This window comes from Sphaerodactylus townsendi, linkage group LG08 (genome assembly GCF_021028975.2).
Source record: "Sphaerodactylus townsendi isolate TG3544 linkage group LG08, MPM_Stown_v2.3, whole genome shotgun sequence".
Lineage (NCBI taxonomy): Eukaryota > Metazoa > Chordata > Lepidosauria > Squamata > Sphaerodactylidae > Sphaerodactylus > Sphaerodactylus townsendi.
The window spans coordinates 62,083,747-62,227,925 of NC_059432.1; the positions used below are offsets into that span (position 1 = coordinate 62,083,747).

Below are 144,179 nucleotides of genomic sequence, written 5' to 3' on the forward strand. Positions count from 1 at the left end.
TTTACATGACTCAACTAGGTCTGGCTTCTTGCTGTTCAACAGCAGCCACCCTATGAAAATCAGTGTGGTATAGCCGTTAAAGCTTCAGAACAGGGTCTGCAAGATCCAGTCCAAATTCCCATAATACTGTGAAATCTCACTGGGTGATTTTGGATCCATCACATACTTTCTGCCTAACCTACATCACAGGGTTATTTTGTAGAAAAAGAGAGAAGAGGGAACTAACATAAACTGCATTGTTGAAGGCTTCCACAGCCGGAATCACTGGGATACTGTGTGGTTTCCTGGTAAAATGCCATAGATTGCGCCCTTCATGTCCTCCAGAGGAAGTAGAATTCCCAATTCCAGGTGAGGGCTGGAGGCTACTTGGAATTATGATTGATCCTCAGTTGACAGAGATCAACTTCCCTGGAGAAAATGACTACTTTGGAGGGTGGACTCTTTGACCTTATACCTGCTGAGGTCACCAAACCTTGCTCTCCCAAGAACCCACCTCCAAATCTCTAGGAATTCCCCAGCCTGGAGCTGGCAACCCTAAGAGGAACTTATCTCAATAGATGGGAGATCTGTAGTGGTTCCGGGAGATCTCTAGGCCCCACCCAAAGATGGTAACCCAAGAAGGATAGAAGGAAACAGGGAAAGAGGGAAGGCTGTGGCATAAAGATAAAATAGTGGGGGTGGGGGAAATGGAGATGCCTCCCACTAGCTCTTGCAGGTTCCTACTTGTTCCACCTAATCTCAGCCTACTTAAGTTCCTTCCACATCAAGAGAGATGTAAAATGAATCACCCCTCTAGAAGATTTAATATTAGGAACTGGATGTCTTTTTGGGCTTTTATTTAAATGTCCTTGGATGTCCCTTTTGTGGTAAACACTCCCTCTGAAATCTTGCTCATGGAATGTTGATTGGCCAGACCATCAAGACGATCTTGCTGAATCACTTCCATCAGTATTTATATCCCCAACAGCTGCCTCACAGCTTAAATTCTCATATTTAAGCCTGAGAGCTCTGTCTTATAGCTCTAGCTTGCTGGAGTTCAGATTTAGCAATTTTGCAGTGGGAATGCAGGGACAAATATACTCACTTGAGGACCATTGCTAGGGAGAAACAAGACTATTACAGGTAGTAGCTACTCTCCAAGTTTTCCATACTTTATAGGCACTCAGGAAAATTGTAGATGCTACTGGGAGAAGAAAGTGTTTATTAATCCCAGATATTCTACAAAAATGAAAGTCCGAAATTAATAAAACAAAACTAGGCAGACCCACCCTGTTAGCACAGTGCTGGAACTAACTGCTAGAAGACCATCATGAAGTTTCTGTATGTTCATAGGGCTACTGTAATCATTTCTTTTGAAGAGGCTTCATCTTTATACTGAACTGCAGCACAGTGCAGACTGAATATCTGTTTACTTCGTTTATACCCCATCTCTTTCCTCAACTGAAACCCAAAGCAGTCTACGTTGCTCTCCCCTGTTTTATAGTAGGTAGTGCTGTGCCTTATAGCAGCCTTACACCAGTTTTGCTGCACCTGAATGTGATGGCATGCATGCACACGCACACACATACACATACACAGTGAGTTCTGACTAGGGTTGCCACTACCAGCCATCAGGCAAAGCTTGGAGATCCCTGAGAATTACAACTGGACTACAGAGATCAGTTTCCTTGAAGAAAATGGTACCTCTAGAAGGTATGGAATTACTGAGTTCCTTTCCCCACACCAACCCCTGCCCTCCCCAAAAATCTCCAGAAATTTCCCAGCTTGCAGGTGGCAACTGTAATTCTAACAGAAAGCATAGAATCTACATGGACATTCATAACTAGCATCAAGGAGCTGCTGATATTCACATATTAATGTTGACATTTACTAAATTCTGGTCATCCACTACTATTAATAGATAAAAGAATCCTTGAAGTTCCATGATGCTTTCCCATTTCCATGCCAACTTGTAGTGATGGCTTTTCAATAGATTAGCCTCATCCTTACTAATTCATTTTTTCCTGTAACAACCTCTAACTGGAAGAACCACTAAATAAAGACACACTGGATAATTTTTAAAATCTGTTTTTCTAGAGAATGTGCTGCTAACAACTTTTTTTAAAGCTTGCATCAGTTACAATGTCATGTCAGTTGGACTTTCAGTACATTATTGCTTGGGTCAAAGTTTGTAGGAAATACAGAAAAGCATAAATCATTCCAAATAAAACTTCGCAATTTTACCATGTTGTAGCTCTTAACAACTTACCAAGTACCATATTCAATATGTATCCTGCCTATTCCCCATCTAAGAGCAAAAGAAAATTGCACATAGGAAGTAGCATCTGCCTGTTTTTGCTGTCTTCACAATAACAAACAATTGTTGGACAGCAATTGTTGGAATACAGGCAGAGGTTAGATATATCAAATAGATGACAGATAATCTTCTCCGGAAGGTCTCATCCTTATCCTGAACTAGAGATCACTTCTCCCTGCAACAGATGGCTTTTGAACACAGTACTGTTCAGAGGAGCCATGCCAGCTGTACAATCCTCCCCTGAAACTTTCCAAAGTCTCAGATTGCAACAGCCTACTTCAGCACAGAGCTAGACAACGTGATTATCTTTTCATCTGCTACCCTTTCAGCATTTCTTTGCTGCTTTTTTTATAAGAATGATGTCTCCCTTCCCTTTATATGCTTTGCCTTATTTCAGACTGTCCTTTCTCCATTGTTGACATTGCTTGACTTTGAAAAGCCTTCACTCTTTGCAGTAGGACTGTGTTAATGCATTTTCAGGGCCTCGAGCTAAGAACTGGACAATTAAGACCAGAAATTTCCAGCAGAGAAGTGACTGCTAATAGCTTTTTGTAATGTGGACTCATGGAACAGCTTGCAGCTAGGAATGGCTTACTGAACACAATACACCATAATACGAGAGGAAACAACTTACAACGAAACTGAACCCTGTTTCAGGGTGGCCACATCTTTTTCAACCCTCTTTCTGAAATCATCTCAAGAAACCTAGTAAGTAAATACAGTGATGAAAGACTTCTTGTGAAGTCAGAGATGGAGTTCACTAGCAGAACTCTATAATCTTAGCAGTGAATTCTAAAAGTATCATCTCAGCAGCCAGTAACTAAGGGTGGGGGGGAGTAAAGAACTGGCTTCATATTGCAGGCACAGTTGCTGCCTTCTTGATCATCCAAAACACCTAGGTGGTTTCCGCACAGCCAAGGGAGAGCCTGCATCGGCATTAATCATGCCGATGCAGGCTCTGGGGCCGTTCGCACAAGCGGCCCCATGGGATGCGCAGCTGTTGGAGCAAGCTCCGCACAGCCACGTATTCCCCTCCCCGGCCCCAAACGCCTCGTTACCTTCTGCTGGCAGCCGTCGCTCTGCTGTCGCTCTGAGGAGGGAAGGGGCCATGCCCCCATGGCCAGAGTGACTGCTGAAGCACCGGAGTCCAGGGGGCGTGTCCCCTTCCCTCCTCAGAGCGACAGCAGAGCGACGGCTGCCAGCAAAAGGTAACGAGGCATTTGGGGCCGGGGAGGGGAAAACATGGCAGCGGATGGAAGCCGGTGTTTACAGAAAAACTCGCTCCCCAAGCAAGTTTTGAAAACACCGTTTGGGCGGGAACAGAGCGCTGCTGCATCGATTTGGCAGTGGCGCCTGTGCGAATGGTTCCCGCCAAAACAGTGTTTTACCAGGCTGAAGCCACTGCTTTCAGCCCGTGCGGAAACCGCCCTAGCAAATAGTTTCTCTTGCTGATCAGCAAGCAGGATGTGATCCACATGATAGAGAAGTCAGGTAAAGGATCAGTCCACAACATTTGCTAAGGTAAATGTGAAATGATACCAGATTGCACAAAAACAGGTATCTGTATGGAGGAGCTATGTGGGGAAAAGGAAGAGAAAGAGGAAACCGTGGAGTACTTGATCATTCAGAGCTGAGCCTGCACAATTTATCTTCTTAGCTCCTCTGATTAAAGAGTCATTCTAAATAAAGCCATTATTTATCATTTGAATGTGTTTGTACCACAACAAAACACCCTGCAAAATAGAAACACAAACTCAGAAACACAATCCTGTATCATTACAGTATTACATTTGTTTGTGCCACTATAGTTTTTCTTTAAGTGAATCGACAAAGTTTCCCAGGATATTAGGAAAACAATGGCACTGCAGAGAAAATAAAACTATAGCCAGTAAACAGAATGAACATGTTTCACAGAAGTGCCTATTACAACTCAGCAGCAATAGGTTGGCTGGTTTTAATGAATACGAGCTCCCCAAGCTCTATCAACTGCACCTGTGTATCCTCCAAAGGCAGGAATTCTGAGAACTGGACAGATTAATTAGTCCTCGTGACTTCTTTTCCCATCAATTCCAAAAGCAGAGACACGTCAACTTGCCCATTTAAGGAATAATAGCAAATCTTGGTGTATATGTGTGTGTGTGTGTGTGTGTAGGGGGGGGGGGGTTATATTTATTTGATCAATTGAGTCCTAGGCACTAACAAACAGCCCAATCCACAAATCCCTGGCAGCTGGGGACAGGCAGTGCATGGAAGCAGCAATTTTTTTTAAAAAAACCTGGCCGCCTAAAAGCCTTCTATAGGGCTAAATGGAGTTATGCCACCCTTTTGGCAGACCCTGGCTGCAGCATTCCCAACTTCAAAGTCCAGGTGGAAGCCAACTACAGTCGGCTCCACACCCTGGGAACACCCCAGCCCCCTTGCGCTGGCGTTTGCTTCGGTGTCAGCTTAGCTCCACAGCAGCACCCACTTCTGGATTTCGCCGCTGTGGAACTCTGGGGTGCCTGTGCGCCAGTGTTCTTGTCCTCCCTGCTCCTTACACTGGCAGAGGGGGAAATCTCATGCTGCCTTCAAGAAGCAATTCGAGGACACACACCCCCCTCCCATTTAGCTGAAAGTCTTTTTTTGTTGTTGTTACTGTTGTTGTCAAATTGGAGCTGACTTATGGCAACTCCCATGGGGTTTTCAAGGCAAGAAACGTTCAGGGATTGCTTACCATTGCCTGTCTCTCAATAGAGATCCTGGAAGCCCTTGGTGGTCTCCCATCCAAATACTAACCAGGGCCCATTTTGCTTAGCTTCCAAGATCTGATGAGATTGGGCTAACATTAGGTTAGCAATATTTAGAGGCAGTAACAAAAGACATGTGTTTTGTGAGCAGTCTGACATCCCCTGTGACAATGCAAAAGATTCTCAATTATACTACTTTCATTGTGTGAATCAACCACTTAAGAGCATTATAGGCTAGTCTCTAAAACAATGTAAGGAGCACCCTGTTTCTTTGATAATGCTCAAATTTAGGTACAATTAAAAAAAACCATGGATTTCAGCCTCTGAAATCTGTTTTTCAAAAGAATTTCCAAAGCTGCAGAGCACATAATGGGGGTTAGGACAGTGAAATATACACACTGAAATACGTACATGCAAACACAGCAAGAAGCAGAATGCCAAATCCTTTCTAGGACTACTGCTGGCACTATCAGGGACTAGCAAGTCCCGGAACCGATTTGCTCTCTTTAGGCTGACCTTTGGAACGATGGTTTTCAGAACTTCCCAGAACATATTTTGTTCTTCACTCACTGTGTACTTTGACATCTGGCCTTTCCAAGTTGTCAACATTACCACCCTCAACTGTGGACAGGCTGGAATTCTAAACTATTCTAATCTCTCAGACATTTTGGGGATACTGTACTTATTTTGTGCAGAAGTTGAATTTTCAGCTTAATGTTACCCAAGTCAATGAACGTCAGTTGATAACAGTGGAATTCATGTTTCTTTGACTATTGGCTTGTCAAAAGAAAATAACCTTCTCCTTTTGCTGAGTCTAGTATGCATGTTTCCTGGGTGATTACACCAAGTTACACAACAGCCCCAGGGAACATATTAAGCAATGGTGGAGAGAGGTGCTTATTTTTTTGCAGCAGATACAAAGCACAGACTATACAGGGTGGAGAATAATAACAAATACCTGTGGGTACTGTAAGCTGGGCGTGTGGCCAGATGAACTGGAAAAGCATGTACCCTCAGAACACAGCTGTTCTTCAACAAAAAACAAACCCAGAAAGAAATGCTTTCTCTCATGTTCCTGAAAATATCACTAGCTTTGCCTTTGATGAAGTTGTTTTTACTTCTGGATATGTACATCAGATATATGTTCCACAGGATTAAGCAAACTTACCTTTCAGTTGAGACAGGCTAGTCTCATGTCCCATGACCTTTTCACTGAAACAATCATTTGTATTATCTGTGGCTACCCAAAAAACTTTTAAGATCGGTACAATTTTATTTCAAGTCTCCATTCTCCCTCCACATACTGTCAGGCTGGGTCAGAACCCTCTGCAACTCTAGTAGGTGGCCTGCATAAAAAGATCAACTACTCTGAGCTCATGCAGGTAAAAAGACAATGATAACTGAACAACTCAGCATTGAGTTTTGGCAATTTTTTGCATTATCTTTTACACTCAGGGATTCTTTTCACACCTCTCCCTGCTCTTCCTTGGTTGTTCCCTGTATTTTCCTCTACACCAGAAAAATCTAAATCAAGCAGGCTTCCATGGCCTCTGGGCCTTGAACCAGAAATCCCATACTCAGAAGCTGAGATCTTTGTGCTCATACCTTGGAGCTCCCTTCAGGCTCGGAAATACTGGAAACCTGAGCTACCATACTTGATTAGTCAACACTTCCGATACTCTTCACTTCAGCTTCCAGTTCAAGTCCATTGCCTTCCCTCTTTGAAGCTGAAAACTCCAGATCCAGCAACTGACTCTGGGAACCATGCAATGGACTATGCTGATCCATGGCTGCGGCCTGACCTGGCCCTCACATAGGCAAGCAGAGCAATCATGTGCATGCATGCATGGTCCAACTTTATTGATTTGTATAATGCATTCTAAGTTTCTTAGACACAGAGTAAATGTTTTTTAAAAATATAACCATAGAAAGGTATGACTAAGGAACAATACGAAAGAGGTCATGAATAAAAGTTTGATGTTTCAGAAATGTCACTTTTTCTGACAGATTTGTATGATTGCTCAGTATGCTATCCACAGTGACCTGTGAGGACAGTGTGCTTTGAAACATGGTATTTTTTCTTCACCATGAAATTAGACCAGAATCACTGCAGATATAGGAACACAAACCTATGTAGACTTCCTGGATTCATAAGTGTACTGAACAGTCACTCAACCTTTGGGTCCAGCAGTAAGACGTGCTCAGGATATATCTAAAAATTCCAGGCACCATTGCTTTATTAACAACTATCATTCCCTGAGTTGCCAGGCTTGGAACCACAGGGCTAGTATTCACTGGCAGTCAAATACCAGCCTGACAATTGAAGGAAGTCTATCCGCAGTCAGGATCACACCTCTCAACTTGCTTTCCCAAATGGGTTTACCACTAATTGCATTTTGTTGAGGGGGAGGGGTAGCAGCATGCCAGCATGTGGCTGTCTTTTCCCCCCATAGATAATATGGGTGTAGCAATGGCCAGTCCAAATCCCATAAGGATTCATGTGCACAAACATAACTGCACTTTATTTTAAAGGGTGTGTCTAATCCACCAAGGATCAGAGCCTGTCCCCAGAGGATCCCTATTCCAGTAGAACATAATCAAGTCCTTTTTCTTCAGATGGTCCTGCAGTAATTCTGGAGAACTGGAGATCTACGGTGCCTCTGTAGGTATCCTGCCTTCCTGATTCATATGGTCATGTGACATGGTTCACAGTTTATATTCCTTAACTAAGCAGAGAGAACAGAGATGGGAACAGGCGGCCTCACATCCCCACAATAGCCTGGCTTGAACCCAACAGATGCACACACAAAAGATCTTTTGTGAGTAAAATTTGCCAAAAATAATTAAAGTACCATATACCTCAAACTCTATATTTTGAAAAAAAATGTAGCCACAACCAGAAAACTGTAACCTGGTAGTGCCCAAGCCCAGTGAAAGGCTAAATTAAAACAAGATACATGCATGGATTATTTCAGCACAAAGGAAGAGAACAGCTGAGTGGCTGGCATAAGCCTCCCTTCATGTTCCCCCACTAGCTGCAGCTGAACTCAGCCCCAAGAAATATAAAGCTGATTTTGTGCTACCAGAGGAAGTAGCTGTGGTCTTCTGAGCAGACAATGCTGGTTTCAACACTTACATTTCTCATGGGAAGCATTAAAACAAACAGTGATGTCTCCTTACTAGTATCCAAGTGCACCTGAAGGAGGAGAAGTCGATTTATGGCTACCAATCTTGATCCTCTTTGATCTGAGATTGCAAATGCCTTAACAGTCCAGGTGCTCAGGAGCAAAAGCCGCAGAAGGCCATTGCTCTCACATCCTGCATGTGAGTTCCCAAAGGCACCTGGTGAGCCACTGCGAGTAGGAGAGCTGGACTAGATGGACTCTGGTCTGATCCAGCTGGCTTGTTCTTATGTTCTTAAGTGGATGCTTCTTCCTATTCATCCCATTTCTCTGCAGAAAGGGAAGGATTCTGCTGGACTTACTAGCACCTACCCATTTGTGACAATTAACAATAGAATTGAATGCAAGTCCATTTACTCAAGCAGCTCTGACAAAATGAATATCAGCCCTTGTCCTTTACATGCTGCAGTTTAGTAGAAACTGTAGGACTTAGCTAAGTGAATCCTGGGTTCAAATCTCTACTCAGCCATGATGTTCAGTAGGTAACCTTGGCTTAGGTGCCTAACCTACCTCAAAGGAACAGGAAGAGACCATGGACTGTTAGGAATTTCTTGAAGAGGATAGGATTAACATGTAGCTTCCCACCCCCACTCCCACCCCCCTCCTACAATTTCAATTGATAATTTGCTGCTGTGTTGGATTGGAGAAGATTCTGCTCTCTTTTATCCCCCATTCTGAATAGGCCAATTAGATTTAAACAGGCGTACTGGAATGCTGAAGTGATGTGAGGGGAGTTTGTCAACAGCCAGTAGACAAACAGAAGAATGGGGTGTTGGAGGGAGAAAGGTTAGGAGGTATCCTGGACTAGCCAGTGAGTGTACTAAGGACGATTCTGTATGATTTCAGACAGGCAGGGTTTGGGTACTGCTCCTTGCGAAAAAACAGTTAACTGTAAATGCTGCCTAGTTATACTGACTTTAAGCATACCATGCTTCCCAGTGCTGGTAACTGTGTCAGTTAACAAACTACAGTGGAAAGGCCACACATGCAAACTAAATAAACATTTGTGTTTTGTTATATATGTGCCCCCATGCTATCCTCAACCTACTTACTCCACACTTTGTAGGACCCAGACCAAAAAAAAAGAGTCTTGATTTGCAGCTTATGTGCTGTCTGGTACAGGAGTAAGGAATCCTGTGTGTGTATAAAGTAAGACACTAGTACAATAAATTCACAATTCCTCATATACCTGCATTAACAGTGGATCAGATATATTAACACAACAGGAAAGTGTGGGTGGTGGGGTGGGTCACAACTCTTCAGCCTGAAGGACTTGTTATTGGCAAAGTGGTATAAAATAAGAGAAAGGCTTTGATCAGAAATAACAACAGCTGCCCTTTAATGGAACCTCTAAATATGCTGCCTGAAGCAGGTTGTTAGCGGTAGGGCTGGACCCTGCCTATAGGTGATATGCAAACAAAACCTCAGTGCCATCATTGCCAGGAAGAAGTCAAGGAGAAGAAAGGCTTCTGCACTAGCCCTTCACATACCAACCCTGGCTAGCATCTATTTTAAACAAACATGATGTTCATCTCACTATTCTGTGTCAACCCATGGCCAGAATTATACAACGTTCATTCCTTGCTTAAAATTCACCTTGAAATCCAGAAAGAATTCTCTTCTTTCACCATATGTATCCACTCTCTTCCCCACAAAGAAAATGAGACACAAGCATATGAATTATCAGAAAAAGGCATTATATTTGGGCTTACACCACATTTCAAACTGATTTTGGTTTCAAGCAATTGAAACTGAAAGTCCATTTTATGACATTAAATGACCCAGACAATTGTAATTAAAGAAAGAGGAAAGGGTGGGTTTGGGGGTGGGGAAGGAGGAAATACACTCAGTATAGAAACTAAGACCTGTTCTCTTCCACAGGAACAATCCGGGGAATGTTAGTTTCAGCTGTTTGGTTTTCTTTTCTTCCCCCTTGGGGTTGTTACTAATAAAGCTTCACTGTTTCTTTAAAGCAAAGCCACAGTTCTTTTTTCATTGTTTGTTTTGTTGTTGCAGTCTTACAGCAGCAATTTTCATATCACCAGTAAGAAACACACATGCATGTACTGCAATCAGACACACACTCACTCACAGACGTTATACAGTAGCCAGTTACCACTACTGAGAGAGAAAAACACAGACACTCAATCCTTTTCAGTGGTCACTGTGAGCATCTCACTAGACTTTTGAACTAAAAAAAGTAAGAGAAAATACTGCGCAAGTCTTCCACCTCGATACCTGTAAGGCGTCCTTTAGCAATGGACGGAGTTCTGGTCTCCATTTGTTCAACAAGCATCACTGAAACCTAAAGGCACACTGGCCAAAAAGACAGCCCTGTTCTGTGTGTGTGTGTTTGGGGTTTTATGATTTTTTTAAAATTGTCATTTCAAACTAACATATTGGCCTGAAGCCAAAAAGCCCTATCTGCCCTTTTGCATTGCTGCGCCCCTGATGAATGTCACATGGAGACCACAGCATCAGGACGGCAGATCTTCTCCCAGGAGTCTCACTTCATAGCTGGGCTCTTCGGAGGCAGCAGATGAAAAATACATTTGCCTTTAAATGCAAGGCAATGCCTACAGAGTTCTCCCCTTTCCTCAGCTTTGTACCAGTTTTACGCTTCAGGCAAACAATTTTTCTGGAAGAAGCTGATCCTTTACAGTTGCCAGCTTCAAGAAGGAAAAAGTGTCATATAGGTTGCTGTAACCAACAACACTCAAGAGATCACAGCAAGGGATTGATTTAAGTACAAATGCGGCTGAGGATTCATAGCAACTCTCCAAACTGAACTGACTGCCAGGCCTATCAAATGCCACTAGCTTCTGGGAAGACACCAGGAAAGGGATGGGGTTGGGGAATATACCAGTATTCCTTGTTCTGACAAGTTCCAACTAAGTCTTTCTGATTATAAGGGTAAAAGTCTTGGAAACTTTAAAAAAAAACAAAAAACACCAACCAACCTTAATAAACCATCACCAAAATCAGCAATAGGAAAAGTTTCTTTTTTCCCTTTTTCTTTTTATTAAAAAAGTTCTCACTTTAAGTCCCTAGAGTGAGATGGAAGAGAGGGGAGGCAATGAGAAAAGAAGGCCAAGAAACTTCTGCCCTCCTTCCATCCACTCAGGGTTATTCCCACAGTTAACATCTTAAGAACCGCTTTGTTTTTGGTTGAAGTAATGTTTATCCTTTTCTAGATCCTCCCTTCTGATTCTGTTGGTTTAGCTAGGAGATGTGTTGGCATGAGTGTTCGGGGAGTCCTGCTCATTTATGGTGTTCAGAAGCACACACACGGGCTGCCGTGGGAGGTGATGGTGGCTATGGTCTCGGTGCTGCTCATCAGAGGCACTGAAAAGCCCGTCTTCCTCGTTTCCATGCAGAGGGTGGCCACTGCAGCTATCGCAGAAGTCCATGGATCCATCATCAAGGAACCCATCCAACTCCTTGAGATCACCATCATGGTGGTCCTGGTTACATATGCAGATTTCAATGCCTGAGTCACCCGTGAAGCGTCGGTGCCTGCCAGGTGTCTTGTCCTTTGCATCTGGGAAAGTGCCGTTCTGGTCTAAGCTTTCAGAGTTGTAGTCCTTAAGCAGTTCTTCCTTGCACTCAGGCTCCTTACCAGAACAGGACATGCAGTCGGCCATCTCTCCTAATCCTGCACCGCTTGGCTCTCCGCTTGGCTCTTTGGTGGACGGTCGCTCAACTAGCGGAGTCGAGGATTCCAGACCTCCAATGCTGGAGGGCGCAGTGCTGTCTAAGCTTCCATTATTGCTTCCCGCTGCACCCAGAGAGCCTGTCTGGGCTGGCTGGAGGTTTCTCATGTCTGGTGCCGCACTGCCACTGCCAGGCGGGATGCATTGCTGATGTAAGGCACTATATGGTGGGGGAGGGGTCGGAGGTCGGTTCACCACTTCCTCATAGGGAGGTAGTAAATAATTTGGCAAAAATCCTAAATGGAGAGGCAGGGAGGACAAGTTACTTCCAGGCTACTGTACTGTATTAAAAACTTAAGCACTATTAGGATGTTCAATACAACACTTTGACCTTTTGTGTTCAACTTGCTTTGAAGTTACTCTAGTAAAAGAATACCACCACAAAAACTCATAACCCTGATTAGGTTTAGGAAAGTCATTGCTCACATTTTGTAGGTAAAGAAATTGAGACAAATGCAGTAAAGAACAGCATAAAAACAGCAATTCATAGTCCAGATGCCTCAACGGTCATTTGAAGCAAGTTTGTGACTTCCTTCTACAACCTCTAAAAATAGGAAACCCTTTGATTACACAGACACTAGAACACAGGTGTCAAACTCACGGCCCTCCAGATGTTCATGAACTACAATTCCCATCAGTCCTTGCCAGTATAGCCAATGCTTATGTTGGGAGGGACTGATGGGCATTGTAGTTCATGAACATCTGGAGGGCCACAAGTTTGCCACCCCTGCACTAGAAGGTCCATTGGATGTTCATCCAATCACCTCATCTCAGGACCATGCAAAAGATCATATGGGCAATGTGGCAGGAATTGGACACAGCTTCTCAATGTCCTACTAGCCAATTTAAGCCTGGAAACTTAAGTTGGAACCTCCTGGGCTCCTTTCATAAAGTTTTCAAAGATCTCATTTAACATTCATATATCCCCTTTACCTCTCTCCTGTACCCTACTTCTCCATTCCACCCCCGTACTCTCAGCCTTTTTTTCTCCCTCGCCATTATTTGGCTACATGTTTTGTAGCCTACTATCCAATATGTCTATTTTAGGTGGGCGCATTATGTATGTCATTTGATTTTTTTTTAAAAAATGAGCCTAATAAGTCTCAAAATGCTAAAAGCAAAAATGAAGTCAGAGCAGCAATCACTGTGGATGCTCTTCACAAAAGGATCTCTCAGATGCTCTGCAGTTCGCATCTAGCGCTGACCTGGTTAGTTTTATTGCTGGTTATTTGTTTAAACTTAACAGTTTATATTTGTATTGTTGTGCACAACCTTGGAACACTTCTGGTCATAAATACCCCAACCAAATAAATGCAGTGTGCATGCTCTGCATGCTAAAGATCCCTTATTGAACCCCCAACTGCAGTTAAGAGATCTCAGAGGGCAGCTGTGGAGAAAGATTTTTCTATGGTGTGGTATCATGGAGAGCCCCTGCCAGTCAGATTAGACAATACCAAGCTAGAGGGGATGGTGGTTTTGCTCGACAGAAGGCAGTTTCACATACAGTGCCCTTTTGTCGAAGAAAGTTGTAACTGATCTGCTATCTCATTGTTATTACAACGTCCATCTTCACTGATGTCAGCTGCAGAGGAAAAAAGCACGGGAAGTAAAAACCTCTCAAATTTGTCAGTGCTGTCTAGGATAGCACGTGACCAAACTTTTCATAAACCACACTTCCTCCTTCTAAGTCATTTGCTAAAGCTAGAAAAGGATCAGAACCGAGTACAGCTGTCTGATACCTGATGTAAAATCATTTCACGCATCACTCTGTGCAGCCAGGATATTTCTCCACAAGATTTATATCCGGCCCACACTAGCAAAAGAGCTGGTTTAGTTATGATGGCTCTTCAGCTAGTACAATCAAGCTGACACAAAAGACAGAACTGAGGAACTCAAGGTATCAAAGGTTATCACTTTGTCCTCACCAGCCATCTCCAGACCTGCCTGCATCCATTCCTATTACCTTTGCTGGGGAACACCATTACTGGTTCTACCCAAAGTGGTAATGAGTATTACTCTTTAAAAGCCAGCCTGCTCCTTGCATGCAGTACATACGGAAATAAAATGGTAGAGTAGAGTAGTTATGAGCTTCGCGATAGGCAATCAGGTTAATTTCATGCTGCCTCTGTTGTGCTTGGAGTCTGTGTTTGGCACGTCGGTGATGGCAGACACAACAGCAACTCAGTATAATGATGATCGTCCACACTAACCAGAACCCTGTGGAGAAAGCAAAAGAGAAGGAAGTTCCACTTTAGAGATGCAGTGAAGGGGAGTGGTGGAGATCTAAGCAAAGAAATAAGGAATGAGAAAAAAAAACGTTGTCGGGTATTGTCATCGTACTTAATCCATGACTGACAAAGCAGACCAACAGTTTTTCTGCAAATGAGAGAACAGTTACGAAGAAGAGGAGTTTGGAAGAGTTTGGATTTATATCCCCCCTTTCTCTCCTGTAGGAGACTCAAAGGGGCTTACAATCTCCTTGCCCTTCCCCCCTCTCAACAAACACCCTGTGAGGTGGGTGGGGCTGAGAGAGCTCCGAAGAGCTGTCAGTCGCCCAAGGTCACCCAGCTGGCGTGTGTGGGAGTGCACAGGCTAATCTGAATTCCCCAGATAAGCCTCCACAGCTCAGGCAGCAGAGCGGAGAATCAAACCCGGTTCCTCCAGATTAGATACACGAGCTCTTAACCTCCTATGCCACTGCTGCTCCTTTAAGGGGTTTAAAGGGCTCCTTTAAGGGCTCCTTTAAGGGGTTTAAAAGTGCCTGCTTACTAGTGCCTGCTTCCTGCTATCCCAGCATCTACAGGATTTTTAAATTTAAAATCTTATATCACCAAGAAGGCAGCATCTTTTTCTTCTAGGAGACCTACATACCAGGTAGATAACTAGGCAGTGGTCACTTTCAGCTACACTCAATATTGTATGTACGTCTCCATATCCAGAGCAGGGGCTGAATGCCTCAGCTAGAACTGCAGGGATGTTTACTAACATTACTTCAGGGGACCAGCTCACTCTATCAAGTTTCACAAAATTCCTTGGCAACCTGGCAAGTATGAGGCCAGCTCAGTCAAAATGATGAAAAACCCAACCTGAATTGCTATTTTCCCAACCGAAAGAACAGAATCTGAACCAGTATTTAACATCTCTCCTTCCCATATTTAAATCACCAGTTTAGAATGAGGTTTGGACAAAGAGTGAATTGGAAGAAATTCTTAATACATCGAGACCATCCAGGCTTTTAGTCTCTGCCCTCTTCATAGGTTAAAAAGCTGAAAATGGGACAGCTGCCCCAACAACGTGATCCACAGACAACCAACCTACTTAGATAAAGTGAATGCGCATGTGTGTGTGTCTGCGCATGTTGTCACGTCACAGCTAACTTATATAAGGTTTTCAAGGCAAGAGATGTTTGGAAATGGTTTGCCATTGCCTGCCTCCATGTGAGTGAAAGAGTTCTGAGACTAGTGTGATTGTCCCCCAGCAGGTGTCACGTGGAGAAGTGGGGAACTGAATCTGGTTCTTTAGAGTCTGGTGCTCATAACCACTACACCATGCTCGCTTTATTAAGATAAAGAGTCTATTGGAAATTGTCCTGTTACTACACAGTACTGGGTGTTTTCTTCAGGCTATCATGCTCTGTTAATCTTCACGGCTCTTACAGTTGCTGGGACTGCAAAGCCTGCTACTTCTTACCTTTAGCGTAAACAAGTAGAAAGACAGTACAAAATCTTATGGACAGAGTAACATAACACTGTTTTTATTACATCTGCACAGTTGTATCCTACATGGTTACTAAGTTGCGCCCACTCGTCCAAAAGTGTGAAAAAGGCCTCTCTCCAAAAACTAGTCAAGACAGCTAAATTATTACATGGACAGGAACTGCATTCACTCAGACAAGTTAAACAAGCAAATATAAACAAACTCATTGGCATCTTTCATGGTCAGATCTGTTGTGTTCCTTGTGCGATTTAATGTGCAAAGGTAACATTAACAGGGAATTGATAAGAGACCACTTGCCAAGTGGAAAGAAGACAAAATGTCTGCATGAAAGAAAAGGAAATAAGAATAATTTGAAATAAAATAATTTGCAGATGTCAGTTGGCTTTGGCTCCAATTTGGGGTTGGGCTATAGGTCTGATAATCAAGGACTCCTGTGACTTGTTACAGGCAAACTACAACCTCAGTGTCCTGCGCGTGACAAGCAAAAGCAGAATGATTCACATTGTAGACCTGTGGGAAAGACTTCTCGTTTTCACAATGCTTCCTTCAAAGATGCTTTGTAAGTACTATGACTGCTGTACTTGGAATAGTGACATATAATTTTTAATTTATTTAATTTATTCAATTTGCCGATTCTTCTTTAAGTTTCCCTGGGCCCTTGATTTCTGGGCTGTGATATGACTTCAGAACAGCTTCAGAGCTATGCAAAGGAGCAGCAAGTGCTAGTGAGCAGATAGCAAAACATTCAAGCGAATCAGACACTATGCACATACATATATATTTCCCTCCCACCAAAATGCACACTTTAAATAGCTTCTGGGTACAGGAATGATTTTGCACAGCTTGACATGTCAAAAGAGACCATCCAAAAAAGAAAACTGCGGCCACATCTGTTTTCTAACCAGTGTCCACGGAGCCAGCACCTGTCTTTGCAGGGCAATTAACACAATCCTCAGTAGCGAGGCCACATCTGTAATTGAATACATGTTCATCAGGGAGCAGGGGCCAACTCCAGCTCTTTGGCAAACGTACCTGAATAGCAGACCTTGACAAATTTTCCTTGGCTGTAGGAGCTGCTCAAATTTTTCTCAGTACTTTTTCAACATCAGCTCCTAGGAGAACTGCTTGTTCAGTAATCTAGTCAAATACCTTAGAAATGCTATTATCATTAACTTCAGAGGCCTAAGATTTGCAGCAGTCTGGACATTTTTATTTTAATGCGCGTTAACACAGTATCATTCATCATTCTGAAACAACGAATCCCTCTTTGGAAATCTGGGGGACGGGACTGAAAATTTACATATCTAATTCTCATCTTGGCTCCATCTGTGAAAACTTAATTCTGTGGATCAGGGGTAGGTGGAGAGAAGGAAGGTTTTCCCACAAACATGGAGGACCCCCTAGATCAGGGGTAGGGAACCTGCGGCTCTCCAGATGTTCAGGAACTACAATTCCCATCAGCCTCTGTCAGCATGGCCAATTGGCCATGCTGGTAGGGGCTGATGGGAATTGTAGTTCCTGAACATCTGGAGAGCCGCAGGTTCCCTATCCCTGCCCTAGATACCCAGAAAAAACTAAAAACTTTTCAAAAATTGACGTACGACCTTTAATTCCCCCCAAACTGAACCTTTCTGAACATGCACAGGCACGGTGTCTCTCTCTTATTTCACTTGTTGGAGGAGAGGGTGTCATTCCAGTCCCAGGACGCAAATTCTATTCCTAGTGACTATCATTCCACTCCGGAATCTGTCATTTCGGTCCCAAAACACTTCTGTAACTCCCAGGGGACTATGTGACTCATCATTCCAGTCCCAGAGAACTGCTTCATTCCATAGGGATGATCATTTCATTGGGGAAGGGGGTATCATTCCAGTCCCAGAGTCATCTGTTTGCGCCCAGAAACCTTCACTAAAAATCTGTTCCACATGTTTGTTGCAATATTTTTGTGCTCTAATGTAATTCAATAGAGTCCATGCAAATCAACTGGCATTCTTAGCTCCCATTATCTCCATGGGTCTTCAAGTCTCTCCTATTGCTTCCACAGGGGAATCCTGTCATTCCTTTTAGTACAAGGGGTGAGGGGAGAAAGAAACGACTGCTAGAGAAGGGAGTGGGGAGAAGACTGAGTTATAGAGAGTTGGGGGAAAAGGCAGATAAATTAAGATTGATAGATAAGGGGTAGGAAAGAGAGGGAGGGAACTTTGACAGAAAGGGAGGAAAGAGAAAACATAACATCAGTGGACTCTACCGCCCCCTCCCCCCCTCCGTTAGGGGATTTGATAGTAGGTCGCTTGGTATTTAGAAGCTGCATTTTAATGGGGTTTGGTTTTAATGAATATACAGCTATAATTATTATTAATATTATTAATTATAATAATTATAATAATATAATTAATAATATTAATTTTGATATTTCTTGATTTTATCTGTGCTCTATCTGTGTATTCTGTTCATCTTGTTGTTCACTGCCCTGAGCCCTCCGGGGGGAGGGCAGTATACAAGTATAATTAATTAATTAATTTTTTTTTAAAAAAAAAAGCAAGAGGGATGCCTCCTTTTCACAAGTTTCTTACAATTCCCACCAATATTTCCTATTTTTCCACCACAAGTCTTGGTAAAACCAGCAACTTCCCCTCACCCTCATCACCATTATACCTGTAGACCCCAATTAACTGATACATGGGATATTAAAGTCTCCAGAAGGATTCCTATCCTATAATTAATTCTGAATTATCCTCTTTGAGAATAAAAAAAAAACCCAGAATGGGAACAGGAAAAGACAAAGAGAGCTGGGGAAAGAGACACCCCCCCCCCCGAATTATATAAAGATTCCAGAGGGTTTTTTAAAAATTGACGGAGGTCAAAACCCCTCCAAATGGAGAAACGTTGCCTGTACTTGTGCAGCCAATCTTGCAACAGTCTTGGCCACCACATATGGGATTCCATAGCAATCCAAATAACGTGTTCCAGACAGCAAGTTGGTATGTAGCCACCTGTGGCAGCAAAATGGAGACAGTCAGGGAGAAGGGAAGAGCAGCAAGAGACGGTGGGAAGAAAATGGTGGTTGGGTGTTTGTGAAAGATGCCACTAACATAGGGGAAGTCGGGCAGCAAGCAACAAGGCAGTGGCTACTGCCCTCTTCTTTCACCTCACCCATGCAGCTGAGATTATCTGACCCACTTGAATGTGTGTGTTTGTGGGGGGGGGGATCATAGGCATAAACGCTGCCTTTCTTCTCTCTCCCCAAGTACACATATGTGTCTCTTTCTCTATTGCTAGAACAGGCCAAGGATACAAAGATTTCAAACTTCTCTTTTTCCAAAGCGCCTTTCTGATTCATCCCCTTTCTCCTGCAGAAAGCCAGTGTGGTGTAGTGGTTAAAAGTGTCAGACTAGGATCTGGTTTGAATCCCTACTTGTGCTATGAAAGCTTGCTGGGTGACCTTCGGGCAGTCACTCACTTTCAGCCTAATCTACCTCACAGAGTTGTTCTGAGGATAAAATGGAGGAAACAATGCAAGCGGCTTTGGGTCCCAATTAGGGGAAAAGTCAGGGCATAAATGAATTAAACAATGATTTCACTCTCTCCTGTCCAAATTATTAATGATCTTTCTGATTTACTCTTTTTCCTGCAGAAAAAGTAGACCTGCCAGAGCAAAAAAGAAAGAATGAACCCACAAATCCTGTGCTCTTGTATAGTAAGCAAACAAAGTCACATCTGGGGTGGAGTTAGAAGCTAGAGGAGAACATACAGGGTGGGAAGCATAGGCTCATTCCGCACATGCAGAATAATGCACTTTCAAACTGCTTTCAGTGCTCTTTGAAGCTGTGCGGAATGGCAAAATCCACTTGCAAACAGTTGTGAAAGTGGTTTGAAAATGCATTATTTTGCGTGTGCGGAAGGGGCCATAGAGTCTTTTGCCTGTGAGGTTTTTTCTGGCCACCACTTGCACTGAACTAGCCTATTTCTTCTTTACCTGCTGTTTGCAACAAAATTTAAGTTGCCAATTTTGATTAAAAAACAACAACACCAGTTCATTTCAAAATAATCTTGTATGCTGCTTTGGGAATTAAAAGAAAAGCACAATATACTTTTTCAAAATTAATCAAATTCCTCTAAATCTCTCAGACTGGTTGAGTGGAGGCATGCCAATAAGTTCTGTAGAGACTCCAGCACTCAGCTGGCAGTGAGGCAATCAATAAGTGTTTATTTTACTAGAGGCAAAAAAATATTTACTTTACCAGAGGTGAAAAGCCAAAGGAACTTAGAGTTGCCAAAAAATCTTTACACCAGAGAATATGAAAACCACTAAAGGCAATTGCCAAGACTGTGACATGTGTACCTTGCACATCATTTAGTTTAGGCCTGGCCTTGCTAGATTTTAGTTGGCAATCTTGTACCAAGTCCTTTGGCTTAGAAAACCAGATGAATATCCTATTCTCTTGCTACTCTATAGAGCTCCATCACACACAAATGTTCATTGGATGCTCTTATCCTTTCCTACTTACTAAACTATCCAGGTCACCTTATTCTTACCTACTTCTGTTCTCTTGGTTTCTGATGTGCCTGGTCTCTCCCTGCTTTTTGTATTTTAGCTCCAGCTCTGTTAGTTTTACAGCTCTCACTGAGATTCTTGACACACTTAGAAACAGCATGATTAAGCTTATCACCCTCCTTCCTTTACAGGGCTAACATTTGGGAACACACTGAAGATAATGTGATTTCTGAGGGAATGGAGTGAGAAGGATGGATTTGTCCCAGCTAACCCCTGAATGACAATATTTGTATCCCTGTAGAGAGGCAGGCAATAGCAAACCAACTCTAAACATCTCTTGCCAAGAAAATCCTATGGATTCACCATAAGACAGCTGTGACTTGATAGCAAAAGAAAGAGAGGGAGAGAGATACAGAGAGGGCCTTTCACATGGGATAGGATTGAGGACACTCGCAAGTTGCATGGAGACTGTGCCACTCATTGAGTTAAACCTAGCAAGCCCAAATAGTCGCACAGCAACTAGTAGGTTTAGTACAGGTAGAAAATCCAAAAGAACAGCTGTTGCCCAACTCGCCTCTGCTCAGTGCTAGCTGGTACTTTTTCTCATTATGCTTTTCCTTCTTCTTCTTTTTTGATGTTGTAGCACAAAGTGCAAAACCCATAAACATTAAATTTAGAAGACTTAAATAAATAGAAAAGATGGCTGGAGAGACATCGAGATTGGGAAGGCATGACAGAAAGAGCTTGGCAGGATGTTAAAACTATTTCTAAACACCTTTCTTTTCAGAGATTTTACAAAACGCTGTCAGTGGCCAAACATTCTTAGTCCTCTCTCTGAAGTCTTCATAGAGCTTTAAACTGTGTTATTGTTTTTAAGATCAGGGGGATGTTGACAGCCTTATCATGTGGAATTCTGTGCTTGTGTGCTAGTGCAATGCTCCAGATGCATAGGGAAACACACAGCTAAATATTGTTTCACTGCTACCCACAGAGAGCTCTTGCCACCAACAACAGAAAAATACAGGTACTTTAATAAGAATACTGCTTCCAAGTTCCATTCACATGCCACAGTCTGGCCAGATGGCCTATGTAAAAACATAAACTGCTGAAACAATCCAGAGCAACTCCCCCACCCGCAAAAGGTGAAATACCAGGAGACTGCATTCTCATGGTTCCCTAGCAGTACAGATCCAAGCGAAGATCTCGTGAAGGGAAGCACCTTTTATCCTGTGCAAAATAAGAAAACATGTTTTATCCCTCACTGTTCGAGAGGAGGAACAGAATAGCCTGCTCCAGAGTTCACAGTAAATTTGGGAAGATGCCATCACTTTATTGGCAGGAAAGCTGACTAGAGGCAAGCCAAAACGCACAACAAACAATTTCACTGCCTGCCTGAGAAGCACGCTAGGTGATGGCCTTGGCTTCTGACCGTTTGGCCTAAGAGAAGGTGAAGTGGGTCCAGTTTCAATGATTAGTGTAGGAGTGAATATAACATAGTTAACAGATTGTGGACTGGGAACTTTCTGGCTCAAATCCTCATTAGACTGCTGTTTGGGAAGAGCCCATTTAGGCAAGAACAGGCGTTAAAATGTCAAAATACCTCCACTTACTAGAATGCTGGTTGAAGACAGTTTTGCCAGCCTCAGCCAGCCTGTACTTCTCCTCAGCAAGCATCTTATAAGAATACCACAGAGGGATCCCTTTCAAACAACTGCCTTTTTTTAAAAAAAGAAGAAACCTAAATCCTCCCGGTTGGGTAGCTAGACAACATTAGCTGTGCTGTACAATTCAACCAGAACCACTGAATCAGGGTACCAGCACTGGGTAACCACACCTTCAAGCAGAAAAGATGATTACTCTTTTAAGAGAGAAAGTGCAGAAACCTGTGAGCTAAAACCACATGGCTGGCAGCATCAACTCCACAAGAAAGTCCAATGGTTACTTTCGTGTTGACTTTATTGTATTTTTTTTAAGTTGTAAACTTTCTCAAGCTGTTTTCAGGAGAGGCAGCATATACGTTTCCTTAATAAATAAATGTGATCATGGCTTGAACACACAGCTATGCCATTCATATACAGCCTTTAGTCAGGTGATATTGCCAAATGGAGAAGCAGCACCTGCATGGCTGTGACTACATTGAAAGAGACCTACGAAACAGACATAAACTTCGTCGCTGTCTCCCAATATTGAATTTTAATTTTTTTTAAAAAGCAGCAATCAGAGGCTCAGGATCATCACCACACCTGTCAGATACTTGCCCAGAATGAAACATGCACTTTGAAATCATGGTAGAGTGACCAAATGCAGTCTGCTTACATGGGTGGATTGGGAGCTGACTGGAGTAGTACAGGTTTTTAAATTGCAGCTTTTTCTCTGCCTTCCAGTTCTCCAATTAACTACTAATAGTGGAGGTGGTGTGAACCATGCAGACACGCTGAAACGGGGAAAGAGGCACTGATGGATGATTATTTGGTTCTATGTCTCTTGTATCCTCCTGAGAAGAAAGAAGAAATATACTCCCGATAAGCAGGTGAGCGTTCTCTTCTGCCTGCACTTGGTCCAAAGTCCATGTTTTCTCCAAATGGAAGAGACAACCACATCAAATAATGGTAAATATGAGAAAATATTTTTGTGTAAATGTATATTTTGAAGGGGAATTACAGAAGCCAGCGATACAACAGAAAATGAGAATAGGGCAAGTCTGATGAAGAATTTTTTTTTCATTTGATTGCTGACTTATCAGACTAGACAACATGTAATTAGAGGAAGTCAAATCAGAGCACTTCTTTTCTTAGAAGATTTTTTCCTAAGAAGATAATTTTAGCAGATGTGCATCTTCTGGAACTAGATGCAGACCAAGTTAGAAAGATCACATAGAATCTCAGACTCAAACAGGCAATACGTTCTTCTTCTCTCTCTTTTTGGCATTTTCATTTCAGACTAAACAACTAAAACAACACTGAATGGAACTTCTTTCTCATGCCAAAACTGCAAGGTCAGGAAGTACACCATATACAAAGACTGATCTCAAAGGCTCCCAGCACAAAAGTATGCAAGGGCAAAAAAATGCTTGTCTTCTTCACAGAAATCGACATGGCTTCTGCAGAGGGAAGTCCTGCCTCACCAACCTTTTGGAGCTCTTTGACCAAGTGAACAATGGTGATCTGGTAGACATCATGTACATGGACTTTCGAAAGGCTTTTGCCAAGGTACATCACCAAAAACTCCTGAGTAAACTAAGCAGTCAAGGGTTAAGAGGTTGGTGTCTCTTACAGATTAAAATTGATTAAATGGCAGGAAGCACAGTAGGAATAAATGGACAAAAATAAGCAGTGGGGTTCCACAAGGAGTGGTAGTGGGGCTAGATCTATTTAATCTACTTCTGACTACATGGTTTAATTGGTATACCATCACTGATTTAGTTTCTAGTTTTCTTCTGCCACCACATCGTCTCAAACTAAATTGAAGAAATTACAGAATTACAAACTAAATTGAAGAAATTACAGAATATCCAGCAACTTCTAGAACTCTACTTTCACCTTTTAAATCAAATTGATTCAACTCTCAAGCAAAGAGAAGAGAGATCCTATCAACAGGAACAATTTCCACCAGCCAAAATATGAGACTGTATTTCATGTCATGTTTAGCAACGTTAGATCCTATTTTCATTTTAAACTATGGACCTCTTGTATAAGCCACTACGGTATAAGAATAAATGCAATTAAGTTGAAAAGCATGATCTATGATAAAGCGTTAAATTTCTTTTCTGTTACTTAACATGAATTGCTGTATGGAAAGAGACATGCTAATGTCTGCAAGCAGCTATTTTCCTGTGTTAAAAACATGTTTACCCAGCCTTTACTCCTGAAAAGAATCCCAGATGCTCCACCAAGCATATGCTTTCATAATTATCAAAAACATTGTCTTGGGCTCATTTTTCTGCCCAGATTTTGTTTGAAATAAGCACAGCGTTCTTGTGCAATGGAATCTTGTGTGAGACTGCAGGCCATCTGAAAACCACTAAGTACTAAAACTCTAAAGTTGCAGATGGCAGTGCCATCACCACAACAGTGGTATGTGTTCCATGCCACACTGACACAGCCACCTGTCCTCCTGTACACAAAGGGAGAGTGTTTCCTGGAGTCAGGGATTCTGCAGTACTTGGTTTGTGGTGGGTATGGGGGAGAAAGAAGACAAATAGTATCGCTGAAGAGCAGCAGGGAAAGGAAAGGCAAAAGAAACGACATTTTCTCTCCCCACCTATGTAAAATGGTCTGTGGTCAAAACTGTTTGCCAACTGACTCTATCCAGAACAAAGTTCTGCACTGTGCCACTTCAGACTGGCACCTGGGAAACGCCATTTTTAATGCTTCTTCAGGGGAGAAAATCAGCCTTCCTTTATGTCATAAACTAGAATATCAGGAAAATAGATGTACGAAAACTTTTTCAAGATGCCAATGATGTGAACAGGCTCCATGATTCCTCCCTTTCCTAATGAAAATGTGATGCTCACATCACTTTAATCTTTAACTGAATCTTTAATAGAATCAGAAACTCCCACTTGTGGGAAATGCAGCAACCTGTTTATTATCAGGGTTGACTTTCAGAACCACATTACGTTGTTCCTGGAGTTTCTTCACTGGTCAGATATTGATTTCCAGGTCCAATTTAAGATGCTAGTGCTTACTTCTAAAGCCCCTCATGACAGGGGACCCTCAAACTGGTTGGTCATTATTTTAAGTTTCTAAAAATATTTCTCACATATTCATCCTTGAGACCACATAGTTATTATCTATTCATAATATATATAAATGTTATATATGTATTCTTCCCTTTAAACCCCTTATCAATATAGGATTTCATTAGTATTACTAGTTTATATATTTCATTTCAATAACCTCCTTCTTAACTCATCTTTTTAAGAACATAAATAATAGGTGTAACAATTCAAAATGTTGTGTGTGCTTCTTTAACATGAGAGGTAGAAGGAAGGTGGGGAGAAAGGGGGATGAGAGGGTCGTGATTAATTGATACCTGAGAGAGTCTGTGAAGGGTTCTATACCAAGAAAGAGAGAGAGAGAAAGAGAGAGAGAGAGAGGGAGGCTATTTGTGCTAAACTTATAGTGAGAAGGGACCTTAGTGATGTTAATGGCCTAATGCTATATGAAATTTAGAACTGCCCAAAGAAATAGGCAGAACATTGAGAGACTAGAAATGGAATGAAATCCTAATACGGTCTCAGAGATGCAAACAAGTGTGGATTGATGTAATTTGAAAGTCACCTTAGCCAGAAGTTACTGCCTCAGATTGTTTTATTCTTTGTAAATTATTTATTGTAACCTTTAAGTTAAAGAAATTATATAAATAAAATTTTAATTTGTTCGATTAACCTTGGATCTTACACTAGTAACTTCCTCATGACCCAGAGGCGCACTTAGGGAAAATGGAGTCCGGTACAAAATCTGAGTTTTGCGCCTGCCCACCCCCCCAAGAGCAGCTGTTGTGATGCTGGAATCCACCCCCAAACAGCATCACTGTCAATGGTGTTTAAACTAGGGAGCCCAGATTCTCCTTTTAAATCCACCTTAAAGGGAGAATCTGGGGTCCGCAGTTAAAACAATATTGAAAGTGATGCTGTTTGGGGGTGGATTATCCCCCACCCTGAAACAGCATCACTTTCAATGTTTAAACTGGGGACCTCAGATTCTCCCTTTAAATTCATGCTGAAGGGGGTGAATTTAAAAGGAGAATCTGGGGAAATCTGGGGGTTGCCTACTGTCAGGGGTACAATTATCAAGATAGCAGCATCAAAATTTCAGAGTATCTTCAGGAGACCCTCCTGATGATACCACCCAGGTTTGGTGAAGTTCGGTTCAGGGGGTCCAAAGTTATGGACCCTCAAAGGTGTAGCCCCCATCTCCTATTAGCTCTCATTGAAAACAGTGGGGGATGGGGCAGCCACTTTGGGAGTCCATAACTTTGGACCCCATGAACCAAACCTCACCAAACCTGGGTGATATCATCAGGACAGTCTCCCGAAAAATCCCTGAAATTTTGGTGTTGCTAGCCTAAAAACTGCATCCCCTGCAGGCCAAAAAGAAAAAAACACTAAAAATACAAAAACCCCACAAAGGGACCTGCATTTCTTGCGCCCTCACAAGGGGGCGCCCAAGGACATTTGACTCCCCATGTCTCCATTGCAGGTACGCCACTGTCAGGACCCCATAACCCTTCAAAACTGATTTATAGCTCGGATACACTACTTTAGGAGAAACTACAAAGGGGTTTGGAATTAAATTCCTGGTGGCAGTGATAGATATCTATAGAAAGGATTAAAGTGTTTTGCACACGTCATGTTTGTTCCCAAACAGGAAGAAAGTGGTTGTTGCGGGTTTTGTGGTCATTGAAATATGCTTTCTAATCTTGAAATTATTTGATTGGTGTCTTATTCATTACAACAAATTCAGTTAATTTGTTTTCCTCTTGGTTTTTCATTTTGCTGCAAGTACAATTCTAGCTGCTGTCATTATAAAACAAAACAGTTCTTTTTTGCATTTTACCCCCCCCCCCCCAAAAAAAAAATCTCCATTTTTTAAAGGCCTTCCATTTCCTTGATTTCATGCCTGCAAAATCTTAATACACTGCTGCAGGTGAATAATATTTGGGGTGTCATCATTGTGTTATCCCAGCCAGTCAGGATTCACATTGTGAATGAGCTGACATCATGATTCCCAACAGTCAGATTGGGTTGCATTATGAAGCAATGAGAGCTGATGTAAGCCTGGATTTGCCCTGGCTCAGAACATATGGGAAGGAAAAAAGCAGGTAAATGTTGATACAATGCTATGCTACACTGACAGGTTCATGGTCTCCCATGGGTAAAACTCCTGCTCTAATGTAGTTCTGATCACATGTGGTAACATGTGACTAGGCAGATCATGGCAGAAGATGTGCATTTCGACGAAAACAATGCAGTGCAAAAGCATGACATCCTCATTCAGTTGTATATTCTACCAAAACTAGTTAGTCATGGACAAATGGATTGGGATATGGCAGAGTTAGTATGCTTGCCTTAAAACCTGACCCATTGTGAACTCTTTTGTGCCCTTTCGTAACAGCTGATAAATGCACAGCCCCATTATTCTATACTATTTAACCTTTTTACACAAACTTACTCTGGAAATGAAGGAGCGTTTTGGACTCTATTTGAACAGACATTGGTCTCACTACATGATAATGATTATTCATAGAATTTTTAAACATAGTGCTTTAAAATTTTCAAGTTAAGAAAAACTTTTAATTAAAAAAATAATAATTTCCCCACTGTATATTTATTTCTCTTACTCTGCCCAGTACTTAGCTGGTCCCCACTTGCCCAAATGTTCATTAAAACTTCATATCAGCTAATGACGTATGTTTACAAAGGATATCCCATAATGCAAAACATACAATGCCATCAATATAATAAAACTGTTCAATATACATATCCACAACAACTAAAATCGCATGTTTGCAGAGACAAATTTTCCTCCTCTAAGCATCTTCACATATTTGATGCAGAAACCCTTCAAAAACAGAGTAGAATGTACTAATCTAGATAAAGATTATTTCAAATGTGTCTCCAGCATATGGAGTCAACATGGTGTAGTGATTAAGAGTGTGGACTCTAATCTGGAGAACCTGGTTTGATTCCCCACTCCTCCACATGAACGGCAGACTCTTATCTGGTGAGCTGAATTTGTTTCCAAACTCCTACACATGAAGCTTACTGGGTGCCTTTGGGTTAGTCACAGCTCTCTCAGAACTCTCAGTCCCACCTACCTCACAAGGTGTCTGTTGTGAGGAGAGGAAGGGAAGCAGTTTGCATACCCCTTTGAGACTCCTTACAGGAGAGAAAGGCGGGATATAAATCCAAACTCTTATTCTTCAACTTCAAAACCTTATTTAATGTCTTCCAGGCATTTCATGTACTTATTAAGTAACATGGGAGACACGAAAGCATTTCACAGCACTCCAAAGGAAAATTCTCATGGAGTGGAGTAGTAGTGCCCCTATTTCTGGTCTAGACTGGCCCAGAAAGGTTCCATGGTTGACAGCATGGAAGTTGCTGAGTAATCAGAAGACTCAACAGGGATATTCTCCCCTGTTCTTTCCCCAGTAAAAGTCACCTGCTAAGCAGTTTGTTATTTGATATGTAACACAGATTGATTTCTACATTCTACTTCATATACCTGAAGCTAAATAACAACATCTAGCCTAAAATTGAAAAAGAAAAGAACAGTCTCAAGCTGAAATGGCCATGATTTAGATTACAAAAAGAATCTATTTTGAAAGCAAGACTTACACCAGAGCTCATAATAATAATTGCAGCACTGGGACTGTCCACAGCAATGGCCTGTTTCACAGATATAACTTTGATTGTGGATTCCTATGCAGGTTTCTTTATCCTAAAATGTAAAAGAGAAATAAGTTAGTAACATTGTACTTTAAAGCATGAGGAAGGCCCAGGCACTTTAAACATTCAATAAGCCTCAAACTGTCGGAAAGATATGCATTAACTCAGAGTTTAAATACTTACTCACAATCATAAGTAGCCTGTTGCCTACATGAAAAGCAGCTAATCCTTATTTACAAGGCTGGCCCAGAATTAGAAAGACTCAACACCTCTTTTAGTCTTTACTTCCCTAATGACATTTGCAATGTAAACATACATTTAGGCTTATACAGTCAATGGAATGTTCAGAGCCCAAAGGGTTAATTTAGAACTCCACAGGACTGGCTGTGAGAGCTGCACAGCATTATAAGGCCTGAGGACAGGGAGTTCTGAAAAAAAAAGTAAGAGCTCTGATGTGAGAGCCAGAGTGAACGGTAGTTCTAAGGTAGCTCTGTTCTCTGTAAGTGAAGGGCCAGTTCAGAGTATCCATTTCAGAGTGGGCTGTGCTATTAAGTGCCACGAAGGGCAGAGTTCAGTAAAGGAATCTACCAGAATTCCTGGAGTTAAACATAACACAGTAACAGTGATTAATCACATTGGTGGCTTGGGTATTTTTTTTCCTCTGAAAAGAACCCCACTCAGATATGCAGAAGGGAAGCTTCTGAGTTATATAAAGAAGATTGGAGCTTCCTCGAGAGCAGCCATCCTTCTATGATAAGCACCATGTGTGAGAGAGACAGTCTAAGGAAGAGTTTGTCTTAGTGTTAGTGTCCAAAGAAAACTATGTGTGTGATGCTTACTTGAGTGTAAAAAGTAAGATTTTTAGAAAAAGGGCTAGATGGTGAAACAGAACTCCATTAACAACTATACTGAAGTAACACATTTATTTTGTCTAGTATCAAAGTGACTGAATCCTCAGAAAGGCACAAAACTGTCTGTAATTGGTATCAACTGAAAAAGTTATTAAAATATTGTACATAGTAAGTAACCTCTCTAAAACCAGCTTCTTTGGTACCCCCCCCCCCAAAAAAATCATTTGCTAGTTTAACTCTTTTAAACTCGTTCCTGTAAATAATTTTTTTCAGTTTCTGGTTTCAACTTTACAAGCCTCTAATGCCATTTCTTTATTTAGTTTGTGACAGAAGGCCAGCAGGTTATTTTAGTTTTCATTTCGAAAGAGCACCTAAAAACTATTTAGATGGCCTGTTAGAAAAAATATATCTGGGAAAACGGAAAGAGAACTTCGAACTCTTAAACATCTTCCCCATGTTACTAGAATTTTTGTTCTGACAATAAAAAGTTGCTCAGCCAGTGCTGTTCCGTTAGAGATTTTGGAGGATATTTTTTTTCACAGGGCATAGGCAGTTGGCAGATGCTTGTGTGTGTGAGAGGCACACCGTCTCTCCCTCTTGCTGAGGAGACAAAGGGGACGTCTCGTTATAACATCACACAGCCAAAAAAAACACTCTATAAGTGTCAACTGAAAATGTAACCTAACAACATTAAGACTATAATATCCAGAGGATGTGTTTAGGATTTGTTCCTGGCCCACTGTCAGCATTTATTAGGGCGTACAGAACAATTACATTCTCAGAGTTTTCCCACAAGTACTAGTGTTAGGATTATAATAAACATTTTGAGCTTGCTCACATGAACAAATAATATGGAACAAAACATGGAAGAAAAGATAGATTTTTTCTTTAGTACCTTGAGATACTAAATTTTGTGATCAATTCATGATGGGTGTTTGGAATACATTTCCACTGTTTTCTCTTTTTTGTTCATGTCTAGTATTCTTAGAATTAAAAATAATAATAAAGTAGAGCTCATTTAGATCAAAGTAATATTTAATGCTATATAATCCCACTATGAAGTGATTCTTGCCTAATTAGCAGTAGTACATTTTAAAATAAAATAAGCTTTCCAATAAAATGTCTTCCTGGAATATTCCTGTATTCCAGGCCAAAAGCCAGATCAGCTCTACTTTATCATCATGTAATCCTCCCTGAAGGCCAACCCTTTGGACAGCTAAAAGATGGAAAACAACTATGACATGAGGTCACCCAATGGTAAATTACACCCTGCCACCCCCACTCCACCCAGGATGGAATTCATGGCTAAGGCTGTTCTAGCAGTTTTCGGAGTCTTGTCTTACAGCCTTGAAAAAAACAACAACGCTGGACTATAGGAACAGCCAAACAGACCTCTGATCTAAGTGAAAGTACAATACAAGAAGACCAGGATGGTGGCAGTGCTATTTCCACAAAACCATTTATGTATACGATCCTTTTTACTGCAGCAACAGCAAAAACAAAAACTGCAATAAAAATCCAGAAAGTCACCACACTGAAGCATGAGTGAGAAGTTAGATGGATTCATGTGAGCAAGTGGTGCTGCAGGAACTTAGATTGCAGTGTGGAGGTAGGGGGAAGAGAAGAGACCAAATTCTGAAGAGCTCAAATTTTACTATTGTCCCAGCCTAAGAGAATATGGACAGGAATAAGAATCCTTAGATACTCATGTGTTCGATGCTTTAAAGACACCCATAGGGAAGTGACTGCAGAGTTACAGGGTAGCACAAATGACAACTATTTAAGATGGGCAGCAGTGAAATAAGGATGGCTTTAATATTTTAAAAAGCTCAAACATTAATTCTTTCTTCTAAGAACAGGTGCCAATGGTTCTCATTGTGATCCAAGTGAGTTTATGGCCAAGGCAACATTTGAACTGGTTCTCAGACCCTATGCTATATTTCACCAGGAGGCAGAAGAACAGGTTTGCATTTTGATATTATTAAAACGTTTAAATATACTTGAGTGCTCAACAAGGCAGGCAAAACACCTTAGGTGTGTTATTAATAACATTAGCAATTCCAGTTGCAAAATTCATTAGAAAATCTTGTGCCTCCCAAACTGTATATTTTGAAACACACCAAACATGCTTTTTCTTTATTTCTCCTGAACACCTAACAGTAATAACACATCACAAAATTCAGCTATACTTTTTTTTCTTAAAGGAGAAGTATTCTATTTTCAGATCCAGAGACATAAGCACCAGTATTAACATTCCTACCAACACACATTACCCCAATTGGAGTTAGCACCCTCTACAAAAAGCCAGACATTTGGCTCCATTTTCAAACAACCCACATCAAAAGCACCAAGACATTTCCCCTTTTAGAAACTATCTCATGCATCCTCTTACACAGCAAAAGGGACACTCCTCCATTTCAGCCATAACAAGAAACCACGTGGACTTTAATAGAGGTTTGAGCAATCTCCAAAGCAGGGTAGCCAGATTTCAAGAAACATGAGAGGGCTCCCCGCTACTGGGAAAAAAATATTCTATAGACACCCTGGTCGCCAATTGGAAAGGCAGTAAAAAAAACCCCTACATTTGCAACTATTATTTTTCAACTGAGAGTAAAGGTGTATCTGGATTATTTGTGGCCCATGAGCTACCACATATAGCTGTAGGTCTTTTTCTTATTACAAAGTGTTAGGACAATGAGCAAGGCAGTCTATATTACTCAGGCCAACCCTGAACATCTGCCAACACTGTATGACAAAGCACTTTTCAAACCAACCAGTAGAATCAGCTAGTGGCGGTGGGAGGAAAACAGGAGAGTTTATGAAAAGTAGAAATATACTGCGTTTCCCTTCACCTTCCAAAGTACAACTCCATGTAACTCCAAAGGGTCAGTTTATTATGAAACTTCGGACTGCCACTGAACATGCATTCAGTAGGCAAGTTTCTATCATTTGGCATGTTTTCCAGGAAAATAGCCATGTTTGCTAGTGGCTTGTAGTTTAAAAAATCAAAAATATTTCAAAATACATTGTGGTGGCCTTTCACCCAGGTCTTCCAGAGGCATGCTATTAGAAAATTATAAATGTCTTTGGGTAAACTTCCCAAATTATGCTTTGCTATACAATAAACCATCGTGGTGCTGCTATCTGCACAGAAGAACAGTAACTTCAAAATATAGAATCCATTTTATTTACTGAGAAGTTACAGTAATTAGAGCTAGTCATTCCAGGAACACTTTTAAAATACATGTTATGCAAATGTCACAGCCTATGAATTCAGAGTACCACATCCCATTGGTTTAAGTACCATAAAAATCAACATAAATGTTAAAAAGACCATTGTTTCAGTTATTGTCCATGTTAACAGCAGCAGGGATCAGCATAAATACTGTGCTAATGGCAGTAAAGTCTTTTTTATAAACAGGTACATGAAAGTCAGTCGGGCAGGAGAAGAAAAAGGAGGTGGAGGGGAAGATGTGGAGTAAATGGATGAGAAAGATTTTTGCGACAAAGCACTAGGTAAAGAGCAAAATTTGGAGAATTTGCCTGGAAAGGACAGAGCATTAGTGGTCTGGAAAAGTATTATCATGAACAGCTACTACAAAGGGACTTGAGGAGATCTGTGGTGCTGCTTCAATGCAGTGGGGTGGGCTATGCAAGGAAAATTGGGAAGGCTGTGGGCTAGGTAACCCAAAGAAGTGCCTGAGGGCCTGAAAATGAGAGAAAGGTTAAAACGTTGACTGGAATATATTTTCAGTGCAACCCAACATAGAATTATTCCAGTCTAAACTGAGTTAATCCAGAGTAGTTTTGCATAAAACAGTACTGTAAGGTTGGTATTTGAATCCTAAACACACACAATGGGACATGAGTTGGCTAGTGTCAACTAAACTCCCCCAGATCACAATTAAAATATCAATTGTGAATGCACTGTGTGTACACTGTAACACCACATTTCTACCAAACCTCTAATACTGATATTAACCAACCTTCCTGCTTGTTGTATTTACTGTTGAAATGTATCATCACAAGCCTTTATTGGCATAAAATAAACATACAAAATCAGCATACAAAATTTGCCCATTATTGCTCACAATTATAGACACTGGTACTAAAATACTAAATACTAAAATATATACATGGTCCTTCTGTAACTATAGGACATTCCTTCAGCTAAGTTAACTCACTTAAACGTCATCGGATACTGACAGAAGCTAGAAAAATTACTGCTGGCTATATGTGGTCATAATACATAGACATTGGTTGGTATTCATCTAGACTTACGTCTATTATTGTTAGCAGAAATTTTGCTACATTCTCACACACTGTGGGATCCATGTTGTTCAAAAGCATAGGTATCTTAAGAGCATCAGTTAGATTGTTATACAGAAATGGGATAAGTGCAGATTGTGACATTCTGATTTTTGCAAACCTTACACAATGAAAGAGGGTATGATCGAGTGTCTCCACCTGACCCATATTGCATGGACATAGCCACTGTTGAAATGTAGTTTGATTTTTCTTTCAAGCTCGAGACTGTTCATAACAAGTTCATAAAAATACAGTTTGATACCCTATGAACTATATAAAAACAAATTATCAACAATGTTATGGAACAATGATAAATTGCCAGCATCAGTCCAAAAATATTTGCCCAAGTTAGTGTTTCCTTACATTGCCCTTTGAAACAAATTTTAAGGTCAACCTCCGGCTGTCTTCCTTGGGAGGAAGTTCCATAACTAACTGCCAGGCCTTCAGTTATTGGAATAAAATAACTACTAAGACAACAACACTTCCTAGAAGAACCCTGAAGATCCAGTTGAGTAACAGGAAGTCCTTTGCTCGCTTCAGTTTTTAATCTTCTTTTTACATTTAATTTACTTCCTTTATACCCCACATCTTTCTCCCCATCTGAGACTCAAAGTAACTCCCACTGTTCTCTTCATGTTATCCTGTGTGGTAGGTTAGGCTCAGAATGTGTCACTGGCCCAAGGTCATTCAACAAGCTTCCAGGACATAGTTGGGATTGGAACCATGGCCTCTCAGCTTGTAGTATGACATTCAACCCACTATACCATGTTGGCTCTCTGCAGTATACTACATCACACTGGCTATTCCTTTGCAGAATACTTTAATTCAACTTAAGCATAGATGTTTTGTATAGATATTTCATCAATTCGTATGCATCACGGCTTTGTAACTGAAGTACCTATGATATTACTTTCACTGCGACACCATTAAAAAGTTCTGTAGCTCATTCTGAATTACATTTTGTCATCACTTTAGGAAACAGAATATCAGAAAACAATTTAACTACAGGTGTTTTCAGTTAGACTTCCAAAGGTGACATCTGGTAAAACTGCTTCCTACCCGATAGATGGGTTAGCCAGTCACACACATATAATCCAGTTTTTTGTAATTGTAAAATGCCAGCAAAAGTAATTATTTTAAAGCAGAAAAACCAGACGCTTTAATACTGTAGCACTAAACTTCTACATGTAAATACACAGTGTGTAGTATTTACAATGGTTAACCAGTGTAAAATTGTGTCTATTGGACAAACCTAGTAATTCTAGCAATTCTAGCAGACAATACCAAACCAATTTGTGATGTTTGGTTCTTAAGTCAGAAAAAAATACTGTACAAAACAGGTTTGTTTTGACAGATCTTTTAATAAGATTTTAAATTATATCATAAGGATAAAAAAGGAAGCCGTTCAATTACTTAAGTACAAGGTATGCAATTTTAAGATTGAGGCAATGGAAGCTGGAGCCTGGAGGGGAGGACAGGAGCCAGAGGTGTCATTTCACCTGTTTAAGCTGGCCCAACAAGCCACCTGGCTGCTTCACCCCCTAGTTCAACTTCAGTGTTAGGCAACGGCTATTTTAACTGTTTGCACATATTTAATGCATGGAAAAGGGAGAAATATTTTTTTCTTCTAGGAAAGATGGCAAATATAGGTGGGCTGTGGAAAAGGAGGATGCAATCCTATTAACAACAGCTAAGAGCAGACATTGCACAGTGTGGATGAGAAGGCAAGTAAGGAAAACCACCCACAGGAATATCAAGCACGCTGGTTTAAGACATCAGATTATCTCATCTGAGACTTCACTATTCTGTAAACAACAGCTTGAGAGCAGCTAAAACAAGAGCAACTCAGACTGGACAACAAGTTTCCTTTAAGGGAGATGTGCATGAATTTAAAGTATTTCCCAAGTTGCACAACTGCCTTTTTTGAACTAACTTCAACAAGGCTCAGAAAAGTGCTATTATACTTAGCCTTGTGCTGATGGGACACCCTCATTGCGAATGAGTTTATCATGAACATGAAACATATTTAAGAGAATGGTATTCCTGTAAGAATGTGGGCAAGACTTTAAAACTTCTGCTGAAGAAGTGGATTCAGTAACTCCATGAAACAGGCAACAAAACAACTAGGTGGACTGTCTGGGCTACATTGGTTTGAGAGACACCAGATCTCCTATGCTCAATGGTCTACTCACGTGTTTACATTGTTCTGTGTAAACTGTTTCTATTGTTGAAATTATACTTGCTTGTACTGAGATGTTAAATGGCCATAACGCATATTGCGTTATACTTAAGGTTATATTGAATATTACTATAGCCCAGGTATAGTCATTTTGAATGTTTTGGTTGTTTAGGACAGATTATATGTATCTTTCTTTGTTTTGCTGTGCCATTCAGAACAGGAGCCTCAACTTGGTATGACTCAAAACTGGAATTGTTCTGTAACTAATCCATTTCACCACAACCAGTCATCCCCTCCAGTAAAACTATAACAATACTGCAATTTTAATTTTAATTAGCACATCACGAATAACCTGAAATCTACTTAAGTTTATTCTGGCTACCACAAAAATGTTGGTAGCTACCAATGTCAACTTCAAACATTTTACAACAAGATATGTTAGAATTATGGCAAAAATCTGATTACAGATTGCATAAAGACAATACTTCTTCATTTTTCACAAACAATGTTTATTTGAATTTAAATTTACTGGATGCATTAAATGACACAACTCAAACACACACATCCATAATTTTTGGATGGTTCAAACATTTAACATTAATATACCCAAATAACTGTAAAGGTTCACTAGCTATTTCTTGCATAATCTGGAAATCAGATAGTAAATCAGGTAAATCAGACGGTAGGTACAAGCAATGATGCCACAGATTCTGCACTAGGTTTTAGAGTCTGTGTAACAAGCTGACCCTGTCTTCTGCCAGCCAGGTCAGTTTCTCCTGTTCCTAATTCCACTCTATATCAGCAGCTGAAAGTTAGCAGTATTTCGGCAGGTCAACACAAATTTCAAACATTCTTAACTGCACTACTTTCTGAACAGACAATAGCTGAGGTTTGTTTTATAGGTTGCTTTCTTTTTGTGCTTTAAAAGCAGAACACTGTCTGAAGCCATTCAAACAAACACACAACCTTCTCCAAAATGAGCCTGGTAGTTCAAAAGCACATACATTTCCACACTGGAATCTCAGAAGCAAAAGGCACAGAAGAACAGACAGAATGTTGGGGAAGACAGTTTTGTGCCTCTATTTGGAGCTGGCTCCCATACTGAGAAAAAAATACTTCTCTTCTCAAACACATACAACAGGGAGAACATCTGGGTTGATTTCGTTTGAATGGGTTTTTTTGATAAGGCAAGGGTATATTTTAAAAAACAGCAAAACCTTGCTCTCTTTCTCTACCCAGACGAATTAAAAAAAACACACACACAAACGAAAAACCAGTTACCTGCCGCAAGCCCAAAAGGAAAGGCATTCTGCATTCTCATAATCCACACTAAGGCTTTAAACAAAAGAATTTCTAAAATCCCACAATCATCATTTCCTCATCTGATATGGGCAGGCTGCATCCACAATCCTATTTAAACCAGGGCTTCCTTGGCTGGGAATGTTAAGTAAACAGGGTCCCAGGACTCGGTATGAACTCACTCTGCTTGCCTGCCTGCCTGCCTGTCTCTCTCTCTCCCCTCCCCGTGACCAATCTCAGAAGCAGCAGAAAAGCTGTAGAAATGCTGCCAAGGGGGAAGTGACATCAGTAGCAGCACTGCAAGAAAAAAAAAACCTCAGACAGCTGCTGATTAACAACCAAGAGAGGCCTTTACTGCCTATAAGAAAACACATTATAGCATAATGGACAAGCATTTAAACATAAAACTGGAATAAATGGCCAGCTTCTCTGGCTATTAGTGGATTGCACACCTCTCCCCCTGCCCCCCAAACAGGCAGCAAACTTTCACTCACATTTAGTTATTCCTGAGAGGGGGGAGCAATGCATTAGCTTTCTCTTCCAAAATAATTCTTTAAGTCAGTGAAAGCAAATTATTGATTCCAAATATTACACCATTTGATGTCACAGCACATTAATAAGTAATTAATTCTGTAAAAATGTTCACATACAGATGTTCTCACGATATACAAGAAGCCAGATTCATACTACCTTTTTAAAATCTGGGTTTTATTTTGTTCTCTCTGACAACAGGTCACATAAATAGGTATACAACACAGGTTCCAGAATGCTTAACAGCATCTGTGCCCCACATAAGTTATGTTAATTCCAATTGAGTTGACAGAAGATTATTAACCAGATGTGAAACACAAGGTATGTTAGGTCCTTAAGCAGTTGGTTGTAGTAATACAACACTATATTTTCAATTGGAGTACATGTATGCCCCAGAAAAATGAAGCACAAGTTATTTTGTAAAGAGGGTCAAGATCAGAGTTCTTGCTTTATTTTATTTACCATATTTTAACCTACATCTCAAAATCCAGTCTCAAGATGATTTATAATGATGCCAAAACATAACATTTAAAATCCATAAAACCCGACCCACATACATAGCTAAAAGTTAGGTAGCAGCGTTAAAATCCCCCCTGAATAATTCTGCTTCTCTTAACTTGTGGAAACTCTATAATTGGGAAGCCGTCATAACAACTTGAGGAAAGTTACACCATAAAATAGGAACAGCTACAGAAAAAGCCCTGGATTTACCAGCTACCATCCTAACTACCATATAAGTGAGGGAAGGGATAACCAATTAGTTCAAGGAGCTCAGCAATCACATGGGTTGCAGAACTGCTCCTAATAAAAGGTTGTTTCACTGACTCTAAAAAACCTATCATTATTCAAAGCTTTTAAAAACAGATTAGGCACATCTGGAAAAAGATGATGCAATGCATCACTCAATTAAAAACAAATATGATTGAATGTTACTTCATTAAAAGAAAAACTATGCAGAAAACCAGTATGTCAAAACTCGCCAGAGAAAACTGGGTCTGAGCCACATAGGATGTTTAAGACCTATTAGAGAAAGTGAGAAGAGTTTGGTGGACAATTATATCATCGCCTATTTTTGCTGTCAGAAATGGAGTGGTATAAACTTGTGGGCAAATTAAAGGGTTTAGCAGGCTTCTACACTGGAAGAGCTGCCCAGTTTTCCAAGGGATGGCATCTCAATCATTATGACAAGCCTCACTGCCTATTTTTAATCCTATCTGTATGCTGCTGATGGTGCTGGAAATTTTACATGCTAATGAGTTTGAGGGATAAATAGCAGGTCCTTTGTCTTAAGAAACACCATCAGGGAACTAATGCTTATTACAGATATCTTGAAAGTTGAAATGAGTCTCCCTAGAAACTACTCTAGAGTAATGTATTGTCGAAGGCTTTCACGGCCGGATTCAACTGGCTCTGGTGGGTTTTCCGGGCTGTGTGGCCGTGGTCTGGTGGATCTTGTTCCTAACATTTCGCCTGCATCTGTGGCTGGAGATGTATCACAGAGAGAAGTCTGTTACAGACTGTGTGTTACACAGTGTGTAACAGACTTCCCTCTGTGATACACCTCTGAAGATGCCAGACACAGATGCAGGTGAAATGTTAGGAACAAGATCCACCAGACCACGGCCACACAGCCCGGAAAACCCACCAGAGCCAGTACTCTAGAGTCGTTTATTCTAGAGTATTTATTTCTAGAGTATTTATTTTAGCCATTTGATAGTGTGGTATGCAAGAGAGCGACTATATTTATGTGTGCACGTACACAGGACGCTGTCGTCTTAACAGACCAAAAACTCATTTCAGGATCCCCTAACCCAATACTCTCTAAAAAGAAACACTTCAAAGAGCTACAACTTCTCTTTTCAGAGAAAAGGATGTACCTGGGTGAGGTACAAGTCAGTGTTGAAAGCCTAAATATATTGCAGACAAATCTTTTGAGAGGCACATATTGAAAAGAAAACAGTCCTGGTAGGATGGAGCAGAGTGGGGGAGGGCTGTTACTGGGGAAATGAAGCAGGAGACCTATGGTACTACTACACTAAATCAGACTATGCAGGAATGGGGCAACTGCACAAAACTGTCGCCATGTGGAAAACACCATTCTCTAAGCAATAGAGTGTACAGCAGGTTCCACAGCAATAGAGATGTGAAAGAAAGTGATCTAAATTTAACTTTGCTACACCTCTGCTTTAAAAGTTCAGCAATCTTTTTTGTGCTTCTCTTAAATCAGCAGCTGTTCTCGCCTGTCACATGCCAGACAAGAAGTCTCACCACTCCCATGTCAGGACACACTGAGCACATATTTACCAGAGTCTGGGAACTTTTCCTTTATGTTTGGTCTGCTAATTTCAAATTGCTTTAGATCAAGAGTTCTGCAGAGTCGTGAAACTTTGTGTAACATCCCAGTAAAATCCTCTGCCTTTCAAAAGTGTCTGAACAGCTTCTTACACCCCTTAAATTATTGGAATTTAGTTAGATGTAGCTCAGTTGAAGACTGCCAACACCCAAATTGACCTAGGTAAATACAATGCTGTGGATGTTTTAACCATCAAGAGATTAGGAATGGGCTATGAGCTCCTTTTGGGATGTGGAATGGTATAGTCTTACCTGATCTCAATCCATGTTGGAAGTTAAGTGGGGTTGGTGCTTGGATGGAAGACCACCATGGAAGACTTTGCAGAGGAAGGCAATGACAAATCACTTGCCTTGAAAGCCCCTTGCTAGCAAATCCTTGAAAGCCCTTTGCTGGGGCTGCCATAAGTCAACTGTAACTTGACATCACTTTACTCACACAAGCAGAAGTGCACTGCCAGAGGGACATGTGGGTTCCCAGGTCCCCAGGTGCCACTTATTTAATCACGTGGGGGTGCAAAATCACCCCCACACTTCTCTGGTGGGGAGACACCCCTGCCCAGCTCTCCCCCCTCCAGGCCTCAGCCCCTGTGCCGAGTCAGGTGGGCGGCCCTCGACAGCAGCAGCAGCTGGAGGAAGGTCACTGCCTATGGGAGAGCGGAAGTGTGCAGTGGAGCGGAGCGGAGCAAAGCAAGAGGCTCATGTGGGCAGGATGGAAGTGGCAGAGGGCCAGAAGCAGCTTAGGCAGCTTTCTCTGCATGGCAGTTCAGGGCTAGGAAGAACTGCTTCCCGCCCTCCGCCTCCTGGCACCAGCCTCTTGCCTCACCCTGCCGGCGCTCTCGAGGAGCCTGGTGAGGACCCGCAGGCTGACACATCTGGCTGGCCCGGAAGGAAGGCCTGGGTGGGGGCAGCAGGGCAGGAGCACAGACATCCGTCAGCTCCCCCTCTTGGCAGCCAGGATGCCTGGGAGGGAAACCCTAGATCCCCGTTCTCAGAAGTCCTGGCTAGGCGACCCCTGGGGCCCAAGGCAGTGCGGCCCGGGGCAAAACACAGAGGCCAATGCTGGCCCCAGCACCTCGTCATACCTCTTGCCTGCAGAAGACCAGGAGCTGTGCAATGCTTCCCCTCTCCCCTGAAGCTTCACCTGGAGGACCTTCAGGTCAGGTGGAGGCCGCCCACCGCTTGCTTCACTGGAGAGGGGCACCTTGGGGAGCCGCTGGACTTCCCCCAGGCTGGCCCAAGCCAGGCTGCCCCCTCCAGCGGTCTGGAGGGTCCTTGCCCCCAACAGTGTTTCTTGACTCCCCCCCGGGTTCCCTCTCCTCAGGGTCGGTCTGGCGGAGCACAGGCAGCTGAGCGGGCCAAGGGCAAGTGGGAGAGGAGTGGGCAGAGGCCTCCGTCCACGGCTCAAGATCTGTGGAGCCAATCGAAGGACTGCCTCTCTCAACATCCCCCCGCTCCCCATTAAGTCCCAGAGACATATCTAGGGAAAATGGAGGGATAGGGAGGAAAAGATTTTGCCCCAGGCTCATTTTTCCTAGATACGCCTCTGCACACAAGTTCCTTTTAACTGAATTAATTCAGTTATATATATACATATACCACCAGTGCTAGCCAAATTGCCCCTTAGACAGGGTTTGTAAACCAGTTACTCATTCAGATGGGAAACTTAGCTAAAGGGAGGAAAAAATCCAGAGGTCAGGAGATGAGAAGGAGCAGAGAAGACTGTAGGCTGAAGCCACACATATTGCAAGCACTATAAGCTGAATGGTTAGACACTATTCCATAGAAGTGGGACTATGGATTAGTGGTAGAACATCTGCTTTGCATGCACAAAGTCCCAGATTCAGTTCCTGGCATTTCCAGTTAAAAGTCTCACGTAGAAGGTGATGGGGAAGATCTCTGACTAAGATTCCAGAGAGCTTCTCCCAGTCAGAGAAAATAATGCTGAGCTTGACAGACCAGTATAGCAGCTTTATGGCTATTTTGTAAGAAAGATCCCTTGTTATGATGTTCAGAAGTTGTTGGTGATCCTGTTGCTCAGGATCTATGTTAACTCTGCAGGAGTAAGCTGTATACTCAATTACAGTTATTTCTAAGGCTGTAATATAGCTAACTTTTAGTTCTAAGCCCTGCAATGTTATTGTAAAAGCAGGTGGAGGTGTGCACAATAAAATAGAGTTTAAGACCATAAATCAAATGAGCTTTGCTGGGGGCTGTTTCTCTACCCTTGCACTCACCTAGCAGGGGTGAGCTGGAAGAAGTTCTTCCTCACAATGGGATTGGAGGCATGAGGTGGCAGCAGGCAGCGAGGGAGTGTTTGGTGCCAGAAGAAACAGAGAAGGCAGCTGGGCCCCAGAAAGGAGCAGACTGAAGTATGGAAGACAGCAACAACAGCATTTTGATAGATCAGCTAGGCACAGCCCACTCCTTATCAGCCTTACCTCTGACCAAAGGATATTAGCAGGGGCCAGTACAGAGAGAGAGAACTGAGTGAAAATGGTCTTTGCAATCCTGCAGGTCTTTTTTAATTCAGGAAGATGCTATTTGGGTTGCATGGGGCAGTAAACCTCTGAATGCCAGTACTAACAGGCAATGTCATAGGAAGGCCTTGGTGTCTATACCCAGGTGCTTGGGCCCTTGTTTGGCCACTTGTGAAATTACCTATGTAAATTGTGCCCCAATTGGAAAGATGCTTATAACAACACAAACAAATAAAAAGGAATAAAGTTAGGAAGGTAATCATTCTAACATTACACTTCAGAATAAAAAACAGACTTCAAGGCAGAAAAAATACCTTTTCACAGAACGTACAGTTTCAATATTGAAAACCAGTGTGGTGTAGTAGTTAAGAGCAGGTGGATTCTGGAGAACCGTGTTTAATTCCAATCCTCCACATCAGCAGCCAGTTTGTATCTGGTGAACCAGATTTGTTTCCCCATTCCTACATTCTGGCTGGGTGGCCTTGGGCTAGTCACAGTTCTCTCAGAACTCTCTCAACTTCACCTACCTCATAAGGTGTCTGTTGTGGGGAGAGGAAGGGAAAGGACTTTGTAAGCTGCCTTTAGTTTCCTTACAGGAGAGTAAGACAGGGTGTAAATCCAAACTCCTCCTCTTTTTCACATTCTCTAATTTCTAATATTATAGTGTTGATAATTCCAGATGAGTCTCCCTGTTAGTCTGTAGCATCAACATTTTAAAGACTAACAACTAGCTTTAAGAGTTCACTTCATCAGATAAATAAAGTATTCAGCCATTAGTCAGATTCATACTTTAGCTGCAGACAATAGGAAAAAAGAGGGGGAATTAATTAGTGAGTCCAATTTAAAACAGCCAAAACAGTAATCAATCCACTCTCAATTGTTGATAGATTCGGAAAGCGGAATTAACATAAAATAGGCCAAGTACAGAATAAAAGTATAAAGATATGGCTAAATTGGCATCTGTAAGTGGTGGGATGTGGTAAGATTGTAACTACAGCGGGCAAGAATACCATATTCTTGTTGAGGTCTGACAAGGAAATGATACTGAAATTCCTGATGAATGCTAATTAATCTATTTCCCATTGGATTTTCCCCTTAAAATGGGAAAATCTTTTGTAAGACAACAGTGACATTTAGACCAGCAATAGAATGCTCTGAAATATGAAGATCTTTGCATCATTGGTTTTCTGAATACAGTCATTTTAACAAGATGTGTCCATTTTTTTTTGCATAGGGACAGACCCATTTGTCTGATTTAGTATGACACAAGGGAGGATAAGTAAATGAGCCAAAAATATTACAGCTCCTGTGATTATGCTGCTTGAAGGCAAAGCAAGAAACTAGGTTTGTTGCCAGTTCTCGTTTCCCAGTTTGTCTCTATCGAGTGGCTTACTCCTGTTGGTGATGAGCTGTTTTAGAGCATGGGAGCTATCTATAAGCAAGAGAAGACCTAACACCTAAGGCCAGTGTGACATAAATAATATAATTCCTGACTGGCTAAGGATCATTCTTTTCAATAATTACTATTAATTATTCTCATGCACATAATATTAACTTTGTATTATGGTACATAATAAATATAGTAGTGTTCTGTTACTCATTTTGAGCTATCTTGTAGTACATCATTTTGAGGGAAGAGTCCATTTCTTTAGTTCACTAGGTGGATACCATAATTGCAATAAAGTATTGTTATTCTTTCATGCAAAAATTGCTGTTTTACAGGACTGTATGGTTTTTGTTTTTCTGTATTGTATGGTTTTTGTTTACTCCAACAGTACAAGACAGATACATTCCTGTCACTTTATTTGTATGCACCAAATGTAAAGTGAGCTAGCACGATGCTACTGCTCCAGCCAGTTACTTTCAAAACAGCACCAGTAAGCACTCCAACACAACACAGTCTGCTGTCAATCAACATCCATGGCCTTATTAGAGCAATGAGATTAGGCATGGCCTTATGTTTCAAGGCCTTAGCAGTTTTATCATCTTAGATCTCAATGTTTATTATGTAATATAAAGTGTCTAGGAAAACTGATGAGTTTCTGCATGAAACCCAATCAAGAAACTCTATGTATTTCCACCCAGATTTCAGGGATCCCCCAAATCTTTTAAATACACACTTCTTGTATCTTCTGATCGTGTCATTAATTTGCGTTTGGAAATATGCCCAGGAACTGTGAAGGCAAAGAACATTTGCATGATGTTAGTTGCTTCTCTTTTGCTATCTGACTAGAGCCTTTCAAAAACAGCTTCAGTACAACACACACACCCTTAAGCTAAGACATGATTTTCATTTCTCCCTGCACCCCCAAACTTCCCTTTGAAATGCCAGGAACAGAACCACATTACAGAGTGAGAAAAGGGTCCAAGATCTACCAACAGTAAAGGCAGAGCCAAGCCTAGCTGTCTGTTCTGCAGCACAGATTTCTGGATGTTCTATGTCAGTGGTTCTCAACCTGTGGGTCGTGACTCCTTTGGGGGTCGAATGACCCTTTCACAGGGGTCGCCTAAGACTCTCTGCATCAGTGTTTTCCATCGGTAAAATGGATAAATGTTAGGGTTGGGGGTCACCACAACATGAGGAACTGTATTAAAGGGTCGCGGCATTAGGTAGGTTGAGAACCACTGTTCTATGGCTACATGGAGGACTTTCCCACACTTGAAGGGGAAAATAATGCAACATATAAAGGCATGTAGAAAATGAATATGTGAGGCTGCTTCTACATGAAAACCTGTTTGCTTTGTGTTCTCATCATGCTCCAATTATCCTCTCTCCGCTATTGTATTTTTGGGGAAGAACAGAATCCAAACACATTATTGTGCCACCTGGAAGCAGGAACTGTTTAACAGGTCAGCCAGGCAAGGGCTTCGCTGGTGTCAAGTATTCCTCCAGGTCGAGTAGCACACCTTTAGTCTGAGAGAAGTGGCATAGCACCAATGGGGCAGGGGGAGGGGCACGACGCTCCGGGTAGAGCTGCAGCAGAGGTGTGGCTGGGTGTTGCTGTGGAAGGGGCGCAGGGCGCACCGGACCCCGGCGCAGTTTCCCCTCACTCCACTTCTGACTGAGAGTGAAGTGGGCCTGGAGAACTCACTAACCTCACTGTGCCTCCTTCTGGAGGTCTGCTTGGGCTTATGTGATTTTTTCCCCTTTTCTCTCTCCATTTAAGCGTTAACAAATTCCTCCAGTCAAGATCAGAAGGAGAGAAGGGACACTAATCATTTCTGGTTCATTTACTGCGTGATGACCCTCTGCAGGAGTCAGCTTCCCATTGACTCCTCCAGGCACTTCTTCTCTGGACCTAGGAGCCTGCTCTAGGGAGTTAGGCCGTTCCTGCTGCACTCTACAGGATGATGCCCTTTTTGAGTCAATTAGTTCTTCATTTCCCTCACTGGTTTGTAGCTTCCTGATGTATGGCTCTGCCCTGCAGCTGTAGCATGCATGGGGTTGTGGGAAGCAGTTATGTGAGGCCCTTCTGTTATGCTGGCCAAAAGGACCATTCCCAGCACTCCTTCTGATCATGCCACTGCATCTGAAACTTCAGCAATGGGTGGGAAAGAGAGGAGACATATTTTTGCTCTAAAGCCTAGAAAGTGAGTAAGACAAATAAACAACAAATTAACAAGACAGATTAGGAACATGAAAGGGAAAGATCTTACAATCTAACTGTTCTTTGAGAATTGGGGTCCCATGGAGCCTGAAGAATCCTTGCACTCTCTGAGGCAGAAAAAGAACTGGAGAGGATGGGCACTTCCTCCTCTGTGGGGGTAATAGTGGAAAAAGTCATCTACCTCTTGCCACCTAGGATGATGACAAGAAGAATATCCAAATATATCAGGATATTCTTATTTCACAGGAAAACAAAATATTGATTTTTGCATAAAGGAATTATTCCAGGTGCCATTCCTAAAAATTTTTGTTACAGATTTATAATTCAAGGTTTTTCTAAAAAGAATATGTTCGTGATTATTTAAATATCAATAGTATTACCATAGACATATTGAAGCTATAATAACCTAGTTATTCTCTTCAGACAAAAGGCTTAAAATCTAAATATTTGTATTTGATTTTTCATACCTAAATGCAGAACTTTACATTTATGTTGAAATTCATTTTCTTAGTTTTAGCACAGTTTTCCAGCCTGTCAAGACCATCCTGTACCTTTATTCTGTCTTCTACTGTATTTGCTACCCCTCCCAATTTAGTGTCATCTGCAAATTTAATAGCATCCTCAATATACCTTCATTTATAAAGATTCTGAACTCCACAGGGCCCAGGACAAATCCCAGAGGCGCTCCACTTGTCTCGCCTTTCTAAGTTGATGAGGTACCATTAACAAGCACTGTTTGGGTGCAATCTGTCAACCAGTTACAGATCCACCTAACAGTAATAGAATCCAAACCACATTTTACCAGCTTGTCAACAAGAAGATCACATGGAACCTTATCAAAACCTTACTGAAATCAAGATAAACTATGTCCACAAGCATTCCTGTGATGCAACAAGAAAAGCCTTCTGTTTTTGACTAGGGCTGTGTTGAACTAAGATGGTCAAAGTTTGTAATTTTTCCTCACACTTAAAATGTCACCATCATTGATCTCACAAAATTGAAAAAAATAATAAAGGAGAAATATTATCTCCATTCCTTGGTAATTAGGATGATGTTCTATTTTATATTGCAGCAAAAAAAGAAAATATCACTCTAGAAGTTTACTATGATGCATCGGAGAAAGTAGTGTTAATGTTAATGTATGCCTGAATCCAAAGTGTGATGTGTCCCAAGATGTACACAGCTTAGCTCCATTCTTGTACAAAGACAATTGCACTGGGGTATTAGAGTTGGGGCTTTTGCCCTCACTAGTGGAATCATGCAGTTATATCCAGTTAGTTTTCGAGTGAAGAAGATAGATACACAAACTGGGAGAAAATAGCATCAGGACAACAGCAACATGGGTGACAAATAAGAATTGCTTAAAAACTTAAAGGTAGTAGATTTTTCAGGGATGAATTAAGTTCCCTTGAGAGTACAGCTCTATTGTCCACCACGAAGACACAAACATTCCCTTTCAACAGTTATGTGATTCCATAAGAGACCTAAAATGTGCACCAGACCTCAAAAACAGTAATTTGTTTAAGACATTGACTACTTAAAGCCAGCCCACAGAATTTCTTACAGTGCTTACAAACAATAATAAGGTTAAGACACAGGCAAGTGTTTGACAGGAAACAAGATATCCAAAGATCCCAAGTATGGTACCCAGGGGCACCATGGTGCCCGCTTTTAGAAAGAGGATGGGTCCATATGGGGCACTTATCAGCAGGGCTGCTGAATGGCTGTGAGTGTTTTAAAAAAACATCGCTTTGGAAACAGCTGCCACCATAGCACAAGGATCTTCACAGCATGCTAAATGTATGCAAAAAACCAAAGTTAAGAGATTATTTTCATTTTAAAGAGCATCCTGTTGAACAGAGTTTCTGCTTGAAATGTTGATGATTAGCTATATATATACCCTTACTCCCTGATATTTTGTTGTTGGCTCTACCAGCTACAGCAGCCCTTTTGTGGTTGGCTATGGCAATCATTTTGTAATTGGCTTCACCATCCTGTGTCATAAGTGCAAATGTGACCACAGGTTAAAAAGGCTGAGAACCCCTGGTTTAAGGGCATAATGCTCACAAATGACTTTAAAGTTTACGATGGAGTATAAAAGTAAAATTGGATCCCTGAAATATATACAATGCAAGCCCAAAGTCCCTAGCAACTTCCCCAAGCATTTCCGCAGCTGTAAAGTTCTTATTTTGTAGCTCATCTGAGTCAGAATCAACGTAGTAGCATTTTTCTAACTACAGGTAGGCAAAATAGTCCCTCACTTTAAAAAAAAATACAATGGACAACACAGAAGACATGACCGCAGGCATCTTCACGTCCCAAAATGCTGAAGAATGCATACACAAATTACTATAATTATTTGAAGAACTGTGATGTCCAAATTCCAAAATATGGGTCTTGCAAAAGCAATTTCAGCAAGTCTACTTCGCAGCTTTTAACAAAGGCAACAAGCAAGGCTGATATGGTTTCCAACATTTGAAGTTTAGGAATATGAAATAGTATTTTGATCTATCCCAGGTCACTGTTTTAATCAGTCAGTTGCCCCAAGAGAGAATATCCACTACTGGCTCTTCCAAAAGAGGTCATCAAGACTTGATAAGTATATTCAATGCCAACATAATCATCTCTACTGAGAAGTCATTCTATAGATCAGGGTCTATAGATCTTGTGTATATGATCTTGCATATATGAAGGATATTTAACTACTCTGTTTTTACAAAAACCCAAGGTAGGCAGCCAACATCTGCTTTTACCAGGAAAAGTCTTGCTTATCCTCACAATTCACTATTATGTAAATAAGTGGCAAAAAATTTTCAAGGCCGCATTCTATAAAATGTGAGCAAATAGGGGTCAGCATTAACAAATTAAATATGAGAAAATTACTATGGCATCTACAACGTATGTGACAAAGTAAATAACTAGAATACATTATTTTACGGTACTTTGAAGTAAAACTGAATCAGTGAATGAGAAATTCTTGGCCCTAAGACCAGGGTTCAAATAAATATAAAGTTTAGGCTGCAATATCTATACGGCTGTTTTCTAGGTAGAGTACCCAAAGACTTCATCAGTTCAGTGCGAAGTACATATGCAGCGGTGCTTAGGATTTCACTGTAAATCTAAACACTAGAGAACAGTTTAAAGATTTGAACTACAATAAATAGAACTTAGGAAGACACCAATTAGTTGAATTGCAACCCCTAGAAGACACAGTGTTTCCACTACATTTGTTTAGGATACAGGTCAATTCTATTAATGTGTATCAACAAACTAAATGGAAGAGCATTCAACAGCAAAAAAAGAAAAAGATTGAAAGCATTAAGATGACCGAATGGATTTCAATTCAAGAGATTAAAGTTAATCAGACACAGAAGTACATGATCAAAACATCAGTAATAGCACTGCATATCTTTAGTACAGAGAAAGCAGATGTGCATCTATTATGTGCGTTCAAGTCACTTTTTACTTATGGCAACACTATTAAACAACTTTGCTCCCAGATTTCTAATTCACAGTTAACCAGACTTTTGAAGCAGTTCACAGAAATTTAATCATACCTAAGAATGGCAGGAATCAAGATTTCCCTCCACCTTTCATTTCACAACTCCAGACCTGCCAGGAAGCATGGCATTAGCAGGAAAGCAGAGTACAGCCAGAATTTTCCATAAGTGAGGAGGTCTCATTTGATACTTCTAAATGAGAACTCCATGTTCATGTTTACAATTTCAATACAGATACCCCACATAACTAGCAGTGAGTGAGAAACATTTTGTTCAGCACTTTCTTTTGCCTCTTTCTTCCAGGAGTGGATTAGAACAAACTCCATTTGCAATATGTATTTGCCAAATTTCCTATTATTAGGAAGTTAATCAGCATTGCTTTTTATTACTTTAGGTCCAGACTCAATATTGAAAACCTCCATTCCAAAAAATGTCTATGTCCCAAAATACTACTGGACATTGTTAGCAACTGAATTCTAATAGAAGGGAGTTGCACTGCCAGGGCTGCAGGGATTTGCATTCAAGTACTCGTTCATTTCGTTAAGTGCCAAGACGCTTCCAATGCATATTTATTTCATTTGTCTTTGCACAGACTGCCATATTAGGAACTCATGATTGTAAGGCCACTTCCCCCCGACCCAGCATACATATGAATAACCCAGCATACATATGCAATGTCTTATACAGAAGAGAAATTCGGAGCAGTTTGCAAAAAGATGCCAAGACATTGCATACACCTGAAACCGCACTGGAATTTTTGTAAAACTCACTGCCATTTGACATAGTAAATGCTTAAGTGGCAAAAAGGAGAAAGGAAAGTTCAATTGTATTAATACAGGCAGCCAGAAAGAACAAGGATTTTAGTTTCCATTGTGAAAAGACTGTCAGGAATATGGCCAGGAATATAGGGGAACAGTTTCTGGTCTTGATTAAAAATAATGGAGGATGATTCTGTAAGCCAGAAACAAAGCTAGTCTAGTCTTTAAATATGCCAAAAAGGGAGTCCAGAGACCCAAAGCAGAATAGCCTTGCAAAGGAACAAAGAAAAAAGGAATAGCAGGCTAATATATCTTGTTGAAGGCTTTCATGGCTGCAATCATCTTGCTGTTGTGAGTTTTCCAGGCTGTGTGGTTGTGGTCTGATGGTTCAATGCCTAATGTTTCCCCCACATCTGTGGCTGGCATCTTCAGAGGCATGTCATGGTAAGATATGTTTCTCTCCAAGGCAAAGCACATTTTATTGTGACATGCCTCTGAAGATGCTAGACACAAATACAGGTGAAATGTTAGGAGCTAAAACCATCAGACTGTAGCCACATAATCCAGAAAATCCACAATCCTTTAATAAGTAGTAATTGATAATATTATATTTTAAGTTAAAGATGTAAACAGCAGGGTGCTTATTTTTGTTTACAGTAGAGCACTGTGTCTCTGGAAATTTTCCAGATATGTACAGTCTGTATCTCCTTAATAGATAAATACAGTTTGCTACACTTAAGTAAATAAAAGTCAGAGAATGGGATGTTTATTAATTTTATTTCTGAAGTGTTTAAATGCCACAACTGCATCCAAAGCACTTTGAGAACTGTACTTTTGCAAGGGGGATGAGAATGTTATTCTTGGATTCCTTGGATCAGCCAAACATTTAAATTTTGCTTCAATGGGGTCTGATTTTCTCACAACATTCTCTTTTTTGTTGCAGGCCAATAAACTCCAGAACTGCAACCTTGGATTTGCTATTAACAAGCCCCTTATCTCTCCTAACAAAGAGAAAAGAAAAAGAATTAAATCTATTTTTATTTTTATTTATTTATGGGATTTCTATACCGCCCAATCCCCAAAGGGCTCTGGGCGGTGTACAACATGGATTCCACATACAGTATATAAACAAAACCCCATTAAATTAAAATGTAAGTTTAAAAGTTTAAATATTTAAAACGCAGCAGTAATTCAGTAAAATGGCGTGAGCAATACCCCAGATTAAACCCTCCCCAAAGGGGGAACAAGACAGTAACAAAGGTGGGTCCCCTAGATGTCCAGGGGGACTCGAAAACAAGAGGAATAGAGTAGCGGGGCACCTAAACAGAGGCTGGGCTCTCCAAAAGCCCGGTGGAACAACCCAGTCTTACAGGTGGCCTCTGCTGAGGAATTCACCAAGATCCATGCAGAACCCAGGGGACAGCCTGGAGGAGAGTGTTCCCACCAGGCAGGGAACCAAAGAGCTGAAAAGGCTAAATCTAGTATCAATACTAAATCTAGTATCAATACTGTGTCTTACTCCTCTCGCTCCAGACCTACTCAGAAAGTAGAATGCTTTTCACGTATCTGTGTGTCTCCAAACAACTGTCAGATCATCTAAAGCAAGAGTTGTTCAAGGAAGCAAAACATCAAGTCAGCAGGCCTGCACTTTTGGGTATTTTTTTTCAAATCCCAATGTAAAAAACATCTGATCTTGGGCAAATTAAAACAAGAGCCTGCTCTGGTGCAAAATGAACACATCGATTTAGCTGGTTATTTATTCATGCTGAATCCAAGTTTTCCATGAACAGACCAAGATCAAAAGAAGAACTTTGGCCACCTTCTCTTTACAGCTTTATGCACTCCCCCCCCCCCCAGTTACTTCTTCTCCTGCATGGCTAGTGGGGGGCAACAAAAGGGAGAACTCACAAAAATAGGCTTTGCTCACTGCTATGCAAGCTTTTGTGTTTTACTTGTGCAATGGTGGTGGGGATCCTCCAATTCCCCTTCTGCAGCAGCCTTCTGTGCTAAACTTCTTGGTGTTCTGAATGGCCTCTCTAAACTCCAGCAGATTTTTGGAGGGTACAATGGGAAGAGCAGAAAGGAGTAGCAACAATTCCTTCCACAAGTGTGGCCTGTTCAAATAAAACCTGGATCTAATAGAAAGATGGATGCAAGGGATGAGGATGTATGTAGCAAGTTCACAGAATTGTTTTCAACACTATAGTAAAATCAGCTGCTCAGCCACTAGACAGGGAATATCTTTTTCTATGACTCATGATTCTATGACAATTTTTACTATATCGTGTCAGGCAGATTACAACACAGCCCTAATGTTTATCTAATTAGTTGGCCTTTCAAATCTGCTATCTCTAATTTCATAACTTTTTGATCTGAATTTTTAATGCAATCAGAAATCCATACAAGTCCCACGGCTTGATAATATAATTTAATATTAGGTACAGCTAAACCTCTTTTTCTTTTTCATCTTGTAAAACCCTAAATCTTATTCTTGGTTTTTTATTGTTCCAAATAAGTTTATTAATCTGACTTTGCCATTCTTTCAGGGTTTTTTCCTATATGCATACTGGCAACATTTGAAACAAAAAGTTCAGCTTTGGCAAAATATTCATTTTTCCTAGCCACAATTGTCTCAGTTTGGACAATCTTTGTCAATCTTCTTGTATTTTTCCACGTTACTGCATAATTGTCTTTGTACAAAGAATCATTTTGTCCATTCAGATTGACCCTCAGATATTTAACCTTATATAAGACATGACATCCGGTGCCTATTCCAATATCAGTTTCTTGTTTGGTTAAAAAATGTGTAATGATCTTTGTTTTCAATTTATTAACTTTATAACATGCAAAGTATCCAAATTGTTCCATTTGGTCCATCAAATATTTTGTTGATAATTGAAGGTTGCTTATTGTTATAACAAAATCGTCTGAATAGCTTTCCATCTTGAATTTTTCTGCATCTATTTGCAAGCGTCTAATTCTTTGATTTTGTCTGATCTTTGTCACCAACATTTCAAGTGCCAAAATAAATTGCAACAGGGAACAAAGGGCATCCTTTTCCAATTTGTAATTCCTCTGTAAGAGTGCTGTTAATATTCTCGCTTGTTGTTTGGTATATATTCTCTGTATCCAACATCTTACAGCCCAATCCAGACCCATTGGTGGGATGCAGAACTCTGGTAGCGGGCCAGGGATTCTCAGCGGCGTAGGAAGGCAAAAAACAAAAAAAGCCTCCTTTCTACTGAAAAGCCCTCAATTGGGCTCCATGGCTTATGCCACCCAAACCGTGGCAAACCGTGCCCCAGCAGGTAAAGGCCAGGTGAAAGCAGACTAATGTCAGCTCCAACCCCAGTCATGCCTCCAGAAAGCCCCCATTATGCAGGCAGAGGCAGCAATGGTGTAGAAGCACCGCCACAGTGCTCTCTGTTGTGTCTGCCCACCAGCAGATTTGCCTCTGCGCTGGGGTAAGTAGCCTGTTCACAGCCCCATGCTGCCTCCATAAGTGGATTCCTCCTCATCCCCGAATTAGGCTGTTAATCCAGTTTAAATGTTCCAATATTGTTAGCATAAAATTCCATGAAATATTATCAAGTGAATATTATCAAATGAAATGAATGCCATTTTCTTCTTCTTGGTTTTAACAAATGGAATATTATCTTTCATATATCTTTTAGGTACAAAACCCATTGGACTTCATGAATCAGTGTACATATACATTTTCTCAGACTGGTCATCATTATTGTTGCAAAAAGCTTATAATCTATGTTTAATAATGATATCGATCTATATGATTGAGGTAATTTGCAACTTATCCCTGAAATCTGCCTCCATCCCTGAAGACTGGAAGATGACCAAATTACAGGCCAGTCAGTTTGACATCTGTTCCTGGTAAATTAGTAGAATATATCATTAAAGATAAAATTATAAAACATGTAGTAAAGCAAGACCTGCTGAGGAAGAGTCAGCATGGCTTTTGCAGAGGCAAGTCCTGTCTTGCAAACTTACTAGAGTTCTTTGAGGGTGTAAACAGGCATGTGGATAAGGGGGAACCAGTGGACATTGTCTATTTGGATTTCCAAAAGGCTTTTGACAAAGTTCCTCACCAGAGACTGTTGAGAAAACTAAGCAATGAAGGAATAAGAGGGGAAGTCCTCCTATAGATTAAAAACTGGTTGAGGAACAGGAAACAAAGGGTGGATATAAATGGGAAGTTCTCACAATGTAGAGAACTAGGGAGTGGTGTCCCCCAAGGATCCGTTTTGGGACCAGTGCTCTTTAACCTATTCATAAATGACCTGGAAGTAGGGGTGGCTAGCGTGGTGGCCAAGTTTGCAGATGATACCAAATTATGTAGGGTCGTGAGAACCACAAAGGATTGCGAAGAGCTCCAAGCAGACCTTGATAAATTAGGTGAGTGGGCTAAGAAATGGCAAATGCAGTTCAATGTAGCAAAATGTAAAGTGATGCACATAGGGGCAAAAAATCCAAACTTCACATACAAGCTACAAGGGTCAGTGCTATCAGTCACAGACCAGGAAAGGGATTTGGGCATCTTAGTTGATAGTTCCATGGGAATGTCAACTCAATGCATGGCAGCTGTGAAAAAGGCAAACTCTATGCTCGGGATAATTAGGAAAGGAGTTGATAATAAAACTGCAAGGATTGTCATGTCCTTATATAAAGTCGTGGTGCGACCGCACTTGGAGTACTGTTTTCAGTTCTGGTCGCCACATCTCAAAAAGGATATCGAAGAGATTAAAAAAGTGCAGAGAAGAGCAACGAGGATGATTGAAGGATTGGAGCACCTTCCTTATGAGGAGAGGCTGCAGCGTTTGGGGCTCTTTAGTTTGGAGAGGAGACGTCTGAGGGGGGATATGATTGAAGTCTATAAAATTATGCATGGGGTAGAAAATGTTGACAGAGAGAAATTTTTCTCTCTTTCTCACAATACTAGAACCAGGGGGCATTCATTGAAAATGCTGGGAAAGGAGGAGAATTAGGACTAATAAAAGGAAACACTTCTTCACGCAACGTGTGATTGGTGTTTGGAATATGCTGCCACAGGAGGTGGTGATGGCCGCTCACCTGGATAGCTTTAAAAAGGGCTTGGACAGATTTATGGAGGAGAAGTCGATCTATGGCTACCAATCTTGATCCTCCTTGATCTCAGATTGATCTCAGATTAGGAGACCAGGCGCTCAGGAGCAGCAGCAGCAGCAGGCCATTGCTTTCACATCCTGCACGTGAGCTCCCAAAAGCACCTGGTGGGCCACTGCGAGTAGCAGAGTGCTGGACTAGATGGACTCTGGTCTGATGGACTCTAGTTCTTATGTTCTTAATTCTGGGTCAGTTCCTTCTTTATGAATCAATGGTCGTTTCCCCACTCACCATTTGTTGCGGGTTACTGGCAGCAAATAACCCAGGGTCGGGCTGCACTCTCCACTACACCAGTGGCAACAACGCAGCCACCCCGATTCTTTCGCTCTCCTACCCCCTCAGCGCGCGTCATTTAAGGTCCTGGACAGAAGAGCACCTTTAGGAAAACCCCACGCAGAGCACGGGGCAGTGGGGAAGCCCGGGGGGGTGTGGGTGTGAATTCAGGGTTTGAGTTTTCCGCCCCTGTTAGAGACGTGTAGCCCTTTGCCCAATAAGGAAGCAGTGGGCTGTGCGCAATGCACACAGCCTTTTTTTTATTTTGGGGAGAAGAGATCGTTGTGTATTTGACCCTATGTTGCAACATAGGGCCATTCACATAGCAATGAAAGGGAGCACTCACTGAAAGCCTAGTATTTACCCATATCTTCCACTAGAGCTGCTGTGGCTTACCTAGCTAATACAGTGTTCTGTCTGCTTGTGCCACAATGTGAAAGCTCGTGAGTTCTAGTCCTGCCAGGGATGACTAATTTTTTTTTTTTAAGAAAAAAATTGTCTACGAAGGAATTGGGGCTGATTTTTTTAAAGGACAAGGTTTTTCTGTTTGGGCTGAAAGCAGAGGGATTCTGATGCACCGGTCCCACTATTATTTAGGTTCACTCAAAACACAGCACAATGAATCCCCAGTTTCTGTCCCCAGCGTTATCGTGAAGCCACAAATGAACCACCAGGAAGTTCAGCAAATTTTCGTGCTGCAACGTGCTGGCCAATCAAAAGCCAGCAACAAAAGCAGGGAAATCACATTGGGCAGCTCTGTGATGACATTTGCATATGGGAATGTTTCAACGTTGATTCCAGGAAGGAAAAAAAAAGAAAGGTTCAGCCTCCAAAACGGGACTCCAACCAATCGTAGCAGAGACCCACCCTGTCGATCACTGCAGACAGCGGAGCCGTGGTAAGTACTGCTTCTAAAAAACCGCAGCAGAAAGGTGAGTTCCCCTAATGGACAAACTGGAGTGGGGAACATTAACCCGTGCTCAAGAACACCCGGTTTTTACGAACCCAGTCTGCCTCCACTTTAATTCTGAAGTGGGGAAACGACCAATGTTATATGTGCTTCTTGCCATGATGTGGGAAAATCTCTGTCAAAAGTGAGTTCATTCATCATTTCTTGTAAAGGTAGAATTAGTTTTTCTACCAAACATTTATAATATCCTGCAGGTAAGCTGTTGGTTCCTGGTGCTTTGCCTTTCTTCAAACCCTTAATGGCCTATGACAATTTGTAGATTGTTATATTTCCATTCAAACTGTCTCTGTGTTCCTCTGTAAATTTCTCAAAGGGAATCTTGGCAATATATTCTTTATAGACATCTCCTCTGCATTTCTTTTTCTGTAGAGTTCTGGAAAAACAGAGACAAACTAGAAATTTCAAAAATGTTGCTTTAAGAATTTTAGCTCTTTGGGTTGTTTTCCATTTTTGCTGTTTCAAATAAATCTTGTTGATTCTGCAACATCCTGATTTCTTTCATTGCTTTTTGGCCAGAGTCTTTTTATGTTGTTCATCCAAGGCCTTCAGTATTTTAAAAACATTATTTATTTGTTCTGCCTTATCTTTCTTTTGTTTAGCAGCAATAGCTATTGCCTCTCCTCTCACATGGGCTTTACTTGATTCCCAAATCATTGTATTTGACATTCCTTCAGTTATGTTAATTTTTTACATTTTAAACTTTTTTTTGCAGCAAAATATTATTATCCAGTCTCCACTTTCTTCTTCCTTTTCTAGTCAGATGCCATACTATTTCTATTGGATTATTGGCTGCATAAATGTTTGGTTTTATTTTCATATTTTCTAAATTAATAATACATTTTTAAAAACCCAACACATATCAGTTGTTGGATATGATTGATGCCTGTCAGAGTAAAAGGTGTAATCTCTTAACTTTGGATTTTTTTTACATGCCGTAAATCCACTAGATTCAGTTTCATCTATGAAAACACATTTTGGTCAAGTTTGCCCACTTTGGCTTTTTTTTATCTATCCTTATCAGGGTCTATGACCACATTAATATATCCTAATATAATTACTTCACCTTCTTAAAAATTCAAAATTGATTGAAAAAGTTTTTCAACAAAATTTTCGTTGGAGGTATTAGGTGCGTAGAAATTTGCTATGGTGTATGCTTGGTCACCAGGCAACTTGGATTTTCAATCAAATAAATCTACCCATTGGAATCTTTAATTTCTTCAAGCACAGTTAACTGTTGGTTTCTTATATAAGTAACTACTCCTCACTTTTTAATATGGGTTGAAGGTGAATATACAAAGCCTAATTTTTTATTATTCAATATATGTTGGTGCTTATCTTTTATGTGTGTCTCTTGTATACAGATAATGTCTCCATCTTGTATTTGCAGTTGATTAAATATTTTTGTTCTCTTTGAAGGGGAATTTAATCCATTTATATTAACTGACAGAATCTTCATTTTACTTTCTAGGCACAAGGCCAGCAACTTGGTCCAGTTTATTTTCCTCTCTGTTAACCCTTTTAGCTTATCTACTAGTTTGTCCTTAACAGGGTCTTTCTGAAGGCTTGTATATGGACTGCTTTTAGATTCATACTTTCTGGGAAGCCATTTGAGTATTTCTCACCCATAAGATGTTTTGCTAGCTGTTTTGCTTGCTTCAAAATTGAATTTTTTTTCTTACAAATAGGAAGAATAACCTCTAGTAGTATTTTATTTATTTCCTTAACAAAAATCTGTCATAAAAATTAAATTCACTTCTTTTCCTCATTAATGTATTTGGTAGATCTTGAATTATTTTTATTTCCATGTTGTCTGCCACCTGATGTTTCTTCAGAATCATAACTTCAGCAACAGTGCAAATTTCACCAGAATATCTCTTTGTTTTTATATGCAGTCAGCAGAGGCCAATTTGCTGGTGGTCCCCGGCCCCTCAATGATGCGGCTGGCCTCCACACGGGCCAGGACTTTTACAGCGCTGGCCCCGGCCTGGTGGAACACCCTTCCTCCAACTGTCCGGGCCCTGCAGGACCTTGGGGAGTTCCGCAGGGCCTGTAAGACTGTGTTGTTCCACCGGGCCTTTGGAGTACCCAGCCGCTGATATGGTGCCCCCTTCCTGCTCTTGCCCCGGCACTGGTACATCAGAGCCCCTCATATTGAGGGGCCTGCCGTCCCCCCCCTTTTTTGGGGTGGGTTGAAATTGATGCTGGACGTCTTTGCTTCAATGTTAATTATTAACCGCTGGTTTTAGGTATTTTAAGATGTTTTATGGATGGAGCCTATGTATTGTGTATTGGATTCGCTCCCGTTTAATGTTTTATGTTTTATATTATGTTGTTCACCGCCCGGAGCCCTTCGGGGATCGGGCGGTATAGAAATTGAAATAATAAATAAAATAAATAAAATAAATCTTGAGTTGATTCATATACCAGCTCTGGAAATTCTTCATTCACTTTTAAGTAGTGCTGCATCCATTTAAGGATTTTCAAATAAAAGTTAAAGATTAAAGTTCAGGATTGTAGTTCAGTAAACATCTGGTTTTCCCCATCCAAGCATATTGACTTGCCTTGACAGCTTTACCTTGCCAGTAGGTATCAATAACAGTATTTAATTTTCCCCACTAGATGGCAGTTTTCAGTTCAGCTCTGGAGTTTACTCATGAACCCCATTTGATTATCCTCCACAGAACAAAAGATCAAAAAGAGGGGAATTGGATAATATTTAAACATAGCAGTTCAGTTCTTATTCGGGGAGTAAGACGATCAGTTCACCAGTTTATCAGTCAAAAAATGCCTTATTGGGGTTGGGGGAGAAAGACTCAAACATTGATTCCACTGCCTTCGGCACCTTGGCTTGATCTGTCTCTCCCCACTTCCTTTTGTCATGGACTTCAACAAGAAGTGGCAGTCTTTACTTTTTCATCGGCTGCCTACAGTGAATCATCTGCAATTATTGATCCCTTACTCATCCCAGCTCTTGAAGGTATGTTGTTTTCTTCCTGCAGCTTCTGTTAAGTACAGGTAAATTTACTTGTGAGTAGACCTGCAATCCGGCAGTTTTTGCCTCTTTTCCTTACAGCAAAGACCTATCTTTTCTTGATCTTTAAAGTCTCTCAGATCATACCTGCAGGCTTTCTTTGATTTTTAGATTCATGAAAAAGTAAAAAGATAGAAAGAAAGGAAAGGGGGGGGGAGAAGCAAATGAAGGAATTTAATGGAGAAGGGCAGCCTCTTTTCGGCTTTTCCACCTACCTGCATCCATTGATCTTAAAGTTATCAAGATTTCAGGGTCCCTATGAGGGATTCCCAACCCCCACCAATCAAATTATGGGTCCCCAACACTGGGGAGGTGAGACAGTGAAAGAAAAACTCACTCTCAGCCACTAAAAAACGCTCTCTCAGTGAACACTGTCAAGAGTTGTGTTATTAACTCTGCAAGTGAGGCGCCATGTTCCTGAGGTCCTACAGCCGTGGTGGTGAACCTAAGGCACTCCAGATGTTCATGGACTACAATTCCCATCAGCCCCTGCCAGCATGGCCAATTGGCCATGCTGGCAGGGGGTGATGGGAACTGTAGTCCATGAATATCTGGAGCGCCGTAGGTTCGCCACCACTGTCCTACAGTATTCCAAGTTCTAATGTCCTTCCTCAAAAATTTTCATTTGTTAGAGATTGTCAAATTTTGGATCAGCCCCAAATTGTGCAAGAATAAAAATGCAAATGAAGGAAGTCATCTTAAAGTTTGAGATTGTGAAACTCAGGAATTGCAGAACTGCGATCTCACACAACAATGGCCAGCAATGCTAATATTTTATCTCAGCATGATCAAAGGAATGAAAGAGCAGAAACTACATGGAGCAACCTCAGTTCTTATTCTGCGGTGTCATATTATTAGATTTTGTAGTAAACATTTATCCACTACTCCACATGAACACACTTCTGCAGATAACTAAGACTGATATGAGAATATTCTCAACACTAGATGGAACTACTAATTCAGACTGAGGTAAGAATGCCACCTGCTGGATTCCAATGTTTCAAGATTAACCTGCTTTGACCTTTCTTTTGGCATACAAGATTGTATGCCATATACAAAACGACTATGTTTTAATTTACATATTTACATATTTACATATTGGCATTTATTGGGGTTTTATAGTAACTTGTTTTCTATACCGCCCAGAGCCCTTTGGGGGTGGGCAGTATATCAAGGCCAATAAATAAATAAATACTATTGCTAGTCAAGCAGAGACATGGTTATCTTGGCTGAAACAAGTCTTACATAAAGTTGCACAGATTGGATGGTTAAACAGGTTTTCTTAAGCTAGGATTTTTCTTAGTAATATTCCTACAAACTTAATTAGGTACAGGAGAACTATGTTAAAATAAGGCTTCTTTGAGGGACAGGCTAACAGCTGAACAGGAACAATCTAAAACACTAAAAGGAAAATGGCCGCACAGGTCAAATGTCATGCAATGCTAACCCTGAAATGATTTCTTAGTACAGAATGAAACATGTTTTATTTTCAGTGAGCATAGAAACTCAGTTTATCTATAAGCATTACCAAAATTCACAACATGAGAATTATATAGACAAGAGCCAGTTCTATAAATAGTGAAGAAGTGGAACCTAGGAGATCTGTTCTGAAATTCTCCTATTAAGTTACATGGGACAAAGTTACGTAGGACATAACCAACACTGTTGGGAAAAGCGAATACTTGTTTAGCCAAAGACATTTTGATAATCAGTAACAGCACAGCTACACCCCCCTAAGTGAACAGCTGTTACTGACAAAGACACAGTTCAGAAGGGAACAAAACCTCCATCCTGTGGCTGATACTGGGGGGCTGGCCTCCAGCAAGATGGAGCCCATAGAGTACAATGTATCTGTGTCTACAGAACAAAGATGCATTGTTTGCACTCCCCGCTTCAAGCTCTGCAACAGACATGTCCTGACAGGCATTCTGCGAGCTTCAAGTAAAAGTAGATTACTTCCACAAATTCTTCTTAAATGTAGTATCATTGTTTGTTGATACAGAAGCATGTTTCCTTTACTGGAAGAAAAAATGCAGACGAGACTGTACTCTGTCTCACCAAAAGATCTAAGTGTGGCTCGTAGTTGTTCGGCAGAAATGAAAGTTGCATGTTTCCACAGTAGAAAATAGTCCAAATTCTCTAAAAGCATTAAAGAAACTTTTTTAAGCGTCAGTATTGTCAAAACCCCTATTTGGTGAACTATGAAACACTGAACATAAGAGATTATTTATTGTGCATCGGATGACTATCAGCAAGACTTGCCTTTTTGCACAGTAGCACCTGCCGTTTTCTTCCCCATTCAGGAGCCTCTGTGCTGCCGTGGCCATTTAAGAATCTTCCCAGCAGTTTACTCAGCTCCTCTGATTGACGTTTCCAAGCAAAAAACAGATAAAAGTTTGTTTATCCTGGAGATCTCACGCACATGGTTTTTTCTTTTTGTTTTAAATTGGCAGTATTTAAAGCTTCGAGGATCATATACTAGACTGGCTGCTGCTCTCCGTCCAGGTCTACCCGATGCTACTGAGTGGGAGGTAGACCAGTCCTCCAAGTGGCTGCTACTCGAATATAGAATCTGCAAAGCTTTGAATATTGCTAATTTAAAACAAAAAGAAAGAAAAGAAAAAACCACATGCGTGCACGAGTGCCAGGACAAACAAACTTACTTTATCTATTCTTTGCATGGAAACACCAATCGGATGAGCTGAGTAAACTGCTGGTAAGATTCTTAAATGGCCACGGCAGCACAGAGGCTCCTGAATGGGGAAGAAACTATAGCTAGGCACTAGGACCACAATGGAGCATTCCACTACAAAGAAGCACCAGGAAGAAGTGGCAGATTAATTCAGAAATCTCCTGATATCTTTTGATGAAACAGGGTATAATGAGGGGTGGTGGAGCACAGCAAGAGCAGATGTGTTCTCATATGAAGCTTCAGCAATCTTCTATACAATTTGTCTAGGACAACAGAACACTGAGGTCCCAAATGGGTGCTAGATGCAACAGTGTCTAAGCAAACCAAGTTATAATTGACCTTTTGCATTCCACATTTTTTAACTTTTACTTTGATTTCTACCCCGCCCTACTCAAGCCAAAGGCTGGGCTCAGAGCAGCTAACATAACTCACCAATACAACATTCACTGCTAGTATACAGACTTAATTAATAAAAAAAAACAATTAAAACAACATTGAACTAACTCGATCAGTCAATAGATAATTAAAACTTATAAATATGCAGAAATTTGATGCTCCTCTTATTTTACGTTCGCCCTGGGGATAATAATTCAATAAATGGCTAGATCAAATGTAGCTTATCCACCCTCTAATCTCATTATATTTGGTACAAGGGGCAGGAAAAGGGGAGCAAAAGGAAGAAAGGGAAAAGAGAAGGGAAGAGGAAAGGAGAGGTCAGAAAGATGGTGGAACCATACTGTCTCAACCATAGGCTAGGCAGAACATCTCTGCCTTGCAAGCCCCATGGATCTGAATCACATCCAGCAGGGTTCTGATCTCAGATGGCAGAGAGTTCCACCAGGCAGGGGCCAGGGTCAAAAAAGTCCTGGCACTGGTTGAGACCAGGTGAATCTGTTAAGGGCTGGGGACCTGCAGAAGGTTGCTTCCAGAAGAGCTTAGTCCTCATCGGGTGTGATATTGAGAAACGCCGTCCCACAGATACAAGGGTCCCAGACCATTCATGGCTTTAAAGGTTGATACCAACACCTTGACCCTGATCCAGAATTCAATCCGTAGCCAGCACAGCTGGCAAAGAACAGGTGAAATGTGCAATCTTATAGACGTCCCTGTGAGGATCCTTGCCACTGAATGGACCAATTGCAATTTCCAGAGCAGTCTCAAGGCAAACCCAGTGTACAGCAAATTATAGCATTCCAGTCTGGAAGTGACCACTGCCATAACTGTGGCTAAGTCAGGGCGGTACAGGTAGCAGGCCAGTCGCTTCACCTCGTGCAGGCTGCATGTGCAACTGAGGCCTCCATCATTAAGGAGGCATCCAAAGTCACACCCAGGTTACAGACAGTAGGTAAAGGTGCTAATGTCACCCAGTCTGGCAGCTTACAGCCCTCCTCCCTCCCCCCACAGTCTAACCATCATACCTCCATCTTTGATGGATTTAATTTCACCTTGCTCTAACACAACCATTTCACTACAGCCTTCAAACATTCAGCCAGATTTCCTGGGGCAGTTTCTAGCTAGCCACCCATCAAAGGCAATAGCTGTTTCATCCATGACCAGCAGTGATAATGTTTATGGCAATAATGGACACAAGGTACATCTGAAAATAAAGTAATGGATTAAACACTGCTATGCGAATGTACATAAACACTATACCAGAGAATCACACCCTTACTTTCCATGTACTAGTGTCTAATGAATTAGCTATACGTTATGTATAATACACTTTAGGGACAGCAATCTGAATTTAAATGAGAATGTTTTTGACACCATAGCTTCAGTTACTGAACACAATCAACATTAATTTAAGATGCTTTTATTTTTAGCTGAAGTGAGTTTTACACAACACCAGTCTTTCTGATGGAGCCAAAATACTACATGATCAAAATGCCAGTGATGACCGTTTTAAGAGATGAGACTTTTAAATACCTGTGATTATTTATTTTATTTATTTTCCAAATTTATATCTTGTCTCTCCCACAACAAATGTGGCTTGAGACAGTTGACGATGTAAAATAGCATTATTTAAACAAGTTATATAGTATAACAGCTAACAGTAATGTAGAACAACATAATTTAAAACCAATATAAGTCAATAATGAAAACTAGAATATAATATTAAAAATATCAGTATCAAAAACTGAAAGCCCAAAAAATCTGAAAACTAGAGGGGAGAAGTAATCAGAGCTGAAGGAAGCTCTATAATAAGAAATCTTTCAAAGTAAGCATACTAGCTAGCCAAGTAGATTATTTGTTAGCTAGGCCAGCTTCACACCAGTTCTTTTGGGACAGACAAGATATCCCTTTCTAACAATTCAGAACAAGGCTTTCTCTGCCTTCTAGCAGCTTTCTCTTACCACTACAGCAGCGTTTTTGATTACTGCCACTATTCTTGAGAATTTCACAAAAACTTTATACACAAAGTATAAGCAAATGAAGTTATGGCGGATACAAAGATGGAGTGATGGGAAAAGCTACACTTGCTTAAGTTTTGAACACTAGAGTTCCATTAAAGACACAACTGCAAGATAACAGCACTGTTGTTCAGAATACCAGGCAATGGCTATTTACAAACCTATGTGTCAGTATGTTCCCAGTAACATTAATTGCTTTTTTAAAAAAGAGCAAGAGGGCTATAAAGAAAAATTCAAGATATTTCTTGATGTAATTTGTTTTGGAGTCATTTTCCAATAGGATCACAAAACAGGAGGGGAAGGACCTATAAGGAAGACATTTATATACAAGGTTGTTAAGGTGCTATAAGTGTGTTATGTCACAAAGGCTTAAAAGAACATGACTGACAGTTTAATGGTCAGAACAAATAAATAACTCCATAATACATAAAATGAATCCTAGAAGTTTTGAATACTGCCTCAGGATTTCCAGCAATCCTACTTTTAAGAATGGAAAGACAAAATAGGATCATACAGCCACATCCTTACGTTAACAATATCATTTGGGGGGGAAAAATCATCTTCAGGTTATTAAAAACCTTCTGCTAAGAAGTGCCACAAAACCCTACTTGGGTTCATGTACCAGGAGTCAACCATTCCAATACTGAACTCATTTAGTGAACTCTGAAGTTTTTCTAAGCCTTTAAGGAGTCCCAATTTTTGCTACCACTGCAAAGAGGTCAATGAAACTACCACTGCAGTATACCACTACATACACTGAAGGCAACTGATGTTGAAGTAGCAATCAAATTTCAACCTTTGCACATCACTACTAGTTTTCAGACAAATCCTGAGGCACTAATACCTGTCATAACCAGTCGTTGTTGGTTCATTGGGACAGTACCATGGAGGACTGAACTGATCCATTTCATGACTTTACATATTCCAATTTTTTCCAAAGAGACACTCTTATAGAAAATCATTCTTTATACCCTATATCTTCTTTATCCCTACTTCCTCTATCCATCATGGCAAGAAGCACATATAACATGGCTTCAATTATTTTGTGGCATCATCACTTTTAAAAGCCTCAGCTTCTATAGATGTGTTTTCCACTTCACACCTGCTACACCAGGGGTCCCAAACTTCTTCGAGTTTGTGGGCATACCTGAAATTCTGAGAGATCATGTTGGACACAGCAACAAAATGCTTAACTTCAGTAACACAATGCAAATCCTGACATCGTGCTGGCAGCTGCTGCCAAAACATTTTTTTTTAAATCTGCAACAGCCAATCAAATCTCCAATAGTTAATCAGAAGCCTTCTTGAACAAAAGCCCTATCTACACTTAGTCACTTCCTAAAAAATATTTACTGAGCGCCACAAAAGTATCAGCAGGCATCATGGTGCCCATGGGCACCACCCCTTGACCTAAACAGTCAAGCTAAACCATCACAACATCTTCTGCCACCCTGCTGGCTAGTTTTATGTTTTTGCTTCCACAGTCAATGTGTACTCTTCAAGGGAAGACATAATTTCTCTCCCCATCTTTGTTGCCACAAGAAGTAACCAATTTCCATCACATTTTTAAAGCAATGTAAGTGGAGATGAATTAGGTGTATAGCAGCTGGCTCTCCTTTGAGTTCATAGACAACCACCGCTTTTCACCATTCATTTCTAAATAATCCATATCCTAACTACTATATACCACCTTCTTACCAAGTAGACCATGGTATTTCATTCACAGTAGCTGAATGAGCAGTAAATCATATTTCCTTAGAAACTAAATATGTGGTCATTTCAGATCTCTTCTCCACACAAAGACCATCATTTTCTCAGACCCAATGAGAGGATTTTCACAGCACACCTCCCTTTTTTTCCTAGTTTCTTTGCTTTTTGCCTCTTCCATCCACCCTTCCCAATTGGCCATGCTGATAGGGGCTGATGGGAATTGTAGTCCATGAACATCTGAGGCATCAGAGTTGGACACCCCTGCCTTAACCTTAGGCCCTCCATGAGCTTTCTCCAAACTGACCATTTCACTTCTTGCACGCAATTAACACTCTGATGACCATTCTCCACAGCGGTTAATGTTTGTGAACTGCAGTTTCTCATGTTCCAGAAACCTGATTCTACGACCTCTGAAGTCCCCTCCATGTCTCAGGACTCAGTTTCTTTCCTGTCTTGCCATTTCTGAACATTCTGTTCAACAAATCCCTCAGTCTAAACATGTGGAGAGTGTGAAAGGAAACATGTTTGTGATTACTAAGGCCTACCCATACTATGAGAAATTTTGATTTAATTTTATTTCCAATACACTCCTACAAACTTGGATTTCAGTCTCAAGTTATTGGAATCAACATATGAAAACATACAGCTCATAACTTCAATACCCACTTCCTATCAACATCATAGATGCCTCCTGTCTTTAAGGCTTGTGTGAGATTCCACACCCAACTTGACTCTCAGGCCCACCAGTGGCACACCTCTCCAGCCTTCCTGATCCCCACAGCACACAATCTTCTCCTTCTAGGACTTACTCCTTCTAGAACCTCTTAGAAGGTGCCCCATCTTCAGAACAAACCTGAACTGATTTTCCACATCCCATTATCCCCCCCCCCCCCCGGCTTTAACAATCCAAATGTTTGCAAGTATGAAGGTAGGACAATGCAGCAGCTCATTAGGGCAGAACCTCTTCCTTGAACTATTCTGTATTATCATTCCCCAGCCATAGTTTGGTCTCTAACATACACTCAGTTAGGACATGGTAATGAAGGAGCGATTGCGTTATAGTATCGGGAAATGTGCAACACAGAACCAAAATGCTACTGCAGGAACCAACTTAGTACATTTTAAGTGGGTGGCACCTACTTCATTCTCCACTCCCTAGCATATGCTTTTGAGATGTACATATACTTTAGGAAAACTTGCAAGGCTTGTCATGCATACAAAATGATCGCAGAATTGAATATGAAAAGGCAACATGTCAGCTTTAATATCCAAAGACGGTATTAATCCCCCCTTTGATTGCTCCCACTCTTTCCCCAAGAAATCCCTGTTTTCCCTAAATATCAACCTCCCAAAAGAAAGTAACCTCTGGCACCTTAAGGACTCAGTTTAGTGAAATAGGCAGGAGTCTACTTCAGCCAACAACACACCTAGGGACACAGTATTAATTTTATACTTGATGGAATGCACAAATAGTAAACAACTTTGGTATCCACAGTTACTTTTTGTACTATAATCATTACTTAAACTGCAAGATAAAAATTCATTAAGAAGTCTGACTATCTTTCTGTTGCTTCTTTACCTTCTAACTTGTTTTTAAGTACCATGACCTTGAGGTCAGAGATAGACTGTCCAGAGAGTGCAAAATGTTCTCCTGCTGGTTTCTGTAGGTTTCCATTTGCAGTGCCTGCTTTGTTTGTTTACTCACTTATCAGCTACAACTGTATCCCACCCTTCCTCCACTGAGCTCAGGACGTAACATGATTCTTCCTTTCTTTTTATCCTAACCCCATAAGGCAAGTTAAACTGAAAGAGTGACAGGCTCCAAGGCTACCTAGTCAGATTCATGGCTAAATGGAGGTTGGGACTCAGACTAAGGCACCCAAGCCTGACAATAATACTATACATTTGCTCACTACTTTAGAACAGTGTTGGCTTTAGCCTCCATATTTCAAGGATCTGAGGACAAAGGTTCTTCCCAATATACACTCATGCCATTAAAACCTTCGCCAGTGCTTGGAGGGAAGGGGAAACTAGACATCCATACCCTGTTTGCCCTTTAGGGCATCCAATTGGCTGCTATGTGGAAGGGGGCACTAGACTGATGCAACACTGCTTTCCCTATGTTCTCAAACTAGTTCCCTTTTTTGAGATGCCTTTGTACTATCTTCTTTGCTGCTACAAATTAAATCTTCTGGGAACTTCATGAACTACGTTTTCCTACAGAGAGGCTCTTCATTAAATATACTGTATTTGAGTACTGACAGCCTAATCCAAAAGATAGTCAAACAACATCATGTGAATTGTGGAAGGGCACATCTGCTTTACTGCGTATCTCTTTAGGACACATAGAAAAGGCACCTGGGAACAGCCTAACCCCCACTTTATTGTATTTCATTAAAACAAGCAGCAGATAAATCAGGCATACATCCTTTCTAAAGAAAGCAGCAGCTACACATTCTGTGTTCAGGCACGTACAAAATCCTCCATAATTAACAGGGGGGTGGGGGGAATGACAATGTCTGTTCCCTGGAAGCATTTTCAGCAAAACATTATGATCATAATATCTTATCTGAATTTTGCTTTATAGATTTGCTTCATCCCGCAGCAACCTGATATATGAAACTCAAGTGACCAAAGATATCTTTTACAAGGAGGCACAATATTGCAAGACTCACATCCTTTTCCTAAGCAAATTACTGCCTGCCGTCTTCCACGTCTGTCTCCTTCAGATACCTGCACGATGCCTACATTTACTTATTTGCACCCCCCTTTGTGCAGCAGGCCTCTGCCAATGGTTTCCTGTTCCCCAAGGGTTCCCCAAGACAGATCCCCCACATCACAGCAAAGCCCTCCTTCCGCGTCTCGCCCCTGCCCGAAGGGTCTCCCCTCTCTCTCCCTCGACCCCTGTTCCCTCCCCAACCAGCCCCTTTCTGCTTCCACGCCCTGCCCTGAGAGGCCTCAACTCCTCCCCCTCCCCCCTTTTGCCCCTCCTCCTACCTGCGCGACCTCCACGCTGGCCGGCAACCCTTCGGGCAAGGCCTGGAAGAGGAGCACGGCCATGGCACCGAGGAGCCTCCTCTCCATCCCCCCCACCCCCCGTTCCCCGGCTCGCTTCACCCGGCTACTGCGAGCCTGACCCGTGAACTGAAGCACCCCGGGAGGCTTACCCCGCCCATGCCGCGGCTCCCATTGGGCGGTAGGCGGACCTTCCTCCCTTTCATAGGCCTTGACCAGCGCTACTCAAAACATGCCTTCAGAAACCAGGCGTCAGGTGTGGAGTCCCGCCCTCTCGCACGACGCGGCGGAAAGGGACTGCAAGGGGGACATGTTAAGTGTGTCGGAAGTACGCTCGGACGTCAGCAGATGTGCTCCACCCCGTTGGAGTCACATTTAAAGAAACAGAGGCCGAGAAATATCACGAGAAGAAAAGATTGTAAGGTTGCAGCGCGGTGCTCCCGTTTAAGTCCATTTTGTACTTTCTCATGCTCTGCAATATCCTTTTGGGTGCGATTATGAGAACTGTACACTGAATAATCTGGATGTCACCAAGGGCCAGATCAGCCGTATCAAAGGGAGGGGCCATTTTACGAACTACACTGAATTAGGGGTGCTTCAGTTCACGGGTCTTTATTGCAGCTGTCTTAAATTGTTTATTCTGCAATAATGTTGACACCAGTGAAATCCCAAAGCTGTCCAATAGGGATTCGTAATCAGATTGGAAATTGACAAACCTGGAATCATTTTGTAGTTGGAGTGGTTAACTTACTATAAGAAGGCCTCCTTTCATGCCTAAGTAGTATTTGTATTTAGTGATTCATCAGTAGTAGTCCACTCCGCACAGCTACTCTGAGTGGATCATTTACCCTTTTGACTCGATCATGTGTTCATATGTGGTCTGCAATGTAATGCAATCTGTGGGGGAACAGGACTTCTGACATTTCTGTAGTAACTCCATCCTCCCTTCTCTTGTAACTTTGATGGTAATGTATCTATGTCACTTTAATGTTAACACATAGGCAGCTGACAAAGTGGGCTCTGGCTGATGAAGCTGATTCCTGGGGTTCTTCCAGAATTATTACTAACTTCCAGATCAAAGAGATCAGTTCCCCTGGAGAAAATGATTGCTTTAGAATTAGATAATGGATTCTGTGGTATCAAATCCCAACTGAGCTTCCTCCTCAAACCCCTGTCCTTCCCAGACTTCACCCCAAAATCTCCAGTAATTTCCCAACCCTATCCTGGGGGCAGGATTTCAGGGAGCCTAGTGGGTTGCAGCCAGAGGGTGGAGGTCAGAAATTCCCTTTTGTGAGAAGTTGGCTTAGAAACCAAGTCTTTATCTATTTTGTTATCTTCTTATACTCAAGGGGACTCCTACATAAGTACATGCCATGATAAAATAATTAACCTCTAAAGTGCTAAACACCTTTAAAAAAAATGAATGATAGTCTCAATCTGATGATTGAAAACAACAAGAAGAGTGGGGTTTTTTCCCCACAACCATTTATGTGGTGGCTGTTCCATTGATTCCTGACAACAGAGAGTGACATCCTCATAATTTCATTGAAGTCAATAGTCTTAGAAGGATGTAACTCTGTATTGGCCTGTACTGCAATTATTTCATCTTTCTTTCCAAAAGGCAAGAGTCTAACTAGTTTGACCTGAGCCATTATGAGAAACTGAATGGGTTAATTCAGCAGAACAAATTCTTTAACTACAAACTATAAACTGAGAAAACTAAACTCAGTAAAACAATGCAGCAATATCTCATGATTGAGAGAAACAAGTCATAGATACTTTCTGCTGAATCAGTATCTGTCAGTGTGAATGTACAAATTTATGAGTCTTACTCGCTCAGGTGCAACATGAGAAGAGTTGAGTGGGAACTTGGTTAAGATTAAATGCTTCCTGCAACACTGATCCATCTAAAAGCAGAGCTTTTACGTCCTTTTGGTCTCTCATTTTCTGAGACTGATATCACACTACCGCTCAGCACTTTTATTACCCAATGATGGGTTAGAGCCATGGTGGCGAACCTTTGGCACTCCAGATGTTAAGAACTACAATTCCCATCAGCCCCTCCAGCATGGCCAATTGGCCATGCTGGTAGGGACTGATGGGAATTGTAGTCCATAACATCTGGAGTGCCAAAGGTTCGCCACCACTGGGTTAGAGGTTTTATCTCATTTATTCAGTTAAAGTTCACATCTCCAGAAACTGGAGTTGGGGAGAAATACACAGAACTGGGAAAACGTATTTGAACTTAACACATATATAATTGGTACAGTGAAATCTCTTTCTGGGCCTGTTTTCTGCAACAGTATTTTTCAGCCTTGATATCCCTTAATACTCAGGGTAGCACTAGCATTGCTAAATCAAAAAGTTTGAAATTCCCATGTTTTTGGTTTTTATTAATATTTTTCCAGGCTGTAATTGAGTGCAATGAGCAAAGACATAACTATGCACTTGGCAGCCAAATTTTGTTGTTAAAACTAGATATGTCAAATGCAATAAGAAAAAGCTGACACTTCAAAACATCGGGAAGCTTACATTTCTGGAAAGATGATAATATGGAAAGAGAATTGAATACACACACATGTAGGAAATAACAAGTCTCTAGGCATATGAAATCTGTGGAAGGAGACATTAGGAACAAAAACAAACATAGTAACTTTTAGCTGAAATCCTGGATTCAGCTGTATGCGTTAATTGTTGTACATAAGATTTGAGTGCACTTTACTTTATTAAAGATTATAGCCATATTAGCCAAAGTATATTTTTACTGCTTTCTGCTTACAGCGAAATTCCACCACCACCCCTGTCTCAAGATCCATACAAAAGTATAAAATGTGCCAGGTCTGGATTAAGACTTTTCCTGAAAGCGTCAGATTTTAACAAAACCAGATGTTACAGGCGTAACAGAACTGAAATAAACTTCAAGGGACATGCGTCTATGGAGATGCCCCAACATGATACCTATGTCATAACAACCTTTGACAGAGAATGGGAAAAGGGGGGGTATACAAAACTGGTCAATCACCTCAATTTTAAGATCTTAAAAAACATAGAAGGCCAGTGGAATGCAATAAACGGAAGCACTTCCTCAGCATTTCTCAGTTGTAAAGAATTCTGCCTGTGATTGAACTGAGTTGTCATGACTATTCTGCCTCAGTTTTGTAGTCCCAGTTTCTACCTCTTTTGGTCTGTCACCACTTCACCTGTCGTGACACCATAGAATGATCTGGCCCATCCTCTTCTAAGAGTTGTTTACTGAAAGAATTAAATAGTTTCAGTTGGATGGTATGCAAACAAGACAAAAAAGTTAGTTAAGCAGGAGGATAGGCAGGGGCAGACCACTTTGCATGACTGAATCTTAAGCAACAGCCAGCTAGCTCACCCATGGAACACTGTGGTCCCTGTATAATATACAAGTCCAGAAAGAGGTGACTGAACCAGCCATGGTTGCTTTATGATTATTCTCAGCATTTCAATCTAATCAAAATAACATTAGGCAAAATACTGTGTTATCTTGCTCCATATTTTCCTAAGAGAAAGAACCTCTAGTGATCAGCCCATCACTGAAGAGGCTATTCCAAAACATGCCCTTTCCCAGGCATATTCTAAATAAATAAATACCTTCTCCTAGTCTTGAGTCTCTCCCATCTTCCCATCCAAGCTAACAGGATGCAGGATGGGGCAGGGCTTGTGTGAGTGTTGGGTAATTGTTAGTACTGGTATGGGTATTTATGTGGGCTCCTTAGTATTTTGATGTCTAGTCATACTTGAGTATTGCTGTGGCTGTGTGTTTATCCTCAAATACTTTGTTTCCTTTCAGTGAGCTTTCATTGATTACTAGCTGTTATGGGTTTTCCCTACCTTTGTCAATAAATTTAACTGATTCATTTGCTAAAACCTTGTCTTCATTCCAACCTGGAACCCTATCACTATGGCAGATTCTGCACGGGCCAAAAACAGTAGTGTGAAAATGGTGTAAAAGGGTTTTAAATGGTGTAAAAGGGTTTTCACACCATTTTCACACTGCTGTTTTTGGTCCATGTGATATCCGCCTACATTAAAAAGATCCCTAAAATAAAAGTGTAGTTGTCTAAGTGCAAGTCTAAACTCTTATTGCCAGGATCCTGGTGTTAAAACCTAAGTCAACAGCTCCTGCCAGGGCAGGAATAGAAAGATGGAGAAGGGAAATTCTTTCACCTATGTTCTGCTATTCTCATGATGCTAGTTGATTCACATAAGATACAGATTTCATCTACATATGTATAGATCGCACATGGTAACATTAGTAATTACATTTACTTTAGCTTGCAGTTCCTCAGTTCCTGAGGAAATGTTTGTGCCATCTAGAACTACCAACTAGTATTTGCCAAGTTTCTGTAAACAAGCTAACTAATCAACGTCATACAGCCTAGGGATTGGCACATTGGTTTGAAATATCATTGGCACATTACAAGTTCAAGTACTATCTTGTTGTTGATGCAGGCCATGCATTTTTTTTCTGGCCCTGGCCACAGGCACAACTTTTATGTAACTTGCTTACTTAACTTTTATGTACAATATCAGGCTTGGGTTGCATTTTTTAAAAACAGAATTAAGGCTGATCAAGAAAAAACATTGTGTAGTAATTGTATGAAGCCATTTTTTTTAAATGAAGAGCTTCGTTTGATCAACTCTTACTAATAAAGTGGAACATGTTATTTTTGTAAATATATGCACCGGAAGCAAAATTAAGGCTGATGTCCTAGTCACACTTTTTTGTAAGCAGGCCCTACTGAACACAGTGGAATTGTTTGTGGGTAAAGAATTCTTGAAGCCAGAATATACAATTTAATATAGATGTTATTTTCCCTCACTGCTCATGTTTTTTAGCATATTACATCACCTTTATCTACAAATGTGACTGAAGACGTCCATACAGTTTGGGGTCTCTTTATCTCGTTTTTATAATAAACTTCTCTTCCCCGTGTGATAAAACTGTCAACAATTTTCTACTGCACCTTGATAGTTGGCCCATTGGCCACCAGTTGGCCATCTCTGTGTCACATATTTATAGAAGATAGATAAATCTTCCCAACATTTACTGTCAGCTGTTTACCTTGCTCCTGTTGATAGTCTTTTCTTTCCCCAGTAAGACAGAAGAAGGGGAGAACTTTGTCAGAACTGAGACTCTTCCTCCTGTTCAATATCCCAAATAGAAAGAGAAGGAGACCTACTAACCTGAATCAGAAAGTGAGCCTACATTCTTTTAAAAAAATCACAGCTCTCTTCCCTAATAAAACAGAGTACATTCTTTATAGATATGTTTACCGAGAAAGAAAGATAGATCACTGACACATTATCCTTGACAACATATAACCTGAAATAACTCCTATCTTAACGACCCCTGCCTTCACAACCTATCTGGCCACCTGGATCTATACCATGATAACATTGAGAGACTAGACTACTATAAAGCACTCTAAAAGACAATTAAAATTCTGCACCAAGAAAAGCTACATTCTGCCTCTCACTGAAATTATTCACATCATATTCATATTTTGTACAATATAATCTTACTTCTGCTAACCTTTATAGCATAGAAGGGACTTATCATTATGAGTTGCAATGGAGGTCGCCAGGTATCAGAGGCGTAGCAAGGGGGGAAAGTGTCCAGTGCACTGGTGCGTCCTCCGCCCCAGGAATGCCCCGGAATGCCCCTGCGACGCCCCCACAGGGGCACACACCCAGTGCGTCATGCACTCCCCCACCCCCTTGGAGGTATGCCTCTGCCAGGTATGCCCAAGTAGTAAAAGGAACAATCCACTGATCTTTTTTTCTTGAAGGCACAAGACAGGAAATTACAAAAGAGCAAGAAGAATTCCAAATATGTATGAACTGTTTATTACAGTAGCACTATCAGATCATCTTGAAAAAAGTCCATGAAGTCCATGAAGTGTCAGCAGTATACCTCATGAAGCATAAACTCTGCTTCCAAACGTGCACAGAGAATACACTTGCTGACAGTAAAGAACGCTAGTACTAAATTGATCACAATATCACGTTTTTCAAAACTGTAATTACATTACTTTGTGCAAAGTGCTGATTTTGCACTTCAGGCAGCATATGTAGGAAATTGAAATGCAAACTCTTCACTGAATATGGAAGAGACAGCAATTGTATACATTTCTAGAAGCACTGAAGCTCAAAGGTTTGTGTGGGCATGGGAATCTCAATCCAATTCAGTGATTAATAGGGTGTCAACTGTAATATAATACCCAAAGTGAGAACCAAAGCAAACTGGATGGGCGGGAGACAAGAGGAAATCAAAAGATCATGTTACCATACCACTCAGAGGCATTGCTCCATTCATTGCTCGGGGCCTTTGATAACAATGATCCTGCCTATCCTCAGTTTCATTCAGAATTCACAGGAAAGTATTAGGCAAGAGAAGATGACCTTGTGTGGGATAGTGCCTTAGAACACAGCAAGAAAAGTGGGGTAATGTGGAGTAGGTGGCAAGAGGCTCCAGACATAGTGATATGTACATAGCAGAAAGAATAGGTGGAAAGAGTCATCAGAGAGTAAATATCCCAAAGACTTGGAAGTGACAGATGGCGAAGACAGAAGAGGTCTTAATATACCACAACATAACTTAATATAACTTTGGGTCACAATTTGTAAAGGGATACCATTGTGCTGCCTCCAACTACCACAAAAATGGTGAGACAGAAGAGAACTAAAACACTTGGTTGTTAAAATGTGGACCCATTTGTGACTACTTGTATCTGCAGATCAGGGCCATGTTGACAAAGAACAAACTTGGGAAGGCAGTTTTTTCAGAAAAATCTGAAAACTTAAAAAAATTACATGGGGGTGGGGGTTAAATCCTCCCAAAACAAAGAATACTGTCTGTGAACATGCAGACACAATGGATTTTCTGCTGCAGTGTCAGCATCTAGGAGCTGCTCCAGGCCTGGCTATGCTGGCATTGGTGACCAGGAACTGCTCTGGGACCACAGGAAGTTGCACCTGTAATTTGTTTTCAGTAGAATTGCTAGAAGCCTGGAGAAAATATTGATGTGTGGAAATGGGCAGTTTCAAGGCATGAAGCTAAATAATATTCCATTAAGCTGCTATTGAAGGCTCAAGTTTTCCCCCCCAGACTGTTGGCAACACCACTTCACAGACATAGGACTGCAAAGCTATTTCCTGTCTTGCACAACTTCATGACAATTTGCATACAGTACTGCTTATGATGCTTCGCCCCCCCACCAAAGCAAATCAAAACTCTGATCTTAGTGCATTTATTTATTTGTTTATTTTACTTAACATAGTTATGAAAAAAAATGCATTAACCCTCAACTGATGAGTAGCAGAACCTGGATTCGAACAGATGAGGGACACATTGGGTTAGTCCAGGGGTCTGCAACCTGCAGCTCTCCAGATGTTCATGGACTACAAATCCCATCAGCCCCTGCCAGCATGACCAATTGGCTTTTGTAGTCCATGAACATCTGGAGAGCCAAAGGTTGCAGACCCCTGGGTTAATAGAAGAAGAGGAAGAAGAAGAAGAAGAGGAAGAAGAAGAGGAAGAAGAAGAAGAAGAGGAAGAGGAGGAAGAAGAAGGAAGAAGAATTGGATTTAGGAGACTCAAAGGCGCTGACGATCTCCTTTCCCTTCCCCCCCAACAAACACCCTGTGAGGTAGGTGGGGCTGAGAGAGCTCAGAAGAACTGTGACTAGCCCAAGGTCACCCAGCTGGCGTGTGTTGGAGTGAACAGGCTAATCTGAATTCCCCAGATAAGCCCCCACAGCTCAAGCGGCAGAACAGAAAATCAAACCCGGTTCCTCCAGATTAGAGTACACCTGCTCTTAACCACTATGCCACTGCTGCTCTCCCTAGGTTATGTGTTTTCCCACAATTAGGTTATGTGTTTTTCCACACATTAGGAATCATTACCTGTTATAATGGGAGGTGATTTTGGATTTTAGCTTTGGGAGTAAAAATGCAAATGGTCAGCACTGAAAGAAGGATAGTCAACAGTTCTGACATGGTCTGCACACAGGCACTTAACTACATACAGCATTTCTACTGGAGATGGTGAGATTTTGGAGATTTACATGGGGATCAATATGTTTTCAGAAACACTGGGAGGGAGACTGGGTGGGCAGAAGGCAAGTGAGAAACAGATAAACCCTGGCCAAACAGAGGTGGGAATTGTTTACCAGAGTTTGGGAACATCAGTGCTCTTGCAACACTCCACCAGAGTGGAGCAGTGATCAAGCCAATGCAAGATAAATATTGGGACTAACAGTCTTCTGTACACGACTGCTAATTTCAAGCATATTCACTTTCACCTACAGCTACCACAAGAACACAAATTCATCAGAAACCTGGAGTTTATTGCTGAAATGGGAATAAAGCCACCTCTACTGCCATTTTGCAGCTATGACTTTCACTGTACATTGGTGGCTGTTGTCACCATCTTGTTTCTTCTTTCCCACAACCTTGAACTGTCACTTGTAGCTCCTCTTAAAAATAGTGTTTTGATCCAGCTAATTAAGTCAGTACAGGGTCATGTAGAAGGCAGTGTTTTCCATGAGTAAGCAAACCACTTTGTTAGAGATCAGTTCACATGACCTTGGACCTTAGAACTTGCTTACTCAATGGATAGGAAGCTGGACAAGCCACTGAATATAATTCTAGATCTCCAGACAAGGACACCTGATGGTGCAAGGCTGGAGAAAGACTCAATTCACAGTGGTCTAGAACAGAAAATTAACATTTCATGAGCTGTAGCTGGAACTAACAGAATCTACCTAGGATTCCACTGCTATAGCTCATGAAGTGGAAAGCTGGGGATTTAAGGTAGAGCAACTCTGTAAAGAATTGTACTGTGAGAGTTTTAGAGTGTTGTAGACTAGCAGCAATTACACTTATATGCTAGAGCCAGCATGGTATGGATTAAGAGCAGGTGGATTCTAATCTGGAGAACTAGGATTGAATTTCCCACTCCTCCAAATGAGTGGCCAACACTTCTGGGGAACCAGATTTGTTTCCCCACTCCTACATTCATGCTGAGTGACCTTGGGCTAGTTCTTTGGAAGTCACTCAGCCCCACCTACCTCACAAGGTGTCTGTTGTGGGGAGAGGAAGGGAAGGAGTTTGGAAGTCGCTCTGAGACAGAAGAGAAAAACGGGGTATAAATCCAGAGTTTTTTCTTCATTACTAAATAAAGTTCAAAAGCAAAATATGAATATTATTATAATTGATTAAGGCCAAATAAATCTAATTATGTTGTCTGTTCTAGATGACCTAACAAGCATGTCCAGATGAATTCAATATTTGTAAAATCCTCATTTTAGTAATGCTGTTAACTTTATATGTAAATAACATTCTTTAATTTTATCCCAAAAAAGCTTAACATGTTGGCACTATTTTCCGCCTGTCTTTCCCCTTTGGCCTTTGCCAACCACACTATCTTACAAGTAAATTTAGGTTCTTTTGGTCTTTTGGAGAGTACTTACCCCAATATCCCAAGGAAAACAAGCTTAGATGGTATCTGAAAGTCAGAAGCAAGTGGTAACTACATGTAACTTGAACATTTTAAAATATAGACTGTTCAGACCAATGCAGGCACAGATTTAGACTTCACATGTTCTACTCAGAGCGCTTTTCAGTCCATTTCCAATTGTGCACATGTAAAAAACAGAAAGGCACTTGTATCAAGTTTCTGAACACAGTTTCTTTAAATTTAGGATGGTTAATTTATTACTACGTTTCATTCCTCCTTACAATGTATGTGTGATTTTGATTTCATATGTAAGTCATTTTAGAACTAAACAGTATGCACAATTCTATTATTCTTTTTACCTTCCTTATTTATTTATTTAGTTTACAAAATGTAGCTGCAGGCCTGAGATTTGAAGGGGAGACTAGAGCAAGGAACAGGTTGAGAAAGGAAGGGACTATTTAATCTTTTCCCTCGCGTTACATTCCTAGTGAAAACTGTCATCCAACTGTCATGCTGTACCTTGCTTGTTATTCTACATTAGCTAGCAGGATGCAATCAGCAATGGACTCAGCAGAAAGTGCTTTGGCAAAAGTATAATTCAGAGGTCAAAGGAGGTAGAAAACTTTGGCCGTTTCCGCACGGGCGAAATATGACGTCGTGGCAACGGAAAAAGAACCGCCATAGCGAGAGCGTTCGCACGCGCAGCATGGCTAAGGTGCGAATCTTGTCGGCGCCGTCGTGAAAACGCTAAACTTCGGCGGTGGCATGCCGTATTCAGAAAACGCTTTAAACCACTCTTTTTCCCCATGTGCCGCATCGACGGCGCACTCGTCTTGACTGTATGCCACGGAGCGATCCTCAAGCGGCGCCTGCCAAGCAGTCTCCCACAGTTGTGGCGGCCATTTAAGGAGGGATGAACTGCTCCAGCCGCCATGATGGTGAGGTCAGCAGCCGCTTTCGCAGCGCTTCCGTGCGAACCGACATTTATCTGCGGGGCTGCGGACGCCCGCAGTTCCGCCTGTCTGTGCGAACGCTTTTTTTCGGAGGCGTCGCAATTTGCGACGTCATCGCGTCGCTGCTTTTGGCCGTGCGGAAACGGCCTTTGTTTGAAAAGCATACGTAGATTCATTGTCCCTTAGCAAGATGTAACACACACAAAAACCATTCAGAAAGGTTTCCATTTAAACTCTTTCCATTTATAATGTGTATACAAATACAGCCTATCCATACATGCTGATAAATATGCTGCAATGCTGATTCCAGTAAGGCCATTTCACATAGTTTTTGACAAGGCATGTGAATTCATTTTAAGGTTAGCACACCTGTAGTTTTGCAACACATAAATTACAAGACTTACACTCAAGGTTTACATTCACAGCTTTGCCTATGTAAAGAATTCAGGTAAATTCAAACAAAAAGCCATACAGATATGTCAGATAGAAACACGCAGGTTAGTAGTAATGACTGAGACAGCAACCAGTCAAAAATCCTGCACTGGATCAGTAGCAGTTCTCACAAGCTGAACCCAATACAAATTCTACCATTGACATAATTATTGAGAGGTATCTGAAGCATATAATACATTTCTAGATGCAGGTAGACAATCAGGACTTAGGTTTGTTACCCACTGACTTCCTGTGCAGGTGAAAACATAATGCAGGGAAGTTAACAAGATTAGCTTGAACAACAACAGCAATTGCAGGGTCCTTTGAGCAATGATTTCCAAGGGCACACTGTGTTCAACTTGCAAGACTCCTTTAAACAACCTGTCTCGTGGAATCAAGTGCATCGAGAAGAATACCATTGAGCAGCTATGAAACAGTAGATGTTTCACAATGAACTTCAATGCATACTTTTGTATATACATTGCTCCAAGTAAATCTCTATACAGAAGTAGCATTGCCAATATGACAGCATTCATAGCAGCAAACCAAGCCAGAAAAGGGTATCATTCCTGTGCAGAAACTACCTGGCAAGCTTCAGGGAGATACAGTACCATTTACTTTAAAATATTAATTTGCAAGCAGTGTGCCTCATCGTCATATGTTGCAACATGTCACAATGTCAATATCCATTGCAATTAATTCTACCCCATTCATCTTGGCAGGTTATGGACTTTAATGCAGCACTAAACTCTGTCATGCCTGAAACATTCCTTTACACTGTTCCACAAATATGTAATAATCTAGATTTGAATCCACAACAAGTCTTCAGCAATGAGTCCCTAGTTTGGAAATAGAACAATCATTAGCAAAGTCCTCTGTGCACTCTACAGAAGTCAGATCTCTTTCCAGTCTCTGCATCACAGAGATAAAAGGTATATTCAGACTCCTGGAAGGATACAAAGAGTATGGATTTCTCCATGTCAGAATTTTCTCCATAAAGGTCAGTTCAAAATTTCCTCCTGTCTTCAATACTTAGAACTGTATGTATTATTGCTCTCTCAGTAATAAAGGCAGAGGAATTCCATACCAAGTTGTTTCAAGCATCAGCCAATTCAGGTACAGAACTCCACTTGGAAGTGCGTTTCTACTGGAAGTCTTTTCAGATCCTAAAAGAGCCCATTTTCCTCTAATTTAGAATGGCTAAAAGTCAGTTCAAATGCTTGGCAAAATCTGGCTCCCCAGTAAGAGCATTTTGACTAGCCAAAGACAGATTGCTAATGACCTTAATATGCTTCTTGTGTCCAGGCATGGCTCACTAAACTAGGGAGGATCAAATAGGGCATTGATCCAGTACTTCTTCATGCTTCAACAGCATGATCACCAACAGAAACAGCCTCCAGGTATTTCTCAGCACCTTCCCTCTCCGTGGGTACTGGCAACATACCAATAAAACAAATAGAAATTGGAAGCGAGTTCCTGCTGAGCACCATCACATGGGACGCACTTACACAAGCACTGCATTTTACCTCATGTTTTGGCATCCTGAGCAATGACAGGTATCTTTAGAGAATCTCAAACCCAGATCTTTTTTCTGCTGAGGTCATGTAATACCTTTTATTAAGGCCAACCAAAATAACACAGTGCGCAAGTGTCTGAGTTCTCCAAAACCATTCATTAAGTTAAAAAAAAAGAAAGGGTGGGATGAGGAAAGTGGAGGGGGGAGAGTTCAGACCATAATTATTTTAAGGCCTGTTGTTTTCATCTAATGTAGTATTCTCCCCAGACTAATCAGAAACTGAGTGTTACATTGTTTTTGTTTTAGGATTCTTATCTGGACCAGTTTGGGTACCTGGAACCTTTCTTTATTTTGAGAATAACTAAATTTAATTTATACAGAAGACACATTTTTTCAAATGGAGGGAAATTACCTGGAAAAGACTTGAGCTGATAAGGCAGCTTGCTCATCTTCAGCCTGAGTAATACAACCCAGTTGGGCTTCCATTGGTTCTTTACCTAGCACATTACCTAAATTAACCTCCATTATTGTTATAGAAAGACCACCACATTTCCTCACTGCTCTAAGTCTTTTAAGAGACCCCAGGGTTCTGTTTGGTGTTAGATATTTGCTAACTGCTGGTGTTTACATTTGCACATTAAAGACTGCATCTCTAATTGCTGCTGATGTTCTCACTTTCTATCCAGAAGGCCAAAGGTGCAACCTGATATCACTTCTGCCTGTAAAGGCTGCAGAACATTATAACAAGAGACAAACAAAAGGCTTTTAAACTTCCACTGGGGGTGTATGGCTTCCCAGATTTTTCAAAATTTGGTTTCCTGAATTGTGCTGCCACATTTCCACATTTGTGGGGTCCTTCCAAGAGCACTTACTCCTCCCAGGCTGCCAGGCATCCATTGGCAATTGGGATTAAACTCAGCAGTAGGTGTTACAAGAACAAGATCTGGGTAGGTACTTAGAAAGCTGCCAGATCCAATCTCTTACCCTTAAAATGTAGGCTTGCATTTGACATTGGCCAAAAGGACCGAAGCATTAATGGTCGAATCCCCACTTGAAATTTGCACACAGATCCAAACCTGTTCATTGTGAAACTGTGTCCTCTTCATCGGAGTTTCTCCCTCCCCACCACAGCGCGCACACAGCAGACACACCCTGTTGCAGAACTCTTAGCAATCCCCACTACTAGGCGAGCTCGCTTCGCCGGTCTCCCCTGATTGGCTGCCGTGCCTTGATGGGGTGGGACCTTTTCCCACTGCGGAAATGTACATTGTAGGGGCGTGATAAAAAAACCAGCGTGTAAAAGTTTGAAGTTTAGCTGTTTAACTGTGCAAACAGTGAATTGTTACCTGTGTAAACCATTAACAATTCAAAGTTACATGTTTGACTGTTTAACATTTGCGTCCCCTTCTGCTGGCTGATCGCAAAAGCGGAAATGAAACCAAGGAAAGGCTGCGCGCGCATCGCAGCACTGATTGGTTGCCCAAATTCTGCGTCACACTCCAGGGTGGGAAACAAGTCAGGTTTCAACCCTCATCCCTCCCCTCGGATCAGCTCTGAACCGTGTTAATGGGGGTCTATGCCACTTGCAACCAGGTCCTGCCAGAACGCAGATTAACGGGGAATCTGCCACACAAGCAATGGGGAGGTCGTCCCTCAAACCTGGTTAGTTTGTGTTCTGAACCTGGCTAAGACGGTAGTGGGGATTCGACCATTGGTGTGATAAGGGAAGCTTAATAGAATCCTCCCAACCAAGTTTATTTGTTCAGATATTAGGTGTATATACATAAAACTGCAGGCAGAAATTTTTAAAAACTCTGGCTAAATATACTTACACTCAGTTGACACAAAAAGCATGTTTACAGATTCCTTGACAATAGTTACCAAAGAGTTCACACACAAGACTGTAAGTTTTAAAATACATATATATAAATCCAAAATTCTCTTCACCTGGTAACTAGAGAGGTACAGGTTGTAATTCAGCTTTCCCTTGTTTTATGAATGAAGACTGAGACCCCTAAATAGACTATAGGTCACTCTGTGGCTCAGGATGAAGTACAGTAAGTGAGAGAGGAATGAGATAATTTCTTCATAGCATAAAGAAGGGAAGACTAGGCATTTCCAAGCCAGAAAACACCAGGGCATGATGACACAGTGTGGGTACAAAAACCTGAGCATCATTTATCAGGACCCTATACAAACGTGTAGCATCCACTCTTACATTCAAACCCCCATGACCACATGGATCCAACCTCATGAGGGAAAATGTTCTATTATACATTTGATATGACACAAATAAATCATATCATGCTAATGGACTTGAAAACCAGCGCTTCCCCAAACCCTCCAGCCCCATTGCCTCATTAGAATGCAAACACTTCTGGATGCTTCTGATCTGCCTGACATATTAGAAATTGAAGAAATTCTGGCCAATGCAGGTACAATTTTATAGCAGATTATGCAAAATTTAGCACCCTGTATCTATATGTATATGTTTGCCCCAAAAGGCAAATTGTAGCTTCAGGAGGTCATCTAATTCGTAGTGCCTTGTATAAGTTGTGTACTAGCAATTTACAATACATTAAACAGCTTCTCTGCACCCTTTGTAGGAACAGCATCATTCTAGAGCTCATCAGAATGTGCTCTTAGAGCGGCCCTGTGTATCTCATGGTCACATGTTTCAGGTTCCTGTTCATCATAGCTCTCACAAACATAGCTTTCAGGAGGGAATGGGGAGGTATTCCTTTGGCAGCAACTGTTCTTATCTGGGGGCAGAATTTGGACTTTACTGTTTATACTCTTCAAAGGATTATCATTTATTTTACTTATTTACATTATTTATTGTCTGCCTTTCTCACAGGCGGATTAAACATACTGAACCAGTATAATCACAAAAATGGAAGATTCAATAACCAATGCATTAAGATCTTAGAAGTATGGAACCACCAGAAAGAAGTGAAGCATAGCATAAGTATTAATGTGGCACATTAAACATTAAACACATTAAACAGAAGTTACATACATAGGGTTCTTCTACTTACAATAATCTAAACCTAGGAGTATGGACCATAATTCTTAATTATTTAACCAAACAAGTTTGCAAAACTATTTTGTGCTGAACAGTTTAATATAAGAATATCAGTAGAAAGTCAGACTTCTGAGAAAGGTATAAAAAGTATAATTCAGTCACCTTGCAGCTTCATAGGGCAACCAAACTCAAGTTGAGGCTCTTTGTATTACAACTACAGATATAAGTTCTTCTGAATGAAAGGGCAGTTTTGGAGAGTAGATTCTATGGCATCACATCCCGGCTGAGTTTCCTCCCAAAACACCACACTACAAATCTCCAGGAATTTCCCACACTGGAGCTGGCAACCTCACAGCTTTACTACACTGTGGCAGTAGGTGGTTTAAGATCTGTTCACAATTGCCAAGTAAAACCCAATTGCAGTTACATACTGATCTCCAGTAACAGAGTTTATGCTGGAGGCCAAATAATGAATTTGCTCCTTACCTAGCTTCTTTCCTCTGTTCCATGATGCAGACGTTTCTTTACAGCTCTGCATTGCTGAGCATCAGAGTTTTTGGAGGTAGCTTGTCCTGTCAAATCCTGATCCCAGGTTTTGAAGTTTCAGGAGGTCAGTCTCAGACTTATAACAACAAAAACTGAGTACTTTGGTTCCTAACATACCAACTTAGGCCTTTAGAGTACTGTAGGGAATGTTTCTGGGAACATAGCTCTGCCCCCCTATTTCCACAAAAATGGATTCCACCTTTCCTTGATAATAGACCTTGTGCTTCTACAGGCTGTCTGCTGCTCTGCACTTTTATAGCCCCTCATATTCTTCACCTCCTGCAGAAGTGAACAAAACACTCTGTATTACAATCTTTTTAAACATTCCTCAAAAGGGCTGAAAACTTTTATTTAAAATGTTTATACCCTACCTTACAATACATGGGACAACTCCGCTGTTCCTGGAAGCTTAACCCAGCAGTATACTTTCTAATCCAATAATTTGTCCCAGAGATTACCACAGGAGAAGCCCTGGCTGAATAATCCATACCTGGCCAAGCCCTTAAATGTGTCCACCAAGATGTCTTTAAGAAGCAACTGAATGCCTGAAATCAATAATTACCTTTACTTATGCAGCTCAAGATACCCTGCCTTTTAGTCAGATGATCGCTAAAGCAACCTATAAACAATGGATTAAATATAATTAAACAAACCCTACTCAGCAGGCCTTGGATCCTTGACTGGAGGGAGAGACCAGTTTGTGTCTTTCTTCTCAGGTGTGCTGTCCCTGAGCAACTGACAGCTGGACAGAGAGAGCAACTGGGAAAACGCTGGAATGCAACCAGTGGCCATTGTCGTCAATCATTTGGCTTCTGTCCTGAAGTGCAATGTATAAGTAATGTTTATTCCAAACTAAATGGCCTGTGTAGAAGCAATCATAGATACCCTCGTGTTTCTCAGAGAATCTGCTGAATGCATGAATGATTTGGTTTTTGAGAGAGAAGCATTTCTAGCAACATAATTCATCCATCTAGATTGTGTACATAATGCCTGCTCAGCCTTGATAAGAAAATATCAGGAGCCAAAGTTCTGTTCCTATGCATATAATAGTTTAGCTTCTTTCTGATCAAATACATTTGGTCCAGAGTTCCTAGTATTATTGTACACCTGTGGAATTCTGCCGATGGGGAGTAGATGCCATCACAAAATAGCTGACATAGGGTTCTGGGGCCAATCAAAAAATGCTGAGAGGTTGAAATCATTTTGTTCAAATTATTCAGTTCAAATTACTTTAGAAGTTTTGTTTTTTACTGTGGGAGTAACAGCATAAATGAGATAAAAGGTTGTTAAAAATATTATCATATTTAGTGCAATTTTTAAGTAAAATTGCACTAAATATGATCATATTTTTAAAAACCAATTATGCCCAAGGTCCCTGCTGTGGACCTACAATCATCTCAAAGTGCAGTATTCATCAGGCACCATGGACAGAGAGGACAATTTAGTCAGTCAGTTCAAGTATTTAGAAAGGAAGAGTCATGGACATTTTCTAAAATTAATGTTTTATTTTAGCAACTTTTTGTTCCATTGCATGTAACAGAGGCATCGACAACAAACTTTTCTTCACCCATTTGCAACACTAAACTGTGATTCAGCAAACCCAAATGTGAGAAATGCAAAGAGCAGAAGACTCTTGTTGTCAGATATGGCGTACTGGGTAGTATCAGCATAAAAAGTAGCAGTCACCTTGCCTGGAAAATGATTTGGGAAGTTCAACATAGAAACAAAGAATGCCAGAAATCTCCTATTACATAGAAACGAATGGCTTTAATGCAAGGCAAGATAATCCCAAAACAATTGGCTGCCTAGTTACCAGGAATGGAAATATTCTCATCATAAGCCACACCATCTATATTAAATGAGCTCTTATGTAAAGGCAGCCATTTAAAAAGGAAGTGGTAGCCAGTTGCACTAAATCATTCATTGTATCCTCACTGGCATTTCCACTTGAGGAAGTGTGCCTGAACTGGATAGCCCAGCTTAGCCCAATCTTGTCAGATCTCGGAAGCTAAGCATGGCTGACCCTGGCTAGTATTCAGATAGGAGACTTCCAAGGAATACCAGGGCCATGATGTGGAGGTAGGCAATAGCAAATCACCTCCAAACATCTCTTGCCTTGAAAACCCTATTGGGTCGCCATAAGTCAGCTCAGACTTGATGGCACTTTCCACCACAAATATATTGTGCACACAATACTGAGGTTTCAGGAAGTGAACCTAATAGCTATTTCATTCTCAAAATGGCTCCTCAAAGTACAACCTGGGAGAGAGAGGAGATTGCTGACAAGATCTTGTGTAAGTATGTCATTGCATGTATGGGCAAACATAGTTGCTATACTTCCTGGACCTTGCACCCTATTCCTATTTCCTCTCCCCACCACCTGCAAGCCTTTAAAAACAATGTTATGTTATACTGATAATACCGTTATAACAATAAAGTTCTGTGGTTTCCCAGTTTTCAGGGTTTTTTAAAAAGTCTCTAGTTCCTTTCATTGCAGAGATATAAGAGAAAAGTTTGTAACAAAATGAAATAATATTGGTTGCTGCTGGAGGCCGCTGCTGGGCAGGGGAGTCATACCAGCAACAGGAAACTATACAAGCCTAGTCCCATGTGGAAACTACCTAAAACAAATTTTGGTCATGAATAGCAGATCTTTGGAAAAGTCAGTCATAGCACCCAGTACAAAACCCAATAGCATAGTTCCAAGATGCATAGAGGATGGAGACATTTGAATGGAGACAACTACTTGACTGGTAATAATAATACTTGACATTTATACAGCCCTTACAGTGTTCAAAGCACTACACACATATTATCACAGTAAACTTTACAACAACATGGTAGGTCAAGAATATTACCCCTGTACTGGGAAAGGAAGAGTAAGATAATGGCTGACAGAGCCACCTAGTGAATTTGTGGCAGATCAGAGTACAACCAGCCACCTCCTGAATCTCTTCTCTTGGCCAGTATGCCACAACTCCCAGACTGCAAGGAGAATCATGGCTTAGGTCACCAAGGCATTGTTACTGCCAATGCTCTATCCAAGATGGTCAAAGTTAGTTCTTCTACTTTGGAATCAAGCAAATGACCAGATGTTGCAGTGGTTTTCACCAGCCCCAATGTGATTTAAGGCAAACTTCTCAAGGGCTCAACTACATTTGCTAGGGAAAAAAAGAGCAATGAATGTCAGCTCTTTCGACAAGCTACTCAATTGCCTAGTATTATCCCTTACTCATATTTACATCTTGTGCTATATTATTACCATCTTCACCATATTATTAGCATCTGTCTCTCCCTCTGCTTTTCTTTTCTCTCCCTGGTAAATTAACAGCAGAAAGAGGAGAGAGAGTGTATTATTAGGCTTGGGAGATTTTAATTGGCAGCCAGCTGTATTTGTTTTAAATAGTGTCTATATGTGCTGGATTTGTATTAATTGTAGTAAGTCAGTGGCGCATAACATGTGGCCTATTATGTACCCTGACCAGTAGACCACATCATGATATCACCTGGCTTGTAACCGGAAGGGGCGGGGGAGGAGGAGGCAAAAGCTCTGCTTCTCAGCTGTTCTCTGGGCTGAGAGTCATTCTGACTTTTCCCACAAGGAGAGAAGAAGCATCATTGCACTGATACTTTTGTCCTCCCAGCCTTACTGGATGGAACTGAAGGCCATTCAACATGGGTCTTTCAGGCCATGGGTCAAATGTTGGGCACTTATATCTAAAATCCTGGGAGGTCTGCTTGCAAGACATCAGAACTGAACCAGCTACCTGCTCAGGGCAGCAAAATTCTCAATAAGCATGCCTGAATGCAGATACAGACTGCACAACAAGCTCAGGAAGAATTTACATTTTTTTGAAGTCCCTAGAAAAGGATATAGGGATTTTTTGTTCCTTTATGATTTGCCTGTTTTATTATGCAGTACACCATGTTCCTATGTGCTGAGTGGATTCTAGGGAAAATATAAGGCAACTGGAAAGTTTCTTTCTTGAAGCAAGTAAGGACACTGAGGTATGAACTTCAGAGCTGAGAGGAAGAGCTCAACAGGGTATTGAAGCACTTGAGTGTTAAAAGTTATCGTTCCATTTCTGACCAGACAGAAGGTTTCCTCCACTGAAGACAAAGATCAAAGTCCAAATCCATTTTCAGGCCAAGGAGTGGGGATGTGAGAAACAGATGTGAGGTTAAATCTTTTATACATTTGCCCATATTTATGCAACCTCGCCCCAAAGCAAGGGGAACAGAGGAACAGAGGTAAAGTGCTGCTCTTTCTGAAGTATCTTGAGCTCATCTGTAGACCATACATCATCAGGTAAATATTTTGGGCTGAGGTGGTCAGCAGATCCAGCGCATTCTTGAGACAGAAGCTCTCCTCACAAGCCTTTGTTAAAATAGACGTAGGGCACTTTGTCCCCATTTTTGGCCACAATAGATTCCCTGAGGTCAGGCTCCAGCTGTGAAAAGGCAATTGAGCTGGAAGAAAAAGAGATGGACAAACATTGGACCATATTGTGCTTAGTACATATGATGATGGGAAAAAACAATATTTTTGCAAGGACAACTCAAATTAGATTTGAACACATGAAGGTGCCTCATACTGAATCAGACCACTGGTTCCTCAGTGCAGGTATTCTCTACTCCAGTGGTGGCGAACCTATGGCACGGGTGCCAGAGGTGGCACTCAGAGCCCTCTCTGTGGGCACGCGCAGAGTCGCCCCCACACACACACCTAGGCTGGCCTGGGCCGCTGGGCTCAATTATTATCGTTAAGCCTAAAACCTAGTTTTGGGGAAGCAGTGTAGGTAACCCTGTTAAGCGCCGTTAAACCCCACTGATTTTCATGCGAAGTACTAAAGCGCGATCCTTTTCCTGGGAGTAAGCTCAGTTGCTGGCAATGGGGCTTGCTTCTGAGTAAACCCTCCTAGGGTTGTGACTCACCCATTGGAAGAGTTGCACGGTTGCTTCAAAGCAAAGCCACTGACTACCACCAAGCTTACTCCCGAGTAACACATGCCTCGGAGCCAACTGTTTTTTCTAAACTAAAACCTCAGTATTCAGGTTAAATTCCGTGTTGGCACTTTGCGATAAATGTGGGTTTTGGGTTGCAATTTGGGCACTCGGTCTCGAAAAGGTTCGCCATCACTGCTCTACTCTCTCAGCAACTTTCAAGGGCCTCAGGCAGAGGTCAGAAGTTTTTCACATCACCTAATATACAGCTGTTAACTGGAACATGGGGAATTGAACTTAGAACCTTCTGCAGATAAAGCAGATGTTCTGGCACCATGCCATGACCTCACCCTTGAATACCCTTGTATAAAACTGAACAAACAGCTTCAAAGTGCCAGGCCTTGTTTCTTCCTGCGTGCTAAAAGCAACAGACAAGAGAAAGAGGTGCAACACACATTACAAATCTAGTTGCCGTTCACATTTAATGTTGGCACTAGCTTTAATTCTAAGCTTAGTAACAGGAGCTAGTGGCCTGCTCACAATTGCCATCCTGCATCTCCACTCAACACATTTTCCTTTGCTAGAGGAATCTGAGTGACATGGCGATGAAGTGGGCAGCTGCCAGATGCTACTACCTATGCACACTGCCCCTGAGCAAACTGCAGCTATTTCTCTCTTCTCTCCAAAATCAGTAGAGGCAGAAAGTGAAGCAGTACAATATCTGCTGTCCCTCAAGAGAAAGGTCACATAATAGATGATGGCAAATTAGAGAGCGTGCACGGGCACCGCTGCATTTGAGTGAAGTGTGCGAAATCCAGGCTTATAGCTCCTGGACAGTTGATCACACTCTGCATTCTGTGCCAGTTTGGGGAACGTTAAGCACAAACTAGTAGAACAAATACAAAAATAAATCACAGACAAAGATACAAAGTGGATGGTGAGCTTTTTTTTTAATGGAATCCCAGATGAAACAGCTATTTTGCTTCCATGTGTGAAATAAATTATTCTGCTTGTGTGTGAATAAGAAGAAGTATTATCTGGGTTTAAAGAATCACACACAACAAAGCTAGATATGACTCTTTCTGTTAAACGTTCTGGTCAGGAAATAAAGCTCAGAAAGCTTCCACAACATCAAGGCTGTCAACATCAAGGCTGCATTCCTAGGTACGTTTACTAGAAAGCAAGTCTCCATTAAAGTCCATGGGATTTGCCTGGCAGACATGCCTAGATGAATGCCGCACGTTTGTTGAGCACAAACCCAAACTATTCCTGGATAGAAAAGATGAGCTCCTCCTCCCATCATACTACATCCCTTAGTAATGAGAACCTGCCCATCAGCTGAAGCAGTCTGGCAGCAGGAGTGGCAGTGACTTCCCAATTCAGAAGCTATCATATAAGCACAGAAAAAGGAAGGAAAGAACACAGGACAACTGGAAAAGAACAAGGTTGTTACCTCCTTTGTGGGAAGAGAGCACAGGCAAATGGAACCATGAAGATAAGGCTGCAAGATATTAAAGTTGCAAAGTTCAACAACTATGTTACAAACTGTGAACACAGCAGTACTACAGACCTTGGGAATTCCAACACAAAGGCATAAGGCTTTTTACTGGTATCTTAGCTATGGTGTCTCCCACCCTATTTCTAGAGGTTGCCTACACAACAGTTGTTACAATTCCCAAGTCAGTGCAATTGATAAAACTCCTTGTGGGTATCTAAGAAGTTGCCTTTTGAGAAGCCAGACCAAAAGCCCAGCCTTCCCATGTTACCTGCCAGTGACTTTCCCTTTACCCTGCTAGATGTGCAACAGTAGTAATTGTACCCAGCATTCTAGGGGATTCCATTAACCATTCCTTTTTCCTTCTCATATGCAGTTTAATAGGGCTGGGTAGTTTGCCAACGGCTTCAAAGGGAGGTAGGACTGGCATGTGAACACTACTCAATCCTGGCCTACATAGACATAAAAAGGAGACAGTTTTTGCAGATGTCCTGCTTGCAGCTCTCCCTGTGTTCATATGACTAACTTTATATATATTATAATAAGTCTGGGGATTTTGTTTGAAAGAGTGCTCTATGCCCAAAGCTAGCAACTATAAAAGCAATGAGTAATCATACTTACAATCCCCCAACAAGTATTGTCTGCAACGGAGCATGAAGAACCTGGATTTTCTGCACCAAGAAAGCAACATGTGAGAAAGCAAGACTTCAACCTTTCAAGTTCTAGAGGTATTAGGTGCTGACATATCAGAAGAAACAAAACAAAACTTTGATATCTTCTACTAAAACCTGAGAGCACTGGACAAATTTACAAGGCAGGTTTTGTCTACAGTATAACATGCAATCCTGAATTTGTCATCTTTAGTCTTGGGAACCCAGCCCACCCTAATGCTAGCTTTGCAGAAAAATTCTAAAGGTCAGTGGGTGGGTGGGATATACTAAGAGAACAGTGAGATATACAAGTACAATCAGGCAGTACAATCCTATGCTGAATTACTTCAATGGATTTTAAGTGCACTAACTGCATACGATCACACTGAAAGGTCTGCCGGAAACAGCAGATGTTTAGACAGTCTCAGAAAGTCGAGGAAGCCTAGCTAGCACCCTCAACTAATTCAAGGTACTCTCAAATAACTCCATCTCTGATTTAAAATGAGGAGACAACTCCACAATGTTCCACTGCCCAGGTGTTGTAGAGTTTTACTTCTATTCAAACTAATGCTGCACTACTCGCAACTACATCTATTTACACTTCTCTTTCCATAGCAATGCAGTTGTTCCCAGAATTCCCATGCACCTCCCACTCTGCTCATTGCTGCTTCTGCAGTAGAGAAAGTTTTTCCACCCCGATACGGAAACAGCCCCGCTCTACATTTTCAGTCATTGCCTAGGGAGAATCTCCCTGGATCTCTGGAGGCATAAAAACAACCACCCACCCAGAAGGAAAGATATACATTTCTTGAGCTACTTACTTTCATGAAGGGGTACTTTTCTAGTTTTTCCATGATGATAGGCAACAAAACTGGAGTGGGGGGGAGGGGGAGGGAGGAGAGAGAACAAAAGCATGGCATTAGTAGCCACCTCAGCATGCGAGAGCCCTATTTTTCATGCCATGTCCTCTCTGATGCTTGCTGTACAACATACAGTAGGGACAGGCTTTCTCCTAAGAGTGCCTTCCCCATTTAGACTCAAAGAAAGTGAGGGCAGCAAGCTTGCAATATGCAGAAGAAACTTGGATAGCACCAGCTTTCCAAGAAGCATGGAAGAACTTATTAATGTGGCTACAACTCAAACTACTTTGAGTGTCCACAATAATGCTTCATAAACGCAGTGATCACACACTAATAAACAAGTCCTGGAGGACTAGCCATGTGGGCAAGCCCTGATAAAAGTGTTTTTTTTTTCTGGTGCCACTCACATTTTTTGCACTTCCCCCCATCTGCCTCTGTTAATGTTCTATCATGAATCCATTTTCTCTTTGGGCAAATGTGGCTTTGTGATAATAGCAAAGGCAGTTCTGTATTCCATTTACTACCCAGTAAATGGAATACAGAACTGCTAATTAGGACAGAGAAGGACCATGCAGAGGTACAAGAACAGCAAACTACAAGGCTGTCATCCTCTTCTCTCCTTCTCATCAGCTCTAGGGAGCTTTCTTAGCAAGCCACAGGGGGCTCCACCCCAGCACAGCTTACCAGTCACCAGTTCAACCAGGGGAAAATGTTGGATGCTTACTCATGCCAGGAGCAGCCATAGTGATGCGGGAAATCACCACCTGGGTTATCCCCTTGATTGCAGCTCTCTGAGAAGGAAGCAAGGAAGAAATAGCAGCTTCACACTGGCTCTCCAAATTAAGACATGCAAGATTGTTATTCAAAGTGAAAGGTTGGATTTTTTGACGACCAATCAGTAAGCACTTCTAGGATCAGACAAACAGGCCTACTATGAAGAAACGGGGAACTATCTCCTTGAGCAATCCTTGGTGGGAGCCCCACCCCAAACCCAGCGATGAAAACAAGTAAAATAGTTCCCCCACTTAGGGGGAAAGAAGCACTGCATGAAATACTCCATGTGCTAATTAAAAACAAACGCTGTGGTCTTTCTTGTTGGAAACAGCAAAGTTATGAAATGGCAACTCACCAGATGACTATGCAGATGTTTATTTAAAAATTGAATAAGCAGCACATGCTTGCAGAAAATAATGTGCACCAGCAAAAGGGGTTTTGGAGCTAGTAAATACTGAGCCAGGACACAGTCGAGCGAAGGAAATGCAGGGTTGGAGGGTGCAGACTGTATCAAGGAGGAGAAATTCTGTGTGTAAAATCATTCACTTATTTTACCAGAACTCACAAAAACTTGCAGGGGACACCTAAAGCCTCTGCTTTACTTATTTTCAGTTGCTGGATTTGAGGTGAGGTCCCCCCAAGGATTGTTTAATGAGATGATTCTTCATGCAGATTTAATGAGATGATTCTTCATGCACAGCAGCCATAAGGGTTACATGGAGAGTTGCCATATGGAAGCAGCCCAGGTATCAGGAAAGAAAAGCAGAAACCAGAAGTAAGAATCCTCAAAATTGGCTTGAGTAGCTTTGATGACCACAGTGGAACCATGGGCATATGCCCCCCGCCCACTTCCCACATGGAAAATGGTCCTAAGAGTGACAGAAGTGCCTTAGTATAGAAGTAGTCATCCTTCCCTCAAGAACATTACGAATCCATATACTGGAATAAGCTTTACACAAAGTGAGACGTATATAGACACATCTACCACTGTCTCAGTTCATTTGGTACATCTAATGAAGTAGATTAAGCTTTTAAAGGCAATGGACAACAAATTTAACTCTAAGACCCAGCAGCAGCTCTTAAAGCACAACCTGATAAACTACAGTGCATCAGCCGATCAAAGTTTGTGGATGTCTGTGGTTGCAAGCAGCATGGGCAAGATAAGTTCCAAGATTTACTTGCCAGAAGACAGCAACCATTATACTACCTGTGCTCTCCTGAGACGATGGCACTTACCCTGGACTCACCCAGATGATTGCCATTCTCATCAGTCACTGCGATCCCATTAATGAGTTCCCTAATACAGACACAGAAACATGACTTTAGATATTATGACTAGTCCGCTGGGCCCTCCTTTCCCCAGCCATGCTTAATGACTCAGAGTACTTTCTTTGCTGTATATGACGCATAAGGAAAACTCTGTTCAAAGCTGCGACATTCATCCTCCAGTCCCTCATTCTCCAGGGAAAAATCACTTAAGCATAGAGTCCCAAAAAAGATACAGTTAATCAGGGACTGCATCAGTCCACAGCCACTTACATAGTAGGAAAACAATCTCATGTTTGACATATAGATGTAAATAACCATAAGTTTTATGTGTGCTGAATCTCTGTGATTCTCTGTTCTGCATATAGCATGAAATTACAAAACTCATTAGAACTGGGGATGATGTTAGGTCAAGTTGCTAGAATAACAGCTCTACCACTCTTCTCTCAACCACACTGCATGGTTTTACTAATTCAAGGCCCTATTCTCCACCAAAAATGAATCGTAACCTCTCATGTTAAGTTCCTTTTCAGATGCGATGTGACAGACATTAACTCTGAATGTGCAACAGCCCAGTAGAGCCATGCTCACATCATGCTGGCAGCTCGCTTCTCCCCTTCTCTCTTTCATATGATGAAGGATTCCTGCTCTAAGAAGCTGAAGATGTGGGAGCATGATTAACTCCAGTTCCCCTCAGTGCCAGTATATGTATCTCACAGGAAGCCAGGATTCCTTCAGCACTCCCTCTGTGGTGGCAGATGGGGAAGAAGGGGCAAAATCTGTTTTTATATCCATATCCATGTAGGTTTCCCACACCATCTGTTGTAATCTGTTTTTAAAGCTTACAATGTTCATATTTTTATACTATTTATTGTATTGTATTGTTTTTATATGCTTTTATTTGTAAGCTGCCCTGAATCCTTCGGGAGATTGGGGGTGGGTGGGTGGTAAAAATACAAGCAATCAATCAAATCAAACAAAAATGCCTGTGTGAACTACAGGCTGACTTTGTGCACATTCAGGCTTAGGATCAGTCTGACATGACACCTGTCTACTTGGGCATAACAAACTATGGTAATATGAAACCCTTCATGTTTACAGGACCCCTTTCAATATTCTTCCTGCCCAGTCTGACTTTGATCTGCTGTTCTTATAAGATGCTGCAGTATTTATATTACTGATTGATGCACTTTTTTTGTTTTGCTTATGAGCCATGCTGAAGTTTTGAAAAAGAGCCAAAAAGGTCCTGTATATTATAAAGTAATCACAAAATCCCACAGAATCACCTGAAGATGGGCCATTCCAATCTAGGGAACCCCTTGCAGACCACAATGCTGTTACCAAACATGTAATGCTGAGGAACCGTTACCCGCCAGCTGAGTAAGCATGGGAAACCAACTTGACAATACATTGCTGCCCCCTAGTGGCTTCAGCTGTGCAGAGATTATGCTAGAAGCGGAAGATGGAAGACAAGAGGAACAGAAATATTGTTACTGCCCAAATTAACCCCCACTCCCATCTCTGCTAATTCCTTCAATGTTCCTCTCTTACTCCTGAAACATCATATATTTGTATGATGGGATGTCCCTGGGACACTTGCCAGCCTAAAAGCGTTTGTAAACCAAAAGCAACATCCTATAGCCAACTAGCAGAGATGCTAAAAAGACAGTGATGTGTCAGAGGGATACTGATTGGAGGCAGGTGCACTTCTGTCTTAAACCCTCCATGATAAAATCTATTTTTCTCTACAAGCAGTGCCACAGTTTGGTTATCGCTAAATCAAGCTCAAATCATGGTTTCTAGAAACCAGCATTTTCCAAGTGGAACCACCTCCTGGGCCAGCTAACACAATCTGATAAAATGAGACAAATGACTGCCGCCTCCACCTGAGCTGCTTAAAAGGCAAAGAAGGAACGCTGGGATGAGTGCAGCAGAGTGGCACTGCACAACAGATCAGCCTACAAACTACTGACAGTAGGTCCGGCCCATAGAGGTTTCAGCCCTTACAGCTCTTTTTTGCGCATGGCAGGCTGCATTTTGTGAACAAAGCTCTCTCTCTCTCCGAGGCAGTAATTTTGGCATCAGTACCATCTGTGTATGGGGTGGGGTTGTTAACACTTTCATTGACTATTCACTGTGTCAGCGTGAACAAGGTTTTTTATATCAGCAGTGAAATCAAACATGCAGAACAGGACTGAGCGAAAAGGCAAGGCAAGTGGTCTGCATCTGCAGAACGCTCCCTTTAGAATAGAGAGTCCTGGCAGCTGGCATATTTAGACAGCCACTAGAAGGGAAGCAATCTAACCCAGCAGAAACTTTGTTGGTGACATTAAGTGAAGCTTTTGGTGGGAAAACAATGTTATTTCTGTCTGTATATTTGCCACAGGGCAGACCTGCTTGGTCTTTGGGTTGTTTTTCTCGGCAGGGGTCAGGATGCACATCACTGGTAAAGCATCTCACTTTGCATGCAGAAGCGGCCAGGTTCAATGGTGAGTGCTTCAGTTTTTTAAAAAAGAATCAGGCAGCAGATGATGCAAAAGACCACCACCTGAGGGCCTGGAAAGCCACTGCAAAGTAAACAACACTGGTCTTGAAAGCCCAGGACAGCTTCATGTGTTCATCCTCTAGCAACAGGTGTAGAATCTCCATAGCACCAGTCACTTATTTTCACTGGTACTGGATGGGGCACTGGTAAGCAGAGCGTGTTTGGTTGATGTACTAGAGGCAGGAAGGAAGCTGCTCTGAAGCATGCTACTTTGGTCAAAATGGAAATTGTCCAAGGAAGTTGGGAAGAGAGCATTTCTCTGTGCAGAAAATGGCAGTCATTTTGTAAAAAGCCATATCTGAAGATATATTTGTATACTGAAATACTTGGTTGTGCACACTTGCAATCACCAGGCTGACCACTGCAATGCCCTCTACATGGGGCTACCCTTGACAAATATCCTAAAAAGCCAGTCATTCTGGAAAGGAGGCTGGAACATTAGTTTCCTTTCTGCCATATCTGTTGGTATTTTGCAAGTTGGCTCTAGCTGCCTTTTACTACATTCTCATGCATATAATATTCTTATATTCTAATAGTGGAGTCAGTCAAACTGTTGGATACTTAAATCCAGTGACTGAAGCTGTGAATGGGCAAGACAGATCTTTTGACAAATCTGAAAGGGCCCCAAGTTTGTAAAAAAAATCTGAAATCTTAAAAAAATGTTTGGGGGAGGGTTAAAATGGTAAAAGGAGCACTTGTAGATGTAAACAATGGATTCCCTCACTGGCTGTTGCTAGGCCATCACAGTATTCCAGGCTTCAGTTTCTGTCAGCAAAAAAACAGAAGCAGGGGGTAAGCCCTTTCCAGGCCTATTTTGGCCTTTGAGGGAGGACTCACTGGAGCTTTACCTGGTTAGGGTTGCCAGCTCCAGATTGGGAAAGACTTGGCAATTATGTGTTAGAGTCTGAGGAGGGCAGGGCTTGAGGAGGGAAGAGGCAAGTGAAACACCACCTCCCAAGACAGGTTCTGGAATTTCCATATCCCAATCCACATTTTGCAAGACTATAAAGAAATTACCAATAGGGATTGTGCTGGAAGTACTTTGGGGGAGACAGAGAGCTATCTCTTCTTGCTTAAAAAAATTATATTAAACCCACAGCAACATTTTGTTGAGGGTCCTCACTTGCTGAGTCACCTTGTTTAACTGGTTGTGGTGGGTTTTCCAGGCTGTGTGGCCGTGGTCTGGTGATCCACCAGACCATGGTTACACAGCCTGGAAAACCCACCACAACCAGTTGAATCCATCCGTGAAAGTCTTTGACAATACACCTTGTTTAACCTTCTCATTTAAAGGTGACTGCAGATTACCTGTTTGTGGCAATTAAGTTCATCACAAGTGAACATTTCTCCTGTTAACAGTTCTTGCTTATATATGATAAAAGGGCAATCAGGGGAAAAAATGTAATCTGAATTACACTTTGTATGACTAGGCCCGTGGTGGCGAACCTTTGGCACTCCAGATGTTATGGACTACAATTCCCATCAGCCCCTGCCAATTGACCATGCTGGCAGGGGTTGATGGGAATGGTAGTCCATAACATCTGGAGTGCCAAAGGTTCGCCACCACTGGACTAGGCTGTCGTCACTACATCACTGTCTGTAATAAAAAGGGTAATGAGAATTCAACCTAGCAGAACTTAATTCTACATTGGTAGCCTTGTTACTCTACTGACCTAGTCATTTTCATCCAGATTATGATATTGTATGAAAACTGGCAGTTGCCGGTTGCCTGCAAGTCTCTCATCATTGACCGTAGGTATTGGGAGGTCATGAAAAAAAGTTTATGAACCTTGTAACTGTACAACTACACAAGATAACAGAAGCAGAATGTTAACAATACAGCACTCATAAGAATAGTCAAAGGTCAGTTGGGAAAGAAGAGATGAAGCCACGGGATAGATTGCAGGGAGGGGGAAGCAGAAAGGGCAGAAAAGGAGCAGTCTAAAAGCAGCTCTAGCTATCAGGGAAACAAAAGGGACAAAGATAGGGGAAAAGGGGGTGACAGAGGAAGCATTGGCCTAAGCAGGAACAAGGTGGCAGGATAGAAGAGGAGCCCAAAAGAAAATGGGTTGTGCATGTATTTGTGGGGTGGGGGGAGATAATCCACTCTACAAAGCCCGAAAGACAGATGTGCTGTTAGCAAGAAGGGGTGAGTAGGGAAGGCTGCTTGGGAGGAAAGGGAATGAAAGTCTGGGGTATGTCAGCAGCAGAACCAAAGGAATGCCAGGTCAGCATTTCATATTTTAATTTTGCACAGACAACTGGATCTGCACAGATGACTGGATCTCTAGTATTTCTTAGATTCTGCAAAGGATATTTGACAATCAACTAGATATACAGTGGTACCTCGGTTTTCGTCGATAATTGGTCTGAAAGGAATCAACGAAAACCAAAATCTACGAAAACCGAGGCACCATTTCCCAAAGGAATCAATGTAAATCCAATTAATCTGTTCGAGGCACTCCAAAAAGTGCCTTGAACGGATTAATTGGCTTCCTTAAACCCCAGCCGGGAGGCAGAGGGAGCTCCTTATTTGGGCAGTGACTCCCCCTGATGTCACTGACCAAATAAGGAGCTAGAGAATCACTGCTATTATAGTGTGGCAGTAGTCTAAAAACAATTGAATGAGATTTATTGGAAACAAGAACTTGTATTACAATGAATTTATACACGCACTGAAGAAGATTCGCGGCTCAAAAACGCACTCTTAGCACGCAGGCGTTCTGCTGCTCTTTCGGTTCCGTGTTGCCGTGGCAGTAATGGTGAGCGGACCGCTTCTCTACAATACCTTGTCTGCTTTCATCTTGTTTTCCATCCGGTTATATTTGCCTATTGACTTACCTGTATGATATTGAAAGGATAGTAGATCCAAGACGTCCTGCATGAAACTGTTACCGTTGAAGAACTCTATGGACTTGTGAATCGACTCTATCCATTAATGAATATTTGACACTCTGCTATCTTTGTATGCATATACTGCTACAGTTATTCTTACAAATAATATCTATCATACTACTATACATTCTCCTTGTCATTTGGCGAGTCATTGAGTTCGGTCAATCCTGTCATTTTGTCTTGTTTACCTCTCGCCTTGTGCTTATTTCTTCTAGTTTGATTAAATATACTGTATGTAATTGTTTTATAAATACTCTATACAATAAAAATATATTTTAAAAATCAGTGAAGCAAGTCATAATTATCTTAGATTTAACCCTCTCTCCTTAAAGGCCCCTCAAATCTAAAGCCAGAAGACTTACTGTTGCCTCATCAAAGGGATATTCACACAGTTGGCAGCAGCCACTGCTGCAAAGGGGACCCAGCGTGCCACAAGAGTTGGGGCTCTCTGTATAGAAAAATGTAATGCAGTTAGGAGTAAGATCAGAAGAGGCCTGCAGGTTTTTAGACAGACAAGGCAGGATGTTACCCAACCATGTAGTTCCTTCCAGCAGAATAATTTCTCTTTCTGGAACAGTGGTTTCTGCTGTTTCCCCCCTCCCACTTTAGGCTCCCACTTTGCACTTCTATACTGGTTCAGAGAGTTCACTGACTTCCCTACAGGAACAAAATTTCAGGGGGTTCATGGGATGCGGCCAGGAAAGGGAAGTGGGAAAGTCCTGCTTTATGAAGTCAACAGATGATTGGATACTCCCAACAATCATGTCATGCATTAAAAAATATTCTGAAGCAACAATAAGGTAGGACCTTTACTAGAATTAAGTAAAATACCACAATATTGGCAAGCAAGTTTTTCAAGTTTGCTAGAGTTCTTCTCAAGGCACAATCCAGGGATCCCTAAACTTTTTGAGCCTGTGGGCACCTTCAATATTCAGGCACAGGGTGGCACAAATCGGCTGCTGCAGCAAATGGAGCCAACCACAAAATGTCAGGGAGCCAGGTTATGCCAAACTCTAATAGTAACTCTTGAACATTTCAGGCAGATGTTCTTTTTAACAAGATGCCTTTTAAAATAGACCCCCAGCTTACCTTCAGTCACACTGTGAAGACCCTCATGCTGTTGTGGTGGGTACTGCCAAAGCAACATTTAAAATATCTGCACAGCCAATCTGTGAAGCCAGACAAAGCTCCACTTTCTAAAAAGTTACCTGGTGGGTACCAGGAAAAGTGTTGGCAGGTGCTGTGGTGGCTATACATTTAATCCATCATTATCTTACTGCTACTTTCGGATGATTTCCCCTTATGCTAAATTATTCTACTGTCTCATATTCCCATAATCTTGTATGATATGAATGGCTATTTCAAACAGCAAGATTTTTCCTCTCCACTGTCCAAAAGAAAATTCATAATCTATGGCAATGTGAAGGGTCTCTTTAACAGTTTAGCGCTGTACAACATCTGAAACCAGAAAATGCAGGCGGCTTACAAAAAACTGGGGATATTTCAAGCACTCTTCTTATTCTCCAAGTCTCAGGACTGGTTTCTTCTAAAATCTAAGGGAGGAAGAGATGCCCAGTTTCCTGCTTTATTATCCTCAGTCCTGCTACTTCTTTGTGGACAAAACACACATTTTGACAGTACCTTGGTGTAAAGGTTGAGTCCCACGGCGGTTGCCAAGGCAGTACTGGTAGCAGTGACATAAGCAACTCCAATTTGCCTGGAATCATTCAGATGGAGTGAATTCTTATTAGCAGATAGCAATTCAGCAGTCCATCAATAAGCAATGTCAGCACAGGTGATGTGCATCAAAGGGCTTGCAATGTTTGTGGCAAATTCATTCACTTGATTAGTATTATAGGCTGAGACATTTTTTTCTGAACAAACAGATCTTGTGGGTCAGTCACCTCTGCCTAGAATCCCTATATACAGTGCTTTTGGACTGCTACATCCAGACAAATAACCAACTTCTTTTGTACTTCCCCTATGATCCAGTACAGTTTAATTGTAAGGACCAAAAATAATTCCTCCATGAGCAGCCACATTCCCAATTCAGCTGAATGATGGAACTGATCCTATCACTTTGAGGCTCTGGACTAAAAGCCACAAGAGTGAAGTGGGCAACTCATACAGAAACCCCATAAGAAATTATACTTCTAGAATTACATAGGAAATACTTCCCACTGATTTCTGTGGGACTAGGCTTCTATGTCACCCTATTTCTAATAGGCTTCTATGTCACCCTATTTCTAATAACTCTCTTAGAAGTGGCACTTTCAAACCCTCTTCCCTAGAAGTGGCACAGTTTTCCTAAACACCCACAACCCAAACTACCTCCTAAATCCCTAGTGAAGTGCCTTAAAAGTGGTAGGTAAGGCAGCCATACTGATTCAGAAGTGAGACACCAGGGACGGCAGGGACACCAAGGATAGTCTCTGACATTACTGATATGCTCTACTTACAGAAAACAGCCTAAGGAGTGCTATACAACCACCCAGAACACATAGATGCATGGCATTTCCCCATTAATATATCTATATCTCAACATGGCCTAATCTATGTGTATTTCAATCCAGAAAATGGAGCCATAAACAGACAAAACAAATCTTTTCAAAAACTTAAAAAAAACCCATTTTGTACAAAAATACAAACTTTTAAAAATACCACATTGTGGGAGTTAACACCCTCCAAAAATAGAAACAGCACCTGAAGATTTAAGAAACAAATGCCCTCAGTAGCCAATGCTAGGTGATCACAATAGTATGCTAGTATTCAAGTCTTGGTTTCTATCAGTAAAAGGCAAGGGGAGGGGGAAGAGCCCTTTCCAGGACTATGTTGGCTTAAGGAGGCCTCATCCGGGCCAGACCTGGCAGCAAACACCAACCAGGGCAATGTAATACTACACAACTTGCATGAATCATCCAGGACTGGCTGCTTGCTGCTGTTCATCAGCAGCCACCCCAGAAAAGCCAGTGTGGTGGTTAGAGTTTTAGACTGAGAGTTGGGAAATCCCAGTTCAACCCCCTCCCCGCTGTTATGGAAGCTCACAAGGGGACACTGGGCCAGTCACTCTCCTTTTTAGCCTAATCGACTCACAGAGTGGTTATTGTGAGGATAAATGTGAAAAAAGGCAAGGTATATAAAAAGTAAATAGACAAAGTAAATAAACAATAAACAGAGCTAAAGATGGGGGTGGGCTCTTAAAAGTATGTTGGCTGGTAGCTGAGAAGGATTAGGAGAAAAAAGAGAAGCTATGGGGGCTTTCAGGAAAGGGAAAGAAGAAACAGTGAAAGAAAGGAAACAAAATGCTTCCCTCAAGTCCTTGCAAGTCCCCTGCTTATGTCCCCTAGTCTGCCAGAAGAATTGCCAAGTGCTTTCCCCTCCAAGTCATAGAACCCATTCAAGCTAAAGTCAGGCCCAGTAAGCAACATTCTGGAAACCAGAAACAGAAGGCGAATGCCACCAGATAACCTTGCAAAGATACTCACTTGACAGAGATAGCGCTTGCAGCATTCCGGTTGGTGTAGTTCACAACGGCATTGAAGGACTGATTCACCCATTGCCAGAATACCACAGCTGGGACTGTCCTAAGGGAAAGAAAGAGGTTACGAAACAAAGTACCTAGAAACAATTAGACTTAGAGCTAGCCCAGAAACCAGAATAGATATATTGCTTCAGGCAAAGAAGACTGCAGTATACTTTTTCAAATAGAAGGATCACTAGTTTTAGAGCTGCTGGTATTGAGCCATCTCCACCAAATCCTTCTAAAAAATAGCAGAATTAGTGAATAAGAAAACAATTAGACTTGGAGCTAGACAAACAACAACAGCAACTCTTTTCCTTGGCAAACATTAGGCCAAGACATTGATCAAGGGTAATACAACTAAGATCTCAGTCAAATGCTACACTGTGAAGGAATTATGAGCACAGACCTGAAGAAACCGCACAGCAGGAGCAAACAGCTCAACATTAAAAACACTGTACCACAGGAGAAATAATGGACAATGTTAAAATTAGGTTCAGATGAAGGAGACACTTTAAGAAGAATAAACTTGAACTACACCTCATGGAACCCTGGCTGTTGGGTCAGCAAAGCAGCCTCTCTGAGACAACTAAGGGAGAAGGAAGGGGGTGGGGGGAAGGAGTCTCAGAAGACCAACAAAACCTCCTGTTCACACCTGTAGAATTGTAGCATGAAGCCGGTGATAGCCATCCCTCCAGGAACTTGAAACGACATCCTCCCTATCAAATTCATCTTCTCTCCAGAGTCAGGGTGGAAAGCAGAGTCGTAAAGCTTCTTGGCATAGAATAGTTGCTCCTGGCTGGTCCCCGGTGGCACTGTGCCTGCCCTACAAGCAAGAAATAACCAGAGGAAGAAGTCCATAAGTTCCACATTGGAGTACTGGAAGTTGCTGTCCCTTGAAGCAAACACACTGACAAACCAAAGAATCTCAACTGTACCCAAATCCTGTACAGAACACTAAAAATCTCTACACTGCATTCTTCCTTTGTATTTTAATGTTCCCTGATCTAAGATTCCAAATAACTACAGCAAGATAGAGAAACAGTGTAAAGATTTCCCTTCTCTTCAGAATGGCATGTCACAAGTATTTTTAACACTGCCCCCCACCAGGAGCAAAAGACATTAGCCGCATATAAGATTTTGATAATGAAGCTGGATTGAGGCTATAATACAAGGTTACAAGACCCCAAATGCTTATGTTACCACTGGCTACCTGCAGCTCTCCACCAATGCCTTTGCTCTGTCCAGCTCATGCTCTGACACCGCCAGTGTCCTTGGGTCTGTGATGTTGAAAAAGTGCTTCAGGCGCCCCATGAAGGTGTTCTGGTCCCAGCGAGGGGCATCAATGTTGAACATGGTAAGATGGGCTGTCATTTTACTGCAGAAAGGACAATTTACAGGTCAGCTACATAATTTACAATAAGCAAAGGTTATGGTTCCAGGTGTTTGCTTGGAAATGGATTGAAGACACGAAGAAAAGACTCATGTACTTAACCCTCGCCCTGCTAATTCATCAGTCTTTCAGCTCACCATCCTGTCCCACCTGCTTCAGGGAAAATTATTTTTGTCCTAGCCGGCTGAACAGAGTTTTTTCATGGTTTGCAGGGCAAGCACAAACAATTTGCTAGTCAGCAAAATCAAGAATCAACTAATTGTCTCCCTTTACATGACAGCAAGGAGCAGGGAGCATATGGGTGAGCTAAAAGTCCCTTCAGGCTTCTTTAGGTAATGCCAGACCATAGTGTGGATACTGTAACTGAACTAAGCATGTAAAAAGGGAATGTTATGCAATGTTAATAATTCCCATTATTAGTAAGAGAAGGCAGTCTCTTCAGTGGGCCATTTAAGTCTGGTTAACTTACTCAGCAAGTGTATATTTTACCTCTGTGGTTACAGAATAATTAAATCTCTAAAGGCCTGGGTAAGGTAAACAGAACTGTGTGCATGTAACCAGGCACAGTCTGTGACCTCTGAATAAATATTCAACTTCTTCTGCAAATGGACAGCATCTTCTAAAGGACAGGACTGGTGCATAATGGGGAATCTTGTTCAGAAGCCCTTGGAAAATGCTCAAGTGTCCAAATGCAGCTGAAGGGACTTTGGCTAGGAATGTAAGTGGGAAGGCTATGGATAAACCAGAACAATTTGCTGTGAGGATGTAACAGGGCAAAGATCTTTAAAGCTTATAATGCAAAACAAGAACCAGGAATTTGCACTTCGCCAGCAAATTGCGGCAGTGCATCGCCTATCAACAATGTCATACCACGCCATAATTCCCTCTTTCAGGTAACATTTTAGTTAGTCTGCATTTGCAGCAAAATTTACAACTTACCTCATCCTTTGCAGAAATCCTTTTGAGGCAAAATCTATACATGCAGTAGAATTGTAAAACTAGGAATGGTAAGACTCAAAGGACTAGATGGTTCAATTTCCCACTCAGCCCCTCTGTTTCCAGCCCTGCATACTTGACAGGATTGTTGTGATAAAAAACTGGTGATTTCCGCATGGGGACAAGCTTGTGCGGGTTCCCTGTTGTTAGTGTGGCTGCTGATAAAGTGAGGCAGCACCAGAACTTCACATGACAGGTTTCCACACAATTTCACTGCACCAATTCCCCATCAGTAACTACTCCACCCCCCATGGCTACTGGGGCTTTTGCAACATTTTTTCTTGCATTCATCCTAGGTATTTGGGTGCTGTGTGGTTTCCGGGCTGTATGGCCGTGTTCTAGCAGCATTCTCTCCTGACGTTTCGCCTGCATCTGTGGCTGGCATCTTCAGATCCTCTGAAGATGCCAGCCACAGACCAACGTGATACTGACTCCTTGCTCAAGCTAACCTATCGACGTGAAAGCCTTCGACAATACATCCTAGGTATTGTTATATAGTGTGTGTACCAAGGTTCTCTGAATTCCCAGCTTCCTTTGGTTTTCTAAAAAAGAAATCTCTATCCTCTTCCATTACACTTTTCCACTTATCTCTCTGTAGCAGAATGTGCTAAAGACTTACCATTAAAAATAAAAGCTGGGAATTCAGAGAATCTGGTATACATATTGGTATAATATGATAACAGGGCAATCAGGGAAAAATGTAATAACAATATTATTGTAATAATATTCTAGAACCAATTTTTCTTTTTCAAATAAGTGACAGGGACAGAGTATGGGGAAATGGCTGCCATGTAGGTGAGAAAATCCAAATTTTCCCATATACACAGCAGCTGTACACAGAGCAAATATGCCATGCAGAAATGGGAACAAAAAACCCTATACACTACAAAGAGCTCCTCAGAGGAACAATGGGGTAAAAAGGTAAGAGATAGCTAACACTGTGTTCATTCTTCCATCTGGCTCTCCTTATACCTTCTGATCCAAGTTTGGAACCCCTTACCAAATGTTCCTAACATTTGCCGACAAAATAGGACAATGGTTAACACAGAGTAGAGTATTCTGCTATGGTTCTTGACATTTTATATATACAAACACAAGAATAATTTGCTAAAGGCTCCAAACTAGCCCAACTGGAAGAGGAGAATATTGCTCTAGCATAATGGACTGCTAATATTGTGTTCTTCAGTAGACAATTATTACATGGATATTTATGCCCTGCTTCTCTCCTCAATAGGAACCTGAAAGGACTTACAGCACTGGCCTCCATTTTATCCCCACAATAATCATGTAATGTATAGGCTGAGAGAAAGTGACTGGTTCAAGGTCACTCAGAAAACATCTTTGTGGAGAGCAGGGGTGCAAACCTGGGTCTCCCAGACACTAGTCTAACACTCTAACTACTATGTCACACAAGTATAAATTTTTCTTCTCAGAATGCCTGAAGTTACTAGTAAGTAGAGATGTATTATCAGTTCAACTGGTATTTCAATGTCTTCCAGTTCTCTTGGTTTACCATAGTGGCAATGCAGTACCCAGAAAGACAGATTGTACCAACCACCAAACTGAACTCAAGAGACAACTGACGCAGTGGGTGAATTAATTAACGCTGAGACGCCTACATTTTTCGTGCATGCTTCATCAGGGGTCTGCAGGACATGCTACTTCGGCTAACATTCCATTCTCAACTGAAAAATTATCTCCCCTTCATTCCTCCGCTTAACTAGTTTAACATCCTTGAATTGGTAGTTTCTCATACCTGGTCCCTCATGCCTCACTGAGAAATTATCAGCATCCTTTTTCAGAGCGTTGTTTTACTGTACCTTTCAGAATTCAGAGAAAGTCAGTAAATTTGTGGAAGGGTGATCTAGCAGACTTGTATACTTGGACTGGGCATGCTGGAAAACTTGGCAATTCCAGAATGACAAGTCCTTTTATGGAATGATAAACTAGATTTTTAAAAAAGAAAAGAAACAGCTTTCAGAATGGGAGGAAATAAACATGGAGAAGTCCAAGTGTCTGTTCTGATGTCAGTACTATTAAAAACACTCATAAAATGAAAAGTTCCTTTTTTAGAAAACACATTATAAAATAAATGATCTGGAAACAGAGATGAATGATGTGTAATAACCAAATTATTTGGATAGCAAAATCCCAAACATATTGGGAAGAACACCAGAAGCATCTTCCAAAGAAGCATGAAAGATGAAATTCCATTCACATTTAAATCTAGTTTTTCATATTTTTAGCATTTCAAAAGCAAAATACATTTCACCCCCCCCCACTGTGCCTTCTGCTAATACAGCAAAGGATTCAGCCCCATGTTAGGAAATATTAAGAAAGGCATTGAAAATCAAACAGCAAGTAATAATACTTGCCAAAATAGCCCTGTTCAAGGCTATAATGCAGCCACATTCAATGCACTATGCACAGTTTTAGCCTTACTACTGCAAAAAAAAAAAAAAGCTGCAAAGTGCATATCAAACTGACATACAGATGTGGTCATGCAGTTTGCAAACCTTTGCAACTAGGAAAAACTAAAACTGATAGTGTTGTTAAGATTAAGGGAAAAATTATTAGCGAAGGACATGATACATTTTTATAACCCTGGAAACCCAAACAGATGTCTGATTCCAATAATTAAGTGAAAGTTAGCTTCTATTCACTGGTTTTTAGTCCTCAATGACCTGGCAATCCTACAGGTCCCAGTAGCAGCACAAGTAAAACTGGCAGAACTCTTCTGTCTAGGCCTAGACACTTAAGACTTAACAGCTCAGTACCACTTTGACTTTCTGGCCTTCCTTCCTCTCTTGCCTGTCCACAATACACAGCCCAAGTCTCACTTCCTGCTTGATGCCTCCTTTCTACAGCTTATCTATGCTCTCAAGATCTCGCTTGTCAACCATTGTTCACTTTAGGGAAAAATCTGAAGCAGGTCTAAACAGAAGCCCTATTCTATTCAATAAGTTTTATGCCCAGGAAAGAGTTTTTAGGATTGCATCTTAAGTCACTTGATTTCTCAACTACCCTTTCTTGCATTCCTCCATATGATACCACCACATGATACCTTAGCAATGGCTGACAGCCTACTGTCCAATCAACCCCTTCTTGGCCCACTTCCCCAACACCTCATTCTCCACCTAACCTTCTTTGGTAGAGCACTCCTATGCAGATATACTCTAGTTTAAGTGCATTGAAATCAACATGCTTAGACTGAAATGACTATGCACAGGATTGCATTGCAAGTAACTGAATATATATGCCACCACAGTAGCTTAATCACAGACACATCAAAGATGGCTGATCTAATAATTTGCAAATAAATGACAGAGAAGAGGAAGAATCTTCACTCAACAGAAACTATGGAATTAATTACAAGAGATGTGGTTATGCCTTGAAGCCTAGAAAGCTTCCCGCCCAACAACTAGAGAACTGATCTGTCAATGGCCATTTACCACAATGGCCATACAGAACATCTATGATCACATTTACAACTACCACATGAGGGGTAAATAACAAGGGATACATGTTACTATCAGGCTGTGCACAAGAGTTTCCTTGAAACATATGGCAGGCCACTGTTTAAGGCACAATACTGAAGCTTGGTCTAACCCCAAAGGCAGATTCAGGTAGCTATGCTATTCTTTCCACCCCAGACCTCAATCTGCTCTCAAACCAATTCTGGAAGACTTTTTGCGTAGCCTAATTTTACTTAAGCCTCTTCTCTACTGTTGACTTTGCAACTCCTTCCTACTCTACAGCTGATGAGGCTAAGTAACAGCCGCACTGCCTTTCAAAATACTTCAAAAATAATAATTTTAAAAATCTAATGGGGCTGAAACTTTCTGGGGTTCCTGGTTCCCAATTCCTTCTGTCATAGACAATAGTCAGCTGATCACGGGGCTGCCTAATTTGGGGTTGCCCAATGTTAACCTTAGCTACAGAGACGGATACATCTCAGATCTCGAGCCAGTCTGCTCACAAAACACTGTGCTGCACGAGGAACTGGGAACTCATGCCAGTCTCTTTCCCAGACGCTGTCAAGCATGTATCACTTTCGATAGTGATACATCTGCCTCACTTCCTCCCTTTGCCACATATCACACTAGCCCAGGGGTAGGGAACCTGCGGCTCTCCAGATGTTCAGGAACTACAATTCCCATCAGCCCCTACCAGCATGGCCAATTGGCCATGCTGACAGAGGCTGATGGGAATTGTAGTTCCTGAACATCTGGAGAGCCGCAGGTTCCCTACCCCTGCACTAGCCTGTCCTTTTCCAGAGCCCTGCATTCCTTCTCCGCTTTCCAGGAGACTCATTCATTCATTCCACTACGCAGGTCCCGCTGCTTGTTCCGCAGGCAGCCCTCACTACCCTCCCCGGCCTCGAGATGTCCCCGCTCTTCCCAATGCAACTCCTACCCGCAGTTCTCGCAGTACACAATTCAGTACACAATGCCCCGCAGCGCACATGGACATCACCGCCCCCGCCCAGCCCCCTGGCTGGGACGCGTGGCCCTTCCTGGCCAATGAGAAAACGAGTAGCCCCATGGAAGGCGGTCCACTTGCAAAGACCCAGCTCGCATGCGCGAGCTGCGGCGCTGGCTTTTTTGCCCAGGCTCCTACCTTCGCTTGAGCGAACGTACGTGAGAATGACGCTTTACGTAGGGAAAAGGCGTGCGCTCCTGCGCATGACGCAGTTGCCCATGGTAACCGGGAGCCGCGTAGTAGAGGATGGTGAGTGCCGAAGGGGGAGGCGGCGGAGGGAGTGGGGGGTTGGAGGCATGGGGGAGGGAAGCGGAGGGTCGCCCCCTCTCTTGTGGGTCGGTACGGAGGGGATCCGTTTTGGCATAGGAGTGTGCTGAGTGACAGAGGCCAAAGGGATGGCTTAGAAGAGGCTGAATGGGCCTGATTTAGGGCAAGGGAAGCAGCTCACCTGGTGCTGAAAGAACCTCCCCAGATGACGAGTGTTGCGAGAAGGTGGGGATTGCCAGACAAAGATCTCTGAAACAGAAACATTCAGATCATTTTCGCAGTTGAAAATTTGAGATTCTGAAATCAAGTTGATCAGTATATAGGAAAAACTGTATTTGAGACATCCTTACGTAGGAATATTACCACTCAAGGACATTAAAATGTTTAAGGGCATATATGGTAACTGTAAACAGCAAAGGGGTTGAAGCTGTTGCTAGTTGTTTAGGTGTAAGCCCCTCTGAACATCTTCCGAACAAGCATGCACATGATTGTACTATAGGGCAATCAAAAAGGAGCATGGTGTGAAATATCCTAAAATAATCCATCCTGTAAGCAGGTTATGAACAGTGCAGTTCTGAGCAGTTACACTCACCTAACTCCATTTAATTCAATGGGCCAAGAATAGTGTATCTCTGTTTAGGATTGCACTGGAAGATGTCTAGGGTTTTCACAGTTATGTGCAAGAAGAATTGCACATACATTAAATATGGACACATTGCCATGTTTTCTGATTCTGGTGGCCACAAATCTGCTACTTTTAACTGCATGTCCACCTCCTACATGATAAGCAGCAAGTATTGCCCATGCTAGTCCAGTATCACCTTAGAGACAAAGATAATTGGGGAGGGAGGGAGGGGGGCAGTGAGCTTTTGAGAGTCAAAGCTCCTTTCATCAGTTGGGTTTCACTCTTAAAAGCTCATAACCCCCCCAAATCGTATTGGTTGTAGGTGCTATAGGTCTGGAATCTAGCCAACGTGGCTGCTCTCTGAACTATTCCAGAGAAAGACTCTGCAGTCACTAAAAATGCTGTAACATGCTGCCATATTGGAGCATGTTTCATTCCATGCAGGATGCACATAGATATTAGTATTCACATTCGAGAATCTAAAGCCTGGGAACTTTACCTTTTCTAAGGCATTATTAGTTAAGCAATAGCAACCAGAAGAGCCAAGAGATCTCTACAAGTCTCCTGATGCATTAACCAATTACCGATACACCAAAAGAGGCAGGAAAAACAGAGAGATGAGAGGTGGGGCGATGAAGGAAAGTTGAATTTGATTATTCTTATTCTTTATTGTAACGACAGTTCCTTTGCTACTGTTTGGATAACCAGAGCTAGCATAGAGGCAAGGTAGAAAAGTTCTCCATTAACAATCACCCTGTGCTCTTGCTGTTTTTCCTCATTGCCTTATGCATTAAGTGTGGACAGTGAGCTGTGCAATAGCTAGCCTTTGGATGAATTGGATGTTAAAAGATCTTTATTTTATGTTGGTCTTGTAGCAAAGCTTTGCTTTTGCTTTAAGTTCGAATTGCCTTGATTTTCTGGATGGTTTGTATGTGTGTTTGCACACACACACATTATACATTCACACTGTGTGGAAGCCATGAAAAATGTTTAATGCAAAAAAATCTATATTCTGAGGTATCCAAACTCCTGTGTACTTTTTCACCCAATTAATGAGAGGGATTTTAAAAAAGAGATAGCTAAAGCAGGCTTGTATATAATCACTTGTCTGCTCCCAGGTGAGTTTTTGTAAATTGGATGAGGCTCCACTCATCTTCTTTTTTAGACTGTTGATGTGCCACTAAAGGACTTGTATGTATGGGAGGCAGGCTGGAAATGTTAGTAGCTTTTCTTTAAAAAGGGTTGTTTAAGGGTCCACTAGTAAGAAGAGTAAATTTATTATCAGATTTGATTTGAAAAGGAATATTATTCATTTTCAGCTCTACAACATAAAAGCTAGATTTTTAATAATTGTGAGATTGCAGTTCCGTTCCCATGTATTTAATTCAGCAGAGTAAGAATTATTGCATATGCATAGGATTGTACAACAACCATGCGATATGAGCTGGCCCATTTCTTTGGGGTGGATTCTAACTACTGTGCTACCAATTGCATTGTAAGTTAAAGCATGTACAAAAAAGTGTTGTGGTAGGTTTTGTACAAGCAAACAAGGATCACAAGTAGTCAGCTTTAACTGGTAGAGTTTTAATACAACAACTGTAGCCCCCCCCCCCCCCAAACCCACTATGGAATTTGAACACTGGAAAAATATATGTGAGAGAGACTCATGCAACAATATCAGCCTTACCTGGGAGCTTTGAATACCACATCAATTGTGAACAGCTTGAGCTCAGCCAAAACTACCTGAAGTACCCAAGTGGCCTGAGAAGGAATAGCCAAAATGGTTATTCACAGTTCCCAAAGCCTTCCTTAGTTCTGCAAGTTATATTTCACTTTATTCAGAGCGTTTGGACATTTAAGGTTGCTGACTGAATAGGTTAACATTGATCGGGAGGAGGGGCACAAGATTGCTTTTGTCAGAGATTTCTGTTAACCAGGATTCAGTTGCTGATATTTTGATCAAACTGTCTGAGGCTCTACTGCTGTTTACATCTTGTTTACATACAATTATGACTGTGGCACAATGAGAACCTGATTTGTATTAAGCTCAGCCCTAACATATGATGAAGTAGAATAATCAAATGGTGTGCTTCAGGGTATCCACTAGTTGACTGAGGTCAGGACACATTTGCTCACACATCCACCCTCCCACAAGTGGTCTAACTAATTGTACAATGGACAGTTAGCTATCAGAATTGCCTTTGCCAGACATTGCAAGAAGTTACATTCACATCATTTAGAACTTGCATAAGAAAGTAAGGATCATCTTGTGGAACCAAACCAAACATCTAATTAGCCTGCAACTATCGTCTCCAGTAGTGGCTGGCCAGGTACCATTGGAAAGCTCACAGCAAGGACACAGTAAAGATAGGCACCCCTTGTTCTTTGCTCCCTGTTCTTGATAAGCAGAAGTTCTGTTTCTGAACATGGATGTTTTTTACTGCCCAGGCTAATAGTCCCATTATGTGTACCGGTAATCTAGATTTAAAGCCATATAAGATACTAGCCATTGCTACCATATCATTTATTGTATGAAGACATGATTTCTTGTTTGTGTTCTGAATCAAGTACTGATCAATTTCCCTGGATGACTTCAAGTGAGGGGTTTTTTTGGGGGGGGGAAGTAATAAATTTTCTTGCGTTCACGCTGTCTGTAATATTAATAATTTTATAAGCTTTTATCAGATCTCCCCCTCAAATTCTTTTCTGATGAAATAGATACAGACTCTTTGTTTGTATGAAAATCCCCTCTCCAGTTTTCAGTTGTCCCCTTTTGAACCTTCTCCAGTTCTGCAGTCTCCTTTTGAGATGGGACAACCAGGACTGCAAACAAAATAATTCTATGTGTTCTATTTTCTGCTTTTCTCTGCAAGACTTATCCATGCTACAGCTCAGCCTGTACTGTGATCAGTTGTTATAGTGTGTGTTTCCTCCTACTCTAATCCCATATTCTGGGGCAGGAAAATTGTGCTATCTCAGAGCAAGTATCAGACCACTTGGGACCAGGCTGCCTCATTCCAGTTGCTACTAGACAACTATGGGGCAAAATGGAAAGTGAATGTTGGGGTGATCCACTCAAGCACTCTATGTGAGAGGACAGTTGAACTGGATCTTTAGATAAATGCCATATTAAACATTTGCTGTTCTCCTCAAGCAGATTTCTTTGGATTTACACTCTAAATTCATTATTGAAGCTTTACGGCTAATCCAGCTAAACAGCAGATATTTACTTCTCTAATGGGATTCCACTCTCTGCTGTTTAATGATTGGCAAGTCCTCCCGGCTGCCAGCCAATAGTATGTGTGAGAATTCTCTCTCTGGTATTTCTTAAATGGGTCACTCTAATAGAATATATAGAAACTGATTCATGTGTTTACCTCTGTTCTTGTCCTTAATCCCATGTTAAAAATCCTTTGCACTCAGACTATGCATGTACATATAATTCTTCCTCTCAATTATGTGGTATTGACAACTGATGGAAAACTGATCTAGTATGGCATTGAAGCTGATTGGGTTTACATTAGGGTGTAGATACTTAATAGCATTTTAATTTATCATTACTGCACATAACTATTAAAATAAACATTTTGAAAATCTGTTGGATCCTGTTTCTACTACAAATTCAGATGCAGAGTGTCTCTGATGATAGCCAAGAGTCGTCATGAGATAATGGATAAAATGCTAATGATGGAAGACCTGATGATGAAAACCTGAATTCAAATCCCAGTTTGGCTGTTCTTGGGCAACTCTCCACCTCATGCACATTTTAAATAATTTTACTGTTTTATCATTTTTATTTAGATACTTATAGCATCTTTTCTTGCCAATGAAGACTCAAAATACCTTACAGCATTGTTTTCCTTCTCCATTTTATCCTCCCACCAACAACCTTGTGAGACAAGTTAGGCTAAGAGGGAGTAGTAGTTGGTTGAAGGTCACTCATTCTGCTTCCATGGTAGAGTAGGGATCCGAACTTGGAACTCTTAGATCCTAGTCACTAGTGTATTATTCTAACCACTACATCCCACTGGCTGTCATTGTAGAAAGTGCTACAGAAATAAAGCATGATCTAGCCAGAGTTCAGTGTGGATATACCCATTAGAGTGAAGCAGCATATATTTGTATATTTTTGCCATTTAAATAACACCACCTATATTGAGCCCATGATGAATAAGTCTACGTGAATCGTTCCCTTTATGGCCATCCTGAAATAGCTCTTGCATCCCTGACCAAGTAACTTGTGTGTCTGTGTGATTTTGTCTTCAAGTCACAGTTGACTTATGGTGACCCTGGTATAGGGCTTTCAATGAAAGAGAAGTTTAGAGGTAATTTGCCATTGCCTGCCTCCAGGTGGACAAAGAGTTCTGAGAGAACTGTGACCAGCCCAAGGTCACCCTGTGGGATTCACCAATAGCACTTAATCCATATAAATAACAGTTGCAGCATAATAATTACTGAGAATAAATACAGTACAATCATAAAAATTTTTCTTGGGAGTGAATTTCACTTGAGTTGACCTGGGTAGAATTACTCTTATAGTTGATAGCAATAGATGCTGGAAGCTTTAAACAAGTGCCATTGAAGAAGTTCAGTTGTTACGTATATTTAAAAATTGGGTTTTGAAACAAGAGTAATTTTTCTGACCTGTATAGTTTCTTATCAAAATTGCCATAGATAATTATCCCCATAATATATTATTTTGTATTTAGGCAGAGAAGGGGGGAGAGTGTATCAGATATGAAATATCCCAATTTTAATTCTTGAAGCGTAGCTTGGCTTAAAAATCCCAAAAGACTATACAACTCACTATGCTGTGCCTAATTATCCAGGGCCCTCCTTAGGCCCCAGTGTATCAACTCGCAGTATCCTGTTTCCCAAAGAGAATTATTACCATTGGCTTTTCTTTCTTGAACCACATATTTATTAATATATTGGCTTTACATTTTCCAGACTGCTAGGGTAGCATTTCCTGATCCCTAAGATTTTTGCTTGTGTGGAAACACTTCCTTATGGTCACAACTTCTGTTCTTTGCCCTGCCCCCCTGCCCTACAGTAAGTGTTAAGTTACAAGTGAAATAAAACATTTGTATTTTAGGAAGCAAATGCCTTGCATCTTTAAGAAAAGAGACACAATCGAGATAATTTCTTCAGTTCCCTTCTAAGTCAGCAATGGTCACTTAATGCCATACCATCTTATTTACTTATTACAGCAAAATTTTTAAAATAAATGTTGCTGTTTTTTACACTTGTATTTGAACAAGCTTTTAAAAATCCCACTTATATTTTTGTATGATATCTTCAGTAGAATAAAAAACACTGCAGACCTGAATAGAATAATTGTGCTGTTCTGGGATAAACTAAACTATAGCTTTTGTGTTTAAATTGGACTACATTTTAACCACATATAGGAAACTTAAAGTATATACACAAACAGAGCTACTAAAGTGGAGACCACCTTGGTGTTGATTTGTTTTTCTTCCTGTCTCCTCCATCCAACCATTTATAGCAGAATAAAGTGTCTTTATCCCCTTTACTGTAGACTAGCCCTGATGTGCTCCTACAGACAGCCATGTGATAACAGCAATTTCTTCAGTACAATAGAGACTGATTATAATCTGATTTCTTGCAGACTGTACTTTTTTAGGAAACTCATTCGTGTAATATATGAGCTGTGGGATACATAAATGAATGCCTCTCGGATGTGGCATGGGCCTGCACTGGCAGATTTGTCCTCCCTGGAGCACTTACCCTGGCAGAGGGGCAAAAACACTGGCAGGGGAATGCTGCAGCCCTCCAGGATGCCCGAACTTGGAGCTGAGCATCACATCAGCTCTCCTGCGCCACAACTGTCCCGTCGGTGCAGTGGAGACGTGCCACAGGCATTCCTTGGGGTGGAGCTGACTTTAGCTTCCACCTGGCCTTTTGAGCTGGGAATGCCACAGCCCTGGCCTTGGAGTTATGCCACCCAAATGGGTAGCAAAACTCAATTCAGCCAATGGAGGGCTTTCAGGTAGCCAAGGTTTTTTTTTTCTTTTTGCCTGCACCCCTGTGCTGCCTGTTAGTATGGAGTCAGCGCAGCAGCACAGTGGCAGAGCTGTCCTTGGCCACATCACCCTCTGGATTGGGCTGCCTGAATTTAAAATTCTACACTGTAGCCCAGTGGTGGCGAACCTATGTCATGCATGCCAGAGAGGGCACTCAGAGCCCTCTCTGGGGGCACGCGTGCAGTTGCCCCAGTTTGGGCATTCAGCAGTGACACAGCGCCAAGGGAGTGAGGGGTGTGCGATGCACAGGGTGCGCGCCCCTGCAGGGGCGTTCCGAGGCGGGGACAGATGGAGCGTGGCAGGCGCGCAGGGCACATGCGGGCCCCAGGCGCAGTTCCCCCTCGCTCCACCCCTGGCACTTGGTCTCTAAAAGATTTGCCATCACTGCTGTAGCCTAAGCAACCAAACATTATATAATATTCATTGAGTAGAACTCACTAACTTCTAGAGGCTAACCAAAATGGCAGTAAGCCAGTGTTTGTTTGCCATGAAGATGGTGGTTTTCAGAATCCACCCATATGCTCTTCAGTGTGCCTGACTGAGAGTCTTTTTGTATCTCCATACTCAATTTTAATTTTTATCTATTAATTTGTATCCCCCTCTACAGTGGTTACCCAGAGTGGCTTAACCTTTTCCCTTTCTCCATTTGATCCTCACAACAACCCTGTGAGGTTGGTTAGGCTGAGAGTGTATGACTGGCCCAAAGTCATCCAGCAAGCTTCCATGGCAGAGTGGTGTCCCAGATTCTAGCATGACACTCTAACCGCTACATTGTACTGGTCCTTCAGCAGAACCTTTCAGCAGTGAAGTACTTTTCTTTTTTACTGTCCGCATGCATTTATTTCCGTGTGTTTGCACCTGCTGACATGAAGTACCTCATTGCTGAAGTTTGAGCGAGTAGGTACAAATGCACACTGAATCATTAATCAGCAGGGCTGCAAGAAAAAATGACAAGGAACCTTTGTTTTAAAGAATTGCTGTCTCTTTGAATTTGTTAACTATTATGCAGTTAGTACAAGCACTCCAATTATTAATAGAATTTAAACACATTAGCAAGCTTGCAATGTACGGTATGAAAACAGTATTTATTGACAGATGTTAGCCATTCATGAACTGCTAAGCTTGTATATTATCTGTGCCATGTGTGTATTTGAGAATGGACAGGAACTGCAGGCATTCACTCAGGTAATCTTAAACTGCCATCCTAAATTCACAGCCTGAAATAATTATGCTGTGGGTTGGTGTGTCTGTTTGCAGTCTCTTTTGGAGCATAGTCTGCCCATCTTTACATACTGAAATAACCACAGCAAAAGTTAGGCCTACTTAGTATTATAATACCTGAATTACAAAATGTTTTATAAAATAAAATTAAATCCCCAGTAAAGGTTAATCATTTAAACACTAGATAAAGAAAGGAATGCAAAAGGCCAGTAAGGAAAACAGGGCATAAGGTAAGCCTATTTGCTGAGGGTGTGTTCGCATGACCATTGCAACCCACATTGACTTTCCTGCCATGTCAGCGGACAACATTCCTGTCAGGCTCCTATTGCAACTATGCATAGGATGCTGCCACGGACATTTTTGAGTCATTTGTGGTAGCATGTCAATAGCCAGTGTGTACTCAATTCAGCACGTAGTACATATTGCCCCACCATGTGTTGGTGACACAGCTGGGAGCCTGCACAGATGGAATGGTATATGACGGACTCCTGATGGGGTCTAATAGATAGGACCTCTAAAATATTATTTAGGGCCCAACTGCATATTTGCAAAGTCTTTGGGATGCAGAGTTTGTGTCCAGCAGAGATGTTCTTAAAATGGAGAGGAAGATAGTGGATTTTGCAGGGAGAACGTTTATAATTGAATTCAATTGAAGTTTAAATGACAGAGGCAAGAGGCACGACACCCTTGCCTCTTCACTACTTGCATGTAACAACAACAACCTTTTGACCCAGCAGATGAGGTTCGACCACCCACCTGAGGGTGGCAGCCCAGGGACTGAAGACCACTGTCCCAGATGGAAAGCAATTATCTGTTTAAGCAAAACGAGACATTCACAAGATACATACTTCAAAAGATACCAACTTTAATAAGTGCCATAAAAATAATCCGATCTCTCAGAGTATAAATATGATTAATTTGATCTTTACATCCCAATTTACTAAGAATTGCAGTTCTGACCTAAGATAATTTCCTATCCTTGTGGACTTGCATTTGCAGGCTCTGTTTTTGCTTGTCTGTGTGTCTGTTTTCTATGTCCTTGAACATTGAATCTCAGGGCCAAACTATGCATTGAGATTTTTAAAGAGGTAGGTCTAGGGAACCTGAACTCAGCTTGGGTTCCCCACAGCCATAGCTCCTGCAGAGAATGGCTATTAAAAATGAAACTGAGCCAGTTTAGGCTTGGAAGCTGTTGTTCTGAATGGAAACAGTTCAGGAGGGGGAGCTATTTCCTCGTTTTACTACTCCATATAGAGAGGCATTGGGAGCCCAAATAGGCTCTCTTTTGTTTTTTTAAAAAAGTTGTTCCCTGCAGCTGATGTGTAACTGGCAGAACTCAAGTTGGGACCAGGAAATCCAGACCCAACACTTTAAAACCCTTAATGTGTTGTTTGACAGACTCTGGTTGGGAGCCCTGCACAAGAGCTACAATTCTGACACGCCTTAAAGGTGGGACAGGCTATACATTATTTTGCAAACTGCAGTTTAAGTGATGTGATGACCCAGTGGTTGCCTGGATCAGAGCTGTCATTAGATGTTTTGGATTCATTGCACAAAGCACAGACCAGGATACTAGTTAGAACTCTTTGATAAGGAAACCAGCCAAGAGAGATAAGACTGAGGAACCTGATGACTGTGGAAAAGGATGGAAGTTTGCTATTTATATTATATTAGAACAGTGATGGCGAACCTTTTTGAGACCGAGTGCCCAAATTGCAACCCAAATTCACTTATTTATCGCAAAGTGCCAACCCAGCAATTTAACCTGAATGCTGAGGTTTTAGTTTAGAAAAAACTGGTTGGCTTCCTCTTCATCCGCCCCACCCGCTCAAGCAGGGGCTAGGCTGCTCTAGCCTTCAGCAAGTCCCACGCACACAGCTCTGTGCCTCTCTATTATCTCTGCCTCCTCTGCGCCCCCCCGCCCCCCGGCTCAGGCAGCAGCCACCCAGAGCACAGGCACCAGGGCCGCCAGCTGAGTCCTCCCTGCTCACCACGATGCGCGCATGTCGTTCTCAGTGGCCCAAGCCAGCCTAGATGTGTGTGTGGGGGGATGATTTTCTGCCCCCCACATGACGAACTCTGTGTGCACGTGCCCAGAGAGAGGGCTCCGAGTGCCACCTCTGGCACCCGTGCCATGGGTTTGCCATCACTGTATTAGAACGTGAAAATAAAAGCTACCTCAATTATCTTGTACTCAAGCGCTCAAGCATTTTACCCTGGACCCCCAGCACAGTGGCTTTTCCTGAAGCCATTTGAATGCTCACATAACATTATTCTTCCAGCTTGAATTCTGTTGGTGTTATTTTGATAGAAGTTCTTAAATTATCATTTGACTCAACCAGTAGAAAGCCAGCATTTGAAAATCTATTGTCAACACTAAGCTCAGCCTAGAGCTGAATCAATGTATAAACTGCTGGATGACAACCTTTCTTATACAGATCCTTCTAAAACTTTCTGTCTTCAGGGAAACCTTTCCTTATCAATGTATCTGGTGCGTACCTACCACAGAATCTCTACATCTGGCAGAGGATCTTGTGGTATATTAGTGTATACAACCAGGTCAGTCAGGGTGCTGGCCAGGCCTGTTGGGACTTGTTACTATGACCCTTCATGAACAAAGGGTGTGTTTCCAGAATACATTCAAACATCAGTGGTATGATACAGGTGATAGAAAAATCAGTGATATGATACAGTACTGAGTGGATAATATGTCTTTCTGGGCAAATTTGCATTACTAATCTTACTGGGGAATCTTTGAAACGTTTCTAAGGATTCAAGGGTTCCTCCAAACACTGTTTGGAAACCATGGCTGTAGACTGTCTTTGTTACTCTATGATCTAATATGTTAAAACTGCATTTCTTCTTTCAAGGAAAAGCTCAAGGTCTTTGCCTTCAGCTTCATGAAGGGGTCTGAACAGAAGCTTGAATTGCATGAGGGGTAAAGACAAGGTGGAAATAATGAAGTTGTGTTGATTGCATTAAGAATGACAAATATGGCTGAAATAGGGATGCTAACTTCCAGGTGGGACCTGGTGACCCCCAGGAATTATTGCTCATCTACAGACAACAGAGATCAGTTCTCCTGAAGAAAATACCTGTTTTGGAGGGTGATCTCTATGGCATTGTGCGCCTCTTCTCCCCAGGCTCCATCCCCACATCTCCTGGGGTTTCCCAACCTGGATCTGGCAACCCTACCCTCCCATCCCCCGCCAGTGGCTAGGCAATCCTAAATTGAAAGGGTTGGGACTGGGTGTATAGTTACAAAGCATTAGATGGATTACTTGTAATTTGAACATGGCTAACATTTAGCATTTTTCTTTGTTATGAAAAGTTATTAGTTTGTCTCCAGTGCCTAGTCCAGCAGCTAAAAAGCAATAGTGATTCTGACAGATGATTCCAATTAACTGTGCAGTCCTAGATTACAATCTGAGAAATGAGTTTAGGAGGATGTAACTCTGTTTAGGATTGCACAGTAACAGTTTCAGCTTCGATAATCCATTTTGATAGCCTTTGGTCTTCATTTACTAAAAATAATTTTAGAGTCGGTATGTATGGAGGACGTACAAACAGGTTTTGGGAAGGAACATATGATATCACAGATCAGTGACTAAGCTGGAACTAGAAAACAGTTGACATTCTGGTTGATCTTTCTTATATATATGGATGTAACAAACAGCTTGAACATACTTACCTATCAGTACCCAAATGCCCTTCAGTGATACTTTTTCATAACAGCACAGGTGTTTAAGCTCTGGTGCCACCGAAGAACACCATTATTTGTAGCATTTTTGCATTGCAAATAAACTCCTGAAGTATGCATTTGTGCTTGTAAACCTTGAAAAGGACTCTCAGCTTGAGGGTCTGAAATCTGCTGAACTTTTCTTAATTACCCAATCCAGGGAACTGGAATGTTTGCAAGAGCTAAATCCTGAAAATGCTGATATGTGAATGTCTCATTTGCCCAGAATGGCTGACATGATAAATACAAGCGGCTTTGGATAATTAAAATCATTTCTAGGTAAGGAATTCACGCTGTGGCTTATAGTAGCTAAGAGTCAAGATGAGAGGTTGATATGGATTACAGGGTTTATATAAGTGGAGTTTGTCTGCCTCATTCAGCTGCTTGGCTGAAATTCTGTACACTTTCAAATCTCAAAAGCCAGCATGTTGATGTCAGTGATGTGGCTCCATTTTTTCATATATTGATGCTGGTATTTATAGTGGTTCCTAAGGAGGAGCTGCATGAGGTAGAAAAATGTCCTTCAAATCAGAAAAATGAAAAGGCAATATAAACCTTAGAATCTTGACATATAGTTTGTGGATTATCAAAAGAGGCTTTGGATGGATCTCATGCATAAACAATCATATCGAGAACTTGTATTCTTTTTCATCTTTCTCCTTTTTTCCTCAGCCTACCTCAAATCTTTGACAAAAGTTTATGGGTTCCCTCTAATATCCATCCTTTCTTGTCTACCAGTTTTGCTAAACTCCTTAACTCCTTGATTATTGTAATGTTTTACTTCCCAATCTTTCTGATTCTGCTAAAGCCTTTTATTTCTGTTCTCATCTCTGTACAATTTTTGTTTCATCACACTTCAATCATGTCACACCTCTGTAGGCTAGATTCCAGAACCTCAAATGGGGCAATTTTATGAAAGGGTTTTTTGCTACTTCCTTCCTCCAGCCCTGCACTGCATAAAAAGCCACTAATGAGGCTTGGGGAACCCACAGAAATGGCATAATATGAAGTACAGGAGTTAGGGGCCATTGGAGCTGAACCCTTTGTATAAGCTCTTCTGCAACTTGTGAAAGAGTCTTGGTTATTTCTTGTCTTGTTTATGCTGATACTTTTCTTCTTGAGATTGCAATTCAACATTTTCCTTCTGTTCTTAGCTTTGTTCTTTTTCACAATTGTGGTCACAAGTCACTTCTGTTCTGAATTCATTTGCTACCTTTTCTTGCCTATATCCATTATGCTTACTACTTCTTGCTCCATTTAAGGTTCTTTGGAATCTTGCTGTTTCTGGTTTCTCTCTTGAGTTCTCTCTACGTGTCCTCTCATTCTTTCTACTTTTCTTTGTCTTATCTAGTGAATACAGTATTTTTTCCCTTTCTCCAAATTTCCCCTTCTTTTGCCTGTGAACCTACAGGCACAGATCTGTGCTTATAAGACATACAGAGCACCTAATATGTTTGGGTGCTTGTGTAAATAAATAATAAACAGTCATAGTGATGCTACTATTGTACTTAGCAAGGAAATTTCCCATCTTTTTGGCTGATGCAGGGTTTGCTGTCAATTCTGCGTAAATTGAAGAGTGCACCGGATCAGGAGGTAAGAATCCTCCTCCTGGGATTGGATAATGCAGGCAAAACCACCCTTTTGAAACAGCTAGCATCAGAAGATATCACCCATATCACTCCAACGCAGGTAAGGAAGGATACTTTTGGTCTGCCAGCCTTTGGGTCTCCAAGTCCATTTCTAAATCTTGATGTTTGGGAGAAAATAATTGAGGTAACAGATAAAATCATGTTGAATGGGCTATTAGTGACACCCAGTTCCATCCCAGTTTGCGTTTCCATCTGCACATTGGAAGTTTGTCACAATGGGAGTGAGAATGGAGGATCCTTGAACCAATAGTGTCTCTCTCTCCCCCTCCCCTTGACCTGCATCAGAACTTAGTTGGTTCTGCTTTCATGGCAAACTATTGTTAGTGGTTATGCCTGAATCACAAAGATATAGTTTATTCTTTTCCCTCCAAACCAAGATCACAAGCCATGATTTAATCCTAATTTAGACAAAAGAGAACAAACCATAGGCTTGGTTTAGACACGAAAATCACTCCAAGAAACCAACCAGGATTAAGCCAGGCTATCTGTGTTCATATATCCCATGAAACCATACTCAAGACAGGCAGCCCAATCCAAAGGGGGCAGCTGCACCACCTCCTACGAGGTTTCAGGCAGTGCGGAGAGCTTGAAAAACAAAAAACTCCCTGACCTATCCAAAAACCCAAATTACCAGACAATGGGCTACATACGACGCACTAAACAATGGCATAAGTTTCTGGGTGGTGTGACATTCCTGGACCAAAAGCCCACTGGAAGCCAGCTAAAATCAGCCCCCCCCCCCCCCCCCCGACCACTCCTGAAACATCCACCTGAATGCGGGTTCCACTGGCAGAGGAGCACCAGCGTGTAGAACAGCTTCCAGGTTTTGGTCTTGTGCAGTTATGCCTTATGCCAGCAGAGTAAGTGCCCCCATCAGCATAATCCTGCGCTGCTTCCATTTCTCCCCCCCCTTGGATTGCACTGAAAGTGTGGTTAATAAGCTGACAGTGCAGTCCTAAACAATGCCCTTCTAAACCCATTCAGTGGACTGGGAAGAGTGTAACTGCTCAGAATGGCACTGTAAACCATGTTTGTTTTACATGTGTGCATCCTGTTTTGACAGACCTTGCTAGCCATAGGTAGTGGAGTGGCCTAAATTCTGACTGTTACAGTAAGCATAGTTATTGAGTGATCCTAAGCAAGTTTGCTCAGAAATTCTGTTTTCTTTAATCAGGCTGACTCCCAGGAAAGCGTTCTTGGGATTGCTGTAGTTACTGTAGTTGAGCCATAGTTTGAGATTTGGACATAAGCCAAACTATGGTTTGCCATAAAGAGGGAGTTATTACTTTCTATGCCACATACAAGGGGGAAAGGCAGGAAATATTCTGAACAGGCCTAATGATCCTCAGGCTCGTTCCTACTGTGACAAACCATGGTTTCTTGCATGTGAACTGTGTCCCTGTGTTTTTCAGAGTTCCGACTAGACTCCAGTTTCAACCTATTGTTGTAAGTCCATAATAAATAACTTTGTTTGGTGGAAGTACATTTCTTTTACAGTCATGGGATCGAAAGCACAAGCAGATCTTTAACCTTAAAAAATTATTAAAGCTACTGTGCCAATATAATTGTTTTCTAGTAATGGCATGCCAACATTTCTGAGACTCCTGTGAATTTTAGCTTGTACTGCTTTACAAATTATGATACTGTCGAGTACATGTTGTAGACCCAATTTGTATACTTGAAGAATATTAACACCACAGTAACTTTTTGCACTGAATAATGTGTATGCATTAAAAATAAAACATGAAGCAGTCTTCAGTCCTCTTTACACAAACCAACTTTTTTCCCAGGATTAGCTTGTCTTGATAGATACCCAACTGACATCATCCCAGAGCTGGCCAGTGGGTGGTGCTAGAGATTGTGTCAAGCTAGCTGTCCTTCCTTCAGCCCTAGACTGCGTTTAAGATACTACAACGCCCCAGAGCAAAAGCCCACCCTCAGATCCCAAGCTTAGAGCCAATCCCCTGTATTGTATGGCAGTTCATTGCCAGCCCACACCACATCCTGTTTTTCCAGTTACACACCCCTTTCATTTGGAGCTTTAATTGATGAAATGGGCCCTTCAGAAGTGCAGCTGTTGCTTCTAGTTTTCTCATATCAACTCACATATAGGCTTCTGCTTCTTGTTAGTCTGCACATTAGGCTCCGCTTTCAAGTGGTAAAGTTGGCTTCTTGCAGCTTTATGCTTTTCCCTTATCTACATTGTTCCTTCACCTCCTAGTGCACTCTCCTTTCTCTTCCGAGCTGCAACGTACATCTTTATAGCTTTGACAGATGCAGACCCTGATCCATTCAAGGCTGTTGTATCCCTCACCTTGCTCACAGCCAATCCATCTGAATAGTAACACAGGCCCTTATCTTATTAGTGTTTCCAGACATGTGATATATAAGCTGTGAGTGGTGTGTGCTTGTGAATCAGGGGCCAACAATCAAGTTAACACTAGCTGTGCTTTATCGCTTTGTTTGCTGCAGGGTTTTAACATTAAAAGCGTGCAGTCACAAGGCTTCAAGCTGAATGTATGGGACATTGGGGGACAGAGGAAGATCAGACCGTACTGGAGGAATTATTTTGAGAATACTGATATCCTGGTAAGTACAGGCCACTGCAGAGAGCTGCTTTAAATAGAACACTGACTTTAACATTTAAGTAATGCAGCATTCTTAATCACGATCAAAGTCAATTTTTTTAATAGCAGCCAGCCAGTGTGGATGTCTTTGCAAAACCACTGTGCATGTGTGAATTATGAAATCTGTAAAAACTTCTATTGTTAACTGGTCTCTCAACTGCATGCCAAGTGACAGTTACGTTCAGTGTAGCCCAGGGGTGTCAAACATGTGGCCTGGGGACCGGATTCAACCCCTTGAGGAGGCTTATCAGGCAGCCAGCTGAGGCAACCCCCTCCTCTCACTCCCAGTCTGACCTGAGGAGCCCAGCTAGAAAAGTCATCCTGGCATTCCCGTACTATAATAGATCAGACCTTCTCCCTCTGGTAAAGGTATCAGCCTTGGCTATTCTAAGCAAAAATAATAATGCTGGTTATTTAGCTTTTATTACCATATTTACTCTTCAGTGCAAAACCAAAATGAAGCTCCCTCTTCCTAAACAAATGGATCAAAGGCAACTATAGAGAATGTGGGGGGCACTGCTGATTCTATTCCACTGGCCCCCCAGTGGTTTTAACCCTCCTCCCTTCATCCTGTTCTTCCCAACCCCTGTCTGTGTCTCTCTTCCCCAGGGTTCATTTGGGGGTGCCCCTGGCTTTTCTGCCTGAGGCAGAGTGTGGATGAGCAAGGGAAGGGAGGCAGGCAGGTTTGTACAACTGCATGGCCTCGGGCTGTAGAGGCCTCCTGCTAGACTAAAGGGAAAGAGGATGGGATGGCGACCCTTCTCCTCTGAAGCACCCCTCCACTCCTATCCTCGTGCTTCTGGTATTCTGAAGAGGGTGTGGGAGTTATTTCTATTACTTGCTAAGGGCATGTTTGGACAACAGACTTTTGCACATGATACTAGTATTTAATTTTATGAAAAGGACCTGGTTGTGCCATTTTCACTCCTGAGAGAAAAAATAGTCAGTGAATGAAACTATGTCACCAGTTGCCTGGCAAATTTCTGTGGCAGGTGACTCTCTTGTGCTTAGCCAAGCCACATCTGAAAGGCTGATACTGCAATGGTTCTTGTTTTTAATGCAGAAAAAGCACCACAATCCAGGCCTGTGAAAAAAGACAGGAGGCCTATAGTGAAAACTGGGGAATGGAAAGTCTTGGCAATTATGTTGTCTAGGTTCTCTGTAATAAATGAATAAGCAAGTTATACTGATTCTAGTGAAAAGTGTGGAAGCTAACTTGATCAATACTGATTGTCCAATGAAGAGAAGGGTCAGTGATGCTGATGATCTGTTTCCTAGGAAACAGCCTGACAAAATACAACCTCTGCACAAAGTAACACAAGACATATGTGCTTCAGAAGTACTTTTTTTGCACTTACATAACATAGCTTTATAATGTGGACTCTGCAAAATCTTTACAAAAAGCAAACAGGTGAAGCAGCCATCCAACTGCTTTCTTCCAGAATGGTGTACACTTAGGTAAAACCTCAAAATGCCTTGTATACCCATATTAAGGAATAGTTTAAAACTATAACGGAAATAAAGATTCCTTTATAGTTTAAAGGAAATAAAGATAGCAGAATAATCCTATACCCTTTTGCACTGTCAGCAGCCACGGCAGATCTAATATAGTGTAGTTGCAATCCTGTTCCTTCATAGCAGTGGTGGAGTTTCTGGTGCAAGAGACTCCAGCCGATTATGCACTAGGTGTCTGCTGCGTGATGGGGACAAACGTCTGTTGTGGCAAGATTTCTTTTATGGACATATTTCCTTGATCCCTGCTTTCACTTTTCATTCTCTCCATGACTCTTAACTCATAATCAATGAGTACAGGTTCCACACAGTCTCCATCCTGACTCACCATTTGTCATAATAATTTGAAGGAAAAACTGAAACACAGAGGCCATACCAGCCTGGTATGCTTTGAAGGGATTCTTATAAGCACATTGCATGCTAGTCAAAATGCCTGCATTTCCTCCAGGCTGAAGAGTGTTACACAAGTGAGAGGCCCCTCCAAGCATATTTTAACACATGAAGTGATTGCACATTCATAAACATGCAGGTGTGCTTGAATGGTAGGTACTCCAGTTACCCACACCTGTGCTATTTTGGAAGCTACGCACCGTCAAATAAAGGTGTGTATATTTGGATGATTGCATATTCAGACAGACACCTGCAGCTATTTGGCATGAAGCCTTCTAGATACTGGAAGGAGGCTCTTACCCGCTACCTATCTTGGTTGGTGCAGTGTTATACACTGTGGGGTTGCCGTAGGTTGCAACTCAGACAATTCTCACAAGTTGAGCTTAGATTATTAGGTCGTTATGGAGCTGCCTGGTACTGCAGGGAATGGGTGGTTCAGTAAGTGCACCTTTTCCTATTGAGAACATAAACCAGTATTTCATCATAATAACAGAAATACCACATTACTACAAGTGTTATCTTTGGATGACAAGCCTAATTTGGTCCCATAACCAGTTCTGCATCTCCAGAAGATCACACGAGTTAATCCTGATGGCAAGAGCATATCCAAAAGAATTACACAGTCTGTTTTACAGTGCAGCCCAAAGCAAAATCACACCCTTCTCAGTCTTTTGAAGTGAATGGGTTTGGAAGGGTGCAACTCTGCTAAGGATTGCACTGTTTACTTCTGGTTTTCAGTTAGACAAACTTCAGTGGATGGTGCTGAGCTATCATACAGGTTCAGTTTACTGGACTTTCAAGATCTGTTTCTTATTATGGTGTTTAATTGTTGACAGTTACATTGTAAAGAAATGGGAGTCAGCAAATTCTGCATTCATCCCAATGAGGGACATATGGCAGCGGGACCTGGAAGTACAGGCAGGATAGTTCATTGCTTGAGTGGCAGAAGACCAGCAGCCAGGGCTGCAGTGTAGCAGCTAGACCTAGCACTTTCTTCAGCATATTCTTCCCATGCCAGATTGTTTCTCCTGAAAGTGAATGGAATGGATCATGACCCTTTTGGCAGAAACTGTATTACTTGATTGGAGAATGCTGGAATTCATGTCCATCAGTGAAACTGTTCCTGCCAACACAAGACTGAATTTAAACACCATTTGGATGCCTTGTTTGATAAAAAGCTGTTTTCTGTCCGGTGTAATTCTGCCACTCTGTGGTTGTGCTTCTGTTAATAAACTTAGTATTGATAGTTCATTTTATGGCGGTTCTCCATATTTTATCCTTTGATAATAATCTGCTTTGAAGAAATACTAAAATGTAAAAGTGACACACATATTTTAATTAATAACTGTAAGAAGATAATCCTCTAACACAAATGTTGACTGCATGAGACTTTTAGCTTCATGTTGTCCCAGTAAGTAAAAATGCTGAGGTTCCATGTTAATACTCTCAAAAGGTGGGACAACTTACAGAATGGTAACTGATCATGTGATTCCTCTTGGTAAACTGGGAATTTGTCGTGACATGCTGAGCAATGAAGAGAACTTTACCACTCCTTTGCTTGTTCTTCTGATGAAATATAAAAGGGTGGTAAAATTCTTCTTCATTCCTTTGCAAAAAATAACTAGTTTGCCAAGTGTGACTACTGATACACCAAGGTAAGCTAACGCTGGATGAATGATTTTCTGTATTCATCCCCAAATGTCTAATTTTAGCAAGCTGCAGTTTCTCACTATCAGAGGAACATAAGAACATAAGAACATAAGAACATAAGAACATAAGAACAAGCCAGCTGGATCAGACCAGAGTCCATCTAGTCCAGCTCTCTGCTACTCGCAGTGGCCCACCAGGTGCCTTTGGGAGCTCACATGCAGGATGTGAAAGCAATGGCCTTCTGCGGCTGTTGCTCCCGATCACCTGGTCTGTTAAGGCATTTGCAATCTCAGATCAAAGAGGATCAAGATTGGTAGCCATAAATCGACTTCTCCTCCAGCCAAATCTGTCCTAAGAAGCCCTTTTTTTTTAAAGCTATCTGGTGGTTTAGTGGCCGTCACCAAACCTCATATTGGCAGCAAGTATTCCAAACACCAATCTGCGTTCGTGAAGAAGAAGTGTTTCCTTTTATTAGTCTTGGTTCTTCCCCAGCATTTTCTCTAATGAATGCCCCTCTGGTTCCTAGTATTGTGAGAAAGAGAGAAAAATTTCTCTCTGTCTAAACACTTCTTTTTCTATCCCATGCATAATTCTTGATAGACTTCAATTATATATCCCCCCCCCTCAGGACGTGTTCTCCTCTCCAAACTAAAGAGTCCCAAAGCGGCTGCAGCCTCTCCTTCTCATAGGGAAGGTGCCTGCAGTCCCTCAATCATCCTTGTTGCCCTGTCTCTGCACTTCTTTTTTTCTATCTCCTCAATATCGCTTTTTTGAGCATGTGGCTACTGCAGAACTGGACACAGTAGCCTCTAAGTTAGCGGTCGCCTGACCACTGTTTTATATATGAAGGCATGACAATCTTTGCAGTTTTATTCTCAATTCCTTTCCTAATGATCCCCAGCATAGAGTTTGCCTTTTTCACAGCTGCCATGCATTGAGTTGACATTCCCATGGAACTATCAACTAAAGACGCGTAAAATCCCTTTCCTGGTCTGTGACTGATAGCACTGACCCCTGTAGCGTGTATGTGAAGTTTGGATTTTTTGCCCCTATGTGCATCACTTTGCATTTTGCTACATTGAACTGCATTTGCCATTTCTTAGCCCACTCACCTAATTTACTCTTTTTCTGCAAAAACATAAATGAACAAATATTTTGTACTTTTTGTGTATAATTAAAAAGGTATTGGAATCCTGATCCTAACCAGCCTTCTTTGAGTACAGACACGTTGCTTCATCAAATAAATGAGTGCCAGTATTAAGGCTTGGTATTTAGAATTGATTGTTTCTAGGAGATAACACTGTATTTTTAGTTTTAAACCCTTCTCCTATTTCCTTTGTAGATTTATGTCATTGATAGTGCAGATAGAAAGAGATTTGAAGAAACAGGTCAGGTAAGTAATGCACAACTTGGGGAAATAAACACATACCTTGTTCAGTAAATGCATGAAATGCTGTCAAATATCAGACAGAACTTACATTATCATTTGCCTTCTAAGAAACAAGCCAAGATCCTTATTCTATTAAATAATAGTTTTCTGCCAGATTTATTCATGAAAACCAAGCTTGCAATTAAAACTCTTCAAGGCCTTTTCCCTGGGTATGATGTAAAGAAACCTTACCGCTTATTCAGTATACATTTGCAATGAGATTGCCAGTGTAGGACCAAAGAAGGCTGTGTCCCAGGCATCTGACCATTAAATATGGACATCAGGCCTTCCAGTGCTAAGGTTTTGTTAGGGTGTATTTAGTCACAGAATGAAGTTAGTAGGTTCTATTTCCTATTTTCTTAAACCATGTAATCCCTAGTGCATTAACTGACATTGCCGACCAGTGATGTGCACATGAACTCATGACACAGAGACGCTCAGCCATTCTTTTAGTAGCCACAACAGCTGCCTTTTATGAAAATGAGTTTTGTTTCTGGAAAGAGATTCCATCAAGTGCAGTCCCATCCATGAATTACTGTTGATTAAACTGGATCAAAGTTCAAAGCTTGCCGTTAGCATTCCTCTTGAATTTGAAGCATATGTAGGATAACACCACCTGTTTTCAAGGGCTGCTGCACTATGCTGGCAAGTCAAGTTATAACTGTGCCAGCATATGTTATTTTTGCTGTGTCATTAGTGCTGGTCCCCAGAGTCGGGTGGGGAATGGCAAGGCCCAGAACTGTTGCCTTGAAGGCAGCTGGCTAGAACAGAGTAAGCTAAGGTCTCCTATAATGTATAACTGGAATAACTGACTTTTAAAATTTGGTCTTGATGGTACAGAGTACTTGTTTATTTTGCTGTACATCCATACTTCTTAGAACTCATTAATGTATTGGTATGAAAAATGCAACTAAGTAGATACATGATCAGCTTCCAAACACATTTTCTAAATAACACATTCATTTTGTGTTGCAGGAGTTAGCGGAGCTCTTAGACGAAGAGAAGCTAAGTGGTGTTCCAGTGCTCATCTTTGCTAACAAACAAGATTTGCTTACGGCAGCCCCTGCTGCAGAGATTGCAGAGGGTCTGAACTTGCACACGATCCGTGACAGAGTCTGGCAGATTCAGTCTTGTTCAGCCCTCACAGGAGAAGGTGTGCAGGTGAGGAAGCAATACTTATGCTATTAAATAGCTTTTATATTTGCCCAAATGAGAAGTGCATTGTTCCATATCTGAACGTTTCCCTTCTCCTTAAACCTAGTCTCATGCACAGATGCCTCACTTTGGGAAACTATGTTGCAAAAAGATATCCTTTCTCTGGCTGTTGTGGGTTTTCCGGGCCGTGGGGCCGTGGTCTGGTAGTTTTTGCTCCTAACATTTTGCCTGCATCTGTGGCTGGATCTTCAAAGGGCTTCACAGCGAGATGTGCCACAGCGGGAAACATTTTTCACTGTGACATACATCTGAAGATGCTAGCTATAGATGTGGGTGAAATGTTAGGAGCAAAAACTACCAGACCATGGCCACACAGCCTGGTAAACCCACAATAGTCAGTTGATTCTGGCTGTGAAAGCCTTTGACAGTAATAAGTCTTTCACCGCTGGAATGAGGCTGCTTTAACCATAGTAAGATTCTTCTTCTGTGCAGGCCTCCTCAGTTTAAGGAAAAGGTATTCTATAATTGAACTGAAAACTGCCACGTATTCAGTCACAAGTATATTTTTCTCTCAGAGCCAGTTTTGCTTCATGGGTTTCATGCTATTTGGACCAGCTGTCATTCTAAGCCTTTCTAGGCTGTTCAAGAGTGCTAAGAGAAATGCGTTGTGTAGCAACAGTTATCTTTTTGTGTTAGGGAGGAGGAAGATGGAGCTAAGCAAAAGGACACAGGGCCAAGTGCATCCACATTGTAATTTTGAGTCACAAGATTGTACATCAGAGAATAACAAAGCCACAAACTGTAAGGTGTTGTGCCTTTGGCTTTCAATAAATCCAGTCAACAGAAGCAGAAGAATAGAGTTGATGGCTACGAGTATGAGATCAGAATGGGAAGTGCTTGGTTTAAATCTCAACATGGGTACTTTTGTTTTGGAAACTGTAGTGTGATAAAAACCCAAGGATGCTTATTCCTATACCCCCAATTAGTGCTGGAAAACTAGATTTTAAGAGGATTTTGTTACTGATGATACTTAAATCTGGTGATAGCTGTGAAAAGGCAAGACAGATCTTTCTACATACTTGAACAAAGTCCCAGGCTTGCAGAAAAATCTGAAATCTAAAACAAATACACTGAGGGGTTTAAAAAAATCCCAAAGTGATAAATAAAACAACTGTAGCTTTAAGCAACATATTCTCTCAGTGGCCATTGCCTGGCAACCACAAATTCCAGCCTGTCAGTAAAAGGCAGGGGGAAGGGCAGGGTCCCTCCCAGGGCAATTCTGGCTTTTGAGAAAGGATTAGGGTTGCCATCTTCTGGTGGGGAAATTCCTGGAGATTTTGTGGTGGATTTTAGGGGAGCAGAGTTTGGGGAGGAGAAAGGGCTCAGCTAAATTCATGTTATAGAGTCCACCTCCACAGCAGCCATTTCACCCCAGGGGATTGATTTCTGTAATCTATAGTTCAGTTATAATTCTGGGAGCTCTCTGTGTCCCGCCTAGAGGTTGGCAACAGGGACATAGGTATAGATTTTTTAGGGGGGGGGACTTAGGCACACCTCCCAATCCGCCCCTAGGCAGGCATGGCTACAAATGCCTCCCCAAGCCCCGCCCTGGCCTAAGCGCTTATATAAAGCAGCCTCCTCGAGGTCGGGGATGGCAGACTCCCCTGCCCTGCCCCTCCCCTCTGGGCAGAGGCATAGAGGGAACATGGAGCCCGTGAAAGAAATCACAGGAGTTTCTGCGCCCCACACACCCCACCCCCGGGCAGCTGCTGTGATGCTAGAATCTACCCCCAAACAGCATCACTTTCAATGGTGTTTAAACTAGAGAGCCCAAATTCTCCTTTTAAATCCACCTTAAAGGGAGAATCTGGGGTCCTTAGTTAAACAACATTGAAAGTGATGCTGTTTTGGGGTGGATTATCCCCTACCCTGAAACAGCATCACTTTCAATGTGGCGTAGTGGTTAAGAGCAGGTGCATTCTAATCTGGAGGAACCGGGTTTGATTCCCTGCTCTGCCACTTGAGCTGTGGAGGCTTATCTGGGGAATTCAGATTAGCCTGTGCACTCCCACACACGCCCGCTGGGTGACCTTGGACTAGTCACAGTTCTTCTGAGCTCTCTCAGCCCCACCCACCTCACAGGGTGTTTGTTGTGAGGAAGCAAGGGCAAGGAGATTGTAAGCCCCTTTGAGTCTCCTACAGGAGAGAAAGGGGGAATATAAATCCAAACTCTTCTTCTTCTTCTAAACTGAGGACCTCAGATTAGTGAAGTTTGGTTCAGGATGTCCAAATTTATGGACCCTCAAAGATGTAGCCTTCATTTTCTATTAGCTCCCATTGAAAACAATGGAGGATGAGGGCACCCCCTTTGGGAGTCCATAACTTTGGACCCCCTGATCCAAACCTCACGAAACCTGAGTAGTATCATCAGGAGAGTCCCTCAAACAATCCCTGAAAGTTTGGTGCTGCTAGCCCAAACAATGCTCCCCCTGCAGACCAAAAAACACTAAAAATGTTTTTAAAACCCACAAATGAAGGGACAGAGCTTCGGACATGAATGGGGGGGGGGGTTCAAACCCGAGAACCCCCCCCCCCTTACCCACGTTGGCAACAACAGGCCTGGCAACAGCCTCTGAGTGACCTGATGCTACTTGACTTGCATGACTCAATAAGCCTGGCTGCTTGCTACTCTTTAAAAGCAGCCACCCTACGGAAGCCAGTGTTGTATGGTGGTGAGCTTCAAAGTTGGGTCTAAGAGACCCAGATTCCAGTGTCTACCTGGCTGTGAAAACTCACTGGTTGAGTTTAGACCAGTCACATACTTTCAGTTTCACCTACCTCAAAGAGTTGCTGTGTGGATAAAAAGGAAGAGAAGACTGCTGTAAGCTTTTTGGTCCCCACTGTGGAGAAAGGTGGGCTAAAAATGAAACAGATAAATAAATATAGCTGAAGGTGGGAGATAGATAAAAAGTAGGTTGGTGAGTGGATGAAAAGAGAATGAGGCAGAGAGAGGGGAAAGGACATGGCGGTTACCAAGAGGAAGGAAATAGTGTAGGAAAGGAGATATGGGAGGGAGATACAGGGGAAAGTGAGGTGCCCCCCATAAGCCCTTGATGGTTCCCTATCATGCTTTGGCCAGTGGCTGGCCCCACGTAACTAGGCCACAGTTTTTTCCTAGAGGCTGCTGAGGGGGAGGAGAAGGAAAGCTTGAGACAGAGGAGCAGGTAAAGGTAAGTTGGCTATTGGGCGGGAAAGGGATAGGGTTACCAACTCTAGGACAGGAAAGAACTGGAGATTTGGGAGGTTGGTGCCCAGGGAGAGTGGAATTTGAGGAGGGGAAGGTCCTCAGCAGTGTATAATGCCATAGACTCCAGCCTCCAAAGCAGCCATTTCCATCATGGGAACTAGGGCTACTAACCTCCAGGTAAGGCCTGGAGATCTCCCACTATTACAATTGGTCTCCAAGTGATCAGTTGCCCTGGAGAATATGGCTGCTTTGGAAGGTGGACTCTATGGCATTGTACCCCGATAAAATCCCTTCCTTCTCCAAACTCCAGCCTTCCCAGGCTCTACACCCCAAATCTCCAGGCATTTCCCCACCCAGAGTTGGCAACCCTATCTAGCATTGTCTGAAAATCCATACCCAGTGAAGATGTTAACCAGGCACTTGCATATTAAGTAACAAAATGCTGAATGAGTATAGCCCATGTAGATCTTTTATTAGTTAAAGAGCTTGGACCTTACTAGTGTTTTTCCATTTTGCTGTGGTGATGGTGAGGGACATTAATTCTTCTAATAATATTCACTGGTCTCTGCCTTTGGATAGGGCAGCTTTTCATAGCCATGATAATTGGACACTGAAAACACACAAAAAATGCGCTGGCCAAATAGATTACCCAGAATGAAACATTCCTTTTTAGAACACATTGTCTGTTCGTTGCACATAATTGTAGGATTCCAACGTGGCTCTTTTTTTTAGCTGTCAAGTCACAGCCAACTTATTGATGCCACAGAAAACCTAGGTTTCCTTGGTGATCTCTCGTCCAAGTACTAAGCAGGGCTGATCCTGCTTAGCTTCCAAAAGCTGTTGAGATTGGGCTAGGCCTGGGCAATCCAGGTCAGGGCAATCTAAGGCTACCTGTGGATAATTAGCTGCATGTTTGCTTTTGGGGGGTCTGGGTGAGAATGCACTTCTATTTAGACATCATAAGAGCCACCCAGTTCAAAGAGGTTTGAATAAGCACTGCGGTGTGAAGGGAGATGCCACCGTAATGCTAAAAATTACAGAGTGTGGGCTAGCCCCCTAGCTTCCAGGTGAACTCACTAATTACTGCTTTTGGGAAACCACAATGAGACCAAATTGTGAAGGTGAGGCTTGTTAATTATATGAAGAATCTTCCCCGTCCCATCCCCCGTCCCCCCACCCTATAATTCAAGCACTCTGTCAGTGTGCCTCTGCTATCCCTGTGGGAGATGGCTTCTGTATTGAACCTTCTTTGTTGGGTGGGATACATCAGCCTAGTTAGGAAGATGTCTAAAAAGTCTCTGGCATTTGTTTGCTTTACCCTATGACTTCAGGATAAAGGAGACTAAGAGTTTCAATCCTGGTTCTTAATATTAAAGAACCACCCCAAAGGCTCGTGGCAGAGAATGAAGGCATCATCTAATATCTAGAAAGCTAAAAAAAGAAAGCAAAAAAAAAGCCATCTTGAGAAGTTGAGGGATTACACATAAGGCCATCATGGCAGGAAAATGCAAGATGCTAACAGGGGATTCAAGAAGAAAAAAGGACTTTCTGGAGAACAGGCTATTCAGAGACTGAGTTAACAGGGGTGGGTTTTGTGACGGCCCCTGGGCAGAGTATCAAAAATAATAAACAGTGGCATCAATAGTGCAATCTGTGCAGAGTTACTCCAGTCTAAATTCACTGATTGTGATGGGCTTAGACTGGAGTAGCTCTGCACAGGATTGCACTACAAATAAAAGAGAGGTAGTTTGAAGGTCATTTTAATTAGTTCAGTGGATGATGCTGTAGTGTGCGGAACTGACAGTTAAGACTGGGAATTTCAAGGTTAATGAGATTACATTATAGCTAATAAATGATATACATTGAGAGAATTGAACTATTATTTGACTTGGGTGTATTCAAGAAAAACTATTAAGAAGAGAATCTGCTAGAATCCTGGTGACCTCTCATCAAGAGGCCCCAAGCATGGGAGCATGGAGACCACCTCCACTTCATGGTCACTGTGGAAGAAGCTGCTTCTCTTCTCTTCACTACACCAGACAGACTTTCCGGCACAGTTCAGAAGAGATTAGTTTTTACTGCACTTAAATTTGTACCCAGTCTTTTGCAAACTTGAAATGGTTTAATTGAAAGACATAATTATCCATCTATTCCTTACATTTCAATATGCTTTTACATTACCAAAGCAGTTTATTGCAATTAAAACTCTCGATCAAAATTTGCTCCCATCCCTTGTTTAACGGAGCTTAGTATAGTTCAGAACTTCAGATGCTGGAAAGGCATAGGATGGTGTAAATCACACAGATGAACTGGTTCCCTCTTCTCTGTGCCAGATCTGATGAAAGGGAAATGAAAAGATGGTTTCCCCTTCTAGAGCATGCTCATATCCAAGCCTAGTAGGTAATTTCACATTTCAGGGTGAAACCAGTGTGGCATTCCTCCTAGCAATAAGCACCACAGACAACTGAAGCTGACAGTGCTCAGCTGAAATCATTGTCAATGCACATCTAGATCTTCCACAATAAAGATGGGATTTTTTCTAATGCCTTTTTGGCTCCAGGGCCTTATTGTAAAGCAGAAATATGAGGAAAACATCCAGAAGTACATGCAAGGCAAGTTTTCTTTTTAGAAAATGACCCGACCAAAATCTTTATAATAATTGTACAAAAATATAATGAAACTCCCAGCATGTTCTTGTTGTCTAATAGAATTTCTAAAATCTATTTCTTTCAAGGTTATTATTTTTAAAATAAAGGATTACATTGTGCTTGTTGTCCTTTAAATCCACATCTGACAAAAGACCTTCAAATACACAGGGGAAAAAAGAATGCTTTTTAAAGACTGGAATAAATTACTCCACACCATTATTTTAACAAAATAAAAGATGAAAGCTTTCTGAGTCTGGACTCCTTGTTATAAAATGGATGGAGATAATTCTAAACTGGAAAAAATATTCATTTTAAGAGAATTGTTTGTTGAGTGAGCAAATTATGCCCCTTATTTAGAGGCTATAAATCCTAAGAAACTTTATTAAGTGGCATGAACATACTGGTTTTATCACAAAAATATTCTGATTGTGTGTATACTGAGTGCATTGGTTAAAATAATTATTTCATCTTAAAGTACATTGTTGCTTTCATATTATAGTATCCTAGAAGAATTTTAATGTTCAAGAAGGATTTGCTAAAAATAAGACACATCTACAGAACTTCTAGATATGTTATTCCTGCTGGGGGCTAACACAGCTCCCTTGTTTCTGGGAATTATAAAAGGGGAATAATCTGCATTTCAGGTTTTCAGATTAGTACTCCTCTAGCTGTTGTATCACAAAGTGAGTTTTGACTCAAGGAAGCTTACACGCTGGAAAGTTTTGTTGATCTTTAAGGTGCTACTGGACTCAAATTCAATTCTGCTCTTATTGCAGTGTTCCATATCAGAGCAGTGGCTGTTTTTTTAATGATTCTTTCCCTCCCAGCTGTTGTCCCTTCACAGCCTACTTTCTGTGGGTGCATCTTGCTAATCATTAATCTTTGTTTATCAGTTATTAGGAAGGCTGTTCACAAACATTCATGAATACTTAATGGTAGAGGAGGTGCAGGGGTCATTGAAGAATGTGTCACTGCTGGATGGTGAGAAACAAAAGAAAGGCATATACTATTTAAAAATTAGTGGGTTCTTGGATGCTGAAGGGACCAAGAGGCCAGTGTTACAGCACCGACATGTCAGTCCCATCAGGTGTGAGAGACAGGATTGCAATTGTAAAAGTAGGCACAGAGGAGATGATTAAATTTTCTCAGCCAGTTTTTGAACTCCTTGGACCTAATTGATGATGGCAGACCCCATGCTTTGTGGAAGAATTAAGCCTCATTGGACTGTAGAGCAGGGTTAAGGGTCAAGGTTTGTGACCTTGCCTGATTTCTAATTTATGGCATGAATTCCTAGCTGACATATCTGTTTGAGGGTCTATAGGAAGCACTGCTTTGTTGCTGTTGAAGCAGAGCTGTCAGTAGAGAATGTTTCAGGCTTCTAATATTCATTTTGCTGCAGCCCCAGCCCCTCCTATATAGGCCAGTCAGTGCCCCATTTCTTCTCTGCTACGTAACATTACTAACTGCACCTGTGATTGGTTCTGGTTGGAATACTGTAGCCAGCTGTCATAACTAGGATAGATAAAATTGCTGCTTTGAAAACTGTTCTGTGGAAGAAGAAAACTATCCATTGCCTTTGCCCTGCTTTAACTACAACACTGATCAAACAGTAAGACAAGCTGATTACTGTATATAGTGCTTAGGACCTTTTCATTCACTAGGCAGAAATTAGAGTGCTCATGTGTGAGTCAGGATTATTTAGGTGTTTATAAATCAGCAACATTGTTTGAAATTTTACAACACAGTGGACTGTTCTGTTCAGTTTCATTTCATCCAAACTCAGCAGATGATTTAAGTGGAGCTAGTCTGGAAAATATTATTGACCTTATTCCCTTATCTTTTCTTGTGTCTTTTTATATTTATTGCTCGTGCTTGGATTTCTGGTGTTGTGTTTAGTTTGTACATATAGCAAATATTCAAGCAACTTTCAGGCCAGAAAGGGATTGTGGTTTATACTATTTAGGTACTAAAGTATTTATTTATGTACTACTAGTGGGCCCGGCCACGCGTTGCTGTGGCAATTGTCCTTCTCATCACAGTCCGCAACCCACACAGATGTCCATGCAGATCCAATGATCCCCAGCATAGCCTTTTGGGGTGGCCAAATGGAATTCCTCTTTCCCTTTTCAATGCACATTGTTATATGGTGCTGTCTTGTTTTTTTAGCATACGGTAACCCTTCCCATTCCACAACGGAACTGTCCAGAGTGTAAGTCCCGCTGTCCATGAAGCTGGTTGACATGCACAGTCCTGGCTTGGGTAAGGCAGAACTGGGGCAAGCAGGCTATCCCAGTCAGGCAGCAGAGGCAGGGTGGTGAGGCACTCAGATCGAGGCCAGCTCCCTGGATTCGTAAAGGGCCATGTGCAAAAGAAGCCGAGCCAGAAGTGTTGGTTTGCCCCCGCCCCGTGGATTGTCTTAGAAGAAAAAGGCAAACTCCAGTTCACTTTTAGTAAAAAAAAGAGCTGTGGCGAATATGGGTGAGGAAGTGGGTAAGTTGTGGTTGGATGTGAGGGAGGGCAGAGTGAGGTGTGTGAGGATGAGCTGGATGTGTATGAGAGTATGTGTGTTGTTTGGTACTGTGGGTGAGGCACAGAGAGTGAAAGTTACCTGCGTGTGAAGCGGGAGGAACCCCACCTGACGTCTCACACGGCAAAGTGTGTATGTGTTTCACTTCCACTCGTATTACCTACCAGTATTATCTATTTACTGTTTTAACTGCTCATCTCTGGCCATCTGCACGAACATTCTAAGGGCATACCAAGCCCTCAGGCCACAGACATGCTGCACGAACATTCTAAGGGTGACAGTTAAACACAGCCAGCTTCATGGCCTGGTGCGCCAGGAAAAAGACTTTTTACGTGGCTCAGGTATGGACTTTCGGCGATTTGAAGGTCCAATTACCTGCCCACAACAGGGAGGAACGTCCTGTGAAAATTTGGGGGCGATCCGTCCAGCAGCTTCTGAGGGAGACCATCAGGGACAAACACACATTTAGATTTTTATATATATAGATACTTATAACCTATCTTTCTCACTAAGATTCAAGGTGCCTTATAGAGTTCAGAGCAATACCATCAAATCGCACGAGACATCCAACAGACCATGCAATAAAACTGGGATTACAAAAATCAGAAATAATGCAAAAAGAAAAAGTGTCTAACATGATATATTAAACAATGTAAAAATGGATTTACAATAGCAGAAAATACAGTGGTGAGAGTATTAACCAATGTAATAGACTTGCAATCCTAGTTCCTTCCTTGAGCCATTATTTTAATACCGTATACAATTCTGCAGAATGACACAAGTGTGGGACCCTTCCTGACTGCTCATGGGTTGGGGGCCACAACAGAGACTGTATGTGCATGGGCAGCTATAGATCTTCCCCATGGGAGGATGGCACCTTCAGAAGGCTTAGCTAAATGCTCAATGTCGTTGTGGTAGAGGACAGCAGAAAGGCAGTCCTGCAAATACAAGTGTCTAAGGTCATGAAGGATTTTGCATATGATAACCAGTACCTTGAACTGAACCCAGTAACTGGCAGGGAGTACATTCAGAACAGGCATAATATTTATACTTTGCCTAACCTCAATAATAATCAAGCTGTGACATTATGTATCAACTAGAATGTTCACATTTGCTTCAAGGGCAGGCCCCTGTAGAGCACATTACAGTAGTCTAGTCTTGAGATCACGGTGGTGGGGATTGACATGGTCAAATCAGCTGTGTCAAGATAAATGAAGGTGCAAAGGTTTAGTTAACAAAGGTTAACTAAATCTTATAGAATGTGGGAAGCACAAGGTCCTTCAAGACCTCAGCCTTCGCAATGTTACCTCCTTCTTGTCAATATTCATTTCAACTTGTTCACTCTGCCATTTAACCACAGCAGTCACTGACTCAAGACTTCTACCACGTAACTAGACAAACCAGACAATTTGAATAATGAAATACAGAGTTTGATGTCATCAGCATATTGATGACAGTCAACTCCAAAAACATGAATGATTTCTCCCAAAGGCTTTAAATAGAAATTGAATAGCATGGGTGACAGGACCAAGCCTGGTAGATTTGTGTAGGACAGAGCCTACACTGATGAAATTGATATCCAGCAGCAACCCTCAAAGTCTGATCCATTAGGAATTATTTAAACCAATCAAAAACACACACACACCCAATATCTAATTCTACCCCAAACACTTTAACAAAAAGGTATGATCCACTGCATTAAAGACTGCTGATAAATCTAATAGGTACAACAAAGAAACATGGCCCTTGTCTGCATTTAGACAAAGATTTTCAGCTAAAACCACTCATACCATCTCTGCCCTGTACCCTAGCCTGAAACCACACTGAAAAGGGTCCAGAAATGTGTTTCTCTCCATGGCACAGTGTGGAGTGTTTTGTGTAATTCTGTATTTGTTTTGTCCACCTCCGCAGTGGGAGGGGAAAGAGGTGCATTTGCATGTCTGTGTGTTCATTTGCAGTTGCATTTATATGTGTATGTCATAGTGGTTTGAATGTGTGTGACTCTCAGAAATCATAATGCG

At 41.6% G+C, this 144,179-nt stretch overlaps 3 protein-coding genes across 9 annotated transcripts in view; 1 reads left to right on the plus strand and 2 right to left on the minus strand.

The window, feature by feature from the left end:
• Window positions 1–9,884: 9,884 nt before the first annotated feature.
• On the minus strand, window positions 9,885–69,925 carry WBP1L (WW domain binding protein 1 like). Of its 3 annotated transcripts, none has more exons than XM_048506219.1 (4): window positions 69,799–69,925; window positions 28,474–28,576; window positions 13,973–14,134; window positions 9,885–12,153 (listed from the first exon to the last, which is right to left on the minus strand). In XM_048506219.1, exons 1-4 carry the CDS (start codon window positions 69,850–69,852, stop codon window positions 11,423–11,425), a joined length of 1,050 nt encoding a protein of 349 aa, XP_048362176.1. In that variant the 5' UTR covers window positions 69,853–69,925; the 3' UTR covers window positions 9,885–11,422. The 3 variants fall into 3 exon arrangements, with proteins under 3 accessions (XP_048362176.1, XP_048362175.1, XP_048362177.1); XM_048506218.1 differs by lacking the exon at window positions 69,799–69,925 and adding an exon at window positions 69,629–69,750; XM_048506220.1 differs by lacking the exon at window positions 69,799–69,925 and adding an exon at window positions 37,144–37,343.
• Window positions 69,926–87,098: 17,173 nt separating this feature from the next.
• On the minus strand, window positions 87,099–111,591 carry SFXN2 (sideroflexin 2). Of its 5 annotated transcripts, none has more exons than XM_048505119.1 (12): window positions 111,567–111,591; window positions 105,771–105,935; window positions 105,213–105,383; window positions 104,523–104,621; window positions 102,679–102,754; window positions 101,400–101,485; window positions 95,568–95,628; window positions 94,282–94,348; window positions 93,519–93,568; window positions 92,669–92,718; window positions 92,006–92,053; window positions 87,099–90,078 (listed from the first exon to the last, which is right to left on the minus strand). In XM_048505119.1, the coding sequence occupies exons 2-12, from the start codon at window positions 105,929–105,931 to the stop codon at window positions 89,979–89,981; spliced, it is 969 nt and encodes a 322-aa protein (XP_048361076.1). In that variant the 5' UTR covers window positions 105,932–105,935; window positions 111,567–111,591; the 3' UTR covers window positions 87,099–89,978. The 5 variants fall into 5 exon arrangements, with proteins under 5 accessions (XP_048361076.1, XP_048361073.1, XP_048361074.1 ...); XM_048505116.1 differs by lacking the exon at window positions 111,567–111,591 and adding an exon at window positions 111,363–111,437; XM_048505117.1 differs by lacking the exon at window positions 111,567–111,591 and adding an exon at window positions 108,767–109,141.
• The window catches only part of ARL3 (ADP ribosylation factor like GTPase 3), a 38,830-nt gene continuing 6,202 nt past the window's right edge, over window positions 111,552–144,179 (plus strand). Inside the window, exons 1-5 of the mRNA XM_048505120.1 lie at window positions 111,552–111,677; window positions 124,870–125,013; window positions 127,446–127,562; window positions 132,495–132,545; window positions 133,557–133,742. Of these exons, the coding sequence (XP_048361077.1) occupies window positions 111,675–111,677; window positions 124,870–125,013; window positions 127,446–127,562; window positions 132,495–132,545; window positions 133,557–133,742 (501 nt within the window). The 5' untranslated portion in view covers window positions 111,552–111,674. The remainder of the gene's footprint in view (window positions 111,678–124,869; window positions 125,014–127,445; window positions 127,563–132,494; window positions 132,546–133,556; window positions 133,743–144,179) is intronic.

Coding starts and splice junctions, on each gene's coding strand:
- SFXN2 (XM_048505115.1), bottom strand. Junction 104,622..105,212: donor TTCATGCTACAATTCTACAG/GTGTGAACAGGA, acceptor TCTTTCCCTTAG/GACAGTCCCAGCTGTGGTAT. Junction 92,054..92,668: donor ACAATACTTGTTGGGGGATT/GTAAGTATGATT, acceptor AATATCTTGCAG/CCTTATCTTCATGGTTCCAT.
- WBP1L (XM_048506218.1), bottom strand. CDS start 69,715: ATGGAGAGGAGGCTCCTCGGTGCCATGGCCGTGCTCCTCTTCCAGGCC. Junction 28,577..69,628: donor CCAGCGTGGAGGTCGCGCAG/GTAGGAGGAGGG, acceptor TTTACATTTTAG/GATAAAGAAACCTGCATAGG. Junction 14,135..28,473: donor TTATTATTATGAGCTCTGGT/GTAAGTCTTGCT, acceptor CTTTCTCCACAG/GGTTCTGGTTAGTGTGGACG.